The 141332-nt window shown below is 52.2% G+C and overlaps 3 protein-coding genes and 1 long non-coding RNA gene across 5 annotated transcripts; 1 reads left to right on the forward strand and 3 right to left on the reverse strand.

Moving 5' to 3' along the window:
• Positions 1 to 2257: 2257 nt before the first annotated feature.
• Padi4 (peptidyl arginine deiminase 4) lies at positions 2258 to 28428 on the reverse strand. Of its 2 annotated transcripts, none has more exons than XM_076565564.1 (16): positions 28278 to 28428; positions 23381 to 23561; positions 21779 to 21845; positions 19632 to 19708; positions 17771 to 17888; positions 16053 to 16178; positions 14619 to 14797; positions 14430 to 14533; positions 14151 to 14262; positions 13090 to 13197; positions 8899 to 9053; positions 7383 to 7527; positions 7149 to 7251; positions 5361 to 5428; positions 4947 to 5087; positions 2258 to 2746 (listed from the first exon to the last, which is right to left on the reverse strand). In XM_076565564.1, the coding sequence occupies exons 1-16, from the start codon at positions 28367 to 28369 to the stop codon at positions 2513 to 2515; spliced, it is 2010 nt and encodes a 669-aa protein (XP_076421679.1). In that variant the 5' UTR covers positions 28370 to 28428; the 3' UTR covers positions 2258 to 2512. The 2 variants fall into 2 exon arrangements, with proteins under 2 accessions (XP_076421679.1, XP_076421678.1); XM_076565563.1 differs by having other exon boundaries at positions 7149 to 7254.
• A 9314-nt stretch (positions 28429 to 37742) lies between these two features.
• Positions 37743 to 42519, forward strand: LOC143271700 (uncharacterized). The gene is made up of 3 exons (XR_013048891.1): positions 37743 to 37871; positions 41184 to 41290; positions 42170 to 42519. It is a non-coding gene; the product is annotated as an uncharacterized LOC143271700 (long non-coding RNA).
• A 1808-nt stretch (positions 42520 to 44327) lies between these two features.
• On the reverse strand, positions 44328 to 70630 carry Padi3 (peptidyl arginine deiminase 3). Its single transcript, XM_042272681.2, has 16 exons — positions 70442 to 70630; positions 62117 to 62297; positions 60199 to 60271; positions 59023 to 59084; positions 57844 to 57961; positions 56726 to 56851; positions 55255 to 55433; positions 54727 to 54830; positions 54527 to 54638; positions 52863 to 52970; positions 52568 to 52719; positions 51253 to 51397; positions 51045 to 51147; positions 48469 to 48548; positions 47486 to 47611; positions 44328 to 45566 (listed from the first exon to the last, which is right to left on the reverse strand). Exons 1-16 carry the CDS (start codon positions 70531 to 70533, stop codon positions 45333 to 45335), a joined length of 1995 nt encoding a protein of 664 aa, XP_042128615.1. The 5' UTR covers positions 70534 to 70630; the 3' UTR covers positions 44328 to 45332.
• A 3052-nt stretch (positions 70631 to 73682) lies between these two features.
• Positions 73683 to 108956, reverse strand: Padi1 (peptidyl arginine deiminase 1). The gene is made up of 16 exons (XM_076565565.1): positions 108663 to 108956; positions 95093 to 95273; positions 94068 to 94140; positions 93395 to 93456; positions 92163 to 92277; positions 91222 to 91347; positions 90191 to 90363; positions 89994 to 90097; positions 88912 to 89035; positions 88506 to 88613; positions 86245 to 86396; positions 80516 to 80660; positions 79612 to 79705; positions 78692 to 78771; positions 77321 to 77446; positions 73683 to 75610 (listed from the first exon to the last, which is right to left on the reverse strand). Exons 1-16 carry the CDS (start codon positions 108755 to 108757, stop codon positions 75377 to 75379), a joined length of 1992 nt encoding a protein of 663 aa, XP_076421680.1. The 5' UTR covers positions 108758 to 108956; the 3' UTR covers positions 73683 to 75376.
• Positions 108957 to 141332: the final 32376 nt, after the last annotated feature.

A 141332-nucleotide genomic window follows, 5' to 3' on the forward strand; every position in this document is an offset into this window, starting at 1 on the left:
AATCCCTTTCACAGGGGTCTCATATCAGATATCCTGCATATCAGATATTTATATTACGATTCCTAACAGTATCGAAATTACAGTCATGAAGTTCAATGGAAATAATTTTATGATTGGGGGTCACCACCACAAGAGGAGCTGTGTTAAAAGATCACAGCATTAGGGAGGTTGAGATCCACTGCTCTAGTCCCAGCCCTTCCTCTTTTCAAATGATTGCAGCTATCCTTCCTTGGGACAGGGTCTCATGTAGCTCAGGCTAGCCTCTGACTTGATATGCATGTGAGCATGGCCTTGAATTCCTGTTCTTCTTGTTTCTACTCTTCCAGTGCTGGGATTGCAGCTACGTGCCAACAGACCTGGCCTCGCAGACAATAAGAAGCTGGTCAGCACACCTGGCTTCCATTTTAATTGACTTTAGCCAATGAGCTGTTCATGAGGCCACTCGGGGTTTTGCCCTGGCTCTCTTGGAAGCAGCTCCTTCTCCCCCATGATGGCTGAGGCAGCTCCCTCCATGTCAAGGGCTGCTTTACCCATCAGCTCCCCCATCCATCAGCCCCCCCATATCCTTCTGCAACCTCAGACCTCTAGTCTTCAGGGGTCTGTGTCCTGCATAACTTCCCACTGTCCTCAGCCTCTCTGGGCCACAGAAAAGTTGCTTTGACCCAGAAAATTCTGGCCAGGGAGCAGCTGTCCCACTTCATGGTTAGACTCAGGTTTTATCCATCCCTTTCTTATGGGCAGGGCAGAGATTTTTTTTTTTTTTTTTTTTTTGGTTTTTCGAGACAGGGTTTCTCTGTGTAGCTTTGCACCTTTCCTGGAGCTCACTTGGTAGCCCAGGCTGGCCTCAAACTCACAGAGATCCGCCCGGCTCTGCCTCCTGAGTGCTGGGATTAAAGGCGTGCGCCACCACCGCCCAGCTCAGGGTAGAGATTTTAGGAAAGAATCCTGGAACAAATCTCACTATCTAGCCTAGGCTACCTTTAACTCACAATATTCCTCCTGCCTCAGCCTCCTGAGTGCTGGGATTATAAGCACTCCATGCCTGGCTGAATCTGAGGTTTTCAAAAAATTATATTTGTGTGTGTGTGTGTGTGTGTGTGTGTGTGTGTGTGAGTGTGTGAGTGAATGCATGATACATCATGGGTGTGACTGTCAGAGGACAATGCGTGGCAGTTGGGTCTCCTATCATGTGTCTCCTGTCTCCTATCCCCAGGGTTCTCCCATCAGGTCTTCAGGTGGTACTCATTGAATCTTCTTGCTGGTCCTGAACATGAGTCTTTCGAGCATTGGACCAGCACTCATTCTATACTTTATTCCACAGAATTCCATCATTCCTAAGGTGTTCCAGCCCTGCTCCAGGCAGTCTAGCACACCAACAAACAATGCCTTACTTATTGTTGGAGGTAAGGTAGCTCATTGAACTTAGAGCCCACTCTGTGTCTGGACTGGCTGGCCGGGGAGCCCCCGGGGTTGATTTATCTCTATTTGCTCCGACCAGCTGGGATTACAAGCATTATTATTTCAAATCACCATGGGTGCTGGGGAGCTGAACTCAAGCCCTCACACCTGTGCGTGCTCTATCACACAGCACCATGTCCCAGCTTCTGGGGGAATGCGTGTTCTCGTTGGTACACGGGGTGTGAGTGCTGACACACCAGTGCCACCCATTGCACGTGTGTGGCAGTCACAGGACAATTTTGTGGAGTCAGTTTTCTCTGTGTTTACATGGGTTCTGGGTGCCAAACTTGGGTTATCAGGCTTGCACTCAAGTGCCTTTACCCACTCAGCCATCACTGGCCTACGGAATGTGTTTCTACTTATTTTTAATTAATTAGTTAATTGATTGAGTCTAGGTCTCACTATGTTGCCCCTGCTAGCCTGGAACTCAATATACAGACCAGGCTGGTCTTGAATTCACAGGTTGCCTGCTTCTGCCTCTCAGGTGCTGGGATTGAAGGTGTAAATCACCACCCTGGGCTCCAAGGCATGCATTTTTAAGGGCTGAGGGTGTAACTGATTGGTAGAGCACTTGCCCAGCACCTATGAGGCCCCGGATTCCATCTCCAGCACTGCTTAGAGAGAGAGAGAGAGAGAGAGAGAGAGAGAGAGAGAGAGAGAGAGAGAGAGAAGAAAAGGAGAGACGCATAAATAAGTCCAAAGAGCTCCCAGCCATAGTTGAAGCTATTCACCTCATGGGTGCCTTGAAATAGATTTCAATGTGCTTTACGGAGGATGGGCTGGGGGTGAAACTCAGTGGTAAGACTAAGACACAAGACCACATCTTTATTGCAGCATCTCTGCGAAGAACTGAGTTTGCTATGCAAGGACCATTTTAGGACATGCAGAGATGGAAGAAGAGCCAGACATGGGTGAAGCAAGCCATGGCAGGAGGGGTGGCCACCCACCCCTGGGGGATCCCGAACGTCCCAGATCTCCTGCTGCACTTCACTGCAGGGGGGCCAGCAACCTCCGGCCAGGGTAGTCTTCGAAGGAGGCTGCCAGAGGCAGAGGCTCAGGGCACCATGTGCCACCACTTGAAGGTGAAGGGCTTCCTGCGGACGTTGGTGCCGCAGTGAACCTCTCCATGGTACATGTGGTAGGCATAGAAGTCATCGATGAAGGTGCAGTGCAGACCCAGCGGCTCCAGCAGGGAGCGGACCTTCTCCTCCAGGCAGCAGCGGCCATTGATGAGGGGCCCGAAGGGCTTGGGGATGCCCAGGTGCTTGCCCAGCACCAGCATGTTCACCTGAGAAAGTGGGGGCCCAGATCAGAGGAGACAGCAGCTCGTGTGGGACCCACAGGTCTAGTGAACTAGGCCTGTGCTTTTTAAAAAGTTTTTATTTTTTTTTATTTTTTTTTTATTTTTTCGAGACAGGGTTTCTCTGTGTAGCTTTGCGCCTTTCCAGGAACTCACTTGGTAGCCCAGGCTGGCCTCGAACTCACAGAGATCCGCCTGCCTCTGCCTCCCGAGTGCTGGGATTAAAGACGTGTGCCACCACGCCCGGCTTTAAGAAGTTTTTTAAAATTTATTTTTTACAAGCATTAATGTTTTGCCTACATGGATCTGTGTGAGGGTGTTGGATCCATTGAAACTGGAGTTATAGGCAGTTGTGAGCTGCCACATGGGTGCTTGGAATCGAACCCAGGTCCTCTGGAAGAGCAGCCAATGCTCTTAACCACTGAGTCATCTTTCCAGCCCCAGGCCTGTGCTTCTTATACCCCTTTCATTTACTTGTGTATATCTGTGTGTGTGTGTGTGTGTGTGTGTGTGTGTGTGTGTGTGTGTGTGTTTGGGTGTGGCAGTGCACACAGAAGGCCAAGGAGGGCTTCTTGTGTTCTCCTCTATCAACTCTCCCCTGTGTTCCTTTGAGGCAAGGTCTCTCCCTGAACCTGGAGATCCTGTTTTCCCAGCTAGGCTGGAAGCCAACGAGCCCCAGATACTTTTCTGTCTCTACCTCCCTCAGAGCGAGAATTACAGGCGTGTGGGTGACAGCCAGCTTGTCACCTGGGGTCTGAGTTTTGGTTCTCATGATTGCACAGCAAGTGTCCTTGGCCACCAAGCCATCTGTCCATCCCCTGTCCCTTTAAGTTTATGTTTTCTCATGTTGTCTGTGTCTGCCAAGTGTGTCCAGGTGCCCAAAGGAATCCAGAAGACAGCATCAGATCCTCTAGAGCTGGAGTTATGGGCAGTTGGAGGGCCACCCCACATGAGTGCTAGGAATCGAACCTGAGTCCTCTAGAAGAGTAGCAACTGCTCCTGACTCCCAGCCCACACATCTCTTCTTGGAGACAGGGTCTCATGTAGCCCATGTATACTATGTTGCTGAGGCTGACTCTGAACTTCTGACTCTCCTGCCTCCCTCCACCTCTCATGTGCTGGGCACACTTTAACACTGTGTTTTCTTCTTGATTTTTTTTTTTTAGATTTATTTATTTATTTATTGTGTATATAGTGTTCTGTGTATGTATTCCTGCATACCAGAAGAGGGCGCCATGCTGGGACTTGAACTCAGGACCTCTGGAAGAGCAGCCGGCTCTGAGCTTGCTCTCCAGCACGTGCCCCACCCCCACTTTCTTGGAACAAGCCTTCTATTGGTAAAAATGTCTCATGCTGTTTAAGTTCACTGAGAAGCTGGACCACAGTGAACTATGATGCATGGGCCTCAGGGAGAGAGAACAGATTCACCCACTAAACAGAGTCTTCTGCAGTCGCTCAACATGTGGAGGAGACACCTCAATGGTCAGATTTGAGCCACTGCCTTGGAACCCCAGATCCCTGGGGAGCCCTATTAGAAAATGACTGCGCTGATAAACAGCACTGGCTCCTTCCTGAACTGTAGGCCCCAGCCCTACAGCTAGGTAAGTCTCCACCCGGCCTGTGGGCTTTCTTTGGAGAAGGCTGGTAAAAAGTCCGTGGAAGGTGGGAAGATGCACTTGGGGTCACAGTTAAGTGACAAATGTGTCCATGCTCTGAAATGTCAAATCTGGCCCCGCCCTAAGGGAGGGGCTGGCACCACTTCCTCCGGTGCCCTGTTCCCCATGTGCTTCCTTCCTGGCAATGAATGCCACCCCTGAACACTTTGTCTATGGCCCATGTCTGCCAGTCCCTGGCCCCTGTATGGAAGCCTGGAGGCAGCAGGGTAGAGCCAGGTTTGAAGCCAGACCCGGGCGGGCTCTGCCATCTCTTACCCGCTGTGTGTTTTTGCGCTAGAGACCTAACCTCTCTGAACTGCCTCTGGAGAGCAAAGCAATGAGAGAACCCACCCCTGACTTGCTGCAAGGCTCAGAAGAGGCTCTGGGGGCCGTAAGGGCCGTGGGAGCCTCAAAGGGTGAAGAAAGAACCGTCTGCTCCCGCCTTCGGCCCACTTTAGGCCTCTCCTGGTTGCACATTGAGGTTTAAGCCATTTAAGTGAGGTGAAGTTGGGTGGTGGCTGTCACCTCCTTACCATGTTTGGGAAGAAGGCCTCGGCCTTTGGGTTCCCTCCGGAGTTCCCCACGAGCCTGAAGAGCTGCGGGATATCAATGATGTCGCCCTCCACGAGGCCTAGCTCCCGCTTCAGTACCACCCGGTTCCAGTCAATACAGCTCTGGTGGGGAGACCAAGGGGGTGCATTGGGGAGGAGGAAGTGTGGAACAAGGGCAGGAATGGGTAAGATCCAGGGTGCGGGCTCCCAGGAACCTCACACGCTCTCCCTCCCACTCTCTGCCTGTTCCTGGGCTTCAGACCCTGGGCCAGTAGCCAAGCCAATGCATAGTGAGCAGCCCTGGGAGGCCTCCACTCCACCTCACCCCACCTCACCCCACCTCACCCCACCCTACCCCACCCCATGCAGCGTCTCCAGGACAGCTCGGCTAAATACCTCCACATAGGCATTCTGGTCTCTAAGTTTCTTGCTGGACAAAATGTCATTGATCGTCTGTTTTTTTCCTGTCAAGGAGGAAGAGAGAGAAAAGATGGACCCAACTTAAGAGGCAGGCTACCCTCCAGTGAGGGGCAGAGCTACACCCAGTGCCCCCATCTTTTTAGTGGGGATGTTCTGATTCAAGATGCACTTGCTCCCCACAGCACACCCATCTCCAAGGGGATCCTGTTTGTTTTGGAGGATGGGTTCCAGAAATGTCTTTAATGGTAAAACTTAGGACACTCAGGCACCAGGATTGGCACAGAGCCAAAGGAGCAAGGACGGCCGGGTGACCCCACGGCACCTCGTATGACACAGAAGAGGAAGGCGGCCATCGAGCAGAAGAACCCGCAGCCTCAGACAGGGCAAAGCCCAAAGTGGCCCAGAAGACAAGCTGCTGCTTGAGAGACAGGAGCCACCCTGGCAGAGTCAACCAATCGAGCCAACGAACTGCGCTCCAGCCCCAGCCTCCGATCCAGCAGCGCCAGCTGCGGTGGCCCCGGCACCAGTAAATGAGGCTGCCGTGTCAGTGTCCCCGGGAGGTGGCACTGGCCACCTGGAAAGGGGAGCTGCTTGAGGAAGGCTGTTTGGGGGGCCGCAGGTCCACTTGGGAGCGACACAGTGTGATTGGACCCCTGACTCAGGGCTGGGTCAGAATTGGAGAAATGAGCGGGGTCCTGGTGGTCTGCGCTTTTCCAATTCCAAAGCTTTAACCCTTGGTCTCAGAGCCTATCGATATTTATTATTTTTTATAATTTGTAATGTATTAAAAAATATATATATATATTTGTGCACCACAAGTGTTTGATGCCCAGGCCAGAAGAGGGTGACAGATCCCTTGGAATTGGAGTTACAGGTAATTGGAAGCCATCATGTGAGAACTGGGAATCAAACTCAGGTCCTCTGCAAGAATAACAAGTGCTCTTAACTGCAGAGCTTTCTCTGCAGTCCTTATATTTACTTTTGAGACAGCCTCTCATATAGCCCAGGCTAGCCTCAAATTTGCTGTGTAGCCAAGGATGACCCTGGTCCTCAGCTTCCCAAGTGCTGGGATTATAGGTATCCACCCCCATATCTGGTTTATGGGTGCCGAGGACAGAATGGGGCTGATGCTTGGCAAGTGTTTTATCCTCCAAGCTACATCCCCAACCCCAGATCCAGAGGCTGTTGGGAAGGGAGGAGACTGGGGTGGGCCGGCTCAGTGACTGAGCACTTCCCTGGCATGCGTGAGACCCTGAACTTCATTCCCAGCCACACAGAGAGGCAAGGCAAGGCAACCAAGCAAGACAAGGGGGTGGGGCTGCTTTGCTCGGCTCTGTCTAACACACTCAGACGTACTTAGAGAAAACTCTCGAGCCCCCGAGGATCCTTAGCCTCTGACCCCCGCCTGTTGAATTTACTGAAAACATTCCATCCCACAGACATCACTCAGCTCGCTCTCTCTCTCTGCCACCCCTGAGCCTTCTCAGTTCCCTGTCTGCAAATTTTCCTTCTGGTCACTTCACGGCCCCTTCCATCCATGCACTAACCCCTGCTCATGCCCTGCCACCTCCAGGAAGCCTTCCCTGAGCCGGACAGACTCAGGCATCCCCCAAATACCTTGTGCCGTCTTAGTAGCTCACTGGGAACTTGGGGGCAGCGCTGAGCATAGTGCGCCCCCCCCCCCCCAAGTAGGTACACAAATCTCTGTTAACCCTTAGGATCTCGTGGAGCAGTGAAGACTATAGACAACCATGGTCAACTTACTCTTGATCCCTTCAAACAGCGGTGCCTCACCATGGCCCTGACTCTGCTGCTCCTGAAACAGCTGGTAGCAGGCTCTAGGGCTGGATATCAGCAGCCGAAAACCCTGCTGGAAAACACTGGGGTCAGAGGGCGGCTTTGCCCCCGACCTGGGGTTCCCAGGAGGGGGTGTGGCATCCTCGGTCACCTTTCTGTCCCAGAGAGGGAGGGCTGGCTACATGCAGAAGGGCTACGCACCTGCCTGTCGGGTGCTGGGACGAAACTCAAGAACTCATCGATGTGACCCACGAAGAGCCAGTCAGAGAAGAGTCTCACAGGGGCCTGTACCTGCTGGGCGCACAGGAAGTCCTGCAGGGCCTGGTGCATGTCCCGGCTCTCGCTGCTGTCCTCACAGGGATGAGAAGTTAGGACGGCCACCAACATCATCAAAAGACACAGTGACTACTCACAAGTGGCCCTGAGATCCGGTCTGCTGACCTTCCCTCAGAGAAGGAGGGAGTGGGGACGGCCATTGGACCCTCCTGTGAGACTCCAGTGCCTGCCTACACCCCTTCCAGCTGTATGTGATTCTGCCCTAACAATATAGTGTCATGTGCTCTCAAGAGGTACTAGAGCAGTAGTTCTCAACATGTGGGCCTCGACCCCCTCACAGGGGTCGCCTAAGACCATCAGAAAACACAGATGTTTACGATTCATCACAACAGCAAAATTACAGTTATCAAGTTGCAATAGACGTGATTTTTATAGTTGGGGGGTCAGCACAACACGAGGAACTGTATTCAAGGGGCACGGCATTAGGAAGGTTGACTATAATGGGGGAGTCATGCATGCTGGGGCGAGACTCCACTGAAGCTTCATGGTCACCCACCCACCTGTGAGTAACCCTTCGCATGCTTAGTGTAAGCCCAGTCCATCCCCAAATCGGGTCTTAGAAAAGCCATTACTTTGGTCAGTTGTTGGGACCCTGCCTGGAAAAATTCACGCAATGGGCGTGGCCATGGGAGATGTCCAGAGTCGGTGGACTGGCAGAGGACTCAAGGCTCCTCCCACCTACGGAAGGGACCACAGAGCCTGGGCTGCTGCTATTGTGGTGCTGACATCTGAACAATTTAGGCTTTGCTACTGCAGCTTCCTTGGGGGGAAACTGAGGCACAGTCACTGAGGTACATAGGATCAGTGTCAAACCACAGAAAACATTGCCCGCTGACTCAGTCTAGTGTCCTTGTGATGGAGAAGCATGGGCTTTGGAGCAGGTCAGATCATGTGGCCAATTCCTTGTCTGTTGTGTGGACTCAGGAACATCCCTTCCCCGAGACCAACCTTCTCTGTGAGGCTTTCTTACATCAGTCAGCCTTTTCTTTTTCTTTTTCCTTTTTCAATTTGTTCTAGCGCCCCCCCCCCCCCCCCCCCCGCCCTGGCCTTCATTGCTGCCTCAGGACCTTTGCACATGCTCCTTCCTATGCCAGGACACCTCTTCTGTGCTCCGCCTTACCTGATCCTCTCCTCTTGGCACTTGTCTGTCACACTTACTGTCCTACCCCCAGCTCCTGGCACATAGTAGATGCTCAGGAAACAGTCACTGCATCTAAGTGGGCAGAGGCAGGCTCTGGAGGTTCCTCGCCCTACATGTGAATTCCTCTCAATGTCTGCTGACCTCCTAGGCCTGGAGAAGTGAGGGAGGCTCCACTGCGGCTTTTGTCACTGTCCCCTGCCCCAGCACCCGGGACCTGGCCACCCCTCTCCCACTCCTTACCTGGAGTAACCACTGTTCCCGATGAGAATCCTGCCCAGTGGGTATTCCTTCCCCCTGACGGTGACTGGGGGACTCACCTCCAGGTTCCCAAAGGCATCCAGCCCTGTGACCTCTGCTGCATAGGGCCCTCGGGTCACATAGCCAAAATTTGGACCCTGAGATGGAAGGATACAATGAGAAATCAGAGGCAATTGTCCCTGGATGGAAATGGTGGCTGCGGGTTTAAGGCTGATTTGGTCCCAGGAAGGAATTCTGTGGCTGCCAGAGAGAAAGCTCATGACTGTGCCGTGTGGAAGGGATGCTGGATCGAGTCAGTGACCCTGGAAAGAGACAGAGCTTGTTGGGTCTGCAGCGCGTGCGCACAACAGAATCTCAACATGTTCTTTCTGCTCTCTCTTCACGGGCTGCGAACAGGGAAATGAGTGGTGACAGGGACTCCTTCAGCCAGTTTGAGGAGGGCCAGGAATCCAAGCCACCCCTGTAGCCAGCACTCGGTCCACAGTCTGTCCCCATCCTGACCCTGGCCTGGAATGGGCTTTACAAAGCGTCTGTGACATCCCCAGGTGAGTCTTCACCAGAGGTCACATCTGTTACCCCCATGTGTGAGCTCTGTGGGTGCTGTGGCAAATCACCACCAGGAAGTGGCTTAATGTAACTCTGGTTTATCCTCCCACAGTTCTAAAGGCCCCAAGTCACTTGTCACAGGATGGAGTCAAAGTGCGGCCTCACATCTGTCACAGAGGCCCAAGGGAAGAGCCGAAAGAGAAAACGTCTTGTGTTGGATGCCACTGCCTGTAGAGGCCTGGTCCTGTCCTCTCCATTGTGGCCCTTCTCTGCCTTCCTATGGGGGGAGGGCAGCTGTGCCCAGCTGTGCCTTCTTCATTTCCTGGTGCCAGCGGCTGGCCAGGTGGCTTTGCCGTCCAATGGAATCCCATCTGTGAGCTGAGCCCACCACCCACATCACACCTCCAGTCACCTCTGCTCCCCCGGACAGGGGACACCACAGGTCAGATAGGTGTCGGCACCTGCCTGGCTTCCCACTTGTCCCACCAGGAGAGCCGGGAGTCCTCATCTCAGCAACCTGTCACCTTCCCACAGGCCTCTCTTCCCAGGGGACAGCCTGGAGGCCACCTTTGTCCTGTCTCTCTGCCGACGGCCAGAAAATCCTGCTGGCCTGGTCTTGTAGAGCTACTCCGAGTGTGACCACTTCCCACAGGGCAGTCACTGCCCCTCATCAATCCTGGTCCTTCCCACTCTGCCCTGCCCCTGAGTCTAATCTCTTTATAACATAAAGCACAACACACCCTCCCTGACTTAAATGTACACAGGTCCCCCATTTCTCAGGTTCTAAACTGACGGCGCCACAGAGGCAAGCAGCTCGGTGACTTTGCTGTCCACAGCATTGACCTAGCTTTAACAGCGGTGTTTTGTTTACATTTCATTTCTTTTTTAAAATTTACTTATTTGTGTATCCATTATTTTTATGTGTGTATATGTGTGTGCATGAGTTTATATGCGCCACGTGTGTGCTAGAGCCCACAGGGGAAAGCAAAGGGCGTCAGATCTCCTAGAACTGGATTTACAGGGGGTTATGAGTCATTATGTGGGTGCTGAGAACCGAACCTGGGTCCTCCACAAGAGCAGCAAATGCTCTCTTAAGATGGAAAGAGCCCCAATGTGGTGGTGCACGCCTTTTATCCCAGCACTTGGGAGGCAGAGGCAGGTGGTTCTCTATGAGTTCCAGGCCAGCCTGGACTACATAAGCCAGTTTCAGGCCAGGCAGGGCTACATAACAAGATACCATCTAAAAGCAAAACAAAACAAAAAAACAACCAAGAAGAGCAGCCGTAGGGAGAGCTGCTTTCCCAGTGCTCTCTTTCCTTTTTTACTCATATATATATTAAATTAATTTTTTTACTCATATATATATATGTATATATATTAAAGACAAGGTCTTTCTGTATAGCCCAGAATAACCTCAGATTCTGCCTCCCTAGTACTGAGTGTGTGGACGAACCATGCCTGGCGATGTGAAATTTCCCAACATCTTAGAGAAAGACCAGCACCATGCAGGTTGCACGCCAGCTGCCCACCTGCAGTAGCAGCAGGGCACACGCCACTGTCCACGCACAGCAGTAGCAGAGCGGCCCCACACCCTGGCCAGGCGCATGAGAACTAAACGACCGTGGTGGAGATAATGCAGCAAAACACCGTGGGGCAGGAGGAATGGGCTGGGGGAGAGGGGGTGTCTGGCACAAAGAGCTGGTTAGGTTTTTTTTCCAACTTGACGCAAGATCGTCTGGAGAGTAGGAACCTCAATTGAGATGTCTCCATCAGATTGGCCTGTGGGCATGTCTGTGGGGCATTTTCTTGATTAATGATTGATGTGGAAGGGCCCAGCCCACTGTAGGCAATACCACCCCTGGGCTGGTGGTCCTGGGTGCTATTAGAAGGCAGCCTGAGCAAGCCATGAGCAGCACCTCTCCATGACCTCTGTATCAGTGTAAGCCAAGTAAGCCCTTTCCTCCCCAAGTTGCTTTTGGTCAGAAAGTTTTATCACAGCAGCAGAAGCAATCTGTGACAATGGGGTGGCCTTGACAGCGTCAGGAGAGGCCCTCCTGGGTAGGACACTGACGCTGAGACCTGAAGGCTGAGGGTCACCTAGCGGCAGAATAGGGAGGTGCATTCGTGGCAAAGGGAATGGCGTGTGGCATGAGCCAAGGTCCTAGATGAACCTGGCAGGCTGGAGGCAGGGAAGGGACAGGGAGACTGGTCCACGATGACACTCGCGGGGAACCTGGCGACAGTTTCCGTTACTCTGGTTCTTTTCACACGGAAGAGTCAGGTGAGGGTGTTGTGCTGTACCCAGCCAAGGGTCTGCTGCAGCTTCCTTTCGCCCAAGGCTCGATGAGGCGGAGGGGACACTCCCATGCTCAGGGTCTGTCTGTGTCGCCAGATGCTGGAGGTCTAGCTTGTAACAGAGAGGCTGGTCTTTGGGTTATCAAAGTGGTAGGATATAGCCACTGCAGGCCGGATGGGAACCAGAGTGTGTGTGTGTGTGTGTGTGTGTGTGTGTGTGTGTGTGTGTGTGTGTGTGTGTGTGTGTGTCTGTCTGTCTGTCTCTCTGTGTGTGTGTCTCTGTGTGTGTGTGTGTATGTGTGTGTATGTGTGTCTCTGTGTGTGTATGTGTGTGTATGTGTCTCTCTGTGTGTGTGTATGTGTGTGTATGTGTGTGTGGGGTAGAATTGAGGGGGACAAAGTCCTGGCTACAGTAGGCTGGTGTTCCCACCTCCAAAGGGGCTGAACTTGCCTCCATCATCAGCCCACACAGAGAGCCCAGCTACAGCTCGGTCTCAGGCCTAGGGTGTGCCAGGAAGGAGCAAAAGAAACCGTTGATGAGATGGACATTTCCTTCCTTCCATGCCTCTGGCATGGGCGGGCTACTGCCCCTCTCCCTGGAGTGCAAAATGACTCCTGGCTGCAAACCTTGTCTCTCCTTTGTCTGGGGGTTCTAGGCCAAGTGAAGGCTGGGGTCTTCTGGGAGAGCAGAGAGGCAGCATGGGAGGCCTGATGTCTTCACACAGAGCCTTTCTACCTTTGTGGAATGGGCCCATTGACAGCATCTCTATCGTTGGTTGTCACATGAAATGAGTCAGCCGGTGGAGAGCTCAGCACCGTGGCCGGAAGCACGTGGGCTCAGGAAACACACTATTATTTTTATTTATGATAGTGATGACCTGTGCTGAGCTGGCCTGCATCTGCCAGGCCAGGCCAGTGTGACTCACCAACATGTCACTTCCCTCTCCCAAAATGTGTTTCGTGTGGCTGATAAAGCCTGGCTGATCCTGAAGTCCCAACACAGCCCCAGTTGAGCCCCCTAAGGACAAACCACACCCAGGAGATGGAACTCCCGCCTTGTGGCAAGAGCACTCTTAGGTAGCCCAGGATGCCCCTCACAAGGTTATTCCAAGGATCAGCTGAGCTCATGCATGGTGAGGCTCTGAGAAACCAGATCTTATCAGGGTAATAGCTGAAAGAGCCAGCACCACCCACTGATTCTTGCTGGAGCAGGAATTCGGCTTTGGGGACCAGGCTGCTCAGGGGCAAGGGGTGGCCTGGTTGAGGAGGGAGGGGCCTCAAGGCCAGGGGCACTGGGTGGCCAGGTCTTGGCCAGGCCTACAGGGTTCCTACCATGACTCTTTTGATGGGGAAATCCTTCAGGCCTCTGTCCCTCGGGGAGTCAAAGACCACAGGCAGCGTCTTGTGGGGAGCCTGGATGTAGCCAATCTCCATCTCATCCTGGAGGGGTGCAGAGAGGCCGCTGTATGTGCCTGATGTGGTGTGGACTCACCCCACCTGCTAACCATTATCATCAAGAACAAACTCTGTGGGATACTTGAGCCCCAAGCATGTCTCTGAGGATGCAGACCTGTGTCCTGTACAGCCTGCTGGGAAAATGAATAGGACAGAGGCCCTGACTCTGTGGGGGACCCTGGGCTATGGCTGGAATGGGTGATTAAGCCTTGTCCTTGAGGACAGTGAACATCCAGTGTTGGGATGACTAGGGGTGCTGAAGGAATGCTGGGGGACCCAGAGGGCTCCCAGTATGGCTGGGCTAGGTAGAGGCTTCAGTGGGAAGGCCGTTGACTGAGCCCAGGTGAGAGCAGCCTTCTGGACCTCACAGGGGCAGGCAGGAGGCGCACCCGGCACTGTGGGTGGGTGTCCAAGTTCTCAGAGATGAGTCTGGTGAGGACCTTGCCCCTCCAGCAGGCAGCTGGGCAAGGTGCGGAGGCCAGTCACTACGACAAGTTCCAGGATGGAAACCTTGGCTATTCCCTTTCCTTCTGGTGAAAGATGGGGACCTGTCTGCAGCTTCTGGAGGGATCAGCCTACGTCACAGAGGTGGGATGACAAGGGCGGGACTTATCAGACAGGAAGAGGGACGCAGTCCCACTGGAGGGACCGCATACATGGAGGGACAGCCTTCCTGCTGGCCTTTGATGAGCATGACTGGGATATGGGTGAGAAGGGAAACGTCTGAGGGGAGGTGGGCAAAAGGCACCAGGTGAGAGTCAGGGGATGGGCATGGAGATGGGGGGGCACAGTGGCTCACAGTCTATGTCGGATGAACTCTCAGCTTGGGTCCCCTGCTGTGAGGACCTTCTGAGGCTCCTTCCTCCCAGTCCATCCCAGGAAGGATGGCCCCCAAGCTCTAGGCTGTCCCTTGGCCTCAGGTGGACAGGGGCACGTACCTGCATCCACTGGTCATCCAAATTCTCCTCCTGGGGGCACACGGTCAGTTTGCACTTGGCTTTCTTGGTCAGAGCAGTCAATGACTTTAGGAAGTCTTCGTTTTCAGAAAATCTACGAACATCAGCCCTCATGACCACAGAGGAGTGACTGTAATAACAGTATGTCCCTCTCTCCAGGGTCCTGAGCAAATTGTGTCTTCCAACGTCTGAGGGCAGGGAGCTTGATTTTCCATTCCCAGCAAACATAGCACCCAGACCCCACCCGCCCTAGAGCTTCACCTGCACACGTATACCTCCTGGGGGGGCTGAGTGTTGGGGGTCATGATCCAGGGGGCCACGCGAAACGTCACACTGTCTTGGAACACCAGGGTCTCTGGGAGATCCTGCAGAGGAGAGATGAGAAGGACGTCATGTCAAGCAGGGTCCACATGCTCCCCCTCCCCCACCCGCCCTTAGGCTGAGGCCTACTGGGTTAGATTTGTCCAGCAGGGAGACAGTGAGGGGAACGAGCCCCTGGAAGTCGGCGTCAGGGAAAGCAAGACCCTCCACGTAGAAGTCCGTGCTGTGCTGGCCGCCTGGCAGCTCCAGGCGGTGCGAGAACTGCGTTGGTCCCAGGACCATCTTGTACCTGGACGGCAGTTTGCCTCCTAGACAGAGGCAAAGGACGCTTAGCCCTAGCATGCCTCTGCGCCTCTGATTTCCTCTCCTCAGTGCTGATGCCCAGGGTCCCTGTGTGTCACTACCCAAGGGCTCCTGGAGGTGTTTAGGGGGAAAATATCAAAGCTCCAGTTGGGAATTTGTTTCCCTGACTAGAGGGGGTCCAGGATGGGCACGACAGGCACCAACGCCATCCTAACTCTCACCATTCATTCACTCAATCATTTACTCATACATTCTTTTATCCCCAAGCACACTGCACCGTCTCCTGGGCGACATATCACAGACCCCAATGGTAGAGGAAAGTGGGGGGGGGGCTTCCTGTGGGTGACGATGCCTAGATGGAGGCACAAAGTTAGCCATCAGTCCATCAGCTTGATTAGTTAGTTCGCCTGGGATGGAAGGGAGTGGGAGAATGTCGAGCCTTGGAAAGCCCTCTACTGTTCACTCTCCCTGGAAGAGCAGAGACATCAGTGCATGCCCCTCCCCTTGGGCCTCCACTCACCATTTTAAACCCTGCGCACCCACAATGGCCGCTCTGGCTCCCCTGCATTTCTCAAATGCACAGGAGCAGCCCACCTCGGGGCCTGCTGTCCTTCTGTCTGGGACGCCCTTCCGGAGAGCACCTGAAGTCTCTCCTCTGACTGTCCTCTCTCTCTCTCTGCCCCCAGCTCCACTCTCCACACTGCTGTTCCTAAATATCTGACCTGTCACCCACTAGGATGAAAGTGACATGGGGCAAAGACTCGGTCATGTTCATGGTTGTGAGCCCAGCGCTCAGAACTGAGGCTGCCGCTGCCTGGTTAGCAGGCATGAGAGACCGCAAAGCTACTGATGTCTGAGCGCAAGTCGGGGGGCGGGCGGGGGGTAGGGGGGAGAAAGGGGGAGGGGAGGAGAGAAAGGAGCTAGGAAAGAGAAGAAGAAATAAGAGAGTGGGAAAGGGGGAAGAAAAAAGGAAGAGAAGAGAGGGAAAGAGAGGAGAGAGGTGGATGCTCACTGGAGGAAGTCCTTGTTCCCAGCTGGGACACGGCATCCATCTATTGACCTTCCCTCAAGTCACCTCATCTGGAGGCAGAGGACAGAGGCCCGTGCCTGGCGCTCAGAACCAAGCACACCATAGCTGCATGGGAGCTATTTGCCAAAGGGGAGTGGGAGCGGGCAGTGCCCCATCCGGTGGGGGCAGGAACGGAACATGGGGACGCAGCGTCAGGGATGGCCAGGGAAGGGCCTGGCTGACTCACTCACGTGTGGCCCGGAACACCCTCACTTTGTTCATCTGGGCCTTGGCCACGTGCAGCACCAGCCGATAGCTGGTAAAGAAGTCTTTGGGAGTCTTCGTGCTTAGGGTCATTGGGGACATGTCTTGCAGGTCTGAAACAAGAAGCATGTGGTCCAAGACTGCTATGTCCCCAGGACCCATGTCTCCCTCCAACGCCTCCTGTGAGGCCACACTCCCCCACACCCTGCCGCAAAGGAACCTGGTTTTCTTTTCTTTTTTCAAAAACAGTGTTCTTTTTGCTCATTTTTATTACATTTACTTAATGTTTGTTTTTGTTTCACAGCACTGTGGACTGAACTTGGAGTCTTATGTATGCAAGGCGAGAACTCTGCCCCCGCAGTCCCAGCCCACATTTACTTATTCATTATGTGTGGGCGTGGGAGGGAGAGGTTGAACAAGCTGGGGTACGTGTGTGGAGGACAGAGGACAACTTGTAGCTGTCAGTGCTTTTCTTCGACCACGCTGGACCCAGGTATTGAACTCAGGTCATTAGACTTGGTAGCAAGCGCCTCTACCCACAGGGCCATCTTGCCAGCCTCTGGCTCCGTTCTCCTCAGCATATATATGATGCTTATCTGTGGGTGTCTCCAAAAAGGGAGCTAAGGATAGAAACTCACAGCCTATGTCCGTTTCGTTTCTTGCCGTGACCCCAGCACTCCAATTCGAGGGGTGGTACATGGTGGTGGGCAGCACAGATTTGTGTATTGGGGTGATGGGGAAATGCCAAGTGGTCCCTGCTGATGGCCGGGCCACAGTGAAGGAGGCCAGGATGTGGGCTCCACCTGGATTTGGGTCAGCTTGGGGAAATCCTTCACTCTTAGTGCCTCAGTTTCTCTATCAGTAAACAGGGACAGAGAGAATACCGAAGGGTGGGGAGTGTAAATATGAGGCGATACATCGAGAGCTTTTGTTGTCTGGAGCCCTGGGAGTGCCCACAAGGTCATGGTTAATGAGCATCGCCTTCAAGGATGTCCCTGGTGTCAGCCCTGGCCAGCTGCACACTTTAGACACACAGCTGTTCCCATGACCTCCAGGCAAGCCGTAGCCCTGGTCCATCAGCTGTAGCTCTTTAGCACCCACCCCCTCAGGGAAGGCGGGTGACTTGTCTCCCCCTCCATCCCTGGCCTTCCCCGGTGTCATGGATGAGCACCCATTGAGACCCTACTGTGCCTACCACCATCCTTGAACCTCTTAAACCCACCAAGGAGTCAGGTTGCCTGGGCCTCAAATACTGCCTGCCACTGAGTAGCTGTGTGACTTAGACAAGCTGTGTGCTGAAGTTCTCTATGCCTCAGTTTCCCCGGTTGCACCGGGGTCTTGTGCAATATCTGGGGACTAGCATTCCTTTTTTTAATTTAATTTAAGCCTCATGTCTGAGCCAAGCCCAGATGTGTGGGCTGGACAGGAGCCAAGCATGGAAAGCGGAGCCTCTTGGGGCCTCAGGAGTCCACGCTGGTCTTTTCTGACTGCTGTGCGACTTTAGCGGCTCCCTTACTCTCTTGGGACACTTTTCCATTCCTTCCTCTGTAATGTGGACACGATGCCACAAGCATGCTTTCACTAAGCCCACATTCAGGGGCTACAAAACCACGCAGGCAAATGAGCCTTGTTGACGAGTAAAGCCCTTGTCCTGGGACCTGCCACGACCTTTGTCCCCAAGATGGCCACAGCCTTTGTTCTTTACCTTTGTTATCCAAGACCTTGTCGTCCTCAAAGTCCATTCTGGAGGACCTGGGGTTCTCTTTGTCACAGTTTACCAACAGGATAGCACCATGGCCACGCCGGCCCCAGGTCCAGGTGCTCTGGGAATATCAGGAGGGCAAAAGACATGGTCAGGAACTCTCTCAAATCCCATCAGCCCCTGGGAGGCGAGTGACTGTTTTTTTTTTTTTTTCTCTCTCCTACTCTGTCTGTTTCTCACATCCAGCAATTTGTGGGCCCAAAGAGTGAGGTTTTTGTTTGTTTGTTTGTTTGTTTTTAATTTTGTTTTGTTTTTTTGAGACAGGGTTTCTCTGTGTAGTTTTGATGCCACCCTGCAAGAGTGACTTTTTTAAAGATTTATTTATTCATTATGTATATAGAAGAGGGTGCCAGATCTCATTACAGATGGTTGTGAGCCACAATGTGGGTGCTGGGAATTGAACTCAGGACCTCTGGAAGAGCAATCGGTGCTCTTAACCTCTGAGCCATCTCTCCAGCCCCAAGAGTGAATTTTTGATGGTTCCAAATATAACCAAATCTGAATGTGATTCATCGATGTTTGTGTGTTTGTTTGTTAAAGACAGCATCTACTCTAAGTTCAATTTCTAATCCTCCTGTGCCCACCTCTGAGAGCTGAGATTACTGGCCTGTGCCATCACACACAGTCTGTGTGGTGCTGGGCATCAAACCCAGGACTTTGGGCATGCGAGGCAAGTCTTCTACCAACTAAGCACATCTCCAGCCTCAAGTTATCTATTTTTAAAAAGAAGCCTGATAGTAAAATATACTTTAAAAGTCCCCTTAAAAGTGTTGGCTTAGCTGGGTGGTGGTGATGAAGGTGGTGGCACACACCTTTAATCCCAGCACTCAGAAGGCAGAGGCAGGCAGATCTCTGTGAGTTTGAGGCCAGCCTGGGCTACAGAGCGAGTTCCAGTACAGCCAGAGCTACACAGAGAAATTGTGTCTTGAAAAAGTAAAAATAAATGAGTAAAAAAAATAAAAATGTTGGCTTAACAAATGGAGTCAAATACATAAGATTGTCAAGTAAGATTATCAAGATTCTCCACCACACAGCTGCTCTCACGTGACAACACAAACCACTTTTCCCCGACGTGAATGCCACTCTCGGTGCTGGGCACCATCTGCCCAGTGATGAACTAACTCTAGGTGGCCACGCCTGTAGAGACAGATCTATATAATAGGATAGATTATGCACTATTGGATAAATTGCAATGCTAGGCAAGCACTCTAAGCCACACTCTTCCCCTGGCCCACTATTGATGGACCTCATGGTCCATCATTGGAAGCCTGCCAAAGTGTATACTGGCCACCAGCAAAAGTCACACAGGCAGTTCTGAAGTCCCAAGGGCACTCTGGAATTCGCCCACAGACCCTGGGTTAGCAGTAGTCTCCTTCATTACCCCGGCCAACCACCTCTCTGCAGCATACACTCCCTGCCAAACCTCACGTCTCTCTCCCTCCACTCTTGCCTCTTTCCTTCCCCATCACTCTCCACCACTCAGCCCTGTACGCAGCTCCATGGGGAACTCATCCATCAGTCATTAACGTCTGGGGAGCATTTCTGAGCCACAGCTGAGGCCCTGGGTGACTAGAGATTCCAGCTTGTAGGCTAACACCATTTCTGAACCCAAAATCGGTTGTAAATATAATCTTGTAAAGAGATGGAATATGCCTAAGCCAAAAGGTGACCAGTGATTTCCTGGTGAGGATTGCCCCTTGCAAGTTAATGAGACGCTGGCGAGCTGCCGCTGTTCAGCTCGTCACCGCCAGGGGGCGCGATAGGAGAGCACCATGGCCTGTATTGACTGACATTTGAGCCTTACCTGATCCTTCCTAGTCCTGGCCAGCTTCGCTTTGCCAGCTTTGCCAGTGCGGGTGACATCTGTGCTCAGGGAGACCTCTGGAATCGGCATGAGGGGACAGTTGGTAAGTGTGAGCCGTGAGGCTCTCAGACTGGCCCTGACAGACAGGTCGACCCCAAGGATGGGAGCCTCTCTATTCCTCCTATTCAGAGGGGAAGGCATTCCACCCTTTTGTCCCCAAGAAACAGACTACAGTTCAGAGAACACAGCCAGGTCTTCCGACCACTCTGCCTTCCTCGGGAGCCATGACCGTGACGACAAAGCAATTCCCAGCCACCCCAGTGAAGCCTCCACACCCCTGCCACATGACCGGAGTCCTCTAGAACTCACCCCCCACCTCCAAGCCTCAACCCCCTACCTTTGCCTGTTCTTTGTTACACGTGTGTGTCTGTGTCAGGGAAAAAGCTGTCCCCAACCTGCCCTGTACAAATGTCTAAGCAAGGGACAGGTGTGTCTGTGAATTCCTTTCCCTTTATCAGAATGTGTGACTACAGCTTCCATAATGTAGACCCGAGTGCCTCACAGTGTGGCATGGGGACCCATGGCCTACATGAGAGGGGCAATATGACCTTTTATTATCGTGCCATAGTAGATACACTAATATGCATGAGTGCAGGGACAATCCCATTACAGCCACAGTGGCCCCGGGCTTCCCCACCTCTCAGTAAGTAGTTCTTTGAGCAAATGTGTTCACCTCTTGAGCCTCAGTTTCCTAATCTGTGAAATGGGATCATGGGGTCAAGTTCACTTTTTATTGTAAAGAATTTATTGTAAGAATTAAATGCAACATCTCAGCACAGGGCCTGGCATTAGAGTAAGTCCCATTTTATTCAAATGTATACTCAAGAATGAAATTCATCAATGAAATGACACTTGGAGAGTTCATGTGCTACTAATACATTTAATACACACTTAAACAAAAAGAGTATGCTGTTCAGGTTGAAATCTCCTTAAAAATCTATTTAATTTCTAAAAACTTAGATACAAGGTCTCACTATGTTGTCCAGGCTAGCCTCTAGCTCTTGAACTCTGTGATTCTAACAATGGACTTTAAAAAATATTTTATTGTTTTTATTTTGAATTATGTATGTGATGAGGGGTATATGAGTGTAGTTGCCCATGGAGGCCAGAGAGGGCATTGGATCCTCTGGAGCTGGAGTTACAGGTGGTTGTGAGCCACCTGATGTGGGTACTGGGACCCAAAATTGGGTCCTCTGTTGGATCAGTACATCTCTCCAGCCACACTAATAGGTTCTATTTAAAGATGAATATTAAAGAAATATAAGTACATGTGCATAAATGCGTTATTAGTATGATAAAAATGAAACATAATAATGGAATTTGGAGAACACAGAATTATCTGATATATATGTGTGTGTATGTATATATAAAAAAAATCTAAAGCATTAAAAAGTTAGAGAGACTTGAGAATAGACTCCAGGCACCTACTTCCGAGCCCGAGAAGTCAGTTATTCACTGTGGTGTCTGTCTTCACCTGCACTTACATTACTGACTAATTGTCAGAGCTGCACGTAGCTGAGGGTGACCTTCAGCCTCTCTGACCTTCTACCTCTACCTCTCATGGGCTCTGAGTACAGATGTGCACCCACACCTGGTTTATGCACTACCGGGTATCAAACCTGGGGCTTCATGCTACCCAGGCAAACACTCTACCCTCATGCCCAGTCCCCCATCTGAGTTTCTTTGTGTTCACTCTCTGGGGAAGGGGGCATTTATGAACCATCAGATGTATGGACAGCTAGACACGATCATTTTTCTTTGCTTGCTCTAAAGTAAGATCTAATCATGTTGTGTCTTGGAAAGATGCCCTGCTGGGTAGGGATGTGCTGTGTGGAGACAGAAGGCAGCGCTATGGTTCCTCCCTCCCTCCCTCCCTCCCTCTCTCCCTCCCTCCCTCCCTCTCTCCCTCCCTCCCCCTCCTTCCTTCCTTCCCTCCCTCCCTCCCTTTCTTTCTTTTTGAGACAGGATCTTACTATTTAGTCCTGGCTGGCCTTAAACTCACAGAGCCCTGCCTGCCTCTGCCTCCAAGTGCTGGGATTAAAGGTGTGCACCACTGGCAGCTCTTTGGGACCCTGGTCATCACTTACCCACCCCAGTGAGGTAGAGCAGGGCTTGGATCGGTGAGGTCTTTGGTCCATAATATGAAATTCGAACCTGTAAAACAATAACAGGCCATTCATAACTTCTCTTAGTCATTCAACAAACACAGTCTGAGCCCTGCTGTGTGCGGGCTTAATCCAGCTCAGCTCAACTAACAACAATGCTATAGAAAGGCTCCCAAGGGAGTCCAGAATGGAAGAATCCACTCAGCCTGAGAAAAGGGGTGAGGGGAGAGTTCTCAAGGAGGTGATTATTGGCTGTCAACTTGACACAATATAGAGTTACCTGAAAGGAGGGAACCTCATTTGAAAAAAAAAGTCTCCATAAATTCTGACTGTAAGGCATTTTTTTATATTAGTGATTGGTGGGGGAAGGCCCAGCCCATTGTGGATGGTGCCATCCCTGGGCTGGTGGTCCTGGGTTCTACAAGAAAGCAGGCTGAGCAAGCCAGTAAGCAGCACCTCTCCATGGCCTCTGCATCAGCTGGAGGGCATCAAGTCTCTGTGCAGCAGCCAATCAGGGAGGCTGGGAGTGTGGGTGGATGGGGGTGGGGGGGAGGAGGTGAGGGGGTGGGTCATGTATGGGTGGGGAGAGGGAATGGGGTGGAGAGAGGAGGTGGGGGTGGGTTGTGGGTGGGTGGGGGGAGGGAGGGGGTTGCAAGCACACGGAAGGGGAGGGCGTCAGTGACCACAGCGAGTGACCATCTCAGGGAGTGCTGACTGACACCTGCCAGGAGCTGGGAGAGACCAAGAGCAGCCCTCCAGGGGAGCCACAGAGAGCCACACCTGCTCACACCCCTGTCTTCTAAATCTGCAAGCAGGCGTCGTGACCCACTGTCGCGGCCACTGGACACTAACACTGGGGCGCAAAAGGTGCCCGGTGGCTCCCTGCCTGTGACCTTCAGAGACTTCAGGCCACGGCTTATGTTTGTCTACCTGTATGTCACCCAATGCCCGCAAGGACTGCATCCCCCCACCCCAGCGCCAGGCTCATTTCTGCACGAGATGGTGTTTAGTAAAAAGCTGCTAAGCGGATGAGCTTGATCCAGACGCCAGCCTTCATAGGCCCCTGCAAGCTGCACCGTGAACTTGACTGCATTTAGAACTGGGAGACCCACCTCTGGGTGTGGTGGCACAGTGTGGTGGGCTAGAGCTGAGATGGAATGGACGGGAGAGGAGAAAGCTGGCCACCAGCCTCATCTCCCCCTGCTTTCTGACTGCAGATGCCATGTGACCGGCTGACTCAGGCACCTGCCCCTGCGCCCTCCTACCGCGATGGACCGTGCCCCTAAGCTGTGAGCCAAAATCAGCCCTGCCTCCCTTAAGCTGGGTATTTGATCCCAGTGATGAGGACAAGAATGACGAGGATGGATGTGCCATCAGTGAGGACACAGTGGAGGGAGGAGTCACTGTGAACTTGCCCAGGGGAAGGAGGCTCTCCCAGGGTAGGCCCTGTGCGTGAAAGCAAACAGACATTGTGCAGCAGCTGTGGGGCTGACATCTCCCACCCACCAGGCCCCCATCCCAGCCTGGCCTCAGCCCCCACCCCACCCAGCAGCTCCCCAGTCCCACCCCAGTCATCGCATCCACCTTTTGGTCATCCGTGCTGCTGCTGGCTGCTTTCACCTGCAGGGTCACCTCCAGCTCGGGGTCCAGAGGCCACTTGGAGGCACTGGTGGTGCTCTTCTTGGCTGGGGGACTGTGGGCGACATCCACGACCACTCCTGGGGGGGCTGTGATGCCGAAGGACGTGCAGCCCTTGGGAGCAGAGCTGTAGAGGGACAGAGGCCAGCAGAGACACCAGCAGTAAGAGGGCCTGGCCCACCACCGGCCCACCGCCATATTGGCCCCGGCAATCGGCCTTTCCCCGGCCAACGCTGGCCTTGCTCTGGCCCTAGAGTAAATGTGGTATGACAGCCAGGAGGGACTGAAAATACGGAAAGGGGGTCCTCTGATTGGAGGCCTTACACCTGAACCGGAGACAGCAGAGGATGGTGTGTATCAAAGGCATCTCCTATACACCCACAGAGCAGTGTGTTCACACGGACCCTCAGCAGTGGGCATTACCAAGGGCTGTGTGCAGATAAAGAATCACACATACCGGGCTGGAGAGATGGCTCAAAATACCCCCCAAACAAAACCCCACAACAACAACCAAAACAAAACCAAAACGAGATTTCCGGAGGTGCGTCAGAACAAATCATCTTTTTTTTTCCTTCCCTTTTTTTTCCCTCTCACTATACAGCCCTGACGGTCATGGAAGTTGATATGTAGAGCAGGCTGGCCTCGAACTCACAGAGATCCACTAGCCTCTGCCTCCTGAGTGCTGAGATTAAAAATGTGCATCACCACCGCCCAGAAGCAGAGCAGATAGACATTCTTGAGACACATCCTCTTACGAAACAACTCGATCAGGGGTGAGATACACTTTAAAAGGCAACATGATTTTGAGAGGGGACAGGAGTAGCCTTGGAGGCCGGGGCGGAGGGAGGGGAGGAATGACGTCAGCAGAGTACTCCCGTATGAAATTCTCAAAATGAAAATTATAAAGTTGATGGGAGCCAGGCTGACCCAAGGCTTCCTCAGGGGCCCCGATGAAAGGACAAAGGGAACTTTAGTTCTGTGTCCTTGCTCAGGGGTGGACTTGGCAAGAAGCTCTGGGGCCCGGGCCTTGAAGGAGTTAAGTTTTCAGTTTGTGGGCACCTGACTCTTGCCCTTTGAAGAGACGGGAGTTATCCATTCCAGGGCTATCGTGTGCTTGGTCTGTGGTGCTCTTGAGATACAAAGTGTTTCCTTCGTACAACATTGCCTGACCAGCTTCCTGCTGACTTTGTCCCACGGGATGATAGCTTTCTGCTGACTATAAAGAGGATGCTGTACTTCTTAATAAACTTGGTCGGCGCAAGCCATCAGCTTAGGCGAGATCTGGTCTCAACTTTCCTATCTTCTTCATTTCTCATCCCCTGTCCTCCCCCTTGGGACTCTGTCACTGAAGAACTCCTGGCTACCGGTCCAGGACTGAGGGCACAGGTGAGCAGCGGTGAGCATAGAACTACATCAGGGACACATCTTTCCTGTATGCATCCTTCAGAGACCTGCCATAGCCAAGGTGTGATCCTAGGTCCCGGAGCTGCTGCCTCAACCTCCCCTGGAAACAGGAAGACAGGTTCCCAGGCTCGATCCTCAGACCTGCTGCTGCAGACTGGGGAGCCCAGTGGTCTGAGCTTCCTCATGTGTCCAGGGTACTCTGTGCACCCTCGGGCATAAGAACCACACCCAGGAAGCTACTGATAGGCAGCTGCTGAGTTACCCAACGGAGTGGAAGCTGAGGGACCCAGAACCCAGGCTCGATAAGGAACAGATGAAGCTGGTGGCTGAGAAAACCTGTTTTTTTTAACTATATTATTATTATTATTATTATTATTATTATTATTATTATTTTATGAAGCAATTGTTTCAAAGTCAACAGAACCTGCCGGACAAGGGAAGAGCGACGCCCAGGTTTCTTTCTCCAGAGACTCTGAGATGATAAAGCTGGGAGGTGGGGGCAGGGAACAACAGTTACTGGCGTGGGTCAGCAGTACTCAGGACACATGGGGAATGTGAGCCAGTGTGGCTGTGGAGGAAGGGAGTGACAGAGAGTCACAGTGAGGTCAGTGAAGGAGGAAGCTTCTCTTTCAGAGCAGAGTTTCTGACTTCTGGAACATTCTCTCTCCTTTCTCTGTTCCTCATTCCCACCTTTTGAATCCACATAACACTCCAGGGTCAGAGCTGTGTGAGCAAAGAGGGCAGAGAGAGATTTTCCTGGAGGATTGTGGGAAAAGGCTGGGAAGGCTTGCGGGGGTCTGCCCTGGTGAGAGGGGAATGAACAGCCAAGGGCTTTATTTTTTGTAATGTTTTCTTCCTTCCTTCCTTCCTTCCTCCTCCCTCCCTCTCTCTGTCCATTTCTCTCTTTCTTTTCTGTCTGCCTGCCTGTCTGTCTGTCCATCTGTCTGTCTTTCCCCTTCTCTTTCTGCAAAAAGATTCCCAGGTGACTGAGTGTCATTGAGACCCCCTTCCTGTGCTCAACTTTCTTTTACTCACTCAACAGAACAGAACACCATTATGTTTGAAGCCTGGCCCTCCCTGAGAACACATTTGAACACACATACACATACACACACACACACACACACACACACACACACACACACACACACACACACACACCGAGTAATTATTCTCTAATCCACAGCACTCACTCCCAGCATAGGCCTGTGGTCCCATTGTGGACACCTTCTAGTGTCCTAAACAGGAACACCATTCAATACCACTCATCTCAAACCACATGGGGCTCTGTTTGTCCCCTCAACACAAGTGAGGGTGTCCTCACCTGGTTCCCATGCTTGTGGGGTCAGGGAGCAGGATGCTATCACTAGGCCTAGGTACCCTGACTCACTGGGCCACAGGTCAGTGTGTCTGTTTTAGCCAGCAGCCCTGGGGTAAGGGTTAGCTCAGATAGCATTGTCTGCTGGAGCAGTTAAAATGATTTATTTATTTATTATTTCATCAGAGTCTCATCATGGCCATGTGAAAGGCACAAGGACCAGAGTTTGATCCCCAGAACCCATGTATAAAAGCTAAGCATGGTAGCTGGGCATGGTGGTGAATACCTTTAATCCCAGCACTTGGGAGGCAGAGGCAGGCAAAGAGATCTCCACAAGTTCGAAGCCAGCCTGGTCTACAGCGAGAGTTCCAGGACAGCCAGGGCTACACAGAGAAACCTTGTCTCAAAACAAAACAAAACAAACAAAGAGCTAAGCGTAGCGGTGAACACTTGCAATCCCTGTCTGGGGAAGCAAAGACAGGTGGATCCTTGGCCTCACTGGCCAGCCAGCCTATCTGGTGAGCTCCAGTGTAGTGAGAGAGCCTGTTGAGATGATCAGAATCCTGACCTCACTCTCCATGGCCATCCCATAACCCGACCCTGACATCCTTTTCCTCCCTCGCCTCCTGCAGTCTGTTCTCACATAGCAACCAGTGATTGGATTTAACCAAGTCCACACATGGAATTATTCCATTGCTCAACACACCTCCACGGCAGTCCACAGCAGACAAGCCTTGAGAAGAGCAGAAGTCCTTCCAATGCCCCGCCCAAGCTACACAGAATGCTGCTCCTGCCCAGGGCACCCCTCCCATTCTTGTCTTCTTGCCCCTCTTCCCTGACTGGGCATGCCCCTGCCTCAGGCCCTTTGCACTGGCTATATTGGTTCTTCCCAGGGGACAGACAAACATCCACATTGGCATCAACACCCCTGTCCGATCACATGTCAATTCTCCCCATTTGAAAACCACAATCAGGATTAGCCAGACGGTTCAGCGGGTAAAGGCGCTTGCTGCCCAGCCTGATGGTGGTTTGCATTCCCAGAACTCACGTGGTAATAGGAGAGAACTGATTCCAAGTTGTCCTCTGACCTCTGAACACAGAGCCTGAGGAATAACTCCTGAGTTTATCCTGGCCTCCACACACTCCCCCACACACCTGAGTCTACAAGCATGTACACACACCACAGACTCGTACAAAAGAAGCTCCGTGACCTTGACCTAGGGAGGGCTAGCCTGGGATCCTGGTAAGGACACTGAGCTGGCTCTGGCCCCTGTCATCTCTGCATCCACCCTCAAGCAGCTTGTCCGTTGATGACACCAGGCTTTCGTCTGCCTGTGTCCCCAGCCTCTCACTGGTGACATGGGGACACCCTGCCCCAACCCGAGTGTTTTCCTACTGCTGGGGTCAGCCAGCCTCTGGCCGTGGGCGTCCCAGAGACTTTTACGGACATCACTGGGGCCACAGCTCTGTGGGGGAAGCCGCAGCAATTCCCACATGACAGGTGACACCAGACTCTATCCTGAGGCTTCCTCCGCTGTCCTGTGTGACCTGGCAAAGGTCTCGGTGCTCAGTAGGTACTCAGTCTCTATTTGTTGAATGAACAAGGGAATGGAAGAATGGATAAATGAATAACTGTTGGGGATCTGCCCAGTACTGTGCAGAGTACCTAACAAACAGCACTGTGAAGTACCTAACAAACAGTACTGCTGAGCATCTAATAAACAGCACTGTGAAGTACTTAACAAACAGCACTTCAGAGTACCTAACAAACAGCACTTCAGAGTACCTAACAAACAGCACCATGGAGTACTTAACAAACAAGTTTGCAATTGTCACTCTTAATCTTCAAAGTCATTTCACTGGGCAGGAAAGCTCAGCGGCCCTCGTCCATTGCCCCCCCCCCCCACACACACACCCTCAGCCTACAGCAGGGCCTGGCTGCGGTATTTATACCTCACAGAGAGCTGGCTGTGGTGGGTCCCGGCTTATCTCCCTAGCAGATCTCTTGCCCAGAGCCTGAGCCAGTGCCAGCAGCACCCAGGCCCTGCTGGCATTGCCCGCCCCGCCCCGCCCCACCCCACCCCACCCCACCCCCACAGGCTCAGGAACCGCCCCTCTCACCCACAGACATCCAGCGGGGTCGCGGTGCCCACCACACACACAGCATGGGTGGGCTGCTCGGGGGCCACGTGGATCACCGCGCCCTGGGCCATCCTCGGTCAGCAGGCAGCAGGAAGCCCCTGGGCCGGTTCCTTTATAATGCCAGGCAAGGCCGTGAGTCAGCACCTGCCCTGCCCCGGAGGCCCAGCCCCTCTCCACTCAGGTGCCCCAGAAGGCTGCAGAGCCTCCCCTACCCTGGGCCATCCAGGACCCCCAGGTGGGTGTCCACCTTGGGCTTGGCAGCAATCAAAGAGCCGAGCGCCCTGAAACCTGGGAGGGGAAGGGACACAGCCTGTGCTCTTCACCACCCTTGCCCGGCCCAGGACTGGAGAGTCTTGCCAAAGCACACTTAAGCCATCGGAAAGCAGGTGAGCAAGGCAGGGGGACGCCAAGCCAGAGGTCACGCCAGGTGTGGCTGAGTCTCTCCGGGGTCTGCTCACAGGGATCCTGCTCTCTGCCGTTAGAGGAATGCTCTCAGGACAGCCTGTGAAATGTGCGCTCTTCCGGTCCCCTCCCCCATGCCATCCCTGAAGCAGCTCTGAGGTCAGCACACATTATCACACACCCACTTTCCAGGGGGAGAAACTGAGGCACGGGGAGGCTTTAGGGCCAGTCAGGATTTGAACAGAGGCGTCATCACAGGGCAGGGCCTTTATTAGCAGCCTGTCCCGGTGATGTGATCTTTGCAGACCTTAGCACAGCAGCTTCTCACTGTAACACCAAGGGCAGATGGCTGTCAGCCCATTTTATAGAAGGGAAAACTGAGGCTCAAGGAGGGAAAAGACACTTGTGCTGGGGGCCATGGATCGCCTGTGGCAGTGGGTGTTTGCCTCTAGGAGGCCTCCCCCACGAGACCAGATGGTGCAGGTGTGGGCCGTACCTGCCCAGGGGCTCTCAAGAGGGCACTGCACCTGGTGCCAGGTCTGTCTGCTAATGGGGTAAACGGGGGTGGTGAGGGATGGACAAGTCCCAACAGGGAGTACCTGGAGAAGGTGTGTCCCAGGAGCTGCAGCCAGCACAGGGTGTTGGGGGGCTGTGGAACAGGGTTCTTCTTCTCACTAGCCTTTGAATCAAAGACTTCGCCTGCTTCACGAGAGCTGACTGCAGGATTAGGCCGATGTGAGCATCTCCAGAGCTGGGAGGAGGCCACTGGGGCCCTAAGAGGCCAAGAAAGGCTCCCAGGTCCAAGAATCCCTTAACAGGAGCTAGACCAGGGTCACTTCCTGTCCTCTAGAGGATTTGGTCAGGCCTGATGCCCTACATGACCTTGCTCACAGTTGGCCCAAATAAGCTCAGTGGTTCAGGCTGGTCACGTGATTAGGAGTCTGTGTTTCTAATGGCAGGAGGGAGCCCTCAAGGAACACAAGATCTGGCCTTCATTCTGTACATGTAGAAAATGAGCACAGAGACGGTGTTGATAGACCCGTGGTCACACAGCAAGTTGGTGGGAGGGCAAAAATGTACCTGAAGTCTCTCCTGGAATAGCTTCTGCGCTTTGTCCTTCTCTCTTTCTCTGTCTCTCCTTTTAAATGGGGTGGGCAGAGCAGGCGGCATTTGATCGGACTTGAGGGGGCTGATGACAATGTGCCTGTTTGGCTGTTCCCTGGGAAGAGCCAGCATAGCTGTGGTAGAATGACATGGTAGGAGTCAGTTCTGTCTTTCCGTCATGTGAGTCCTGGGTTTCCAACACCTGATGAACCATCTCCCCTCCCCGGTCTCCAACTTGATTTTTGAGACAGGTTCTCTCATTGGTCAGAACCCACTAAGCGTGCTCTGCTGGCTTCCGGTGAGCCTCAGAATGTCTCTCTTCCTCCTCAACACCAGGATTCAAGTGTGTGCCTCCACCCCGGCCTTGTGTATGTGTTCTGCACCTGTGCGCATGTGTGGAGGTGGACAAGACTGTGTGCACACGGGCAGAAGCCACAGAGCCATGCTGGGCGTCTTCCTTGACTGCTCTCCACTTTGTTTTTTGAGACAGGGTCTCTCATTGAACCCATGGCTTGCTGATTGGCTGGATTTGCTGGCTAGCGAGCTTTACATATCCTCCTGCCTCTCACTCCCCAGTGCTGGGATCATAGGCCAGGATGCTGCACCTGGCTTTTTGTGGGGGTGCTGGGAACCCACACTCAGGTCCTCACGCTTGCAAGGCAAGCGCTTTACTGACTGACTGAGCCGTCTCCCAGGACTTTACCTGCTGATTATTGAGAAGTGTATGTATTTAAGATGCGCAGTATGTTGTGGGATGTTTTTGTTGTTGTTAAGTTATTATTATTATTATTATTAAGTTACTACTATTATGTGATGAGAGCATGCATGGAGGTCAAAGGACAAATTTGTGGATCCATTCTCCCCTTCCACATTTACATAGGTCCTGGGGATCAGACTCAGGTGGTCAGGCCTGGCAGCAAGCTCCTTTACCCACCCAGCGGTCTTGCTGACCCGAGGTAGCCATTGTCAAGTGGCGGCTACACTCAAGCTAACTAACGCATCCACCTCCTCACACGGGGACCTGTGTTTGTGTCACATTCTCTCAGCCTGTCCCTGCCGGTGGGCACTTGGAGTCTTTGCCTATCACGGTGATCCTGCGGAGCACTGTTGTGCCGGAAGTACAACCTCTCTCCCAAAACACTGATTTATCCGTCTACACCCACGGAAGTGAGATCGCAGAGTCAGACAATGCTTTCCAAACGATTCTCTCAAAGGACAACTCCCTGAGCCCGCTCCTGGTCATCGCTGCCCCATCCCTGTTTGCACGGTTTCTGTTTCCACGGTGTCATTTGCTACTGATGTCGTCGCTGATGAGATGGACAGATGTTATTGATGTTGGGCATCCGGCCTTAATCAGGACAGGTCTTGCAGGCGCTTGGCAACTCTGAAGAGTCACCCCTGTGCTTTGGCTGTCAGGACTGCGATCGCATCTCTCCGTCGGCAACTTCAGGGCTGAGCTGGCAGCCTTCAGGAATAACATTGACATCTGAACTTGAACCTGGGGCGGGTTTAAAATAACAGAGACACCTGCACTTTCCTCAGACATGCGTGGGCCATTCTCTTCCCGGACATGTTTATCTGCCCTGTGGACTCACACCCAGCGGAAGGCTGCCAGGCAGGGCTGGGTCCCACAGTGGCCAGGTGTGGTCAGGGCCGCCCTGGGCTCCTTGGCTGCTGCTAGCGCCTCAGTGCTTCTGTTCCCTGTCTTCCAGACCTCACCGAGCTCCCCAGTAATGAAGCAGGGCCACCTGTCATCTTCAGCTGTCACTCGAGGGTCCGGTGCTGTAGAATGAACAAGCTGCCGGTAGTTACAGAAGTCCTAAGTAGCCATGGTACATGCTCACACCCCTGGACTGTGTCCTGCTCTCCCAGAGGCAGCAGCTGGCGGTTTGTGCATCGCCTTCCATCACTGGCAGGTGCGTTGTGTTCCAGGTCTCAAGGATCCAGGCCTTGGCTTCTTTGGAATGTTATTGTTACTGAATTTGGGGTCATAGTCTGTGATCCAAGACACCAGGCTGAGCCGCCCAATCTCAAGAAGCCAATTAAAACAACCACATAAATAGCCAAGAGCAGAAAAAGGTGATTTAGTCAATGTGGCCACATTGGGAAGAGGAACAGAGATATAGCGACCCTCTCAAATCCATCTTCAGGGTCCAAAAGTGAGACTGAAATTTAAATAGCAGGCTGGAGAGATGGCCCAGTGAATAAGAAATCTTCATGCTCTTGCAGAGGAGCTGAGTTCGGTTCCCAGCACCCACATGCAGTTCACAACCATCTGCCATTCCAGTTGCAGGGGTTTCTGATGCCCTTTGGGCACACACACAGAGACACAAATATACGTAAGTAAAAATAAAGTTTAAAGATCTTTAACATCCAAGTAGAGGGCCAGGGATCTGCAAGTCTAAGCCTGTCATGATTAAGGTGTGGTCCTGCCCATTGCTGACCTGTCATCATTACCTGGGCTCCAGTTTCTTCAGAAGAGCGGTCTAGTAAGCTGTTGGCATTGTGGGAAGCCTCTTCCCAGGAGACAAGTTTGACCTCTGGCTGATGCCAGGTTTTAGCCTTTTCCTTCTCCCACTTCCTTTCCCCACCATGAGGCACCCGAGGGGGATTCCAATGTTGGGGTGATCCGTTGTTTCCATAGTCCAATGGGGACTATTGAAGATTGAGGGACACAAGTGTCTTTTAACTACCTCATCTCTTCCAGGGCATTCTGATGGCTGTTATGTGGCCCCTGTGTGCAGAGAACATTCCAGGGCCGTTGGCTGTCTCCTGAGCTCTGGATGACCCTGTTACCTGCTGGAGAGAAAAGATCAACTGTGAGAATGTGGGGTGAGACACCATCAGCCCCCCCAGATCTGACAGTGAAGACATAACAGCAAGGCCTTGTGGGTGCATAAACATAGCTCTCATCTCAAAGGGAATGAGATTATTCTGAAGACAAATATGGTTGGGTATGGCCTGGTAACACTCAGGTCACCCTCAGCACTATGGTTCAGTGCGATAACAGTTTTGTGAAGCTTTTTACACTAATAGAACAACAACAACAAAAAAAGTCACAAATGAGTGGTACATGGTGACACACACCTTTCAGGGAGGACAGAGGCAAGTGGATCTCTGAATTTGAGGTCAGCCTGGGCTACTTATCAAGTTCTAAGCTAGCCAGGGTTACATAGAGAGACTCTCTGTCTCCAAAAACGAATAAATTCATAAATCCAGGCATTTTTCAAATATCCTGGTGGGAACGTCAGGTCCCGGAAGCGAGGAGAGCTCAGCTGGAGGCCTCGGAAGCTGTCTGACGACATTCTGAGTGCTGCTGGGTTGGTGGAAGCTGGTGATTTGTTAAGTTACATCCCCAAAGAGCTCAGTGACAGCCACCAGGGGTCAGGTCAGACTCCTCTGGGGGCCATTATGGGCACTAAAGATAGCACAAAATAATTTTGCTCCAGATCTGCAATTCCAGGGAACTGATGCTCTCTGGTCTCCTTGGGCACCTGCACATATGGGGTGCACGTAAACTCATGACGGCACATTGTACTGGCTAGTTTTATGTCAACTTGACACAATATGGAGTCACCTGAAAGGAAGGAAACTCAAGGATGCCTCCGTAAGATCCAGCTGTAGGGCATTTTTTAAAATTAGTGATTGGTGGGGGAGGGCCTAGCTCATTGCGGGTGGGGTCAACCCTGGGCTGGTGGTCCTGGGTTCTATAAGAAAGCAGACTGATGAGCCGGGCGGTGGTGGCGCACGCCTTTAATCCCAGCACTCGGGAGGCAGAGCCAGGCGGATCTCTGTGAGTTCGAGGCCAGCCTGGGCTACCAAGTGAGCTCCAGGAAAGGCGCAAAGCTACGCAGAGAAACCCTGTCTCGAAAAACCAAAAAAAAAAAAAAGAAAGCAGACTGAGCACGCGATGTGAGCAAGCCAGTAAGCAGTGCCCTTCCATAGCCTCTGCATCAGCTCCTGCTCCACATTCCTGCCCTAAATTCCTGTCCTGACTTCCTTTGATCATGAACAATGAGTGATACAGAAGTGTAAGTCCAATAAACTTTTTCCTCCCCAACTTGCTTTTGGTCATGGTGTTTCATCACAGCAATAGAAACCCTAAGACACAGATATACAAACACATACTTTTTTTTTTTTTTTTTTGGTTTTTCGAGACAGGGTTTCTCTGTGTAGCTTTGCGCCTTTCCTGGAACTCACTTGGTAGCCCAGGCTGGCCTCGAACTCACAGAGATCCACCTGCCTCTGCCTCCCGAGTGCTGGGATTAAAGGCGTGTGCCACCACCGCCCGGCCACATAAATTTTTTTAAGAAATAAAAAAAATTAAAGATTTATTTATTTTTGTTTTGTGTGTGTGGAGGCATTCTGCACACACTTTAATGGGCTCATGGACCCTGGAGCCCAGCTGGGGAGTTTGGAGTGAGGACTCTGGCTAGTCTAGATTCTTCCAGTGTGACTCACCCTCATCTTCTCCTCTCCAGTCCACTTGTCCTCACCAGGGGCCTCACTCACACAGCTGGCCTCCACCCACACACTTGGGGACTCTTCCGGCCTTGGCATGCAGCATGATTGTTAGAAGGCAATCTTGTTCTTCTGGGAGCTTCAGGCAGCTGGACCCTTGCCAGCCCAACCCCAGCACCCGGCTCTGTGAGCTGCCCAGGGGCCCACTACCTGCCACAAGCTAGGCTTGATCTGCTCACGTATGCATTTCACGTTCTCTTTACCAGTTGCCATCTCTTAAAATCGCACAATATGCTATACATCAGGAAGATGTGTGAACATATGGGACTCTTGAAGAATATTAGAGTGAAGTCTGGCAAATGCCGCACAGCTAAAGAAACAGAGCCTTTAGATGTTTGTGGTCTTCTCCCCGACTACACCCCTCCACCCCCAGCCCAACTGTGCCTCTTGCAGTTATTATTCCTTGTTTTTCTTTATGGGTTTTGCATTATTGTGAGGGTTTGCCTTTGTGCTGAAGGATGGATACTGTATGCCTCTGTGACCTGTTTCGTTAATGCCATGCTGTTAAGGGGATTCATCCATGTGACTGTGTGGGGCACAGATGGCCCATGGTCGTTACTATCTGACATTCCAGCCCATGCACAGGTAGCAATGTAGATACACATCCTAAGAGCAGTAGGTGTGCAAATTTATGGTTACTATGACTGTGGTCGCTGGGTTTATTCATGTGTCCTGGAGCACACCTTTAGGGTTTTTCTAGTTATACCCATGAGTTGCATTTCTGGAGCAGGGTGTGGCCACTGTTAACCTGGTTGGGTAGCAAAAGGTTATTTTTCATGGTTGTTTGGTCTCATCTCATTAGTACCAGTGGGACTCCAGCTGCTCACATTCCTGTTAACCTCTGCTGCTGTGCCCAGCTGCTTGTCTCCTCTGCACCAGGGGAGTAGCATGCATTCCTAGTCAAACGGTTTGTTTGTTTATGTATTTCTGTCCTGTATGTGATGTGTGGTAGGACTGGGGGGTGGGTGGGGTATGAGTGTGGAGGTCAGAGGACAACTTTCAAGAGTGGAGTCTCACCTTTGATCACGTGGGTTCTGGTGACTGAGCTCAGGTCCCAAGGCTTGGTGGCAAGCGCTTTAACACCTGGCCAGCTCCCTTGGGGCCTGATTGATCAGTGAGTAAACAGACTGGGCTTGGTGACAGTGTGGTTTCATGTAGATCAGTGGTACCCAAACATCAATAGCACTGAAGTGGCTTAGAGAGCCCATCAGAATACAAATGGGGGCTGGGACTCAGTTGCTAGAGTGCTGGCCTAAGATGTACAAAGCAGCACTTTGTAAAATAGGTGTATGATGGTGCATGCCTGTAATCCCAGCACTTGGGAGGTTTAGAAGTTCAAGGTCATCCTCAGCCACATAGCCAAGTTGGAGGCCAACTTGGGCTCCATGAAACCCTGTGTCTAAATGAATGAACGAATGAACAAACAAACAAACAAAAAACCAAATAAACCAATTCCCAGACTTTCTCACCGAGCTGTCACGGAATGGGAAACCGTCCATAAAATAATAGTTACAGGGTGCAATAGCTGCCTGGGAGGGGACAGAGCATGCGACCAGCTGGGCACAGGAAACTAAGAAATGAATATCCTGGGTCTCTGCTGTCTGCCAGGCATCCATACTCCTTAAAGAACACTGACTAGTGTCCTTACACCTTTCAGATGAAGAAAGGCAGGGCCACAGGAAGTGTCATCCAAGTCACAGCTGCAGAGCGGTGCCTAAGGACTGGACGCCACGTTCTCCTGCTGGAAGTCTCTGAGTGCCGAGAATCTCACGGGCGCTCTGCCTCCCAGCTGAAAAGGATGCTGGGGTCACTTCTGGGGTCACTTCACAGGGCTGCTGGGAAGCTCAGTATGGGGGGGGGGCGCTTAGGGAAGTAGGGGAGGGGCTGGGAGGAGAGGAGGGAGGGGAAACTGTGGTCGGGATGTAAAATAAATTTTAAAAATGGGGTAGAGAAAAAGAATCTAATTCTGAGCTTTGTGGCGGTCTGGGTCTCGCACTCATCTCTGTCCGTCTTTTTCCCACTGACTTGGAATTTCCCGAATGTCTTTCCCACTCGGCATCCTTATTTTTCTCTGTCTCTAATCACCAATTTGCCGAATGCACTCCTTTTATGTTGCCTCAGTTCCTTGTGCATCGACAGAATAGAAATCACATAAAAAAGAAAATGCACACACGTCATGGTGCCCTGCCCACCCCTCCCCTGAAGCAGGCCTACTCAAAGGCAGTCTCCTGCCCCGCTGCTCAAGCCCCTGTGTGCTGGAGCTACAGCCCTGGGAACTGACCAGGGTAGCTTAAGCCTGAGGTCCTGGGTGTCAGGTTAAGGTAATTAACACTGAGTCACAGATTTGCAGACAGTCCGGATTCATTCAAGGGCCCTGTTGGGGTCTAGAACGGCCTTTCACGCTGGCCCTGAGCTCTTCAAAGGCAATGTGGTCAGTGTTGGCTTCACAGGGCATCACTCTGCCTCTGGCTCAGGACGCCCATGCCTCAGAAGGACCACACTGGCAATGCCACAGAGGGACTCTGAGGGAGATCTTGTCCCTGGCATCCTATCAGAGCCATGTCAAATCCCTGCCACCAGAGAACAGTGAAACTCAGGGAACCTGGTTGGGGGCCCAGAAGTGGGAGATGCCCTCAGGGGGAGGAGGGAGCAGCTCTGGCATCCTGCAGGCAGCAGGGAACACAGACCCGCTTTGTCATCCAGGCTCTGCTGTACTCAGACGACTGTAGACAGACAGCTGTCATTCAAAAGAAGTTTAACACCAAGAAAAAGTGACTAAGAGACTCCTTACATGACAGGGCAGGAAAGAAGCTTTCACAGCCAAACATATCTGATTTTAGGGTGTTTCACTTCATTGATTTTTTTAGGATTTAAAAAGTTTGTGTGTGTGTGCCAGCATGTATGTATACATCACATGTGTGCAGTGCCCACAGAGGCCAAAAGAAGGCATCCGATCCCCCGGGATTAGAGTCACAGAGGGTTGTGAGCCACCAGGTAGGTGCTGGGAACCAAACCCAGGTCTTCAGCCAGAGTAGCAAGTGCTTTTAACTGCTGATCTTTCAGTCTCCTAACTAATTGTGTTTATGGTTTTGTCTTAATTGATTGGTTTTGTTTTTGTTTGGTTAGTTGTTTTGTTTTTTGTTTGTTTGTTTTTGTTTTTTTGTTTTTTTTTGACAGTCTTACTATGTAGCCCTGGCTAGCCTGGATGGAATTCACTATGCTGACCAGGCTAGATTTGAAATCACAGTGATCTACCTGCTTCTGTCTCCTGAGTGCTAGGTTTTAAAAGTGTAGGTCACCATGCCCTCTTTTTCCTCCTCCTCCTCCCCCTCCTCCCCTTCCTCCTCCTCCCCTTCCTCCTCCTCTTCTGGTTCTTCAGTTACTTCAAGTGGCATCCTTCCCCTTCTCACAGTTCAGTGGTCAGATGCAGCACTCAGCCAAACACATGCATGGTGACCGATTCCTTAGCTGCTCCCAGCCATCCCTGGAGACAGATGCCGGCACTACCTCCATCTTACTAAGGAGAGAGAGTAAAGTCCAGAGAGGGTAAGTAACTTGCCTAGGTCACACAGCTAGCAAATGGCAAAGTGAGGATGTGTATCCTGGCACCATGTGATCTGTGCCACACCCCTGGCCACTTACTGACTGGGACACAATAGTGTGTCCTCAATATACAGCTAATGAATAAAGACAGCATGGACCCCAGCCTTCTGGTTCTTGTCTACTGAGCACAGAGCAGGCACAGGGTGGCAAACAAAACCTCAATCTAGTACATTGGTACATCAGTCACTTCCTCATAAACAGGAAAAGAGCCACTTCCCCAGACAGAGGCCTGCTCCTGTCTTCAAGCTCCCAGACTTTTCTTTTTCTTTCTTTTCTTTAGATTTGCTTGTTTTGCTTTGCATTTTACACTGAAGAAACCACGGACTCTTCTTCCCTCTTCTCTCCCATTGTGTGTATTGCTGCCCGGGGGAGCAGCCTCCAGACAGCCAGGGCTCCGAAGGAATCCGGCATAGGGGAGTACTAGACTTTCCTATCTGAGGAGGTTAGGGAAAAAGACACTCGCCCACTCTCTTGATGGCTTCCTTCAGACCTTTTCTTTATTCTTCTTTTGCATTCTCTATTCTTTATTTTCCTGGTGATTTCCTTCTCTCATTCTGGATATTTTCCTTCTATCTCTATCTTTATTCTCGATGTTTCCCTTCTAGTTCCTTCTAACTCTCTCATTCTTGATGTTTCCTTCTAGCCCATTTTAACCCTATCTCTAGTCTTTGCCTTATAGCTTATATACCCCAGCAAAATCCTTCAGGCAATATAAAAATTACAATGTGGTTCAATATAGAAATTAAAATGTGGTTACATTCTGTTTTTCAAGTGAATGATAACAATGAATATAAAACAAACAGTAAAAACCAGCATGTTTTCCATATCCCTTACATGATTAAACATTTTACCCATTACAGGTGAAAAACAAGTTATCCCAAGAACCCACATACATTCATACCCAAGAATCTAATTGTAATAGATTAACCATGTGGGCAAGCAAGATTTTCTTCTCAACCAGGTCTTTTACAAGCAGGCTGCAGTTTGCAGTTACAAAGAAAGGGCCAATCACTTTATTACTTATCTTGAAAGGTAATCTTACAAGGAATCACAAAGCTAAACTTTTATATATGAAAAACAAAACAAAACAAAATAGTCAGTTCTACTTTAAATCTTTAGGGTGCATACCCACTCATCAATAGTTTTTTATTTCAGGAGATTGAGGGCAAAAAATGGTATGAGGAATTAGTCATCACCTTTGGTCATTAACCAATCCTAGCAAGAAAAGTGCATCAGCTAGTAATGATCGGGCTGCTTTGTTCTTGTTCCCTGACTTTAAAGGCACATTTAACTATGTCCCTTTCTAAAATTTCAGATTATCTTCTTGGGTTTTTCACCTCAAAACTATTTGACAAAACATCTTAGTCTAACTTCAAGTTATTTTCAAAGCTTTGTTTCAGCTGTGATGCACTACAAAAACTGTGAACACATCTCTCAACATTAATGTTAAAAGAACTTAAGCTAACTGGGCTACAGGGACTCAACTGTTTTTCTTTCTTTCTTTCTTCCTTTCTTTCTTTCTTTCTTTCTTTCTTTCTTTCTTTCTTTCTTTCTTCCTTTCTTTCTTTCTTTCTTTCTTTCTTTCCTTCTTAAAGATTTATTTATTAATTATGTATACAGAGGAGGGTGCCAAATCTCATTACAGATGGTTGTGAGCCACCATGTGGTTGCTGGGAATTGAACTCAGGACCTCTGGAAGAGCAGTCAGTGCTCTTAACCTCTGAGCCATCTCTCCAGACCCATCAACTGTTTTTCTTAATCATTAACCTAAGCCACAGTCTATATGACTCCTCAATAGAAACCCATGTGTTGTAGCTGTGTGACACTTCCTTGTTCATATTTCTGATCATCAAAACTCTATTTAAACTAACATTATTATTATTATCAACTAGACAGTACAGCTTAGGAAGAAATCATCTTCATGATAATCCACAGGTAAAAATGCCCAGTAGAATAGGATATTTCCATGAGATAAACACACTACATTACAGGCAATGGGGATCTCCCCACACCCATTCACACCATGCCAGCTACCAGAGGAAGACGGCCACAGCAAACATGTAAAGACACAGCAGAAACAAAAGATATTTCAGGTTCTGTGGTCTTGGGGCCTTGCCTGTCTGAGATTCACCCATCAGGGAGTTTCCTCCTGGAGGGCTGGCATCTTGAACTTCAATTGCCACCTGCTGCTCCTCTGACATGGCCACTAGCATGTATATGTGTGTTTGTGTGTGTGGTATGCACATGTGCATGAATGTAGTTTTTCTTCTGCATGTGTACACATGCTTGTGGAGGCCCAAGGCTATGTCTGAATTCATCCTCAATTGCTCTTCTCTCAATCAAACCCACAGTTTGCAAATATGGCTAATCTTGCTAGCCAGCTTGCTCTGGGAATTCCCCTGTCTCTGCCTTCTGGGACTAGAACTCCAGATGACTTGCCTGTGTCTATCTGGCATTAATCTGAGTCTCTGTGGATCTGAATTCTAGTCCTCATGCATGTGTGGTAACTGCTTTAACTAATGAGCCATTTTCCCAGCTCCACTCTTGACTCTTGGATCTCTCCAGGACACTGCATGCTGAGAGGTGCCATGGTCAGTAGGTGCTTACAGGGAAGGGCTGAGTAGAGTGTGGGGCAGATAGGAGCCTGCAGACCTGGGTTGGTTCTGCTTGGCTACAACTGTAACGGAAAAGGTGACTGTAAACCTGTGAGGACATCCTAACATGAAGCAAATGAATCATGTGCTGAAGATGGAAGTCCGGGACCCTGCTGCCAATACACACACACACACACACACACACACACACACACACACACACACACACACACACACACGAGAAAGACAGGTCTAATGTAGTCCAGGCTGAACTTGCTATCTAGCCAAGGATGACCTTGAACTTCTGATCTTCCTGAATTTGAGTGCCAGGACTACAGGAGTACACTACCATACTTAGTTAAGTTGTGCTGGGGATGGAAGCCAGGGCTTTGTACATGCTCTGTAAGCTACATCCTTGGCTTGCAAAAAATGTTTTTCTTCTGCCTCATTTTTTGTTCCTGTTTGTTTGTTTTCTCCTGGAAGTGTGCATGTTCCTCATTCTCTGACTTGACTCTGGGAAGCAGCTGTCCAGCTAAGGACTACATTTCCCAGAGTCCCTTGCACCCAAAAGGGAGTCATGAGCAATGTTGCACATCCCTTCTGATCTGAGGTGGTCAAGAAACAGGTTTGCCTTCTGTCTTCTCCTGTCTTGTTTTCTCAGGGTCGAGTTCAAGGTGACTTTGGAATCCACACTTGGAAGACCTTCGTCAGCCTGGGTGTCTGAAGGGCACTGTGGAGCGGAGCTGTCCCACCCGATCCTGACACACAGTGAGCTCACTAGTCAGACCTAAGCACTCTAGTCGGTAGTGTCAGTGTGGGTGGGGCATATGCCAAGGCAAGAAGGTAGAGGCCAGAGGACAACTTTTTTTTTTTTTTTTTTTGGTTTTTCCGAGACAGGGTTTCTCTGTGTAGCTTTGCGCCTTTCCTGGGACTCACTTGGTAGCCCAGGCTGGCCTCGAACTCACAGAGGTCCGCCTGCTTCTGCCTCCCGAGTGCTGGGATTAAAGGTGTGCGCCACCACCGCCCAGTCAGAGGACAACTTTGTAGAGTGAGTACTAGCCACTTTTTTTGTGGGTTCCAGTGATCAACTCAGTTGCCAGGCATGTGCCAGCTGAGCCATTCCCCTGACCCTTGAACCACCTTTGGCTGTGGACTTGGGCAAGAGAGACATGTTTATCATGGTGGGTTTGGCTAGCTACACTTTGTAGTGTCTCTGCTGGAGAAGCTGGCCTTCCGGGTGAATACTTCCCTCAAAGCTCTCCCCTTTTGTATCCGATGCTGGAGCCATCACCCTACCTTTCAATAAAGCCGGAGAGCTTGATATATATTCTAGCAGGATTTGAAAGGATGTGTCCCAGGAACCACACCCAATGTTGAAAGAAATTTCATTTGGTTTTGGTTTTGGGGTGCCTCATGCTTGCCTAACTGGACCCAATAGTGCAGAGCACACCTCTGAGGCAGGATAGAAAGACAGGAAAAATTATGGGGACATGAAGAAGCCCCTCACCTTTCTGCCTCCCTAGTTATGAAGCTACAATCTGACCCTAGGAATCTCACCAGAAACCCCACAAGGAGCACACACTTGTGTAACCAGGGCTCCCAGCTTTAACTCACCGTTTGATAGACCCACCCGCGGCCTCTCCACAGACAGCTGCCAATCTCACCCATCATGAGAGAGGAAAGGGAGCTGGCGGACATGGATGATGCTAATGTGTCTGTGATCCCTGAGAACAGAAGAATGGAGCCTGTTCCCTGGCTCAAATGAGCTTATCCCAGAGAACAAGGGTCCCAGAAGCCCAATGGCCACTCAAGTCACTCCAAGCCAGCGGCTCCCAGGGCTGTGGATCCCGAGATGAGCAAGGGCAGTAAAAAGCAAGCAAAGCTTTGTTGAATCGGAAAGCAACTTCCCACAGGGGAACGGACTTGAAGGAATGTTGCTGGCCCAGCCTCCCAGTTCCATGTTACGTCCAGGACCTGAGCCTAATTGACTTGGGCCTGTGCATAAACTAGAGCCTGAGTTCAGAGATTCCTGTTTGGCTGAGTTGGATGGGTGTGGGGTGAGGTGGGAGAAAGAGGCTGGGGGAGAAGGGGGGGGGGAGTCCACTAAGAAAGTTCAAGGAGGAAGAAGGAACCGGAAACTGAGGAGAGCAGGGTGACAGTCAGGCACTATTATTATCTTGGTGAGTCAGGGTCTTTGACAATTCAGTGTCTGAAGGAATTGCATAGCTTTGGGGAGGACTTCACAGGTTTGGGGTCCCATCTTTGCATTACTGACTGTAGAGAGTTCATCCGGAAGCCTCCCACTGGTTTGCAGCGGTCTCCTCCTGAGATAAGCTCACAACCCTGTCTGTCTGCAGACCTCACTGAGAAGCCCGCTCTGCCAGAAGCTTCTCCTTCCTGCCCAGCTACACTGTTCTCATTCTATCACTGAGACAATGAATTGCTGTTCTCTCTGGAATTGCCCATCCCACACTTGGGGACCTCTCACTTCCTGTGCCACTTCCTTGGAAGCCCATAACCACACCCACACTTTTGGGTGTCTTTTAGTTTTTTTATTTAAAAAATGTATGTAAAATGCCGGGCCGGTGGTGGCGCACGTCTTTAATCCCAGCACTCGGGAGGCAGAGCCAGGTGGATCTCTGTGAGTTCGAGGCCAGCCTGGGCTACCAAGTGAGTCCCAGGAAAGGCGCAAAGCTACACAGAGAAACCCTGTCTCAAAAAACCAAAACAAACAAACAAACAAAATGTATGTAAAAAACATATGTAAACCAGGTGGTGGTATTGGATAACTTTAATCCCAGCCCTCGGGAGGCAGAGTGGATTTCCAAGACAACTTGTCCTACAGAGTGAGTTTCAGGACAATTAGGAAGGTTACACAGAGAAATCCTGTCTCAAGAAACCAAAAATAAATATGTGTATGTGTATGTGTGTGTATCTGTGTAAGTGTGTGTACTACATGTGTGCTGGGGCCCACAGAGGCCAGGAGGGGGCGTCAGATCCCCTGGAGCTAGAGTTACTAGACACAAGGTGGTGGGAGGTGCTGGGAGTTAACCCCTGGTCCTCTGGAATAGCAGTAATCACTCTTAAGCTGCGGAGCCATCTCCTGAGCCCTCGGCTGTGTTCCTGGGTCCCTTTCTTTCTCCTGAGCCTTGTACTTTCAGCATGTAGTAAGGTTATCTTTAATAAAACCTCCAACTCTGTTTTACACTGACTACTTCTGAAATTCCTTTCTGCACCAAAGCCACAAATCCTGGTTTGATCTAAGCCAAGATCCTTAAAAATTAGGGGGACTCCTCAGGTTGTTGAGGGGGACAGTGTGGAGTTGGGTCTCTGTCCCTTTGCAACTGGCACTTCCAAGCATTCAGGAGTCCTACCCCAACAACGCACCTCCAGCCTCCAGCCTCAGCCTCAGCCTCAGCCTCCAACCTCAGCCCAGCCCCAGCCTCCAGCTCCAGCCTGCAGCCCCAGCCCCAACCTCTAGCCTTAGCCTCCAGCCCCCAGCCCCAGCCCCAGCCCCCAGCCCCAGCCTCCAGCCCCAGCAGGCCTGGTTCCCAGCAGCTTGCTCAGTCCCTGAGTCCAGCATCCCACATGTACGTAGGCTTGTTTTTTCTCGTCTATATCATCGATGTGCCCATGAACCCCCAGTTTATCCTGTAGCCAAGACAAAGCACTCTTACCATATTACCCAAGTTGGGGTTATCAAACCTCAAATTCCTAAGGAGCAGCCAGGCAAGCAAATATCTCAGTTGCAAGGAACCCCTCAATTTAATCACCAAGGAAAAGCCAGGTTAGACCCAGGGCATTTGTGCTTCTGCTGATTTATTGGCCTGCGGGGACCCATAAACACACTTCCTGAGACAGCAAGCCCCTCCCCTCTCCCTGTATGTGGAGAGGTTCAACTGTCCCACTGAGTCCTGCCTTGGTGGCACCTGTGGGGGGTCCCTGGGCCTCTCCTGCAGGACGGGTGTATTGGCAGACGACGCAGGGCTAGGCCAGCCAGTGGTCTCCTGCAGAGCCCCCAGGCCAGTTGACCATCCTCCTCAAGTCGGTGGGGCAACCACAGTCAATCCTGCGCCTCAGGAAAGACACTCTTCACCCGGAATCCCGTCTTCCTGAGCTTCCACAGCTCTCCTCCAAGTCACTTCACCTCCGAGAGGATTTGGACAACCAGATTCTCAACATCAGATGATGGGAGTGTGTAAGGCTAACTGTGATACCGGACATTCCCAAAGCATCTCGAGGCACCCATTGTGTGGCAGCTCAGGCTGGGTGGGACAGAGGCAGGTCCTGGCCAGGAGCTTGCAGTGGGAATGATGGTCACACTTTGACCTAAATGAACCCCTAGGTGCTTCCTGGGGGGGGCGGGGTTGTAGAATCTCTCTTGTCTTGTGTGGAATCGTCTGACTTTACAATCATCCCCTGAAGGACAGGAGGCAATTGGTCAAAACAAAACCCCGGGGGCTTTGCACCATAGGAAGAACAGACCAAGCTGCTGACCATGTACCCACAGAGGAATTCTGGACTGTGGGAGGTGGTATTTAGGGGTGTCCCATGGGTCATGTTGATCTACATGAGAGTCCATTAACTCAAGGCCCTTCTTTGGGGGGCACCAAGAAGATTCATGCCTGGGAACTGAATGGGCTGCAGGTGAGTGCAGACACTTGAAGAGAAAGGCTTCTGAGGGGAATGGGTCACCCTGGGCATTCCATCTAGAAACTGGGAGTCTCTCAGTGCTTGTTGCTCAGGGGTCTGTTTCCATCTCCTGGGCGGATGCCCCATTCCAGGGGAAGAATGGGGGATGGGTGGTGGCTCAGGGTATCATATGCCACCACTTGAAGGCAAAGGGTTCCCGGCGCACATTGGTGCCACAGTGAACTTCTCCGTGCAGCATGTGGTAGGGTGTGAAGTCATCGATGAAGGTACAGTGCAGACCCAGCGGCTCCAGCAGGGAGCGGACCTTCTCCTCCAGGCAGCAGCGGCCATTGATGATGGGCCCGAAGGGCTTGGGGATGCCCAGGTGCTTGCCCAGTACCAGCATGTTCACCTGTGAGAAAGTGGGGACCCAGATCAGATCAGAGGTGGGACTTCAACATCACCTTCCCACCCCGGAAGCCCCAGGAGAATCTGGGATCGTCTCCAGGCAGCCTTGAATGTATCTGCTCTCTCATTCCAGTGTGGTGGTACCTGGAGAGAGCCAGTGAATCGGACACCTGCAGAAGGGTCTGCAGAGCCCAGCCACTGCCCTCCTCATTGGTGGACTGTGGTGGCTGCCCTGTTTGTACAACAGAAAGCCAACCTCCTAGGTCATCTCCGGTTGGACCAAGTTAAACAGCTGACCAAGATGAGCTAATCAGATTCTCTCTTCCAGAAAGCATTGACACGGGGAGCATCTCAGTTATTGTCTACACAGGTGCTGAAGCTCATGGCCATGTTCACTGTGGTGGTTTGAATGAGAAAGGTCCCCATAGCCTCATATATATGAATGCTTGGTCTCCAGCTGGTGGAACTGTTTGGGAAGGATTAGGAGGTGTGGCCTTGTAGGAGGAGGTGTGTCACTTGGGGTGGGGTTTTTTTTTTTTAAGATTTATTTATTTATTATGTATAGTGTTCTGTGTGCATGTATGCCTGCAGGCCAGAAGAGGGTGCCCGATCTCATTACAGATGGTTGTGAGCCATCATGTGGTTGCTGGGAATTGAACTCAGGACCTCTGGAAGAGCAGCCAGTGCTCTTAACCGCTGAGCCACCTCTCCAGGCCCTGGGGTGGGTTTTGAGGTTTCAAAAAGCCCACACCCTTCCCAGTTAACTCCATCTGCCTTGCACTTGTGGATGGAGGACTCACTGTCTAAAACTGTAAGCTCCCATGAAATGTTTCCTTCTACACGTGGCCTTGGTCATGGTGCTCTGTTCACAACAGCAGAAAAGTAACAAAGACATCCGTCTCTGTCTGCAGAGCAGCAGAGGAGGGAGGGGCGGAGAAGGGGAAACAGAGGCAGAGACGGGGACACAGAAATGAGAGAGCTCGGGCCACGGTGACGGCTGGCTGCATCCGTCCCCACCCTCAGATGTCACAGAGTCCTTGTGTCAAATCTCTATCTGGCTGAGCCAGCTCGGGCGGGCCTCTGCTTCAGGCCAACACGAGAACCTCAGTCCTTGCACAAGCTTCCAGGAACGTGTGCACTAATTACAAGACACCCCAAGCAAACAGGAAGGAAGGGGAGCGGAGGGAGGCTTTGCAAGCAAGGACCAGAAGCCAGAGAGGGAAGCAAAGGAGGGCCGGGTTAGGGCTAGTGGATACAGGCTCGGAGGATGGCGGGTGGAGAGAGCAGCTGGTGACCAGCAACAGGGCCCCCTGGCCTGTGGAAGAAGCAGCCACACTCCATGACCCTCCCTTAGACCCACTCAGTCAGGACACCTGAGGGAGCTCCAGGTGTTGAGTGTTTGAGATGGACACTCGCGGCTTGGAGACGGCAGAGGCAAAGCCGTAGTTCCATTAAAAGCACGTCTTCCACTGAGCCCTCTGGGATCTCCACTCCATCTCAGGTTGGCTGCACTTTGTCATGTCTGTGATCTGACCCCTTACCCCCTCACCCTACCGAGCAGATGGTTGGGACACGCCCTCGGAGCGGTGAGGAGAGTGTCCCCTCAACGGGGAACAGGCATATCTGGTTCTGTGTGGGGTCATGGCAGCAGAGTCAGGCTGACCCCTCGACTCCTGGGTGACGTCATGTGTTCTGCATACATGATCCTGTGTAACTTTTCTTCCTGTCACAGATGTGAACGAGGTCCCTTCCTCCATGGGCAGCCACAGGAAGCCACAATGTCAGCCTGGGCATCCTGGGACCCTGATTCTCCTCACCACCACCCCCTGGTCACGGCAGTTCCACACATGAAGGCAATCGAATGTCTTCCCCCGGAACTGAGATACAGAGCCTCATCCGAGGAAGCCCAGGTGAGGAACTCACCAGGTCGGGGAAGAAAGCCACGGCCTTCCTCCTCTCGGTCTTGAAGAGCTGTGGGATGTCTATGATGTCGCAGTCAGTCAGGCCCAGCTCCCTCTTCAGGACCTCACGGTTCCAGTCAATACAGCTCTGCAGGTGGGCAAGGGACCAGTGTGGTGGAGAGACCTTACCAGTGTGGCTGAGGCAGGGGCTCCAGTGTCCACCAGCAACCATACAAACCCCACCTGCCTAGATCCCTCCCTCCCATGTCCTGCCCATCTGTCGGAGCAAACTCCATTCCAGAATCCCAACTTAGCGGGGATCTCATTCAATACCTGGTTTAAGATTTATCCGTGTGTGTGTGTGTGTGTGTGTGTGTGTGTGTGTGTGTGTGTGTGTGTGTGTGGTGCAGTACCCTTCAAGGCCAGAAGAGGGCATCAGATCCCCAGGCCAAAGGTATATTCATGATTTTGACTTCCCCAAGTTCTTCAGTTCTATGCCTATGACCACCCAACTCTGGGCTGTTGGGGCCACAAGCTTGCTGTTATTCCCTCGTCTCCTTTCACCCCACATCCAACAGTGCCATCTCAATCTGTCCCCATCGGCCCCCTCCTCACCACCTTCGTCGCCTCCCCTTGAAGGCTGCCCCCTGGCCTGCTGGGCTGCGGTGTCTTTGCCCACTGATGTATCCCCTCCTTCTCCTGTCTGTGTCTTCACACAGTCCCCACCTTCAGGGACTGAACAGGCCATGCCTTTGCTATAGACGCGGACATCCTTCCTGGGTTGAATTATATCTATCTCATTGCTTACAGCCCTGGGTGCTCATGGCCTTGCCTGCATTTCTCAGATGCGCAGGGCTCACACCCTTCCCCCAGGTTAAAGGAGGGTCTGGGCCTGTTTCAACCTGACTGACCTTTTGTGAACTGTGGGTCCCAGATTCATGCCCTGGCCCTGACCCCAGCCCCATCCACACCCATGTCCCACCCACAGCCCCATGGCTTTTGTACCTGGGCAAACTTATTAAAGTTGATGAGGTTCTGGTTGGAAAGGACCTGATTGATGGAGATGGTCTTGACCCGCCTGTCACCTGAGAAAGAGACAGAGAGGCCTGGGGTGCTAGCACAAGGTTGTGAGGGCCTTCTGCTCTGGAGACCAGAGGCCGAGTTCACAGCTGCTGGTCTGGCTGAGTCAGTGGCTCCTAGACTTTCCTGGGCAGGGGCTGGGCAGCATCTACGGGAGCTCAGCCTGGCCAATGAGCACATCTGGAGGAAGAAGAGGGATTGGAGGAGTCTGGCTGCCAGGGTGCAATGACCTGCGGAGTTTTGAGTTCACTGGAGGTGACTAATTGGGGTTAGCAGTTGCCCCGGGCACCTGTAGTGATTCCTCTTCTTCCAGCTCCTGGGGAGAATCTGGGTGTGTTGACATCCCTCACCCCAGGGCTGGGGTTTATGGGTTCTCTAGGTAGTGAACCAGCCCCTCCCAGCAGGTCCTAGGAGTCCAATACCAACAGGTTTTGGCTTGCTTTTTAAGAGCAACTTCAGGCCTGGCTTTCCGGCCTGCCCAACGGAGGCCGTGGGGACAGGGCTGGCCAGGGGAGCGGAGTTTACAGCCCTCCCAGTGGCCAGCTAACCAAACCCTGGCCATGAGGCCGAAAGAAAGCTCCTGGGCGGCCGGTGTCTCATTCCCCTGTACTCTGCTAGGGATGCGTCATTACCGCCACCTGGACAGCGGAGGAAACTGAGGCTCCGAGTGCTCGGGTGACTCACGGTCAAACAGCCAGGGCTCACAAGGGCTTCTAGACCCTCCTTTAATCTGAGAAAACTAAGGGTGTGAGCCATGTGCATCCGAGGGCCAGGAGGGGCAGGAGAGGGAGGCCTCCTTTGACCTACACACACAGCTGTAGATCCCTGTCCCCACCTGGAGGCAGACAGCCTCATCACAGGCCAGCTCTGTGGCATCCTTTGTGAGGTGCTGGGGCCAGTACCTTCTCCCTCTAAGCCTCAACTAAAAGCAGATTCCCCTCATCCCCCCTGCGGCCCTCCCTCCCCTCCCCCCACCCCGCTCCCTCCAGGGACCTGTCAGGGTCATCAGGATAATGACTGTGATACCTCAACCCTGGGGCCTGGCGTGTCTGCGGCTGGGGGATGTGGCTGCTGCATATGGCTGACATTGGCAAGCCCCTCTACTGCCCTTCCCAGCTGGGCAGGTCGGACTGACTCTGGCTCACCTATTGCTCACTCTAAAAACAGTCCCCAGGGAATGATGGAGAACCACTCCTCCCCGTCCCTACCTTTAAGGCTGTTTTTGTTTTGGGTTCAAAGAACCCTCACTAGGGTCTCTTTGGAGCAATGGCTTAGGGAACAGAGTCGCTGTTTTATTTTCTGGGCTCCAGTGTTGTGCTTGGAGCAGAGAGACCCAACAAGCCGAGCAGGGGACTTGGAAGCAGGTTTGGGCCAGGAGGTTCTCTACCTCCCATGTGCCCAAGAAAATCTGGGACTTTGGTGCCCAGAAGGGCTTTATTTCATTTTAGGTTTTTTTTTTTTTTTAAGCCAGGGGCTCACTCTGTAGCACAGGCTAGCCTCACGGCTGTGCTTATCCTGACCCCATCCTGAGTGCTGGGGCTACAGGCCTGCACCATGCCTGGCTACAATCCAGCCAGCTCTGCCCATCCAAACTGTTCCACTGAATCATGCCAGCCCAGGCTCCTCTTTCAAACCCAGGTGGGAAAAACCACGCTAAACACACGTACACAGAAGATGCTTCTCCCACAGTCTCTCTCGACTCATCACAATGTTCAAACTTGGTTATTTGACGGGGTATCCGTGGGGGCAGTGTGGACCTTCACAACCCCGAGGCCTGGCTCTGATGTGTCTGCATGAGAGACAGACTCTGCTGGCATGGGGTGACTCACTGAGCCCGGCACCTTCCTTTCTACAGGCTCCCCACCTCAAGCAGCCACCATTGGAGGTGGCCAGAGTGCCACAGCCTCCTGGCAAAGATGTGCTGGCAAGAGGCTCCTCCCACCAAGTTGCCCTTCAGCTGCCCCTGAAGGGCAAAGGCAGTAGATACCAGGCTGTGGGTTCTTGTCGCAGGCAGGGGTGCAACTACACCCTATGATAACCAGGGGAAGAAGGCATGGTAGCCACAGCCTCAGATGGCAAGGTGGCAGAGAGCCCCTCCGAAAGAGACAGAAAGCTACTGATGGAGGGTCTGGGTCCCTAGCAGCTTCGTAGACCTGTTAGACATCACTTAAAAAAAATCATCTGAACTTCAAACCAGCGACCAAAGAACACTAAACCTGGGCTCTGGGACCTTTGGAGTGGAGGCATGATGGGACATCCCTGGGCACACCTGGTCCTCACCTTCTTCTCCATGCCCTCTGCCCTGCACCTGCCTTAGCCCTGCCCCTACCACAGGCAGTGGTCACCCGTGACACAGGGTGTGCCATTTCAGGAAGAAGCAGTCCTGAATTTTGGGAGTACCGCTTGGCTTTAAAATGCTCATTCCTTTCTCAAGTCATGGGGTGCTCAACTCAGGAGAGAGACAATATGCTTCTTTGGGGGGACTTGGCATCTTTACTCACCAATGACCCCCTCAAAGAGGAGGGACCTGCCATGACCCCACTTCTGCTTTTCCTGGAACAGTCTGAAGCAGGCAGCGGGGCTGGCCAGGAGGAGGCGGAAGCCCTGTGTGGAGAGAAGCAGGCACAGCTGAATCACGGCCTTATGTGTCCACCGGCCCCCGCTCAGCCCCACTCTCAAGGCTGCCAAGACATGCCCACAAGTCCTTACCTTCCTGTCTGGCGCAGGGACGAAGCTCAGAAACTCATCCACGTGGCCCACAGCAAGCCAGTCCACAAAGAGCTCCACCAGGGGCTGCACCTTCTGGGCATGCAGGAAGTCTCGTACCACCCGGGTGACTCTGCGGCCTCTCGACCTGGGCCGGGGTTAGGAGAAGATGCCAGACTTAACATGCACTCTAGGAGAAATGGGATGGCCAGAGGGCTGCTCTTCCCAGGATCTGACTCCAAACTGCGCTCCCAGGCATAGGGGCTCAGACCTAGCATTCCAGCCTTGGGAAGTTGAGGCAGCAGAGCGGAAGTTCAAGGCTAGCCCAGGGTTTATAGTGAGTTCCAGGCCAGCCTGAGCTACATAGCAAGACTTTAATCTCAAGGCAACATATTACTTTATAAACAGGGAAGACAGTAAGTGTATTTTAACATTCCACTCAGGGTGGGTTCCGACGACCCCACTTCACACGGGCTGTCACAGTGAGAATGATGCACCACACAGGCGAGTCCTCAGAACCATGTTCTCCAGGACGCTGAACCACCCCACCCCCACTCTTGTCTTGGGTCACGCATAGCTGAGTAGCTCTTCCTAGAGTTAGTTTACACTGCTCTTGCAGCCTCCGTTTCCCAGATGTCAGCGGGAGAGGTCAAAAGGTCACCCCAGCGGATCTCACAGTCCTGATCTTTCTGTTCATGCGTTTACAGCCCCTCCTTCTGCCTTCTGGAAAAATACCCACAGTACGCTCTCTAGCTTGACTCCGGACTTATTATTATTTGAGCTCATCTGTTCTGGTGGCTTTGCCTGGCTGACTGTAAATATTACTGTCCTTTTCCATCATCAACCTGTGTAACATGTAGAATGCCGTGTGTGTGTGTGTGTGTGTGTGTGTGTGTGTGTGTGTGTACATCAAGGCTACTGCCATCTTAACTCACGTTTTCCTTATTCCCTTTCATTCTCTCAGAAAAAGACCTGACATTAGTCATTTCCACCATAGTATGAACAAGGTTTGAGAGAAATGCTGTTTTTCTCTATGCTCTCGGCTGCTACCTTATATGTACCGTATGTTTATTTCACAATCAGAGGAGCTCAGTCTAGCTAGAATGTACTGTGTGTGTGACTCAGCCTCTCTGGGCCCCCTTATAAAAGGAAAGGGTTGGACTTAATGACATCTTCAGTCTCTGCTCACTCTGGCCTGCTTGGCAGGTACTGTCTGACTTCCCAGGGTAAGCACAGGCAGTGTAGAGATTAGCCCCCCCCCCCCCCCCCCCCCCGCTCTCCATCCCCACCACCACCATTACCACCCAGGGCCTCTCACCCAGGCAGGTTGCCCCCAATGAGGATCCTCCCCAAGGGGTACTCCTTCCCATTGGCCACCACCGGCGGGCTGACCTCCAGGTTGCCAAAGGAGTCCAGGCCACTCACAGAATTGTCTCGCGGTTCCCGAGTCACATAGCCGAAATCTAGACCCTGGTAGGGGAAACTGAGTCAGGCAGGGGCGAAGTACTAGGAAGAGACTGAACTCATGTGCTACTACTCCCTGTATACCTGGGTGTCCCTGGGGATGTGTCATCTCAGTCCCTAGGGCTGCGCTGCGCCCTGCCCCCACTCACCAGGATCCTTTTGTAAGGAAAGCCCTGTAGTTCCCCATTCCTCGGGGAATCAAAGACCACAGGCAAGGTCTTGTGTGGCGCCTGCGCGTAGCCCAGCTCCATCTCATCCTGCAGACGGGGAGAGAGACCATGGCTGTGGACAGCCCAGCAGCGCCCCCAAGTGCTGGCCACTGAGCTCTTGGGAGGGCAGCGCCTAGGTGTGGGTCATTCTCTGCCCTTTGAGGTGGGGGAGCCAGCAGAGAGAAGGGGGTGGGGGCTTGGTTACCTGTGAGACTAAAGGAGACACAGACTTTGGGGTGTGCCTGTGCTGGGGCAGGGCAGGGTGGGTACAGAGAGAGACACAGCACGGCCCGAGTTCTACACACAGGCCACCCATTGAGCATGTACCCACTCCTACGGCCTCCATACTTGATTGTGAAGGGCTGGCAGCCCTGCTGAGGGACCCAAGACAGGGATGCCCCTTCCTCAGAGCTCTTAAGGAAACGATGGTCCAGAATCCACAATGGCACAGCCAGGAGAGGCCTGCTGTGTGCCACGCCCTGAGCTCTTTATGAACACCAACTCCATCAGTCTCCATGACTCACGCATAGAAGATATTGTTATCACTCATACGATGCATGAAGGCAGAGACGAACAGAGAAGGCTAGCTGTTTGTCCAAGGGCACACAGCCTGCCTGTGACAAGAACCTCGACTCCAGGTGTCTCACCTCAGGATCCTTCCCAGAATCCCCTCACGGGACTAAACCTAACCTCGAGCTGAACTGGAAGCTCCTGTACAGCTTGGCGTTCAAGGATTTTCACCTCAGCACCTGTCCTGCTGCCCTGGCCCAGGAAGCAAATTAGTTTCAATCTTCTGCCTCCTGCCTCGGGACCTTGGCATTTGCTGGTCCTCTGTCAAGACCTCCCCATCCCATCCAACCTGATGATTGGCAGAACAGTGGCCAGGTGTTCATTTCGTGAGCTCATCAGTAAACACCCAGGTGTGATTGCAAGAGGCCAGAGAAGATGAAGTGATGCCATGCAGGGCTGTGGGAAAGTGCCTGGGAAACAGCCGTGAGTATTTCCCACATTCCACGTCTGGGGGATCTAGTCCAGCTCACACAGAGGCCCCTTCCCTGGCCCCTCCCTCCTGGCCTTTTCCTTGGAAGATCCTCCCCCAGGGCTCTCCCCCAGAAGCCCCGCCCCTTGGAGGGCCCCCCCTCCCATCCATCCATTCCCCCAGCAGAAACAGTAAGCCTTCTTCCAGTCCCCTCTGGCACTCTGGTACCCCCTTACATCCTGGACTCTAGGGGTTCTGAAACAGTCATTCACCACAGTGGGGCTTTCCAGTCCTGTGCTGTTGACGCGTTGGACCAGATTCTTCCCTGTAGGACTTACCTTGGCACTGCAGTTTTAACAACATTATGGGACTCTAGGCCTTTAGGCCGATCCCTTTCCCCACCCTGTGTGACAACCACAATGTCTCCAGATGCTACCTAATGTTCCCTTGAGGGACAAACTGCCTCTCGGCCCAGCTGTGGGCTGGGAGTGTGTGGCTTCTGCCACCTTACCTAGAGGGAAGAGGAATTTCGGAACGAGGACTCTGGAGTCAGGGAGCCCTGGGTCCTCCTGGGTATTTCCTTGCAGGATACTATCCTGGTGGGGCCGCCTGTGACGCTGCTTACCTGGATCCAGCGGTCATTGCGGTTCTCCGCCTGAGGACAGACGGTGAGTTTGCAGCCTGCCTTCCTGGCCAGCTCCTCCACAGCTTCCACAAAACACATGTTATTCCTCACCCTGTGAGCAATCCCGGAGGAAGGAGGAACTCAGAGCCAGGGCCCAGGAACAGAGCCGACTGCAAGGCTAGGACTCCACCCAGACTCACCGGCACACGTACACCTCCAGGGGCGGTTGGGTGCTGGGAGTCATGATCCAGGGCGCCACCCGGAACACCACGGTGTCGGTAAAGATTGGGGTCTCGGAGAAGTCCTTCACAGGAGGGCCAAGACAAAGAGTGCTGGACTCAAGAGTCCAGTGGTTGGACAAGACTTCTGGTTCTCTGAAGCCCCTCCCCTAGGGTTCTCAAAAGATCCCCTGGTTTGGGCTATGGATGTAGCTCCTCTGGAAGAGTGCTGGGATCTATCCCCACCATTGTATAAAAGGGGGCATGGCAGTGCATGCCTAAAATCCTAGCACTCAGGAGGCAGAGACAGGAGGGTTAGAAGTTCAAGGTCATCTTTGGTTATGTAGTGAGTTTAAGATCAAGTTGGCTACAAGAGACCCTGTCTCAAGACAGAATGTTCTTTGGCTTCTTTAGAGGATGGAGATGCCCAGTAGAGTAGTGAGGGAGTGTGAGGCCTTTAATTAGATCTGCCAAGCACATTCGTCTCGCCCTCTGCCAGGCTACCCTTACCTCATTGGAGTCATCCAGCAGGGTGACGTGGAAGGAGATGAGCCCTGGGAAGCCCGCATCAGGGAAGGAGAGGCCTTCCACAAAGAAGCGCTCCTCATTGCCGTTGAGGCGGGGTACCTCGTAGGACACCCTGTCTGGGCCCAGAACACACCTATAGGCCTCACAGGAATCCTCGGGACCTATGAAAAGAGGAGAAGTTGTGACTCTCGGGCTGCTCAGGGAATGTGAAGATCTCAGGAGAGTTGAGCAGTCTCACCCAGGTGCTCCCTTCAAAGGACCCCTTCCTCTCCTACCCCCAGCGAAGGAGAAATGAGGCACAGCCCCAGTGGGCATGCCGGAGAAGGGCTCTCTTTTCTAAGAGACAAGCGATGTTCACCCAGCATGCTGCCTCTCGCCATCTTTCCTACAAGAAAATGCAGATGGGGCTGGAGAGATGGCTCAGTGGTTAAGAGTGCTTGCTGCTCTTGCAGAGGACTTGGGGTTCAATTCCCTGCACCCATGTTGGAAGGCTCATAACCACCTGTAACTTCAGCTCCAAGGGATCTGATACCCTTTCCTGGTCTCCATGAGTACCTGCACACGTGTGCAATACCCTTCCCCCACGTACATAAATAAAAATAAATCTAAAAATATATGAGTGCAAATTGCATTAAGCAGCTCCACAACGGGGTGGTGGTGGTGGTGGTGGTGGTGGCGGCGGCGGCGGCGGCGGCGGCGGCGGCGGCGGCGGCGGCGTACGCCTTTAATCCCAGAACTTGGCAGGCAGAGCCAGGAGGATCTCTGAGTTCAATGATGCCAGCCTGATCTACAGAGTGAGTCCCAGGAAAGTGAGGGATATACAGAAAAATCCTCTCTCTAAAATCCAAAACCAAACCAAACAAACAAAAACCCACTTCAGGGGTCTTGTAGAGAAGCCCATTCTACAGGCCGCAAAGATGATGGCTCAATTGATAAGGTTCGTTTTTTATATAATTTATTTGTATTTTATGTACATTGGTGTTTCGCACAGGAGTTACAGACAGTTGTGAGCTGCCATGTGGGTGCTGGGAATTGAACCCAGGTCCTCTGGAAGAGCAGGCAGTGCTCTTAACCACTGAGTCATCTCTCCAGCCCCTGATAAAGTTCTTGATGTGCAAGCATGAGAATGCACCTAAATTCTGTGCCCAAAACTCAGGTTTAAAAATCTGGTGAGGAAATCTGACTTAGAAACAAAACAAGACTGTACCTGAGGAATGATACTCGGGGTTGTCCTCTGGGCTCCATACAATACACCACACACACACACACACACACACACACACACACACACACACACACACACAGGCACACACTAAATAAACAAACAAACAGCCCGCACTTCCAATTGCTCTGACACCAGGGCATCGCCAGAACCTGGGCTGAGATGCACATCTGCCCACAGCAGGGAGACAGAGGAAGAGCTTCCCTGGTTGGGTGCCCAGTACACACTTACCACAGACGTGGAAGACTCGTGCCCGCTCCGCATCACAGCTGGAGGTGTGGAGGATAAGTTTGTGGTCATCAAAGAGGGCTTCAGGTCCCTGGGTCCGGAGGACCATGATGGACATGTCTTCCAGATCTGTGGAGCCAGACAGAGGGGGTTGACAGCGGCTCCACCCAGGCACTGGGCGTCAGGTTTTGGGGATCCCAGCCTCAGCTCGGGGAGATATTCGAATCCACTGGTGTGAACGAGAGAGGCGTGTGTGCACATGTGACACTGCCCTACTCCATGCCCTCTTTGTGGGCCTGCCCACATATCCTCATGTGCCCAGAGCAGAGTTGAAGGCCACATGGGCATCTTCCTGGGCAAGCCATGCCCCTTTCCATCTCCAGGGGATGCCTGCTTTAGAAGACAGCTCTTAGCTGGGCGGTGGTGGTGCACGCCTTTAATCCCAGCACTCGGGAGGCAGAGGCAGGTGAATCTTTGTGAGTTCGAGGCCAGCCTGGGCTACCAAGTGAGTTCCAGGAAAGGCGCAAAGCTACACAGAGAAACCCTGTCTCAGAAAAAGAAGAAGAAGAAGAAGAAGAAGAAGAAGAAGAAGAAGAAGAAGAAGAAGAAGAAGAAGAAGAAGAAGAAGAAGAAGAAGAAGAAGAAGAAGGCGGCAGCTCTTGTGAGCACAGTGCAGGGCCTCACTCCAACACAGATCAGAGATCCAGTGGGAAGGGATCTGGATGTGGGGTTGGCAGTCCACAGGCTGGGTGTGCAGTTTGGGGGACCCTCCTTACTTGTGAGTCTCAGCCCTCTCCTCTCTAAACTGGGGTAGCGACCCCTCACCCCCTTGGATGATTAAAGAAAGATCTGAGGGAAGGGCCTTGCACACAGTAGGTACTCAAACAATGCTAGCAGCCCCTTCTCTCCTGCAGGAAGAAAAGGCTGAAGGCCCCAGCATGAGTGTCACAAGCACTGGGGACTGCAGAGAGGCAGCCTGGGCTGGGTTCTGAAGATTCTCATGGTGAACTCTGACCCTCCCCTGCCCACCTTCAGAGCCCCTCCCGGGGGTAGGAACCCCTGTGGGGTAACTGAGGAGGGACCCTGGGTACCCAGAGACTGGGCTGCCACAGCATGCTCACCTTGCAGGCAGCTCACATGTTGGTCACAGTTATCTTGGGCATTACAGCTCACATCATCCCGATCACAGTTCACCAGCAGGATGGCTCCATACCCATCAGGCCCCCACACCCACTGCCTCTGTCAATGAGAAAACACAGCTGGCCACCGGGGCTCCAGACAGACCCAGGACAGGCCTCCTGCTCAGTACTTCCGGGTCATCCTCCTGAGCCTTCACCTATCCTGTGAGACGTCCACTTCCACTGAAGCAGCTCCTGCTCCAGAAACATCAACGGCACCCTAGTGCTTACACCGTCAAGTCCAGTCCATAAGGCTGTCCATCAGGGCTGGCTGTGAGCTGCCCCCGGACACGGCCCTCTTTCTTTATGGGTAACTTCTTGACTCCTCTCTCATCCCTCCAGCTTAAGTCCTGTTCTGGTTAATGGAACCCCTCCCCCACCCAGCTCAGGCATTCCCGGAAGTCCTCCTTGCCATTCCAGCCACCTTGGCTTTGTCTAAACCCCCAATGCATCGGCACTACCAAGACCACATCAGAGACCTTTAATAGTGTCTTGTTCAGTAGGCTGCTCTTTCTGCCCAGATCTGGGTCCTCACATTTACTCCCTGTAGGACAAATCCGCTCAGTGCCTGTTTTTATCAATAAAGTTTTATCTGAACAGAGTTCCATGATCAGTTTATGCATTAACTGGCTGTTTCAAAGTAGTATAGGCCACAAGGCCTGAAGCATTTACAATCTGGCTCTTATTTATTTATTTGCTTATTTATTTATTTATTTATCTATCTATCATCTATCTAGTTAGTTAGTTGTTTTGGGGGATAATGTTTCTCTGTGTACCCCTAGCTGTCCTGGAACTCGCTCTGTAGACCAGGCTGTCCTTGAACTCAGAGGACCAAAGGCATGCTTGACAAAGCTTTTATTTACTTATTAAGTTTCATAACCCTTGCCCTACTTTATACACCTAGAACTTTCTTCTCCTCAATCAAGGATAGCTCAGGACTGGGAACCCATGTTATGGTCCCATTTGCTGATGACTCCAGCCATACCTGGTACTTATCAGGCTACCTCAACCTTGAGTCAACTGAGAGGAAGTAGGGGCACTCATATGGCCTCACCACTCTGACCTGGAGCACAGGAACCTCCACCCCTGCCACCCTTGTCTAAGGCTCAGCCAGAAACCCACCTTATCCACGAAGCTCCTGTCCTGTCGGCCCTCACAATTCACGTCACAATCCAGGGTGATGTCTGTTGGGAGGCAGCAGCAGATGAGTCCCCATGATAGACTATGGTGTCCATCTCAGTCATCTGGGGCCAGGTAGATGGGTGCCATCCCCCGGGAGACACCCAGAGGTTGGGGCCCTGGAACTTCCCATCCTGGGGCAAGGGGAGGGGCTTTGGGGAGGAAGGAGGGTTGGAGCAAAGAATGGACCAAATGTCGCCCCTGCAGGAAGATTTCCTTGAACGTAACATGTTCTGAAACCCCAGAACCTGTGCTGTGTGGGGCACAGTAGCACTGAGCTCAGGTGGCTGGGGACAGTCTCCATGGGAGGGGGAAACAGGAGAACCCTAGAGTCTTGCTGGCTAGCTAGGCTGGCTGAATGGCTGAGCTCCAGGTTCATGGAGAAACCCTATCTTAAAAAATAAAATGGAAGCCAGGTGTGATGGCGCACGCCTTTAATCCCACCACTGGGAGGCAGAGGCAGGTGGATCTCTGTGAGTTCCAGGCCAGCCTGATGTACAGAGTGAGTTCCAGGCCAGCCTGATCTACATAGCTAGTTCTAGGCCAGCCAGAGCTACATAGTACGGCCTTGTCTCAAAAACAAAAGCAAAATTCACTTCACGCACCCAACTGTGTCCATTAAATGCAGTTACAAACCAAGAAACTTGACACCACAATCATTGAATCCAGGGCGGGGACATGGTCAGCTTGCAGAGCCACCCCACCCAGTGACCCTGACACTGTCGTCTTCTGTGATCATCTTCCGTATGGTTTATAACCGAGCACATGGAGCAAAGCATGTGGTCTATCGGTTTTCTGTGGCTGCCATCCCGCCACAGCTGTTCTTCCGTGAAGGGCTCCTTCCACCCACGTAGTGCTGGTGAGAGTCCACCATCTTGTCACAGTGATTGGAGAATAAAATGACCCGAGCTCTCTCGCGGCCCCCCCCCCCCGCCCCCAATGCTTGCATCTGACCCCCTAAGCATTGTAAGCACTGCACTTTAGCATGCATGTGTCCCTGGGGCCAAACTCTGCTTGCAAAGGCAGGGAGGGCATTCTACTGCAGAGCTGCGTGGCCAGCTCCCAACAGTTCATCGGCAGTCCTCACAGGGCTCCCGGCCACACCTCGGCCCGGCTTACCCACACAGGTGAGGTAGAGTACGGCATAGGCCAGCGGCAACTGCTCATGGCTGGAGTGGTAGGCTATCTGAACCTGCAGAGAGACATGCTCAGTGTCACATATACGGCATATGGAGAGTCCCATGGGCAGGGACAGGACCCTCAGCCACCTCTGTCCCTGTGCCAGCTCCCCTTTGAGCTCCTCAGAGTCATTGATTCCTATCCCTGGGCACATCTGTAAAATGGGCACCATTTGTTCTGGGTCGGTGGGGATCTGGGTTCTGGTCCTACCAACAAGTACCTGGACTTGACTCCAGCATCTCTTGGCCAAGGACCAATGACCGTCTGAGCTGCCTCAGTTTCCCTACCCTTTCTGACCAGAGCTGAAGATACTTTGAGGTTGGGACCTACACGGGCCCCCGTTTTGCAGGTAAGAAAACTCAAGAGCCCTGATTTGACCTGCCTGTGTTTGCCCCTCACTGGTCACAGAAGCGTACTGCCTATGGGCTCTGTGGGGTGGCCTGGTCTCAGATCTCACACTTGCCCATCATGACTCTGCTGAGACAGTTTCTGACCTTCTCTGGGCCTCAAATCTTCAACCATAAAGTGGGGGGATAATAACGATTTCTACCCCGTAGGGTGGGTTACAGCCAGGAGGAGAGCATGTGGGGGTTCATCATAGCTGGCCCAGGCCCAGCTCCCAGCCACCACTAAGGGTGAGGATGGAGGTGGCCATGTTGGGAAGCTGGTGGTGGCAGCTCTGTCACTGACCCTTTGATCCGTTCCTCTCCCTGGGGCAGGCCCTGTGGACACCTGTGCCGTGCCACCCCGGCTCTGACATCCTCCTTCATCTGGGTCATAGTGTCAGGACCCTGTGGAGCCCATCTACCCCTCAGTCTGGGAGCCTCCAAATTCTGCACCAGCATCTCAAAGGTGGATGAGGGGAGGAGTGCCTTCCTCAGTCCTACTGGTCCATGAGCCCTAGAGCTCAGGATCGGGAGGCACCCAGAGGCACCCATACAGCCTCAATGGGCAAAACACCAGGTGGCACCTCCACAGCTTGGGAGGTCCTGTTGCCCAGCCCAAGGGACTCTGATCCCCACTACTCAACTACTCACTAGGACTTGTGACTTCAGATAAGCCACACCCCTTCTCAGCCTCAGTTTCTCCCTCTGAAAAATGGGTTCATTGAGCTTAGGGCAGAAGCCAGATTCAGAGGGGAGATGGGAAGAATAGGCAGGGAGGGAGCCAGATGTGTGGGAATTCTTCTGTTCCCTGGCTGGGTGGGCTCCCTGACAGTTACCCGGTGCCCCACATAGGGGAGGGGGGTCAGCCCATAATATAGGAGCTACCCAGGGCTTAGTAATGGTCAGTGCTTCTTAAAGGGCTAGCTCCCCAAAACCTTGGCCTTGATGCAAGAATGTCTCCCTCATGACTGGTCCTGGTTCCCATCAGTCCTTCAAAGAAATATCACCAGTCCCCAGCTCAAAGGCCACCCATTTCTTCTGTGTTTTAATCTCTCCTACCTTTTAAATGGGGACAAGAAGAAGGTGGGTGGGAGGGAGGTGAGACCCATCTGGCAGCTCCTGGGTATCAGTTTCCCTCCCCATCTCTGCCCTCTCCTCCATCCAGAGCAGCAGAAACCTCCTAACCAAGCCCTTCCTTAAGGATGGGGAAACTGAGGTCCAACACAGCAGGACTACGCTAGCGCCTCCCCTCATGGGGGCTGGTTAAGCCAGAGAAGACAGTCAGGATCCGTCCCCACCCCACCCTGGGAGCAGGCCTGGAGTGGCCCCACCCTACAGACTGGCAGACGGGGGTCTGAGGACATATAGCCTGGACTTGTAAGTTGCAGAATTGAGAGTCGCACCCAGCTGCTCCTCCATGGAGTTGTGGCACCCTACAGAAAGATGGGACGCAGGACCAGGGGTGAGCTCACATGACTGTCGTTGAGGTGATTGCTCGGGGAGTTCATGACCACGATGATTTCCAGCCCTTCATTGAAGCACCACCGCCTGGTGTCAGCTCGCTCTCGGCTCCTCTCGATGCTGGGGGACACATAGATGTCCACGCCGGGTGTTCCATAGACCTCAAACATGGCTGTGCCCTCGGGAACTGACCTGAGTAGAGCGGGGAGCATGGGCAATGTGAGCAGAACTTACTCAGACCTGTGAGCTGGTCAAGCCTCACGCCCTCCTCCAGGAAGCCTTCCCCAACTACCCAGGCAGCTCACAGCAAGCTGTGGGAAGCAGAACTCAAGCAGGTACCCACAAACTCATGCACACTCTTGTGCCTAAGTGCTGAGATCCAGTATCTTACCTTCATCCAGCTTATTTGGTGCTGGTGATCTTGGACGCGCACACACACACACACACACACACACACACACGCACACACACGCATGCATGGCAGGAAGACTCAGAGAGATGGATGAGTCAGAAAGACAGACATGGGCTAGGTACAGTGGCACACGCTTTTATTTAATCCCAGCACTCGGGAGGCAGACACAGGTGGATTCTGTGAGTTTGAGGCCAGCCTGGTCTACAGAAAGTTCCAGGACAGCCAGGACTACATAGTGAGACCCTGTCTCAAAAAAACAACAGTTAAAGAAAAAAAAAAAAAGGCAGACATAGGCACTTGAGCCAGGGAGGAAGTTCTTTCTCTCTCTTGCACCCCAGGGAGCACCCCACTCTCAGAGGCAGCTGGCTTCCAGTAACCCAGGCAGCTGGTCAGATTTCTACAGCAGGCCGACCACCATGCTTGGTCCTGGATCTGCCACCACCGAGGGCCAAGGTGCCTTGACAACTTCCTGGTGTGAAGCCCTTTGGCTCAGAGGTCCCGGTTGCCTCAGCTCAGCACCCCTGGGCTCTTCCCTAGGCCACCCTATGAGTCCCGAGGGAAGCCTGGCTACGAGGAGCGCACAAAGGTGGTGGCTGCCGCCTCAGCAGAGTCGAGGGCCCAGTGATGCCACGGCCACAGTCAGCAGTCAGGTGGATATCGAGCTGGATCCCATTTCAGCCAGGTGACCTTGACTAAATCACCTAGAGCGTGGGATAATGACACACACTCGGCCAGCCTCTTGGGAAATCAGGAGGCTCAAGTGTATTAATAGCCACAAGAAGCTTGGAACACCCCTGACCAGGGTACCGAAGGTGCTATTAAGATGAATTATGGTGCAGGCTACAGGAGAACACAGACAGCTTGGACAGAGAGCTGGGGTGACTGAGATGCATCTGAGGGAAAGGGGGGTTCACGCTGCAGCTTCAGGAGGTCAGCGTTAGACTGTCATGGCTTGAGTCCCATTTTACCCACAGGAAGTGCAGAACCGGCGATGGTTCTGGAGAGGAGTGGTGTGGCAAGGTGATTAAACCCATGGTCCCTGCAGCCTGGAAACCTGCGTTCAAATCCCAATGCACTCCTCACGCCCGAAGGATGATACGGCCTCCTCAGCACCCCACTCTGTCATCCGGTTGGGACCGGTTGGGATGACAAGGAGCTGGAAGGAGTGGATGTGGCTGTAAAGCACTCAGAATGAGTGAAAGTCATAAATGTTGTTTTTCTGTCGACTTAGCGGCTGTACCTGAGCCCCAAACCTCTGTAGTCAGCACCCCGGCACTCAGACCGAGGCCTGGAGGGATTTCCAGTCCACTGGCACTGGTTCGGCTGCAGCCACCAAATGTAGGTTTTTAACTAAGTCTCTATCATTCTATTTACTAATACAGACTCGGGAGTCAGATGTTGGGGTGAAAACCTGCTAGATCAGAGAGGCCGAGAAGCAACCAGCTGACCTTCCTTTTTGGCCAGAGACCCAGGAAGAGAGGCATCTCTCTTTCCCTGTCCAAAACCAAAAAATACCAAGAATCTCCAAGTCTCTCCCTACTCCTTCCTGTGAGGCTCTCTATCCATATTCCTGGGTCCTCCATCCTCTCTATGGCCAATTCTTGTCTAGGAGTCTCTGACTCTGCACCCTAATCCAAGGTTAATTTTATTAAAAGTTTTGGAGTTTCACAGTGCCATCAAATAGCCCTCAACATGTAACCTTATTTTACTGCTAGAGAAACTGAGGCAGCCAGAAAGTAAGACTCCAGACCCCCATCCAGGGCTGACACCTCAGCATGGAAGCTGTGTGTTGGGATGGCCAAGGTGGCTCCTGGAAGGAGATCCCTGTTCCTGGAAGTTAGGAAGTGCCTAGAACCTCTCTGGGGCAACACTCTTCCTTGGGCCAGGCCACCATGACAGATAGGGAGGCAAATCCCACACCCTAGCTTCCAGATGGCTCTAGGCCGTTCTCCTAACCCACCTGAGCCTGTTCACAGTCCCCCCAGGTAGCCTGAGTGCATAGTGGCTGTGAACACAGCAAGGTGACCAGCCTTGCAGGAACCAAGGCATGTTTTCTGGGACCTGGAACATCTGGAGCTAAAACCTAGGCAGGGGCTGGTGAGATGGCTGCGTTGGTAAAGGCGCTTTCCACCAAGATTGATGATGTGAGTTTGATCCTTGGATCTACATGGTAGAAAGAGAACTGACTCTTCCTAAATATTGTCCTCTGACCTCCACCTGTACTCTATGTTACCCTCACCATGCACAAATAAATAATAAATAAATGTAAGTGTGTGTGTGTGTGTGTGTGTGTGTGTGTGTGTGTGTGTGTGTGTGTGTGTACACATACTTAAAAACTGGGCGGTCCTTGAAAATGGGGACAGCTCATTTATCCCACAGGTGGCCAGTCCCTGGAACCCTGTGGACAAAGCTCCCAGTACCAGCGTCGCTGCAGGGACCTGGCCATCAAGCCCTTCTGATGGCTACTGATGCCTAAGCCTCATGGCAAAGGGACTGCTTAGAAATGCTGGCCCTAAGTCCCTGTTGGGAACACAAGGATGACTTGGGGTGAGACTACCTGTCCTGGGAACCCTCAGTATGGTGATATTTTAATTGTACTGAAATGTGATTTTATTTGTATGTTAATAAATAAAGTTGCCTGGGGGTCAGAGCTAATAGCAAGCCATAGCAGAAACTGGGTGGTGGTGGTGCACGCCTTTAATCCCAGCTCTTGGGAGACAGAGCTAGGCAGATCTCTGTGCGTTCAAGGATACAGCCAGCATGGAGACACATGCCTTTAATCTCAATACCAACCATAGAAGACCTGGAGGTCTGTACAGACAGGCAGTGACGTGGAGGTCATGTGGTTGGATTTACAACCAATGAGAAGGCAGAATAGAAAGTCTATAAAAAGACAGACAGGAAGTAGCTCTCTGGCTGAGGAGGACAGCAGCAGCAGTGAAGGGTAAGGTTTTTAGCTCTGACCTCTTGGGCTTTCATCTCTGCATTGGCTCTGTGTTTCTTATTTAACACCTCAGCCATCTCTTCCTCTGTGCCATTGTTCCCCCTGGCCACAGTGAGGATCACACTGGTCTCCTCAGTGCTGGTCCATGGGGCGGCGATCACAAACAGCACAGGCGCTGAGTGGCAGTTTCATTCAACAAGGGCCCCAGATCCCCTACCATACCAGCTTTGCTCACAGAACTGGGGCCAGGAGACTCTGGGCCCATCTGACCCCACATCCCACCCACCCTGCTCTGGTCCTGGACAGTGGTGGTCACACTGACCCGTCTCCAAAGACTGAGTGGCTCTGAGACCCCTGACTCAGTTCTTTGTGCAGATACTCAGAACCCCTGTGTCAGAACTGCCATGTGGACAGAGAGGCTTGCCCTGTTGGTCCAGGAGGCTCTGAGGTCTCAGAGCAGAGCTCAAAAGGCAATTTCTTTTCCTTCCTTCCTTCCTTCCTTCCTTCCTTCCTTCCTTCCTTCCTTCCTTCCTTCCTTCCTTCCTTCCTTCCTTCCTTCCTTCCTTCCTTCCTTCCTTCCCAGAGGCTGGGAATTGAACTCAGGTCCTCTGGGAGAGCAGCTAGTGCACTTAACTTCTGAGCCATCTCACCAGCCCCAAAAGGCACTTTCTATGCCAAACCCTTCTGGTGTCTTCCAGGAAATTGAGGCCCAGGAAAGAGCAGCCAGTAGCTCAAGATGGCATAGCCTTGGAGACACCTGGGACCCAAACTCAGGGCTCCTTCCTGGCTCCCCTGGGCAACTCACTGGTGCCATGAGTTGTCTGCCTTCCCAACATGCCTCTCAACAAAGGAACGGGGTCAGCTTTTTTTCTTTTCTTTTGTTTGTTTGTTTGTTTGTTTGTTTTGGGAGCTGAGAATTGAACCCAGGGCCTTGTACTTGCTAGGCAAGCGCTCTACCACTGAGCTAAATCCCCCACCCTTTTGTTTGCTTTTTAAGAGACCCAAACTGCAACAGGGGTAGGGTGGGGTGGGGTGGGGAGGTACTGGTCATGAAACCCAGGACCCCAAGCACACTAAGCACGTGTTCTCCCACTATAAGGCACCCCAGCCACACCCGACATGAGCTAGTCAACACTTTTTTTTTTTTTTGGCTAGGGTCTCATTTTTTGACAGGTTCTCATGTAGGCCAGGCTGGCCTTGAATTTATGGAGCCAAGGATGATCTTGAACTTCTGAATCTCTTGTCTCTACCTCCAGAGTGCTGGGATTACTGTCCTAAGCCACCACATCTGCTGGTTTTTTTTTTTTTTTTTTTTTTTTTTTTTTTTTTTTTTTTTTTTGGTTTTTCGAGACAGGGTTTCTCTGTGTAGCTTTGCGCCTTTCCTGGAACTCACTTGGTAGCCCAGGCTGGCCTCGAACTCACAGAGATCCGCCTGGCTCTGCCTCCCGAGTGCTGGGATTAAAGGCGTGCGCCACCACCGCCCGGTATCTGCTGGTTTTTAATGGTACCAGGAATGAAACCCACGGCCCCGTCCATGCTAAATAAGCCTTCTATTAACTTCTGTCAACTGAGCGCCATCCCGGGAGTACTTTTTAAAGGTCCCACATGACTCAAAGATGCAGCGGGGGTAGAGACTCCACTGCAGAGAAGAGGATGCCACCTCATCTCCAGGTGTGGTCACTTAAGAGACACTTGCTCGTAGAGAACAGCCTCCTTGGGGAAGCCCGGGGCAGCTTCCTGTGGATGGAGACCTCCCTAGTGGATCTCAGTCATGGCCTCCCCACCCTCTGGCTTTTCCAAGTGCTGCTTCTGGGGCTCTCTCCAAGGTGACTGAGATCTACCTGAAGGTCAAGGTGCCTGGGCTGGTTCAAGAGAGGCCAAGAAGCATGCAGCCACCTACGGATCCTGCCCCACCGCAGCCGGGCAGCCCAGACCTGACTCTACATGATGTCCCACCAGACCCACAGGACCTATGGAACCAGGTCACCATCACCAGTCATCATGGGCTGTTTGGGTCCCAAGACCTGGTTTCTATCTTAGCTCACTTTCTCTATCTGGGTAAGTCCTTTCACCCACCAGGCCTCAGTTTCCCTGTTTAGAAGAAGGAGTGGGTGAGCCCCAGAGGCCACCACTGGAGCAGCCTGGGGACTGTTTTCCACAGTCATACGTGATATGTCACAAAGATGTCAGCTTCCCAGACAAGGAGCCCCATGAGCAGCCCCAGGGGACAGACGTTTAGAAGTGAGTCACATGGTAGGGGATGGCTGATGGCAGCTTTCATCCTATCTTCCCGCCTCATTGCAGCTGGCGGCTGTGGCCCCAGGAAAGCCCACTCCCTGTTCCAGAACTTCCTCTTCCCAGTGTGAACCAGTGTTTCCTTCTCTGCCCCCAAGGCTGAAGTCTCAGCCTTACACCTCAGCGGACACCTCAGCCCTGAGAAGGGTCCCGTGAGGCTCCTTGCTTCACAGCATAGAACGGGTCAGCCTCATGGCCCTGAGCCTACCACACACATGTGAAATGGAGATGAATAAGTACAGACGAGGCCTGGAGTCTTGCCTTCCTCCCCTGGCTGCTCAGGAGCTGCTCCTGCCTCATCCTTCAGGCTCCTCCTCCAGGAAGCCCACTCTGATTGCTCACATCACACTGATTTCCTTTTCCATCCATTCCTCCATCTCCTAGTAGGGCTCAGGAGCTGTGTCTTAGCCAGCTCATACATGGCAGGTTTGGGAACACTTGAGACTTTCCCCAGGATCAGTGCAGAGCCATAAAATGATGGCGATGATAATGATGGTGATGGAGACCGTAATAAAATGTTCTGTGCATGCTAGCATCGACTCTGCAGTCTATATTCTGCATAAATCTATGTCCTCCTCCCTGTGTCTCCTGAAGGAAGGACCAAACAGTTCAGACAGCCTCCTGCCTCTCTACCAACTGGCTGTGTGACCTTTGACAGGTTAGTTAACTCTCTGGTCTCGCTTTCCTCATCTATGAAGTAGTGGGGACACTTTGGCTGTGGTAAGCTCGTTATCTGGGTAAAGAACGTAGGATGGTGCAGGCCACTAAAAGCCTGGTGCCCACTCACATCACGGGCCCACCACTTTGCAGAGCTAGAAGCAGAGTCCACAGGGAAAGAATTCCCCAAGACGAGGCAGCTGGGCAGGGCCAGAGCCAAGGCTGAGCCATCACCCTGCTGCCCCTGGTTTGCGGCCAAGGCTGGGCTCCGGGAAGAGCCCTCAAGATGTCTGGTCTCGCTCTCCCCTTCCAGGATACATCCACAGCCCTCACTGGACAGAGGCCCATGCTAGAACTCCCCAACCCAGGTCGGAACAGAGCCTTCCACTTCTTAGAGCCCCTGGGGCCAGGCATACGCTAATGCTCAAAGACCATGATGAGTGCGTGACTCCATTTCCCAGGGTGACTGGCTATCAGGGTGAGTGGACATCTTGGAAGACACCAAAGCCCTGCCACCACCCATGGCTGTCCCACCCCCAGTCTTCTAGGTGGATCCCCACCATTGCTCTGTATCACTCAAGTCACCCCCAACCAGCTGCCTGCCTCTCACCCAGCCCATCCCCCATCTTAGAAGGTACCTCTGAGGGGAGGAGAAGAAGCCATCCCCAGCTCCCTGGACGGGTCAAACCGGAGACATATCTACCCATCGGGCACAAGGCAGCCGGGCAGTGAGTCACCCCCATGGGCACGCAGCCCTGGAGCAGGCTGTGGCGCCAGGGAGCATCCACCCCCCTCCTGTCCTGCCTGATTTGTTGAAGGCCACAGACTGCCCTCTGCACATCTCACAGCCCACCTACCCTCAGCCAGGCTTTAGCTCCTGGGATGCAGTGTATCCAGACTTGGTTATTTCCTGTGAGAGGCAACTCACTCCCTCTCTTCCACACCTGGGACCTCTTTGCTTCCAACTGAGTTCACCACCCTCACCCCCCTTTAAATTCTTAGTTCTAGACACTTGTTCTCAAAGGGTGTGAAACCTTGGCACATCTGACAATATCTAGAGACATTTTTTGCCAACCCAGGAGGGGTGGGAGCATCATTGGCCCCTGGTAAGTGGAGGCCAAGGATGACCCTCACGGTGTTACAGTGTGGCATTGTCCCACCAGGACTTCTGGTGTTCCCGGTGCTGAAGCCAAGTCCAAGAAGGGGGTAGGGAAGTCTGAGAGGTGGCACTCTGACCCCAGCATCCTTGGAATCTGTCCCCAGTTCAGCCTCGGAGATGGGACTCAAAAGCCTAAGAAACCAGACTTGCTCCTACACTCCCTACCCAAACCACCCTGGAGCGTAGAGGCTCAGCCTGGCACTCAGCCTGGCAAGCAGCAGGTACAGTGCGTGGGTGGCAAAGAGCTGGTGATGATAGATCTGAAGCCCCGGTGATCCAGCAGCTGAGCGGCTGGACGTGACGTCCTCAGTGAGTCCACAGTGGGGTTAAAGCCCAGCTTTGCCTCCCGGGGACTGTGTGACCTGGGCTAGTGGCTCGCCATCTCTGTGGCCGCACTTGCACACTGTGGCCAACATCGCGTGAGATGGCGTTAAACCTCAGGGCTCTCGTCAGGGTGGCATTTGAGAAGTCTGACCAGCTCTGGGGACAGAGCGTGGCATCTTGAGCAGATGTGGCCGTTTAAGAAATGACTTAATTCTCCCAGGGGCTGTAGGACGAGGGGACACATCCCTTCCTTGCCTTGTGGGCCATAGACAGACTGCCCAGCCTCTCCTGAGCATCCCTGAAGAGAGACATGAGCCCATGCCCTCCCCCCCCCCCAAGCTCAGCTCTGCATGTCTCACCTCCCTGGTTCAAAAACCCTGCTTGGAACCTAGCTGGCATCAGCAGGGACCCAAGCTTCCCCGTGTTTTAAGGTTAAGGCTAGGGACTAGGCAGCCAGGCCCAGCCTGTGCCCCGAGGAACACCCACACACACAGCTCCCAGGGACCCGGCATGAAGAACCCAGACCCTCCAGGGCCAGCTCTTACCCATAAATGTCCACGATGGTCTCAACACCTGCCACACACACAGCGCTGGTAGGGTGTTCCAGGGACACACGCACAATCCTCTGCAGAGACATACTGGCCTAGGATGGGGGCTTTGGCCACCAAACCCAGCACTAGCCAGAAGTCCCCCGGGATGTGGTTTAAAAGTACCCAGCCCCACCCCTCCAGCCCAGGGTGCAAGCTCATTGGCTCCAGCCCTAGATGCCCGGTCTCTTCTTAGAGGCCAACGGGCTAGCCCCCTCTTCAGGATTGGCTGGAAAGGCTCTGGCATTTGCATATGAACCTGTGCCTCCCACCCCAGGGCACCCAGAGTTAATTTCTAGCTGGAGAGAACGCAAGTCCCCACGGGCAGTTGGCCAACACATCTGGGTCAATGGGGGCAGGGGGAAGGGCAGGTCGGGCTTTGCCCTGGCCCTTCACTGTCCTCTTGGGGTTCCTCTCTGCACTACTTGGAAGGGACTGCTGAGAATGCAGGTTCCCAGGCCTGATCCAATCTGGTGCAGGCAACCGGATTCTTCATGCAAGCCTGTGAGAAATACTGGCCTTGTCTCCTTTTCCGCCTCCCTTTCCTCCTTCTCCTCTTCTCCCCACCCACCTCCCCACCTTTCTTTGGCTTTACTTTTTTGAAAATTAATTAATTAATTAATTACTACTACTACTATTATTATTATTATTATTATTATTATTATTATTAAGACAGGGTTTCTCTGTGTAACAGCCTTGGCTGTCCTGGAACTCTCTCTGTAGACCAGGCTGACTTCAAACTCACAGAGATCCACCTGCCTCTGCCTTTCAAATGCTGGGATTAAAGTCGTGCGCCACCATCACCCAGGTTTTTTTTTTTTTTTTTTTTTTTTTTGAGACAAGGTCTCTAATACCTCAAAGGCACTATGAGGCTGAGGATGGTCTCGAACTTCTGATCCTTCTGCCTCTCAAGTGCTGGGATTACAGTGGTGCATGCCCTACTCAGTTTTATCTGGTACTAAGGATCACAAGGAGAGATTGGCGCATGCTAGGCAGGCACTCTACCAATTGAGCCGTATCTCCAGCTCCCACTGGCCTGTTTTTTTCTTTCTTTACATATATTACAACTATATGTATATATATGATGTTTTACACTGATGTATTTTGGAGGAGACAGTGCACATGTGTGTCATGGTACATGTGTGGAGGCCAGAGGAGCTGGCTCTCTCCTTCTGCTGTGGGCATTCCAGAGCAGAACTCGGGTCGTCAGGCTTAGTGATAAGTACCTTCACCACTGGGCCATCTTGTTGGTTCCCTGCCTTTCTTAATTAAAAGCTTGAGTTGTAGGACAGGACTGGGCTTCCTCCCTGCCTCAGGGCTTCCTGGCAGAGCTGCCATGCCCCCCTGCCCCCCCACCCGCTTGTATCCCCCCTCCCCCCTCCCAGCACCCCGACCTGTGAGGGCTGAAGGAATCAGTGGTGGGCAGGTCTAACATGGACCTGCGCTCATCCTCCTGGCTGCTGTTGGAGGTCAAAATCTCTCAAGGGGGTAAATGATGCAGAAGTGAATTCGGTCATCCCTAGTCATTAGGATCCAAAAGTGTCAGGTTAGGAGGCCAACTTGTAGGTAGGGAAACTGAGGCTGAGAGGTGTGTGGAATATCAAAAACAAGGACTCTGGGAAGAGGAGTCTTGGATTCGTTCGGATCAGGCTGTGCCATGTACTGATGAGGCTGCATCTCATCTTCTGGGGCCTCCATTTCCTCATGTGTAGAAAATGTGGCCAGTCACCTGCGCTGGCAGAGATAATGGCTGTGGAGGCTCGGAAGTGCTGAGTAGAGGTCCTTCCCTCTTCCCTGTGGCTGCTTCCCTCCAGGGCAGGGCAGGGGCCAGCATCCATTTCCCAGAGTCCCCCATTTGCACCAGTCAGAGGATGACATTTGGAGCCTATGACTGTCCCTCTGCGGTAGTGCAGTGTCTGGGAAGAGCATTCCCTGAAGTAGTGAGGACCCAAGGACAGCTTCACCAGAGTTCTGGAGAAAGTCCCAGGCAGCCTCCATAACTGTGGGGAATGGGTAGAAAGGGGGGGGGGAGGGCGGGAGCCGGGCAGTGATGGCGCACGCCTTTAATCCCAGCACTTGGGAGGCAGAGCCAGGCGGATCTCTGTGAGGTCGAGGCAGCCTGGGCTACCAAGTGAGTTCCAGGAAAGGCGCAAAGCTACACAGAGAAACCCTGTCTCAAAAAAAAAAAAAAAAAAAAAAAAGAAAAAAAAAAAGAAAGAAAGAAAGAAAGGGGGGGGGACTCCCCTCCAAGGATGCTGACACACCGTGCTAGGGATGTGATGAGTCTCACGCCCGGAGTCTGTATCTCCCTTGGGAAGTAGATCCCTGCTGTCAAATCTACCCAGCTGGTACCAGTTTTTAAACTGCATTTTATTATAGTACATGTATTCATTTATTTTGTGTGTATGGATATATGTGTGCTGTGGTGCATATATGGATTTGTGGGTGTCTGATCTTTCCTTCCACCATGTGGGTCCTGGGAATTGAACTCAGGTCATCAGGACTGGCACCAAGTACCTTTACCCACTGAGCCCAGTACCAACTTTCAGAAACAGCCCCAGGGTTGATTCAGGCTTTTAGATGTCAGTGACTGGTGGACAGCTTCCTAGTCCATAAAAAAGAAGCTAACTCTGTGTCAAAGGGTACAGTCTGAGGTCATGGCAAGCGTGCAAGATGAGAAGGGAGGGATAGTTCCGGGCTCCTGAGACCAGACCACCAAGGCTGGCACCTCAGCATTGAGAACTGGGGCTACAGAATCGCCTTGGCCTGTGTCCTGGGCCCAGGGGAGCATCATCTGGAGTACCTTCCGCCTCTGCTAGCAGAACCCAGGGCCTCTCCGCCTCTTTTCATCCTCCCTGACAGAAGAAGATAAAGCCAAGGAATGGGGAGAGAGGAAGAGGCAGGTCTCTTCTCTCAGATAGTATCTCAGGCAGATAGCAGGGTGGAAATGGCATGTGCCAAGCATTCTGTTGAATCAGCTGCTGCCTGGCACTTACCTGCCTTAGCCCAGGAAGCTGTTCAGCTGACAGGGGCCCCCTGTGGCCTGCTGAGGCTGAGCCCACGGACTTGTGGCAGGGTGTGTAGAACAGAGAAGCGGCGGGTGTGTGTGTGTGTGTGTGTGTGTGTGTGTGTGTGTGTGTGTGTGTGTGTGTGTGCTCACTTTCCTCTCCATCAGCCAAGGGACAAAGGAAGCAGCCACTTAAAGAATGCACGATGATGTTTTTATTGATCAGCAAGAGGGTGGCCAGGCACCCAGAACCTCAGACAGCCTGGGCGGCAACTCCAGAGTACCCCTCATGAGGTTCTGAAGACTCCCTCCCATGCTCACCAGGGCTCTGTGGTCTCCTCTTCAGAGGCCAGGCCCTGCCCCCAACCTTTCTCTTCCTCTTCCATTTTCTTCTCCTTCTCCATGGCTCAGCCTCAGCTGGGTCATGATCATAGAGGAGGGTGTTGGCGTCGGGAGCATACAAATGGGGTTCCAATTCCATAGAACCTTCTAGAGGGGAGGAGCCAATCCCTCCCTGGCCATGTCCATCCTAACAGTTCCATGGAAGCCTTTGCTACCTGAATGTCCTATGGTTCCAAAGTGACAGCAGCCACCTCCAGTCTGGGATCATACCAGAAACTACTGAAAAATGCAAAGACAGAAGCCAGGGGCTGGCAGCTCGGCGTGGCTCCCTGACCAGAGGAGGAAGGAGCAGGCAGCTCCCTCTACCAGCCATGCCCTGCAGCCGGGTCTGCCTGCCTGCTTGCCTGCACATGCCTCTCTGACCTCACCCAGTACCATTAGCCTGTAGGGCATCTGTCTGTCCTCCCGTGGGAGGGGGACACAGGCATGCCATGGGGTTTACTAGGGCAGTGCAAGTGTTAAGCAGGGTCCCAGGCTGCGGGGGAAGTGTGGGCTCCCCCCTCCCACTGCCCGCAGCAGGTTGGGGAGTAATTAGAGACTATTAGAGGAAATTAAGCCCCACCTCCAGATGTAACTTAATGGCCCGCCTCACCCTCTCCTAACGCCTTGGGCCCCACCCACTTCGTATCTGGAACAGCCAGCAGCCTTCAGATTCAGGGGCCCCACACGCCTAGCCAGGAGTCCTAGGCTTCCAGGTTCCCTGCTCCAAGATGGGCAACCTATCTGACTTCCTGTTTGGACCTTCCTGCTGCCCTTCCCTACCCCCCACCCCCGCTTGCAGACTTCTGAAGGCTTCCCTATGCCCCCCAGCATCTTCGAACCGGAAGCACCAGGTCTCATAATTAAAGGCTGTCCCAACAACTAACAAGCATCCTGAGGAGGAAGAGTGGATAGAGCAGCGTATTAAAGGGGCTTTCGTGCCTGCTCGCTTTCCTATTTGAAAGAGGCCCCCGGCCACCCGGATTGCCTGTCTTTGCTTGCCTACATAGAGCCGAAGGGTGCTTGCAGGCCATGGCCTGAGGTCCCCTTAGGAAAAAGGATGCCCCAAATATTCCTTTTCATCTTACACAACCCAGGAGTCATATGGAACCATGGTGCTTTCTCGCCCCAGCGTCCAGGCATGGTGGGCATTTCTGAAACAGCCCCAAAGCCATTTTTTCTCCGGCTCCAGAGAAATGTCTAAAGACAAGGAAGCAACTCAAAATGGGGTGTGCCTGTGGAGGCCATGCCTTTAACAGGCTCAGCTGCCAACCTTGACCCTCTGGAAGCTGTGGCTGGGAACGGGAGAGGGAAGAGTTACAATAGTCTCCGTGGGCAAGACAGACTGCTCCAGAGACGAAGAAGGGCGGTGTCCCCCTGGAGTCCAGCTGACCAAAGTAGCCGGCCTGCTTTCAGGCCCCAGCAGGATGGAGGCTGGTCCATGTCCTTCACCCTTGCCCTGGCACTCCCATTAAAAGGGCAGCAAGGGTGGTGGCCGGGCAGGCTCAGGGCACTGAGTTCCACCACCGAAAGGTGAAAGGTTTCCTCCGCACGTTAGTGCCACAGTGAATCTCCCCCAGCAGCTGGTGGTAAGACAGGAAGTCGTCGATGAAGACACAGCGTAAGCCCAGCGGCTCCAGCAGGGAGCGGACCTTCTCCTCCAGGCAGCAGCGGCCATTGATGAGGGGCCCGAAGGGCTTGGGGATGCCCAGGTACTTGCCGAGGACTACCATGTTGACCTGCAAGAGACAGGAAGAGCCCCATTGGCGGTGAAAGTACCAAACCCTCTGCTCCTTCTCCAAATGGGTCAGGAACTAGTGTCTGAGATAGGGGGTGGGGTATGAGCCCATTATAATTGGGGAATCATAAACAGGAAGATGGTGACTTTGAGGCCAGCCTGGGCTCCATAACTAAAACATATCTCAACATTTAAAAAAAAAAAAGGCGGGGTGGGGGAGGGGTGCTGGGGATGTAGCTCAGGGGGAGAGTGGTTCCTTAGTGGATAGCAGGTACTGGTTAACTCCCTACCGATGGATGGCCGATGACAGTCACCCCTCCCTCCCATGCTTTCTTCCATCTCCCAGACAATTGTCACGTTGTTACAAGTTTGTTACAGCCAGAGATTAAATACGCAGATCTAGGACAGTGGTAACACCTCGCTTGCAAGCCTTCAGCAATTACTGAGAATGTGTGGACTCCAGATACCCCTTCACAGCCCCCTCTGAGGCTGTGGTTCAGACAGGTTGAATGACATCACTGAGGTCACAAAGCCTTGTTGCCCACTGATGGGCTGGAATGTGTGTGCTGGGGGGGGGGTGAGGAATGCTGGGGGGTCAAAGGGCAGAGAGAGGAATAAGAAGCCATGGTTATTGCCATGGCCAGGCCTCTGCTCCTGGAGTCAAGAGTCAAGCCCAAGGCCATGGGGTTTAACCTTAGCCACTCTCCACCTGCCATGGGAACCAGAGCCCAGGGTCCAGATGCCAGCAGTCATTAGCCACATACGGCTGTGCAGGTTAAAAATCACTTCCTGTCCCTGGTTGTTTCTACAGGCCACATGTGGCACACCATGTCATCCCAATGGCTCTGAGGATGCTGCGTTCCACTGCAGAGCACCAGGGTGCTCACCCCAGCAGGGAAAGCTCTAACAGGAGGCAGAGGCCCAGCTTCAAACAGTGCTGCTCAGTGAGGAAGGATTTACCTGCCTGGTATTGGTTGTTATAGGAGGCCAGAGACGCTGTTAAACACCCGCTATGCCCAGCAGCAGCAGCAGGCTCAGGTGGAAAACTCCTTCTTTGGGGAACAGTGCTCTGCCAGCTTGGAGGCTAGACCTCGGGGACAGCCAGGAACTAGGCACCCCCTCGCTCCAGCTTTCACACCCCTTCCCCTAACTCAGTACTACTCTGGTCTTGTCCCAGGAGAAGTACCCAAGCTACAGAAAAGGAGGGTCACTTCCTGCTCCAGAGCTCACCTCTCACTGAGGCCCTCACCCTACATCCTTTCCTGGCAGGAAATGGGCTTATGGGCCAGCTGATTTGAGAGCATCACTCAGGCCCCTCCCCAGGGAGGGCCATAGGCCTCATCTGCATGTCAGCTGCCTAATGGCCACTCTTTGTTCTGCCTGCCAGGAAGGCCTTTTACAAAGAAGCCCCTTGGGGGAGCTTCAAGTGAAGGCTAATGTGGGAACGGGGCAAGCGAGCCTCCAGACAGAAGGCAGAAACGTCTGTCGTTTAGAAAATGAAAGCTCCTTGGGGTGGGGCTGACCTCTCCACTGTGGGGTGTCTAGCAACCCTTCCTGCTGTTGCCCACCAGGTGCCAAAGGCACAAACTCATTGTGGCCATCAGATAAGCCCCAGGGCATGCACCTGCCCGTCTAGGAGCTGCTGACCAAGCTGTGCCCTCTCCATGCAGCCTCCGTATCCGCCTGTCCTCCCACCACCAGGGGCTCTCACCATGTCGGGGAAGAAGGCTTCAGCATAGGCTCCCTTCAGGAAGAAGAGCTGTGGGATGTCCACAATGTCGCTCTCGGATAGGCCCAGCTCCCGCTTCAGTAGCTCCCGGTTCCAGTCGATACATTTCTGGGGAGAAGGGAAGCCGTGCCCCTGGACAGGAGAATCTGGATGCACTGTGCTTGAGTGCAGCCCTGAGCACCTGTGGGCGCCTCGGAGCCTCTCAATGGCTTTGTGCAAAAGGATTCACAGCTGTCTGAAGTGGGGGAAACTGAGGCTCGGGGCAGCTTGCCCAACTGTACAGAGCTAGGAATAGTTGAGGTTTGGTTCCAAAGGATCCTGTCACTTGACTACAATTTTTAAAAGTTATTTTTATTTTATGTACATGGATGTTTTGCCTGCATGTATGCCTGTATGCTATGTGCGTGCCTGGCGTCAGTGGAGGCCAAAAGAGGGCATCAGATCGCCTGGAACTGGGGTTACAGACAGTTGTGAGCTGTTGTGTGGGTGCTGGGAATCGAACCTGGGTCCTCTGGAAGAGCAGTCAGTGCTCTTAAACGCTGAGTCCTCTCTTTAGCCCCTGATTACATTTTTAACTCTGTGTGTGTGTGTGTGTGTGTGTGTGTGTGTGTGTGTGTGTGTGTGTGTGTGTGTGTAACACAGGCACGTGTGGAGGTCAGTCAATAATTCTTTCCTTCCACTATGAATTCCAGGGTCGAACTCAGCTCCCCAGGCAGCAGGAGCCTGTACCCTGCTGAACCACTTGGATGACCCCGTCACTTTAACAGACTGTCCCAACCACCGCGTGGCTAAGACATCTGCCCCACCCCAGCCGTCTAGGTAAAGTCCCTGGTTTGGTGCAGGGGGGGGGGGCAGGGGGCCAAGAGACCAGCTCCAAGGCGGGCAGAGCAGGGCTGGAAGAAAAGGCTGCAGCACAGCGGGACTTAGGACCTTTTTATTCATCCGGTGGGTTGACCTTATGAATATCAGTTGTCACTGCTGTGTGTCTACGGCTCTTAGCACTCCGCCTCCCTTTTCTGAGCCCAGCACCACACACGTGGCGGGCACTGTCTTTGGTGAGCCCTCTCTCTTCCCAGAACTGTCCCACCTGCTCTCTGCTCAGGGTCCATGTCACTGCATCTCCCATTCCCATTCCCAGGGCGAGGCCTTGGATTCACTTCCGTGGAAGGGGACTGCACCCCCAGAGCCAGGCAACCCCAGGTCCCTGCCATGGCCTAAGGGCGGCCAGCCTGTCCCCCCAGTCTGCCAGCCCCTGAGGGTAAAACTCATCCCCACAACTTCAGAAACCTACAGGACAAACCGAGGCTGGGCCATGTCCCCCCTCTCTGGACCCAGCCACTGTCCTGCCCTCACCTGCACGTGCATGCTGTCCCTCCTGAGGTGTCTGTCGGCTAGCATGTCGTTGATGCTTCTCTTTGCCTTATGCTTGAGGCCTATTCAGGGACAGACAGACTGTGTGAGTTCAGGGACAGACAGACAGTGAGTTCAGGGACACAGACAGACAGTGTGTGAGTTCAGGGACAGACAGACTGTGAGTTCAGGGACAGACAGACTGTGTGAGTTCAGGGACAGACAGACTGTGAGTTCAGGGACACAGACAGACAGTGTGTGAGTTCAGGGACAGACAGACTATGTGAGTTCAGGGACAAACAGATTGTGTGAGTTCAGGGACAGACAGACTGTGTGAGTTCAGGGACAGACAGACTGTGTGAGTTCAGGGACAGACAGACTGTGTGAGTTCAGGGCACAGACAGATTGTGTGAGTTCAGGGAGTCCCCAGGCCTGAAGCAGCACAGTGCAGGCCAGTGACACTGTCAAAAGCAGATGGTGACAGAGAGAGACCGGACGCTGGAAGGCTGCTTCCAGCTGCAGCTAAGACCTGGAGGAGAATCAGAGATGCTGGGAAAGGCTTCTCTCGGCTCCCAGCGCTGACCTCCACACCTGCTGGAGCCAGCCTAATTTTTGTTGATCTTTGAGATGTTCCAGGGAGGGTGATTATCATTTCCAACCCAGAGAAGGGGAATGGAGGTTCCAAGAGGCAGAGCACATCCTCGGTTGGCTCCACCTCCAACAAGTGTTGAGGCTAGGATTTGAACCCGGGCAGTACCCCTGCATCTCTCCCAAGCTCCAGCCTAGGAGCCACACCACCATCCAAGTATCTGGGATGACTCCCTGGCCCCTTAATTTCCCTCCTCACCCCGGGGCAGCAGTCGGAACATCCCCAGGGATGGTGATGACAGAATCCCCGTGAGGTGACAGAGGGTGACACTCACCATCAAACTGTGCCGCCTCCCCATAGCCCTCCTCCTTCTTCTCCTGGAACAGCTCGAGACAGGCACTGGGGCTGGCCAGGAGCAGCCGGAAGCCCTGCCACAGAGGGGAGCAAAGGGCCCAAAGCATGGCTCCGTTAGACGCCAGAGACCCTCAAGGACTGAGTTCAGGAGCCAGGTGTGCACTGGGCTCCTCTCTCCCCCTCCCTGGCCACCCCACCCTCCACCCAAGTGGGTCCCAACTGCAGACCCTTCCCTCACCTGTCTCCCTACCTGTTCACTTTGCCCTACCAGGGAACTGGATTCCTGCCTTCCACATAACCCAGGTGTGTCCTACTGCAGCTGCCCACTGCCTCCATCAGGGCCCTCACCACGCTGGGCCAGAATCTCTGGCCACTAGGAAGTCCCTCCCTGAGACTGAGGGTCACTTTCTTCCTGGCCCTCTCCACAAGATAGTGGGACTCTGTGGTCCACATCCTGATTAAAATCCTTCCCAGCCACCCCTAGGCTGTATGGACCTGAGAGAGGGCAGAACCCTCCTGAGCCTCGGTTTCCTTACCTGTAAAATGGAGGCAAGCATGGGCTTGTTGGAGGGTTACCTGGCTAAAAGTGGGTGTGAGTCTGGCACATAGTAGGTGCCCGAGTCATTTTCTCAGCTCTTACCAGGTGTCATTCCTGACTTGGAGTGTTCTGGGTCTGAAAAGGCCAGCAGGAAGCACGCAGTCTCCTGGCCTGAGGCTTTTTACTCCTCCAGGAAGCCCTCCCTGATTAACACAGCCCAAGCCCGGGGCATGCTGACCGCATAGGACTGAGTTGGTTGCCCACACCCCGAGCCATTCCATCAGGCCAGGTGGGGGCAGAGGGGTGTCAATTGGAAAGCTGTGGGATGGTGAAGCCGGAGACACACCTTTTGGTCAGAGGTGGGCACAAAGCTCAGAAACTCATCTATGTGGCCCACAGAAAGCCAGTCGGAGTAGAGTTCTATGGGAGCCTGCACCTGCTGGGCCTGCAGGAAGTCACGTACCACCCTGGCCATGCGCCGCCCACTGGACCTGGTGGGGAGAGAGGCTAGGTCAGTCACCTTATGCACCCTCCCCCGCCCACCCAGTGCATCTCCTATGCCCTCACAACACTCCGAGTGCGTCCTCTTTATCAGAGGGGAAACTGAGGCTCAGTGAGCTAAGGTGACGTAGCCTGGGCCATGCTGCTGAGAAAGGTCAGGGCCAGACTCCACTGTTTAACAGGCCCAGAGATTTGAAAGCCAAGCTGAAGCCACTGGAGATAGAGTGGGAGAGGATGTCCCAGAAAGAGAGACGCAGACACATAGGTCAGGGGACAGATGGGCATGGGCATGACAGATGCAGGCCGAGGTCAGGGGTCAGGTTTGGCAAGGGGGCGGAGCTTGTTTGAATGAGGCCTCGTGAGTCCAGCCAATCACTCCATGTTAAAGAGAGGTTTGCGTCTTACTCGTGCCAGAGTGCCTCGGGGATTTGGGGTTCCCCACTCTCCAACCCCCAGAAGTTCCTGAGATGAAATCTAGCATTTCCTAAGCACCCCTTACCCGGGGAGAATACAGCAGATGTGTCCTCCACTACCTCCCATACAGCTGAGGATGACTTTGAACCCCTGGTCCTCCTGCTTCTACCTCCCAAGTACTGAGATCACAAGTGCAAGACCTGAACGGTTTATACGGTGCTGCGGATTGAACCTAGGCTCATGCACGTCACCAACTGGGCTACATCCCCAGGCCCTGGTCTCAGCTTGGGCTTCTCAGTCTCGGGGCTTGGGATCACTAAGGTCTGGCCCTGACCTTTCTCAGCTGTGTGGCCCAGGCTGTCTTCTCGGCTCTCTCTAAGCCTTAGTCTACCTTCTGGGAAAAAGAACCCACTCAGAAGGTTATTTTGTATAAAAAGATCCTGTTCCCAACCAACCATCCAGCTTAAGACCACACCACCCACCAGCTCTCAGACCTGCTTCCAGTGTGGAGACTGCCCTGAGCAAGGAGTGATGTCAACCCTTCTCTGGCCAGTGGAAGCCTTTCTCTCTGGGTGGCCAGTGACCTGTCCTTTTCCTTGATCCCTTATTATCTATCCAGAGGAGGATTTGAAAAGTCATGCTCTGTACCTCTTCTGGTTGAAACCTTGGGGTCACTCCCATCGTACCTCCAGAAACTGCACATCCCCCACTGACCTCCTCTGGACCTCCCCATGGCCCACAGTCCACCTAACCTCCACCCTGGCCCTGACCCTCTCCTCTCCACTCATTCTGATCTCTTCTTGTCCCTTGAACTTATCAAACACAATCCTGCCTCAGGACCTTTGCACCTCCTCTGCCCTCCCGCGGGAGTCACAGCCCTCTCCCCATGGTCCCATGGTTCCCCTTTTCCCTCATCTGGGTGTAACTCAAATCTTGACTTCTTTCTCTGAGGTTTTGACAAATGGCAGCCATGTCCCAACCCCCTTCATAGCTTCATTTTCCCCCATGGCACTGGTTATCCAGCTGGACCCATCTGGGTCTCACCCCCTGCTGGGATACACACTCTACTAGGGCAGGGTAAGTCTAAGCTGTTCTCTGCTGTTCTCACACAATATCTGATTCAGAAACACTCGTGAGTGATGCAAACGCTTTGGAGCAGCTGTGTAGCAAATAGGACCCAGAGGCTCCAGAGGCAGGTCAGTTAGTACAGTGCTTGCCTGCCATGCATGAGGTCCTGAGTTCAATCCCTGGTACTGCATAAATGGGGTGTGGTGGCACACACCAGTCATTACGGCCCCTGGGAGGCGGAGGCAGGAGGAGCCTTGGCTGTATTTTGAGTTTGAATTCAGCCAGGAAAAAAAGAAGTCCATAATTTATAGAAACTGGAGCCTGCCACAAACAAGCTTGACAAAGACTCAAGTGAAGCTCCTGGCTGGAATTGTGGGTGGAAGGTGGGAGCACATTCTTCCGCCTGTTAGTTTAATGTAGCACTGGCCGTTTGGAAGGGCATCTTTAAAACAATGAGATGGGGAGAAAGCAAACAGTTCAGAAGATGCAGGGTGAAACCCCTCCTTGGGACTCGCTCCCACTCTCTTTTCTGGAGGCTGGGCCAAGGAAAAGGTGGTCCCAGCCCCAGGAGAGGGCAGATTGTCTCCATCTGCCCATCACTAAACTACCACCAGGGGGCAGAATTGTTCAATGATTGGAGCGAACCCAAGGTAGCCTTGAAAGACCTGGTTTGTTGGGTACCTACTGTGCGCTTGGCTTAGGCTCTTACACTTAGTGCCTCTTTTAGTCCTTAAGATCATCCTGAGCTGGATGGTGGTGGCTCACATCTTTAATCCCAGCCCCCAGGAGGCAGAGGCAGGCGAATCTCTGAGTTGGAGGCCAGCCTGATCTACAGAGCGAGTTCCAGGAAAGCCAGAGCTGCACAGAGCAACCTTGTCTCAGAAACCAACCAACCAACCTAAAAAGATCATCTCGGGATGCATACATATTAGCAATGTCACCATCTGGGGGTCACACTGCCTCCTCCCTCATCTTGTGCCTCATGAGCTTCTCCTTTCTCCCTCAGCTTCAGCCCCTGCCCACTGACCTCCTCCCAGCCTTCCAAAGCCTCGGGCATGCTCCTGCCTCAGGGCCTTTACAAATGCTCTTGTCTTTCCTCGAAACATTCTCCTTCTGAACACTTAGGCTTGTAACTCTCTTCCTTCAGGACATCATCTCACTGTCAGATTCTTGCCCAGACTGAGGGGACAGGTGTTATCTATCAACTGTGTGCCATGTCTGATGACACAGCAGCCCCATGAGGCTGGGGCTGGCACTGTCCCCATTTTGTAGACATGAATGCTGTGGCTCTGAAAAATTACTGGGATTTATTTTGTTTTACTGACAGGGTCTCACTGCATAACCCCAGCTAGCCTGGAACTGGCTATGTAGACCAGGCTAGGCTGGAACTCACAGAGATCTGCCTGCCTTTGCTCCCGAGTGCTGGGATTAAAGGTGTGCGCCACCTGCTGGGATTTTGAAGGCTGCCTGCTCTGTTCACCTCAGAGAACAGATGTCAGAGAGGACACAGGACAGCAGCAGCCCAACTTGCCAAATTCTACACTGGGATCCAGAGAGGACACCTGGACAGCATCATTAATCCCGTGTGACTCTAGATGGGTGGCTGTCTCTCTCTGGGCACCAAGGTCTCATCTTCCACTAAGGGCCCCATTCCTGGGTTTTAGCAGCCCAAAGGCTGATGTACAGCTCCTCCGTGGGCCACAGCCAATGGGTGCCTGGAGACCCTGCCTTCCTTACAGGTCCTTGAGATGAACCTAGAGACTTGAGAAGGGGGTCTCTGCCGCTTGTGTGTGGAAAAGGTCCTGGTTTGGGACAGGCCTGCCTCTTCTGCCCCCACCCCAACCCTCTGTGTATGTGTGTGTGTTGTGTGTGTGTGTTGTGTGTGCTCTGTGTGCGTGGTGTGTGCTCTGTGTGTGTGTGTTGTGTGTGTTCTGTATGTGTTGTGTGTGCTCTGTGTGCGTGGTGTGTGCTCTGTATGTGTGTGTGTTGTGTGTTCTGTGTGTGTGCTGTGTGTGTGCTCTGTGTGTGTGGTGTGTGCTCTGTGTGTGTGTGTGTGTGGTGTGTGTTCTGTGTGTGTGTGTGTGTGTGTGTGTTTGTGTATGTGTGTGTTGACATCAGGTGTCCTCCTCTAGTGCCCCCCCCCACTTTAGTTTTGGGGACAGGATCTCTCACTAAACTTGTGACTGCTTCAGGAGGGCTGGCTATCCAGCGAGCCTCGGGGATCCTCCTGTCTCTGCCCCCCCCCCCCCCGCCCCCCCTGCCCCGTGCTGGGGTTACAAACGCGTGGGCTATGCCCGGCTTTTTACCCCAGTGCTGAGGATCCAGACTCAGGCCTTTGCGATTAGGAAGCTTGCACCTTACCCACTAAGCTATCTAGTCAGCCCCGAGGGAGAGGCTTTTTGTTGGTTTGTTTTTCAAAATAGGGTTTCTCTGTGTAGCCCTGAGTGTCCTGGAACTCACTCTGTAGACCAGGCTGGCCTTGAACTCTCTTGCCTCCTGAGTCTGAGTACTGCGATTAAAGGCCTGCCCCACCAATGCATTTAATCCTAGAGGAGCGTTTCTCTTGAGGGGGTGATCAGGGGGTGGGCAGTTTGAGACAGGGTTTCTCTGTGCAGCCCTGGCTGTCCTGGACTCACTGTGTAGACCAGGCTGGTCTCAAGCTCACAGAGATCGGTCTGCTTCTGTCTCCCAAGTGCTGGGATTGAAGGTGTGCACTGCTTGGCGGGAGAGGGCTTTTTATCAAGCCTATTTTACAGTTGAAGAAAACGAGGCATGGAATAGAAAAGAAATTATTTATTTAAAATGTAACACCATTGCTCACCCTGTTTCCCTAGAACTTCCTTTTCTGGTTTTTTGTTTTTTTGTTTTTTGCTTAGTCTCCCTGCCCTTTTAGTTTGTTGGTTTTGTTTTATTTGTTTGGTTTTTCGTTTTGGAGAAAGAGCCTCACTCTGTAGTCAAAGCTGGCCTTGAACTCATGATCCTCCTGCCTCAGCCTCCTGAGTTATTGGGTTGTACCACCATGTTTAGCACCCACGGTACTTTCACCCATGCCTGGCACATGACCCTGGTTTAAATGAACAAATCGAGCGCCAACTGGATCTGCCAGACACCGTGGCGAACACTGGCTGAGTGGCACAGCCCACACCAATGGGCATCGGATCCTGAGACCCACAGGCCGCGCCCTGGGGACCTCCAGGCCTGAAGCCCAGCTGCAGGGTACTATGTGAGGTGGGTGGCCAGCTGGGCCTCTGTCCATCACCTAGCCAGCCCCAGCCAGTGCAGCAGGTCCGGGCACCCAACTTCATGCCTCACTTGGTACCAGCAAAACCCACCTTGTCTGATTCAGCAGCCCCAGGTTGTGTGGACAGCTGGGGCTCAGAGGACAATTTGGGCCACACCTAGACTCCACACCAAGCTCCACAAATGGAAGGGGCCTCCAGGTTTGTGACAGAGTGAAACCCCAGTGGGCTTCAAGGGGCACACCCTCGTCCGGCTCCCTGGGGGCAGGAGGGACTCACTGACTGATGAGTCAGCATCTGCACCTTAACTGAGCCCTAAACATCTTGTTCTTTGCACCCAGCTTGGCTGACTTCAGACAGGGTCTCATTAGCCCAGGATGGCCTTGAGCTCTCCATATAGCTGAGGATGACCTTGAACTTCTGATCCTCCTGCTTTCACTCAACCAAGTAAGTGCTGGGATCACAACTATGATCCACCACTCTTGGCTTACCTACGCCAAGCTGGAGATCAAGCCCAGGGAGGGACCCATGCTTGGTAGGCAAGTCCCTATCAATCAAGCTCATTCCCAGCCTCTGACAGGCTGGTTTAATGTGGTGATGATCTTAATCAGACTCTGGACCACTAACTTAACCCTGAGACCTTACGATCTCTGTGACTATTAGTCCATGAGCTCTGGAGCACACCTCCCAGACTGGACTCCGTGACAGTCATTCCCCATGGGCTCTGGAAAGCACCTTCCAGTCCAGAGTCTGGGACAGTCATGGGCTCTGGTGAGCACCTCCCAGTCTGGAGAGCCTCATGGAGGAGGTGATTGCATCCTCCCGCACCCCGCCACCCTCCCAGGCCACTCACTTGGGGAAGCTGCCACCGATGAGGATTCTGCCGAGTGGGTACTCTTTGCTGCCCACCCTCACCGGTGGGCTCACATCCAGGTTGCCGAAGGAATCCAGGCCAGAGGCGCCTGCGAACTGGATCTCCCGGGTCACATATCCGAAGTCAGGACCCTAGAGAGGCATCATCAGAGCATGCATGGGCAGGAAGATGTGTGTGTGTGGGGGGGAATCATGCTGAGAGGAGAGGAGGACATTGGACGCCTGCTTCCATCCACACCTCACAAGCCCCTTTCTCTATACACTGAGCAGGTCGTGATCAAGTCAGTGCCCAGAGGAGAGCAGAGAGTCTCCTGGCCCTTGATCAAGCAGCATATGTCTGAAGGACTTGTGGATGGACAGACGTGGAAAAGAGACCGTGGGTAGGAAAAGAAGGAAGAATGGAGGATGTCAGGGCTGGGCAGATGGCACAGGAGGTTAAGAAAACACTTGTTACGCAAGCACGAAGACCCGAGTTTGAGGACCCAGCACCCACATAAAAGCCAGGTGTGGGAGCAAACACTTGCAGTTCCAGCACTGGGAGGCAGAGTAGACAGAGGTGGAATCCTGGGCCTCACTAATTAGCTAGCCAAGCCTAATTGGCAAGTCCTAGTCAATAGGAGACACTATCTAAAAAAAAAAAAAAAAAAAAAAAAAAAACGAGGTGGACAACTTTTGAGGCATGACCTCTGGTCTGCGCACGTATGCGCATGCACAAATACCCCACACATTAAAACTTGTGAGCTGCTGGGGAGACAGAGGGCTCAGGACTCCTGACATACCAGTCAGGAGGAGAGGGCATTCAGCAGCCTCAGCCTGCATAGTAAGCCAAGAGGAAAGGAGCACCATGAACCCAAAGGGAGCAGAGGCCGAGGGGTCACAGAGCCAAGAGCCAGAGCACTCCAGTCTCCACACATACTCAGAAGGATTCACCCCCCCACCCCCATTGCATAATATTCCTTTACACTGTGTGAAGATGTGGCACTGTGATTAGTTTAATAAAGAGCTAAATGGTCAATAGCTGGGCAGGAAGAGGTTAGGCCGGATTTCTGGGGATAAAGAAGATTTAGAGAGGAAAAAGGTGGAGCTATCAACCAGACACAGGGGAATCAGGGCGTGCAGGAGGAGAGGTACAGCCAGGAGCCACGTGGCAGTGCGTAGATGAATAGAAATGGGTTAATTTAAGTTATAAGAGCTAGTGGGACAGGTCTAAGCTAAGGCCCAGCTTCCATAATTAATAAGTCCCCATGTAGTTATTTGGGAGCTGACTGGTAGACCTGAGAAAGACTTGTTGCATCCCATCCCTACTCCCCGTCCAGGTATGCTAGATACTGGTTTGAGACACCCTATTCCCAAACGCCCTTCTGGGTCCACACTGTCCCAGCAGGAAGGGACTTGGAGCCCACAAACCCACAGAAATGGGGCCACCTTGGGAGAAGGTGCAGCCAGCTGTCAGGTACGGGGGCCTTGCAGGTCCCAGCTGGGGTTTGTGCATGGGTGCCCCATGGGCTCCCTGCCTTGGGCAAGTTGTTTAACCTCCCCAGGCCTCAGTTTCCTTGGTAGTGAGAAGGAATCTTTATAAATAACAATTATTAATAATAGGGCAGAGTGTCTTGTGGACTGAACATGGGAAGCCATAAAAAACTAGGGGCAGTGTCCAGAACTCAGTGGTGGCAGTAGCTGCTGCCACCATCCTGTGCACAGAGAGTACCACGGTCCCTGGCATGCTTTAAGGGTCCACTGCCCCTCAAAGGCAGTCTGGTCTCCAAGGCCACCATTTCTGTTGACTACTCATTGAGAATGATCCCTGGCCACTGAGAATGACCCCTGGCCACTGAGAATGACCCCTAGCCACTGACAATGACCCCTGACCACTGAGAATGATCCCTAGCCACTGAGAATGACCCCTGGCCACTGAAAATGATCCCTAGCCACTGACAATGACCCATAGCCACTGAGAATGACCCCTGGCCACTGAGAATGACCTCTGACCAAGAACCTTGCTGTTCTGTCTTTCCCAGAATGGAGGAGGTGTAATGGGAGTGGGTGTCTATTTGCATGCGATTTGCATATCATTTGCATTCGTAGCTGGAACCTTCCACCCACTCTCCAGGTTGCTGTCACCACCCCCACCAGTCTCTGGACCCTAAAAGGCCAGATGAGGCTCTACCAGAGCTCCCGGGAGAGGAGCCACCAAAGCCCCTCCCCCACCCCCACCCCACCCCCGTGTACTTGGCCACACACCAGGATCTTCTTAAGGGCGAAATCCCTCAGGCCTCTGTTTCGAGGGGAGTCAAAGACTACAGGGAAGGATTTGTGAGGGGCGTCAGTGTAGCCAAACTCCATCTCGTCCTGTGTGAAGAAGAAAGATCTACAGCAGGCCTCCACAGGAGGTTTCAGGAAAGATGACCCCAGACAATGACATCACCCAAGACCTGAGGAGAACATGGGGGAGGCCTCCAGGCTCCATCCGGAAGACCCAGCCCAGAGTCAGGAGGAGACAGGAGAGATTGCTCCTGTTGAAGGGTGGCCCTCAGTCCTGGGCCAGGCTGCTCTCACTCGGGCCAGGCAGGCAGACAGATGTGATTGGGCTCCTGTACTCCCAGTCACCCACCACCCACCCAGTTCTTTGGCTCGGCCTTGCACCCACCTGGATCCAGCGATCATTGTTATTCTCCACCCGGGGACAGACCACCAGTTTGCAGTTGGCCTTCAGGGCCAGGTGGGCCATGGCATCCAGGAACTTGTCATTGCGGCCATGGGCGTCTGTCACACTGCAAGGACAGAGACTGCAGCTGGGACCAGATTCCAGCTGTGCCAGGCCCTGGGTCCCTGGGTGCTGAGCTTCAGATCCATGCCTACCCTGGAAAGGCTGGAGATGGGGCGGTGGGGAGTAGGGGTCCCGTCCCTAGATCACATCAGATGACCAGTGCATGAGCAGGGCAAGGCCAGGCTGTGGAGCCCAGAGGCACGGTGCCTGAACCAGCCCAGGCAGTCCAGGGTAGCTATGGAGGTGACCTGGGGCTGATGCCACTGACGGAGACGGCAGTAAGTGGGCTAGCCCTGTCTTCTTAGAGCAGAGACTGAAGGTGAGGTCTCTGACAGACAGGAGGCTGGGACACTCTGGCTCCAGGTAGACAGATAACCCCGAGTGGCCACGTCCTCTAGCTATGAATTTGCCTCTGGCTCAGCAGGACTTGTCCTCCGCCCCTACCTGTGGTATCTCAAGGGTTGACCAGCAGAGGCCACTAGATACCAGGGCATAGCCGAAGGACCAGGACACCCAGAATGGGCAAGACTCACAATGGGGCCTGTGGCTGGGTCCTGGGTCCTCAGAAGATGCAGAAGTGGCCTCAGGAGAGTGAGGCCAGGTCCCTATAGTCCCTGGCACACATGCAGGCCTCAGCCCCACCATCCTGATTTTGTTTTGTTTTGAAACAGGGTCTCACGTAGCGGAGGCTGGATTTGAATTGCCAGTCCTTTCCTTCAGCCTCCCAAAGGAGGGGTTACAGGCTCGTACCACCACACCTGACCCCACTACCCAGACTGAATTCAAGGTGTCTAACAGGGAGGGAGAGCCAGCAGACTTAGAGCTGGTGCTGGTGAGCGTGGCAGGATCTCTACTGTGGTCCTGTAGCAGCTCAGGGCTGTGACGCCATCCCGGAATGAAGGCTGGCCAGCATTATTGCTTACTCTTCTGCTTTTGGCAAGGTGGAGCTGGGGGCGGCTCACCTGCACACATACAGCTCCAGAGGTGGCTGGGTGTTGGGGGTCATGATCCAGGGGGCCACGCGGAAGCTCACGCTGTCTGTGAACAGTGACACCTCAAGGAGGCCCTGGGGGAGAGGAGAGCTCAGCGGCTTTGTGGGCTCCAGACTGTCCTCTGACCCCACACCCCGCCCTTGGCCCAGCCCTCATCTAGTGTTTACCTCGGTGCCTACCAGGCTGACGCTGAGAGAGACCAACCCTGAGAAATTGGTGTCAGGGAAAGCAAGTCCCTCCACATAGAACTGGATATCGCTCTCCCCGGGAAGCCGCTCCACCTCATAGTCCTGATGATAGGGTCCTAGCACCTGCTTGTAGTCGGAGAGGGAGGTCCCACCTAAGGAGAACAGGGTCAGGCCAATGTGGGACAGGGTCGGGGCTGGTAGGACAGGAAGACAGGAAATGTGTGGCTGGAGTCTGGGTCTGAGCCCCCTCTGGGGAGCATTCCTTGAGCTCCCTTCCAGCTCTACAAGGCACAAGCTTTGTGACCTTGGCTCAGTGACTCAACCTCTCTGAACCTCAGGTGAACTGTTTAGCAGATAACTAGAGGAAAGCATCACCCAAAAGGTGATGATGACTCAAATGTCTGTCCATAGTGTTTATAAACAAATGATGCCAAATAAAGGATATCCACAGATGGGCTGTGACCCGCCCCCAGAGAGCAATGAAGTGATTGTGCGGGCCACACGATGGATGAATCTCATTTGTGGTGACAGAAGAAGGGAGTGGCTTCTGATATGGTTGGATTTTTATTTGGGGTAACTAAATATATCACCACTGAACTGCACCCCAGGCCCCTAAAGCTGCAGATTCTGATTAGAAAAATCTAGTGATTCAATCAGGCCCTGGGCCCCAGCCTCTAAGGTCCCTTGCCCCTCTTTGCCTGCTTGGGTCAAGGGCCCAAGGCTGCCAGACAGCAAGAGATTGGTGCTGAAAGAGGAGCCAACGAGTCATGGGGGGCCAGGGAGGGGCCTTGGTGGCCAAGAAGCCAATGGTTTCATCCACCGGGCCGTGTGACGGTGACTCCGTGTGTCTGGGCTTCAGCTTCTCCATCTGTGCGATGGGACCAGCAGTTGGCCCCATCCTTGGCTGTCATTCTGTTCCCCACTGGCGCAGTTACACAATTCATGACGACTTACAAAAAGGTGACAGTTACAGAAGGAAGAAGGGGATGAGACGGGCCACCGCCACTCACCTCGGGCACAGAAGACCCTCAGCCTTCTGGAATCAGGCGGAGACGCCTTCAAGACCAGCTTGTGGCTTTCAAAGAGCTCATCAGGGCCACCGCAGCTCAGGACCATTGGGGACATGTCCTGCAGGTCTGAGAGAGTGATTTCTGAGACAAACGTATCCCCCCAAGACTGCTGTGGATTATTATTATTATTATTATTATTTGATTTTTTTGAGATAGGGTTTCTCTGTGTAACAGTCCTGGCTGTCCTGGAACTCACTTTGTAGACCAGGCTGGCCTTGAACTCACAGAGATCAGTCTGCCTCTGCCTCCCAAGTGCTAGATTAAAGGCGTGCACCTCCACCGCCCGGCAGAATATTATTTTAATTAGGCAAAGCTGTGTTACATTTGTTTATGCTACCGAATTACTTTAACTGTGTAAGGTGTGCTACATTTGTTTATGCTGCATTTGTCTAACATGTAAGGATGTGTGTTTAATCATGTAAAGGTGTGCTGCATTTGCTTCACCTGCCCGCCTAAGGCATCTGATTGGTCTAATAAAAAGCTGAATGGCCAATAGCTAGGCAGGAGAGGGATAGGCCGGCCTGGCAGGCAGAGAGAATAAGGAGGAGGAGAAAGCTAGAGAGAAGAAGAAGGAGAGAATGAAGGAGAAAAAGAGGGACAATGCCTGCAGCCAGAAGCCAGCCAGATGTGAGAAGCAGCGAAAGTAAGACGTACAGAAGGGAAGAAAAGTAAAAAGCCCCGAGGCAAAAGGTAGATGAAGAGAAGCAGGTTAAGTTATAAGAGCTAGCAAGAAATGAGCCTAAGCTGAGGCTGAGCATTCAAAACTAATAAGAAGTCTCTGTGTCATGACTTGGGAGCTGTTTGGTGGCCCAAAAGAAAGCCTGGGACACAAGACCCCCTCTTTCCCTCCCTCCCCACCTCCCATGCCTGAGGTCACTCACCCTCCAGTGATCTCAAATGTCTGTCATGCAGGTCTTCCCTGGACCCACGGGCGTCTCTGTCACAGTTTACCAGCAGGATGGCCCCAGAGCCCCCGGGGCCCCAGCGCCAGGTTCCCTGTGGCACACAGGAAGGTTTGGGTTAGTCAAGCCTAGGGGTTCTGGGACTAGACATGGCCTGGGTTGGCTCAGTGGTTAGCTCAGAAACTTTCATATTCTGGGTTCGCTTAAAGTTTTCAAGAGGGACTGTGGACATGGGGAGCAGAACTCTTTAGTGAAGCTCAGACCCAGGGACAGCCACCCTTGTGCAGTGAACAACCTGTGTGACCGTATGTGGTGGCTCTGCCCAGCACTCACAGTGGAGGAGCAGGGTGACATCACCACATACAGAGGTGGCCACGCTTTGGCACTGCCTAAGACAGATCTCACCTTGATCTCCATGAAGAAGACTCCCCCATTCCAGCATTCTCCTGAGCCTAACGTTCACCAGGGTCTTGCAGGCCCTCCCCAGGCTGAGGACCAAGCTGCCTGACTCTGGGGTCACTATGTCCCCAATAACCTATACATTTTCTCCATTTGACAAAAAAGTAAAGAGAAGCTCTGGGAGGGAGCCTGAGGCTGCACAGTTAATCTTCAAACCCAGGTCTCTGAGATGGCACAGGTCCACTGCTTGCCTCCATGGCACTCATAGCACTCTTGCCCTCCCCTCTGAGTAGATGCCATCCTGTGCCAGGGCCCACGCCATGGTTTTCATTGTAGCCCCAGCCTGCAACCCTCTGGAGCAACCTCGTGCAGTGAATAACCTATGCAGCCATTCAGAAGTCCTGCCCCACCTTGCCCACAAAGCCTTGAGATCCAGCCTGCCTCTCTGGGTCTCTCCCTGCAAGCTGTAACTCCTGCCCCTACGTGAGCTGCATGCTCCCCATGGGACAGCTCCATTCTTCATTCTTCGTGGCCTAGCTGTAGCTGAATACCATAGCCCCCTCTACCGGAAATAACAACCTTTCGTGAAGCCCCAGCCATGTTGAGAGGTCCAGACACAACCTCCTGAGTAGAAACTGCAGTGAGCAGACTAAGACAGACCAGAGAGGGTGTTTTCCCAACAGTCACACAGCATTTGGCCACGCTTCCATAAATGGCACCGATCCTGGACTGGAATTGGCGGCTCTTCTGTTGCCGAGATCACCCAGGTCTGCCCGTCAGCTCCACACTCTTGGGGGTACCCAGTGTCTCACCTTGTCACCCGAGCCTTTCTTCACCTTGCCTGTGCGGCCTGTGTCGACATCGAGGGACACATCTGCAAAAGGCAGACAGGTCACCTGCCTCTGTACCTGTGATGGCAGGCCCAGCCGTCTTGGCTCCCACCCCAGCTGATGAGGACCCAGAAGCCTAGCTCAAGAGACTCAACATCTGGGAGCCCCTGTGCTGGCCCTGGGGCTCTGGCTAGGGTGACACTGGCGGTTCTGGTGTCGGAGGGACACAAGTTGCTGGCTTGGCCATGTGTGTTGGGTGACTATGTCTTGGTGGCCCGGGGTTTCTATGCCACATGCAGGGGGCCCTTAATAGTAGCCACTGGGGCCCCATGGCCAGGGTCTGTTGTCCTCAGAGGAGGCTGCCATGGGCTCTGGGTGGTTCTAGGTTGGGTCTCAGGGATCCAGAGACATGTGGGACTCCCATGAGGAAGCCACTGTGACTCAAGCTGGTAGCAGGAATGTTTCCAGATCCTATTGGCCCTACGCATGGCTGGGTCTCAATTCCTGTGGTCCTGGAGATGTTTGGTGTTCCCAGGAAGCAGAAGGAGAGAGGTGGCTGGCTGAGGCTTTCTCCTCCAAGGCTCCTGGACCTTCAGTCACCTTCACCATATTCCAATAGCTACCATGTCCACAGCCAGGCAAAAGCAGGACTCACCAACACTAGTGAGGTAGAGCACGCTGTGACCCAGGGCACCAGCTTCCTGCGACCCGAAGTATGACACCTTCACCTGGGGAAGGAAGTCAGTCCTAAGAGAAGGCAGAGGACATGTGGGCCACACCTACAGCCCTGTTTTGAGGCAGAGGCAAAGCTCTTTGGCAATTATGACCTGGGGTGCTGTTCCAGGGCGCCAAGCAATTTGAGGAGAAACGAGGGCTACAAAGAGAGATATGGTGATTCCAAGACCTTCTGGGATATGAGAGGGACAGACAGAGGGGGCCACTGTCCCTACTGGCCTAGGCAACTTGACCTCCTTTGGGATCGTTCATTCCCTGTACTGAGGGAATGGCCACTCTGGTCCATGACCACAGTGAGTGTCAGGGCTTTTGCCACAGTCCAGACTCCCATCCCCTACCCCACTCGACCCACGTGACAGGATTCCTTCCAGGGAAGGTTGCCACAGACCCTGTCATGAACAGAGCTACACACAGGTCCTAGCTGGTCTCCTCCTGGAGAAGGCACTGGGCCAGGAGTTGAGGGAACGTTGGGTATGAGAGACACTGGGACCAGCAGGAAAGGGTCAGCCAGAGGTGGCTGGCTGGGTACATGTGGAGGCTTGAGTGGGCGTGCTGAGGCCCTGTGTGAGAGAGAACATGTGAGTGCAACCATGGGATCCTGCCCGGGGAGCACAGAGGTTTGTGGGCAACTGGAGGGTGTAACAGAGCTGTGTGAATCTGAGGGGTGACCAGGTTGTTCCTGAGTGCTGTGTGATGTTGGGGTACATGAGGTGGGCTGTGGGTCTGGGTCTCTGTGTGGATCTGAGGGGTGACTGGGGTATTCCCATGTGCCGTATGATGTTGGGGAACATGAGGTGAATGAAATGTGGATCTGGGTCTCTGTGTGGATCTTGGGGGTGACCCGGTTGTGCTGTGTAGTGTTGGAGTGTGTGAAGTCTGGGTCTCTGTGGAGATGTGTCCAAGATGACTCGGGATGGGATATAAGCCAGCCCGAGGGATACTTACCTTGAGGTCATTTAAGTCCTTACTGACTGTGTCCGCCGCCACCACCACATCCACGTTGGCATCCAGGGGCCAGTGGGCCCGGCCTGCGGGCTCTGCCACCCGTGCGGGATCATAGACCATGTAGATCTTCACCTCAGAGCTCCCAGACACCCCAAAGGTGCTGGCACCCTTGGGCACATCGCTAAGGAAAGGTAGGGAGAGAGAGAGACTGAGGGGCTCAGACAGTGGCCATGTGAGGCAGAGGCTGGAATGTCACTGTTTAGGAGGAGGTACCCCTTACCAGTGGGGTGGGGCCCCTGCCTCCAAGTCTCTCTGCTCTAACCACATGGCCCTCCCTGCTGGTTCATGAAGACACCAAGCTTTCCTGGCTCAGGACCTTCATATAGCTGAATGCACTCCCCCAACATCCACAAGGCTCATACCCTCAGACTTTAGGGCTTTGTTTTAATGTCTCCTTTTCAACTACCCTCTTGAGATGGTTAGGGTTAATTGACAGCATCTGGAACTATCTGGGGGTCTGGGCCTTAGAACCTGCCTATGAGGTATTATCTTGATTGTATTAATCGATGTAAATGGGGTGGTAAGATGGTCCAGTAGGTAAGGGGCTTGCCGCCAAGCCTGATAATCTGAGTTCGATCCCCCAGGCCCTAATGGCAGAACCAACTCTCTCTGACCTCCGCTTGTGTATATGCACACACATAGATTTTTTTAAAACATAATTTGTTAATTGGTGTGGGGATACCCATTTTAATTATGGGTGGGGCCATTCCCTGGGCCGATGATCCCAGACTGTACAAGGACAGAGAGAGGACTAAGCAGAAGTACGGCTTCTCTCATGGCTCCCTTCCGACTCTGGACAGCTGCTTCTGGCTCTGGCTGCCTTGACTGCCCACTGTGATGGGCTGCACCCCGAACCCTGGACCAGAATAAGCCCCTGCTCCTTTAGCTGTTTCATTGTGTTATTTTACCACAGCAACGGGAAGAGAGACTAAGCACCCGTCTCATCCCTCTAGCTAAGGCTGCATCATCCTTCTGCACACCTGTCCTTTCCTGCTTTATCAACTGTGCACGTGACTGTCCTGCTGTCCTGCTGTCCTGCTATCCTGCTTTCCTGCTGTCCTGATAGCTTAGTTCCGGAGGGCAGCCAGTTTGCCTAGCTTGCTGCTGGATCCTCAGAGAGTGTAGGGACACTCAACAATCACGTGGAAAGGAAAAAATGGATTCCCACTTTCTGCCAACCTCAGGGTTCCCTCCGGCCCATCTGCACCAGAGTATGGCAACAGTACCCACTGACGTGGACCCCACCATACAGCTGTCCACCTGATGCCTGGTACCCAACTGAAGCTCCAGAGCTCTTGGCTCTGGAGAGACAGGGAACCATCAATCTGCTGAGCCCCTCAGCTGCTGGGCCACCTGCTTGGGACCCTCCTGTAGCCATAGGCAAGGGTCCTGGGGAGATGTATTGTCCTTCAACTGATGGATATAAGCTGCCTACCTCTGTGTCAGGCTCTAGCTTGGTCTCAGGCCTCACAGAGTCCTCCTCTGAGGAGCTGCTGCCCTGAGGAGACATCAGAAGAGGGGGCCACACATGCATGGCTCTCTCCCCTGCCCATTAGTGCTCAGAGCTCTCTACCACAGCGTCTCACAGCTGATGGGGTCACTGACCACTCATGACCACTTACAGAGATCCCCTGACTGCATAGACAAGGTGGGAGGTCTTTTCTCACATCCTCCTGCCTCTACCCTTCCCTGGGCCCCTGAGAATCCATCCAAGCACAGCTCTGAAAAAAGTCCTTCCCCAGCCCCCTTCATAGGCACCCTGTCCCCGCCAAGTAACTGTCTTCATTGACAATAGTGATAATGGCTGTTGCCACATGAGAGCACATTCACTGTTCAATAGCCAAGCAAGGGGCCTTATGTCCTGTGTGGTCATGTAATTAGCGCACAGCGTGATCGCACAATCTATGTGCATGCGTGGCGTAGCTATGTGAGCACATATGCGCATGTGCAGGGGCAATCCATAAAAAGCAGGTCACAGACTCCTCCCTCCTTTATCTTCCCCCTTCTCCCCCTTCCTCCCTCTCTGCACATGTCTCTCCGACAGGCCTGAGCACACCCTCTCCTGCCCCTCCCTTTCCTAATAAACTCTCATAGTGGGTTTTGTTGTGCCTCGTCGTGACTTTTCCTCGCAGGGTAAACAGTGCCGCATAAAACCAACAATGGCCGAGCGTTGGTGGCGCACGCCTTTAATCCCAGCACTCGGGAGGCAGAGACAGGCGGATCTCTGTGAGTTCGAGGCCAGCCTGGGCTACCAAGTGAGCTCCAGGAAAGGCGCAAAGCTACACAGAGAAACCCTGTCTCAAAAAAAAACCAAAAAAAAAAAAAAAAAAAAACAACAATGGCCACAGTTCCTTCAGTCACACCCTGTGGCCCACCACAGCCCCACTCTACTGAAGAGGCAAAAGCAGAGGGGAGAGGTCCCTGGAGCACTACAGGCCTCCCCTGACCCACCCTCAGAGCATCCTTCACTCTGCGTTCCTGTTGCCATGGAAACCTCACACATCCCACTCCCTCCACTTCTTCCAGGTGCCGTGACCATTTCGATTTAGTGTCCCATTGAACACCAGGGACCGACTTGCCCCACAGTGGCCATGCCCTCCTAAAGCCTTATCCCCATGGCTACCACCATTCTGCCCACATGACTTGAGGCTCCAGCTGTTCCTTGCTCCTCACTGTCCCAGACTGGCCTTGAACTCACTATATAACCAAGGATGACCTTGAATTCCTGATCCTCCAGCCCTTGAAGTTAATTGTTCAGACGTCAGCATGTGCAAGGCCCCCTCCCTCCCTGCTGGCTGTCACTCTGCCCCCGCCCCTGGAGGGTACCAGCTCCCAGCTCCCAGAATGCTGTGGTCCCCAGATTTTATTGTCCCCAGCTCCTGACATCTCCTTGGCCCCACCCCATGCTTCCAATGCAGCTGCCTCTGTCTGGCCTCAGGCATCTCTCTGGGGTAGGCCCCACACACTGTCATTATTAAGGACCAAATGGCTGAGAACTGCCCTGTCAGCACCCACGGGACCACATCTGAATCTCAACCCTCCCACACCAGGGCTCAACCCCCTGGGCCTTCTGCACCTGACCCTCTCAGCTTTCCCTCTGTCAGCTGCCTGGCTTAGCTCCAGCAGCTGCCAAGGCCAGCTCGCCACTCAGTTTCTGAGCTGTGCTAGACACAATGGACTGTCTGGGTCTGTGGCTACTGACCTTGAATGTGACCTTTGACACTGCCTGACTGCTGAGCGTTCTCTCTGTCTCTCTGGAAACTACTGCCACCTTCCCCTCCTCCCCCAGGGCAGGTCACCTGCACATCACCTGTACCCTATCACACCTGTCTCTTAGCCGCACCCAAGCCTGTCCCTGACTTGGACCAGGGGTGTCCTCTACACCCCCACCTTCCCTTCTCCCTCATACCCAACTCATGGACACTGCAAATGTCACCATTTGACCATCACGGCTCCCGGCACTGTCACCAGGCTGTTGGGCACCCTCTCTAAGACAGCTCCTGGCCCCCTACTCCCATGGTTCCTGGGATACATCTCCACCTAGGCCTCAGCCTTCCTCCCCTACCTGGGACACCAGAGTTACTCCATCCCTAGACCCAGCACTTTCCCCCTCTTGCTGGGAACTTGTCCCCAGCTGGCTGCAAGCTCCCGGGCTCTGCTTTCTCTCCCTCCACCCAGCCTCACTAACACATCCTTTGCTGCCCCATCCCAGCAGCAAAAGTTTAACAGCTTTCTGGGGGCACATATATGCGAACACTGTAAAACTTATTAACATAAACAAGGTATCTCCTATGACTGTAACACTGTATGTTACGTCTCATCTGGGGAGTGCCTAGTAAAGTCCACAGAACCCATTTCTCCTCACTGTAGCGGGCTGTGGCAGCAACCATGCCACAACTGGACAAGGCAGTAGTGTCTGTCCCAGACTGATCATCATCTCACCAATAATGCTGTTGTCATTGAATCTGATGGGCAACTTGACGGTGGCCTGAGGTGTGTGTGTGTGTGTGTGTGTGTGTGTGTGTGTGTGTGTGTGTGTGTACCCAGTGTCTCCCCTTGGGTCAGCAACTTTACAAAGTCAATGTAGGAAGATGTGGTGGTTTGAATGATAATGCCCCCACAGGGCTGTGTATTTGAATGCTTGATCCCCAGTTGGTGGAGGGATTAGGAGTCGTGGAGGAGGTGAATCACTAGGGGTGGCCTTGGAGGTTTCACAGATGTGGACCATTGCTTGTTGGTGCTCTCTCCCTCTGTCTCCTGATAGTGGAGCGGACGTGAGCTCTCAGCTACCGCTCCAGCACCGAGTGGGCCTGCGCGGCCACGCCCCCTGCCCTAACGGTGGACTCCAACCCTTCTGAACCCATGAGTCCCAGATGAAAAGCTTTCTTGTGTAAGTTGCCTTGATCATGGCGCTTTGTCACAGGTATTAAGGTGCCACATACATGTCTCGCCACCCTCATAGGTAGGGGCCAGTTGTGGCTTCCCTTGAGAGGCAGCTCTAGGCAGAACAGGCCTGCCGGGTCCTTCCCTGGGGGCATGGAGGGGCCTCTCCCACCCAATCCTGCTGCCTTCAAGGCTCTGGCCACCCTCACCCCATCCCTGTCAGAAGCAGGTGCTCAGCAAGGTCCCAGGGTGGCAGTGGAGTCATGGCTATTTCTTGTGGTGCCCGAGAGAGGCGGCTTTTGCCAGGAGGGTGCTGTGTGTCCTTGGATTCTCATTCCCCTGGCATCCTGGCCCTACCCCTCCTAGAGCCTCAGGCACCGGACTGGCACTACAGGTCTGTGGGTGGGCCATGAATTAAGTGACAGGCATGTGTGGGAGCTGGGGTAAGCCCAGGAAATCCACAGTTGGATCTGCTTCCGGCATACATTGCCATGCCACCCAATGCCTCCCCATGCCCCAGACTCACAGTCAAAGAAAATCTCCTCTCTAAAATGAAGGGACAACACTGGTATGGTAGTGCATTCCCCTAATCCCCAGCACTAGAGAGACAGAGGCAGGCAGATCTCTGTGAGTTCGAGGCCAGCCTGGTCTACATGGCCACCTCCAGGCCAGCTGGGCTTGCAAAGTGAAACCCATTCTCAAGAACAATAGGGAGGAACCACAGGGGGCTGTACTGGTCAGTTTTCTGTCAACTTGACACAAGCGAGGGCTATTTGGGCAGAGGGAACTTCAATTCAGAAAATGGCCTGCTCAGCCTTGGTTTTTCTCCACAAAGCGGGCATGTCTACAGAGCCACCTCCCGGTCTGGTGAGGATTCTGGAAATGCTGTAAAAAAGTGTGCTGTGTTTGGTGACTGCGATTGTCACCCTTCTCGGCCTGTGCCACCTGCACTGGCCCAGCACCACGACCCCCCCCTCTTCCTCTGCAGCCTGCAAGGCTGGGATCCCTTCAGGTCTGCCTGTACGCTGGAGAGCAGGGGTGCCAGGCTGAGTCGTCCTGTAGGGTCTTCTGTCTGGTGCCTGGAGGAGGGCCAGCCAGACCAGCAGTGCTGGAGGCCACCAGAGCCTAGTGAGTCCTTAGAGGACAACACCAAGAGGGCGTGAGGGAGTGTGAGGTGGAGCGGAACCCCGGCCCTCCTCAGACTGCCCCTCACTCCGTCAAGGTGTACCTGTCGGGACTGCTGGAGTGGGGGAGCTTCAAGCACCTCATTTCACTTAGTTTGTGATACGTACGCCTGACCTCATCTCTGCTGCACCCCAACCCTCTGGGGCGGGCGGTTCTGTCTCTGTTTAACAGATGAAGACATCTTCTCAGAGAGCTGAGGTAACTCTCCTCAGATGGCACACCAGGGAACAGCACAGTTATCTCCCATCTCCTACGTGGGCTGATACTATAAGGAGTATGTGGCCGGGGCATGTCCTGCTGAGGGCAGGGAGGAGGTCACATGGGAGGATGTAGGAAGGACATGGAAAAGGCAAACTCCCATACAAGCTCCTCATAGATGGTTACTTGTGAGCAAGCCTGGGGGACCAAGCAGGGAAGCCACCATCCCTGTCTCTGTCCCCACCCATCCACCTGACCCTCTCAAGGTTAGTGCAGGCCAGAACATGGTGTCTGTGACTTTCTGGTTCTGAGAACAGTGAGCATACACTTTATGTGTCCTCTGGGGTCACAGGGGCCCGGAGCTCATCTTGGCCAGCCCCCATCCCAACAGAACACAGCCTTAGCGCTTCCCAGGACAGGCAGCCCCCACACCTTTCTCTTTAGTTACATTTCCTGCTAGGCTGCAGACTTCCACCTTTCAGGCCACATGTAGCTCTTCAGCTAGGAAGCTTGCCACCTGGTCTCTGGAGGAGGAAGAGGAACAAGACCTCTGTGCCACCCCCGCATACCAACTTGGGCATCACCAGCAACTGGGGCATCACCAGCAACTGGAGCATTACCAGCAACTGGGGCAGGAGCTGGGTAGGCAGGGCTTGTGAGAGGCCCGGGCTGGGCAGTGGCCCAGCAGGAGCAGGAGGTGCATGCTGTCTCATAGACTGAAACATGGAAGGCCACAGAACCGGGTGGCTGGGAGCTGAGGACTGACAGCAGGTCAGACAGGCTGACCTGGCCCCCAAAGTCTCTGCCCTGAGAGTCGGTGGTGCTTCTGTTAGAACTGGTCTCGGCTCAGCCTGAGTATCCTTGTAGTGCATAGCGTGGGTAACACAGGACACAGAGAAGAATGGCACCCAGAAGAGGCACATGGTCCCTGCTCTGCTCTCTGTCTCCATCCCTAGCCAGCCACCCGCAGAACAGGGGTAAAACCTGGCTGTACAGAGCAGAGCGGAAGCCCCGAGTAGTCATGCGGGCTATACTGGGCAGAGATGAGATTCAGGCCCAGAGCATGCCCACTGCCCTGTCCTCACCCCGCCTCTCACACAGACCCTGCAGCATAGCTAATTCCCAGAGATCAGGCTCCCCTGAGGTAGAGGTCACAGAATCTGGAATCAGGCAGGTTCAAATCCCAGTCCCAGCAGTCGCAGGCTCTATGACTTCGGAAAGTCTCTCAATCTCTCTGTGTCTTGGTTTCTTTGCAAAATGGAGATTATAGTGATCTCTGCCTTGCAAGCTTTCTGTGAGAGTTAACAGGAGTATTGTGGGAAGCACTCCCAGCAGCCATGGCCAATGCCGCTGTGAACAGGGCCTGAGAGGCATGAGGGGTGGGCACCACACAGGAAGAGAGACATGAGGACTGAGAGGCATGAGGGGTGGGCACCACACAGGAAGAGAGACACGAGGGCTGAAAGGCATGAGGGGTGGGCACCACACAGGAAGAGAGAAGGGACCCATGGATGAGAATGCTGCTATGACCCTTCTCTCTCAGCAGACCAAGGAGACAGACCGATTGGAGCACCACACAAACCCGCACCTACAGCAATGACTGACATCTAAGATGCCAGCACACAGGAGGCAGAGGCAGGAGGATTAGGAGTTCAAGGCCAGCCTGGATTATGTAGTAAGAGCCATCTTAAAATAAATAAACAAAACCAGGGACTGGGGAAATAGCTCCATTGGTAAATCCTTGCAAGTATAAGGACCTGAATTCAATGCCCAAAACCCACATTATAAAACAACAACAACAAAAAAAAAACCTAAAAACCTGGCTGTGGGCTGGAGTGATGGCTCAGTGGTTAAGAGTGCTTACTGTTCTCTCAGAGGACCCAGGTTCAATTCCCAGCACCCACTAGACAGCTCACAACTATCTGTAACTCCAGTTTCCAGGGGATCTGATGCCCTCTTCTGACCTCCTTGGTCACTGCATGCATGTGGTGTACACACACACACACACACACACACACACACACACACACACACACTCACATGTACCCAGGCAAAACACTCATAAGAGTTAAAATAAAATAAAAACCTGGGTGTGGTGGCTCATGCACCCAGGAGGACTCAAGAGGAGGATCCATCCCCAGAGAGCACTTTCCAGAGAGTCTATTCTAATAGGCAAGCTACAGGACCCTGTCTAAAAAAATCCAGGGTGGATGGCTCTTGAGGAAATACACCCAAGATTATCCTCTGACCTCCACACACACATGCACATACAGGAGCAACACACACACACACACACACACACACACACACACACACACACACACACGAGAGAGAGAGAGAGAGAGAGAGAGACAGAGACAGAGAGAGAGACAGAGACAGAGAGACAGAGAGACAGAGACAGAGAGAGACAGAGACAGAGACAGAGACAGACAGACAGACATATTTAAAAACAAGAACAAAACATTTGGCATCCTGTCTCTCAGTGAGTTCCCCTCAGCAGAGCCCAGCAAAGCAGGTGTGAGCATGTGCTGAGTGATGGGGTAGGGGGGCATGAGAGACAGCAGGGGCCATTTCTACCACGTGGAGGGGAGCACTCAGCAGGGAGGTACCACTCAGACACCAGCCAGCCTTGACTTTCTCCCTCTGTCTCTTTTAGTTGATTACAGCTGGCAGGGATCATGAGGGCCTTGGCTGGTCCAGCACCATATATACACATTTCCTTAAGGTCTACACCGTACTGGGAGTGTCTGTGACCTCTCCTTTCCAAAGATAGTGATCAGTGGCTCATGGGCACCTTGCAACGCCCTGTTATTGCTCAGGACAGGCTGCCTAGCAAGCCCAGGAGGATGGCCAGACAGGCAGGCCTCCCCACAATGGATACAGGGGGCAGCTGTCACGCTCTAGTCTTCAAAGCAGAGCAAGACTAGAGCCTGAGACCAAAAACCTCCATGAGAACGGGCCCTGGTTTAAAGTCAGTGCAGTGAGTCATGTTCCTCTAGCCAAAGTAGATCTGAGGCCTGTGGGTGATGAAATTCCTCATTAGTAAAATGGGAGAATATGGATGCCATCTGTACAGACACACAATATGTGATGTCACCCCACTTAGCTAGCTTGGGAGAAAGCAAGCTCAGAGGGGCCAAGGGACTGGCCCAAGGTCACACAGCCTGCAAGGGCCAGTATGATCCCTCAGCTATTCTGTTCTGAGAAGCCACCAAATTGGCCACCTCTGAGCGCTTCTTCCTCCTAAACAGTGCGACCAGGTGAGTATTGGTGGGATGTGGGAGGGGAAGATCTAGGCCTCTTTCCTCACTAAGTCCGGAGGTTGGGCCCACACTCACCCATATCCAGAGCCTTGGTGGCCAATCTGGCTCACAGCATGCCTGCTGCCCCTCTGCAGAGTCCCCTGGGGAGTTGACCTATCTTCTGTCCCACCTAGATAGCACTATGCCCAAGACCTAAGCCACGAAGTTTGGACAGATGTATGGCCCGAAGGGCATGTTGGAAGCACTTGCTAGTAGTGTTTCAAGTGGCCTTGAACTCTAACACAGAATGACTGGGATCCTGCTCTGGGGCCCAGGGTGCACTTAGAGGCCCAAACACAGATCTCTTTTCTATGAATCCAGGTTAGCCCAAGTCCACAAGTCTCAACTTTCTCAGTGCCAGCTCTGGGTGCTTTGGAATCCTGGCCTTTTCCACTTGTAGCTGGGTTCCATCCCTGCCCTTGCCAGGTGTCTAGGGTCCTCATCCAGATTGGTAGGTCCCCAAGCCACACCTCCCTGGGGAGCAGGAACTCAGGTAGAGGGAGCAGTGAAGGAGGGCAGCCCCGTCAAAAGGATGCATCCTGATGGTGGGAGGCATCTATACCTAGGCAGTCATCCCTCTCCAGGTCCACTGCTCAGGACAGCAAGTGCTGGACCCTGCTGGCCACAGCCCTTCCCCACCCTGGCCCCAAGTGAGCAGAGGGATTCGGGTCCAGGGATGAGTGAGCAGAACCAGGGCTTGAATGTGAAGTTGCTGAGAACCCAGGAGGACAGGACCCAAGGAATAACTTACATATCAGAACCCCAGTGACAGAAAAAAGAGGCCTGAGGGTGTCGGAGGGATGGATCCCCAGCCAGCTCAGCATGGTAAGTGGCAGCTAGTACTGAGGAACAGTGTCTGTGGAACTGAGGGAACGGACCTCTGAGGCCAGTACCAATATTGGATTTCCATTTTGACATTTCTGAGGATTAAACCCAGGGAATCCTGCACACTAGGCAAGCACTCTACCCCTGAGCTACACCCCCAGGTCTCTTTTTAGTTTTTGAGACAGGGTCTTACTCGGTTGCCCAGGCTGGCCTTGGACTTGCAATCCTCCTGCCTCAGCCTCCTAAGTGGTGGAATGACAAGCGTGTGTTCCCTCATCCTGCCTGATGCCAACACTCTATGCTGTGAAGATGCCCACTGTCCACTCACTGTCCCACATCTGATAGCCCTCAGACGACCATGAACCCCAAACAGGGCCTCCTCTCAGTGGCCTCATATAGTCCAGGAACTCAAAAACGTAAGCATTTGAACATGACCTCCAACTAAGGGCACTCTCCCTTCTGTAGGTACAAGGACAGGATGGTCCCAGTGGCGCCTACAACCTGTCAGTCCCTCGAATTAGGATCCCATCAATCCTATAATTACTTCCCTGGCAGTTCAGCCCAGCTTCCCCCTGCTCCCGGGAATGCTAGGGGCACTTGTCTACATGGGGTTGGAAAAAGTCAGACAGGCACGCTGCAGGACATGGTTGGTTTTGGAATCCAGGAAGCCCAAGAGATGCTCAGGTATGCTCCTTCCTCCCTGTGGCTCATCTGAGAGGCTCACAGTGCTCCACGCATCCCAAACCCCAGAGCTATAGGACCTGAAGACCCTATTTTGCATTGCTGAAAGGGAGGTAAGAGTGTTGCAGTAGCCCACTGGAGTGAGGGGGTCAGGGTGCTGAAGTAGCCTGCTGTGGATGGGAGTCACAGTCTGCTGGGGAATAGGCATCAAGGTGCTGAGATACCCCATGAGGATAATGGGGTAAGGGTGCTGAGCTAGCCCAATAGGGGGTGGTCTACAGCACCTGCTGAGTCTGGTTACCCCATGGTACACAGTTAACCCCACACACAAACATTTTTCCAAATAGCCAGGCCATGCAGCCCCTGGGGAATTAATCACTTCCTCTGATGTCACCCTAAGCGCCATTACCTGGAAGCTCAAACTCCGGGCAGCTCAGATGACTGACACCCCAACCACTTGGGGGGGCCTTCCGCAGGCTTATCAGCAAGCAAGACCAGTTCTAAGTCCCTTGGTTGGCCTCAGCTGGAGCTAGTCACCAAGCAAAGGGGTGGGGGAACCCCAAGTTCGCCTCTCATTATCAAGTGTGGCCTGGCTCCCAGCCAGCCCCTAGGGGAGCCTCAGGCTCCTGGAAGGCCCGCTGGCTTGCCCATCCAAGGCACCTTTCCCACTCCCACTGCTTTCTGGGCAGGAGAGGCCTCCTCGGTGTCGAAGAGCAGACTCCTGTGCGCGCGCGCGCGCGCGCGCACACACACACACACACACACACACACACACACACACACCCGTAAACTCTGGGTAGCTGTGATGCTGGTCACCACTCAGGGTATAAATTGACACTTCGGTCCCTCCTAGAGCCAGCCAAGAGACACCACAGCCAAGGCAGCTTCCTCTGTGCCCGCAACACTGAAGGATGCTAAGGGCTCGGTCTTCCCACCACACACCCCATCTTGTCCTTGTCCCTTCCCACCTCTGAGGAGCAATGGGAAGAAAAGACGTGGGGGTGCCCACAGCTGGCATAGCCTACAGGCCAACTACCATGGAAAGGGTTCTGCGTACACACATCTCATTTACCCAACTCATGGTACTGTTGCATTCCCATTGACTCTCGGCAGAGGCAGAGGCAGAGGCAGGGGCAGGGGCAGGGGCAGGGGCAGGGGCAGAGGCAGAGGCAGGGGCAGAGGCAGGGACAGGGGCAGGGGCAGAGGCAGAGGCAGGGGCAGAGGCAGAGGCAGAGGCAGAGGCAGAGAGGCAGGGGCAGAGGCAGAGGCAGAGGCAGAGAAGCAGGCTCACAGAAGTGCAGTTGCATGCCCAAGGTCACACAGCCAGGGACCAACAGGACCAGGATGCGCTAGGTGCATACATAACCTCCACACCGAACTTCAGAGGGGGCCCAGCACATCCAATCAGGGTTCAGCGCACACAGCAGAGAGGAGCCAGAGATAAACTGGTGAGGAAAAGCAGACCTGGCTCCCTGCCAAGTGCTTGAGTAGAATAACACCCCAAGGCTGAGGTTTGAAAGAACCTTCTAGAAACAACCTTGTCTCTAGGTGAGAGCAGGGGCCCGGGATCAGGCAGGTGGGACTCATGGGCTCTTCTTTCCTGGCATCAATGTCAAATCAGGGCTGCCAGACGCAGTTCAGGAAGGCTGGTCTCAGCTGAGCTCCAGCTAAACCGCAGGCTGCAGGCTATGGATGTCCCATACCATCGCTAAAAAATTAGTGGGGGCCAGCCCCAGGGTAGAGCGCTTGACCAGCATGTGTAAGGCCTCGGGAAGTACCAAAAAGGTCCGTCCCTCTGTCTCTATCTTTGTCTCTTTCCTCCCCGCTCCCTGCTCCACTCAGTGGACCCTTTATTCATTCAATCTAGAATCCTGTGCTAAACGGACAGGAGTGGTATGATCCCTCTAGCCATGTAGGTCTGATGAGACCAGCCCGATCTCTGGTCCCCAGAAGTAAGTAGTCAAGGTCTGGCCTCTAGGGCTTCTGTCTATTCCTCCCCCTCTTGGTCACTGGGGTCCTCCACCACTGCTTGAGAGGGGGCAGTGGAATTCAGGTAGGCATAAAATACAGGGTTCACCCACCTGGCTGGGCAAGTGCAGGAGCCCCAAGGGTGATCTGAGTTCAGATGGTGCCTGGGAACCCCCAGCCCTCAGCTCCCTAGGAAAGATGACCCACCTAGAGCTCCAGAGGCCCTAGGTATCATCACAGCCAACTTCCCTAGTAGCCAGGTAAAGAACTGAGGCTTTACTGGGTCCCTGCATCCCTGTCTAAACAGCCAGGACAGGGAAGACTTGGGTCAATGTGGGAAACTGATGTCACGGCTGTCCTGTTCACAGGTCTCTATTGCCACCACTATCACAACCACCATCAAGGCTGCTGCGACAGTCATCATCATCACCGTCCCTACCATCACCACACCATCATTACCATTACCACCATCATCTCTTGCCAGCCCAAGTCCCAGGCTTTGCTCCAGGATCCTTCTTAAATTAAGTCATTGAGTTATCCTTTGACCACGCCCTCTTAATCCCAGTCACTCTGGTTGTCCCTGGCTGGCCTCCAAGGGTCAAGATGTCACATGCACACCCCTAACCGCAGAGAGGCGGAAAATTGGCAAGACATGGAGAGAGGAAGGGGGAGTCCAACCCTCTTCTCTGGATTGAGCCCCAGCTCCTTCTGCTGCTCTACTTGAAGACTGGCATGTAGAACCCAGACAGAGCTTGGTCCCAGGACTCGGAGTAATCTTCTCATCCAGACACTGGACCCAGTGTCCTGAACTCGGAGCACCTGGGCAGATCCTGTTCCCTCCCCTCCCAAGCTCTGAAGCCAACTCCACCTTCTCTGGTATCCAAACATCATCCTGCCTACACCCTTCTGCATACTCTTTGGTCCAGGGATTCCCCCACCTAAGCACAGGAAAGTACCCCAGCTCTCACCTGTAGACATCCACCAGCATCTCCACACCTACCACACACACAGCATGGGTGGGCTTCTTCAGAGACAGTTGCACAGTTCTCTGCGGGGCCATCATGTGCTGAGCTCCCAGCCTTCTGGTCGGGCTAGCTCGGGTACCCAGCAGCCACAAGCCCCGGCTGCCGCCCCGGCTCCCCAGCTCTTCTTGGGGACACCTGGCTGCCGGGTAGGAACGTGCGTTCTAATGGGTTGGTGCTCTCTCCTCCCTTTTAATTTCGCCCTGCAACCTGGGGAGCCTGCCTGAGCCTGGTCCCCACCTCCTGGCTCCACGCCCAGTCACCTAAATCATGGGCTGTCAATCTAGGAGGCTGGGAGGGAGGTGTCTGGAGCTCTCTGAGAGGTGGGAAGGGGCCCTGGGAACAGCCAGGTTCAGGTGCCAACAGGAAACTCAGAGGGTCTAGTCATCCCACTCATGGGCTCTCGTGCCTGAACCCAGACTGTGACAGCCCTTTTGAGGGCTCCATGCCAGGCACCAGCTAAGCAATTTGTAGATCCTGTCTCCTAGGTGTGGCAATCCAGTCTTCAGGGTCAGCTCGGTGGATGGACATTGTGTGGTTCAAATCCCATCCCTGACACTCAGAGCCACTGAGGGGATAAGGTCACTTAAGCTCTGCTCGACTCCGTTTACCCACGTGTGTGTAACAGCTGCTGTAACAGAAGGGCCTACGGGGTGAGAGTGCAGGGCAGTGGAGGAGAGTTAGCCTGGTCTAAAAGATGTGTTGGTGGCTGTTCAGGTCTCTTGTCTTCAAGACAGGTTCGAAATCCTATTTCTCTGTCCACTGACATCCCAGGGCCAAGGCAGGCAAGGAGCCTGGTCTCTCCTGCACCCCCTAGGATGCTGAGCACATAGGAGCCCAGCAACACCAGTGTGAGCACAGGGTATCCCAGGAACCATCACTCCACAGGTTCAGAACCTGGCTCCTGAGTTCAGAAAAGAGTTTTTCTATATGCTTTTCCTTCCTTCCTTCCTTCCTTCCTTCCTTCCTTCCTTCCTTCCTTCCTTCCTTCCTTCCTTCCTTCCTTTCTTCCTTCCTTCCTTCCTCCCTTCCTTCCTGTGAAAACAGTGAATTTTATTAAACACTGACAGTACTTCATGAAGAAACAAAATCAGAGGATGGAGATGTTGCCTGCTTGGTAGAGTACTTACTTAGTCTGCCCGCAGCCCTGGGTTTGATCCCGAGTGCCACATAAAACTGGGTTTCGCGGCAGTGAATGCCTGCAACAGTGGCAGAAAGATTGGGAGTTCAAGGTCATCCTGAGCTGAATAGTGAGTTTGAGGTTGGCATTTCAGCAAGAAAGGAAGGAAGGAAGGAGGAAGAAAGGAAGGAAGGAAGGAGGAGGAAAGGAAGGAAGGAAATCAAATTCCAAAACCATTTCATTTCAATCATCTCTGTGTTTGTGTCTGTCTCTCTCTCATACACACAGATACACATACATGATCAGAAGAACATAGGTCAAAATTAACAAACACATTCTATAACTGTTATTTTCTTCATATTTCCCCTCAGGTCGTCTTCAACTTTAAAGAAGCAAATTTCCTTGAATAAGAAAACAATGTTTGGGACAGTGTGCAAGCTGTTTTGTGTAGACCATAGTCACGTGACACCGTCTCTGGCCCTAGCTTTGCCTATGGGAAGGTTGGGTAAGGCAGCTGAGAAAACCCCCCATTCCCCACAGTCACACGGGGACAGTTCAGACCCTCCTCATGGGGCCACTGTGGGAGTGAAAGGCATGGAAGCAAAGCCAGGGGTGGTGGCCAACACTTTGAGGCCCTGTTCAAGTCCCCTCCCCCATGGCTGGTCAAGGGTGCTCCCCCACTGACTTGTGCCCTATGAATTCTGGCACCAGGGCAGCTGATGCCATCCTTGGGTCAACTGGAAGTGGTGTAGGAAGAAGCATGTAAGGATGGCCACGGTGTTCAGGGCCCGAGTCACCAAAGGGATGGCACCTTAGTTTGATGGAGGGAGAAGGCTGGGTGTGGGTCTAGGGATTGGCTATTCTGTCATAAACATGAAGAGGCCACTGGACTGCTGACTGGAGAGGGTGGATGACATGTCCCCTTCATGATGAGAGACTTCTCTGGGCCACAGGACATGCCTCTCAAGCGGCGAACACACAGCCGAGAACCCTTTCCACAGGCAGGGGACAGCAAAGACAAGGAGGACAGACGCAGTCCCTGCAGGAGGGCTACCTGACAGCCCCATGGAGGTGCTTGTCTCCAGGAATCTCCAGTCTGGCTAGGAAGCAGGAAACAAACGAAGAAAGACCGCATAAACTTGTATTTGGTTCCTCTTTCTGGAATGATCTTCCTTTCCATCAGCATGACTGAGTATGATATTCCTGGCCTTAAAAGTTCATTCTGCACTGGGCAGTGGTGGTACACACCTTTGATCCCAGCACCCGGGAGGCAGAGCCAGGCAGATCTCTGAGTTTGAGGCCAGCCTGGTCTGCAGAGTGAGGTCCAGGACAGCCAGGCCTAAACAGAGAAACCCTGTCTTGAAAAACAAAAATTCATTTTACCTATAGGCATAAAGGCTAAGCCTCAGTTTACCCCCTGGCTACAGAAACCAGCAAAACATCCCTGCAGGAGTGGGCCTTTCCACCATCTTTTCCCCAAACCAAAAGGACCCCAGTCATTTTGTCTAAACCTATCTAGAGGTAGAAACATATAGCGTGAGCTCTCCCAAAGTACACAGGCTTCCACTGAGGAAGACTGGACGAATGGAGGGGTGGAGGGATAGACCGGTGGATAGATGAACAAGGGGATGAGTGGACAGATGGAAGAGAAAGAGGCAAGTGAGGAGGGAGGTGTGGTGTATAAGAAGACGATGGAGGCGACACAATGGGATAGTCCCAGTACTGATGACGATGAGGTCCGCCACAGCAGTCGTCCCAGACCCAGCCTCACCTGTGCCAGGCAGTTTGTAGGACTCTTCCGTAGAGTTGCTCATCCAACCTTCCCAACAGTTCCAGGAGACAATTCCGACCAAGCCTGAAGACCCGAGTTCAGACAGATCATGGTCTGGTTGTGCTTTTGGCCGGTGTGGGGAGGGCGGGGCAGCAGGACCTGGCTTCACTCTTGGGATTGAGAAAAAAGAAGGGAGGCAAGGAGGGCTGGGTGGGGTACAGAGGTAGGAACCGAGGCCTGAGCTGAGCAGAACTCACAAGGCCGGCTTTCTGCACACAGGCCGCCTCACCTCTACCTGGGCTTCTGAGCATCCACAGGTCCCTGCTGGGGGAGCATTAGGTCCTTCTGTGCACTTCCCCTTTTGTTCAAATAGGCTTCCTGAGCAATTTGAACAGCCATTTGCACTGTTTTAGGAAATAGCACGCACTGTCGTGATTCATTGAAGGAAACCCACGTGGCTGTTCTCCAGGCCCCGCTGTGGATTCTGAACCCTCCTCACCCTCTTCCTTTTCTTCGACCTGAGAACATTTCCTGGGAGACATCATGACCTGCCCAGGCCCCTGCCCTACCCACACCCCACAAAGTCACGTCCTGCACATCCAGGCTGTGGTCTCTTTGAACTTGAGACTCCAGGTTTGATGGGTCAGATCCGGGAGCAGCGGGGGTGGAAACTGGGTGATCTCACCACCCCCTCCACAGATGGAATATTCAGTTCAGAGCTCCTGCCCTCACTGGGCAGCTGAAAAGACAACGCCATGCCAGGGACAGCTGCCCAGGAACTGTGGGACTGAGAGATGTTTCCAGCATGCCCTGTGAACAAGCCGGGGATACGGTAGCTGGGCAGGTGTCTGGGTCTGGGCTATGACATCCACGTCCCATTTCTTCACTAGCTTTGTGGAGGCTGATCACTTTTCTTTGTGCCGTGGTACAGCAGGGAGCCAGCCAATAAGACCTTGCCCTCCTGGGGCACAGACAGCAACAAGCTGTACACACAGTGACAGCCAGGGAGCAAGCAAGGATGAAGACCAAAAGAGGTGGGGAGCATTAGACAGAGGATGGTGATCAGGGCAGGCTTGGCTATATAAATGACTTGGGAGTAAGTTGGAAAAACAACAACACAGACATACACATGCACACACATACACACATGCACACACATACACACAATTCACACACACATACACACAATACACACACACACACACACACACACAATCTTAGTAAGTTCCAGGGTGCTGCTGAGTTCAGAGACTACAATTCCTGCCCCCTCTAGGCCACCAGCTCCCCGTGTGTGGAACTAGATCAGAATTCTCACCCAGGACACCTTTCAGGGGTCAGGCAGGCTACTCAAAGGAGAAGAATTGCCAGGAGGGAGATGGTAGGGCTGGGTGGCTACTGTGTCCAGGGACACAGCCTGCCTGGGCTGATCACAAGTTGCTATCCCCTGAGAAAAAAACCCCGATGCGCTGCACCGCTGTGCGGGCTCTGGATAAGGGTAGGATGAAGTCTGTTCGGGGAGGTGACTGGATGTCTGTGAGGTTAGGCACCTGGGCCAGGGGAGCTCTGGCAACTAGTGAGACATAGGAATGGCCAGTCCAGGCTGCCTGGTGACTGCCAACCCCAGATGTGGCTCTTCCAGCCTGAGGGTCACACCCCTGACGGTGCTTCTCCAGGGCAGTCTGTGGGGAGGGGCATCTGTAGACTCCATAGCTCCAGACCCCTTCCCTTTCCTGTTCTTACCTCCCTTCCCAGGACCCAAGGGCATGGCAGGGATGGTCCCACCTGCTTCCTGGACTCCACCTTTGCTCTGGAAGGGTCCTCTGTCACCATCAGAGGGTCATGGTCTCTGGCCTCATTTTCCAGTCGGATTAGCCAAAGCTTAAAGGGAGCAATGACTTACCCAAGGTGACATGGGAGAAATCACAGGAAGTGGAAGCGAGACCCAGTGTTTTCATTCATTCATTGCTCATTCACTCATTCACTCACTCATTCGGCAGACATCTAGAGGGAACTTGTTCTTTCCAGGTGCCACCCTAGAACCCACAGTTACAGACAGCAGGGGAGCGCTCTCAATTCTTACTGGGGTCTTCAATATCCTCCAGTCTCTCTGCGCCACTGCCACCAAGGCTTGCTAGTGACCGGGGAGTGTCCCTAGACGCTCTGACTCTTCCGTCATGAGAAAGCTGAGTACCCACCAATCCCCTGAGCACAGGGGACCCTGAGGCCAGTGGTTGTAATGGCAGGAAGGGGTGAGGGCCAAAAGCCACGTGACTCTGTCAGCCCTGTTCCCACAGAGCCCAAAGCTCAGGCCCAGCTCTCTGCTGAGGGACACCTGAGGTCCATGCGACCGTATGAGCAGTACTAAATGATACCTTTGCTGGGGCTGGGTCAGGCTTGGGCACCAGCTGAGCAGGCACGAGGATGCTGCCCCCAGGGGCTTGGATTCCAGAGCGCCACCCCACAGTGGCCTACTCAGTGACCTCAGATCAATCAGCTCTGTCCAGGCCACGCTTGGCCTCCACATCTCTAAAAATGGTGTTTAAGGGACACCCCGGCCACATCTTCAGTCTCTGCTTTCCTCCACCTCAGACTCTACGCGGTCACCCTCCAGCTCATCTTCTCTGCCTCCCAGTTTCTCTTGGTCACAGGCTCCTCTTCACACTCCCTTCACCACCACCCTGACCCGGATACCGCTGTCTCTTTTTGGAGACCTCCGCAGCTCCTGGTGTCCCAGGCCCGGGTTGCTGCAATCCGATCATGTCATTCCTCTCCTGAAAGCCTTCTGTATTGCCTCGGATGTGGGTCAGTTGGTAGAATGCTCGCCTAGCATGCCCGAGCCCAAATTCGGTCCCCAGCACCAGCTATACAGGGTATGGTGATCAGATCTGTAATAGGAACAGGAGTTCGAGGTCATCCTCAGCTACATAGGGAGTTGGAGGCTAGCCTGGGCTACGTAAGACCCTATTGTAACAAAATGAACAAACTTAAAAAAAAATCCAAAATCCCTCAGGATGGAGGAAGTGGCTGAGTGGGAAGCAAGGAAATTTTGGGGCCTGATCCTTGTGTTCCAACTCAGGCTTGGCCAAGCCAGGATTCTGGGCATGTGACTGGACTTCTCCATGGTTTCTAATCTTCTAAATTTCTCAGTCTTTTAATTTTTAAAGTTTTCAACAATGCACAAGTTTAGAGACATACATTAAACAGTGATGGGTTTAAGGCTGATGCTCAGGAACCGAGAAATGCAAGCTTGACCTGGCATTCAAGGCCCCTAAGACCAGCCCCCTCAATGACCCTCCTGACTGGGAACCTCATCTAATCTATCGGGGCCTTCCCACTGCTCCTGCTGGGGACCTACTTCCTGACCTGGGATTTCCACAGGTTTCTTGCCTTCTGGTCCCCAGCACTCCCTCACCTCCACTGCTTAGCCCTTCACACATCCCAGAAGACTTAGCATCCATTACCGTGGTGAGGTCACACTCACATCCTAGGAAAAACAATTTGAGAATGCCTTCCTAATGCTGCGACCCTTAATACAGTTCCTTATGTTGAGGTGACTCCCCCCAACCATACAATTATTAAATTCCTACTTCATAACTGCAATTTTGCTACTGTTATGAATCGTACTGTAAATATCTGATATGTAACACCCCCCCCCCAAAGGAGTTGGACCTACAGGTTGAGAACCACTGCTCAGGGCTTTTTTTTTCTCTCTCCCCAAGTGAAGATATTAAGTCAAAGAAAAGAAAGGGGTGGGGGACCTGTTATGGAATTTATCTGTATGGTAGATTTAGCTATGAGTTCCCTAGTAGACCAGGAAAAAGAGAAAGTAGCATGGATTTCATGAATCATGGTATTCACAAAGTAAAACTAAGCCAGTTGAGGCAGAGAAGCCCAGCTCTACTTGACCTGGAGGACTGACTTTGGGTGGAGCTTAATAAATGACTCAAAGGAAGAATCTTGAACCATATGGCTCATGGGAGTCATACAGTTGCATCTGGCCGGACCCCCAGGCTTATCTGGGGGACCATATCTATAGACAAACATGCTCTGCCTCTCTTTTAGGAGAATTCTTTGTTTTAAGCAAACTTTTGGGTAAAGAGAATATGGCAGGGATTCTATACCGTCTTCTCTGAAACTGCTAGGCCAGAGACCTAGGCTCCAGGGACATCCCACTCAAACCTTAGCTCAGATCCAGAAACTTCCACCGACTCTCAGAGCCACGACATCATTTGAGGAGGCACAGTGCCTCTGCTGGGTGTCCCTCCAACACAAGGCTTCGTGTCTTACCTGGCCTTTCCATGAAACCTGCCCCACCCGCCTCATGGGCCACATGGACACAGGAGGGCTGTGTGACTTGCCATGAACCACACAGCAAGGGAACTGGGCGTGTGGCTCAGTTGGCAGAGCACTTGCCTAGGACGCATGAAGCCTTGGGTCCATTCCTGACACCCCATACATAACCTAGGTTCTGCAGGGGTGGCTCCGCCTGCTGGAGACTTCCCAGTGGGGTCTGGGCTCTCGTCATCCATACACTATGGCAGTCTCCTGCCTCATCCATACACTATGGCAATCTACAGCGTCAGAACAAATCCACAAGCTTTGCCAATGGCATCGGCTGCTCCTGAATCGGCTCGTCGTGCTGATTAATATTGTCAGCCTGTCTGGGAGGGAAGGATAGCTAGACCAGGTTAGTTAAACTCCGAAGACTCACTCAGAATGTAGCTGTCACTGGTCTCCGAGCTGGAGTCCCAGACTGAACAAAAAGGAGAACGTGAGCTGAGTGGGTACCCTCCTCCTCAGCTTCCTCAGCTTCCTCAGCCTCCTCAGCTTCTTCCTCGCTTGGATGCAATGGGCCAGCAGCCTCACCTTTCAGCTGACATGCCTGCCCTGCCATGATGGATTGTATCCTCAAAGTGTGAGCCAAAATTACACCTCCCTTTCTTCTCTCTCTCTCTCTCTCTCTCTCTCTCTCTCTCTCTCTCTCTCTCTCTCTCTCTCTCTCTCTCTCTCTCGATTTGCTGTTGTTTGGTTTTGTTTTGTATTTTGGTTTTTCTGAGACAGGGTTTCTCTGTGGACCCTTGGCTGTCCTGGAACTCACTCTGTAGCCCAGACTGGCCTCAAAGTCACAGAGACCTGCCTGTCTCTGCCTCCTGAGTGCTGGGATTAAAGGAGTGTGCCACCACTGCCAGGCTGAGACTCCCTTTCTTAAGTGGCTTCTTGTTAAGTATTTGGTTGTAGCCACAAGGAGAGCAACTGATGCACTTGGTAATCATAACCGTGAGCGATCACAGTGTCTTTTATTCCATTCCCACCGTAATTACTAACATCAAATACTCTCAGATCCCATATCACATGTCATGGTTATCCAGGCTACAGAATGACCAGGGCAGGGTTCAAGGAGCTTCAGGGTTCAGACAGCTGAGCCCCTCCAGATGAGAAATAAAACAACCTGGGCACAAGGCTGTCAACACCAACTAGGTGGCAGCTGTCAGTCTGAAGAGGACCCTGTGTGCTACATGTCACCTTCAAGGATCCATCCCACCAGAGCTGAAGCTGCCAAGGGACAGAGATCATCAGGCAGGTTCCCTGCTTAGATGATGCTTTTCCTGAGAGGTGACTGAGTGAGGGGCTGGCATGCAAGGTCATGTGGCAGTCTGGTGGTGTCCCTTGGTAGTCCGAGTGTGGGGCGACACCCGGTGCATGGGTAAGCCCTTGTGACTGGCATTTCTTTGTGATTTGGTGTGCTCACAGGCATTGTTTATTGGCATAGATAAACCCTTTATCAGTTTGTGGCTCCAGGTGTGCTGGCAGCTGTTTGCTCAGATAAACAAGGCGGAGTCCTTCTGTCTTGGCACCTGCACTCAACATGGAGTCACTCATGACAAACCGCTGCTTTGTAAAACATGATAACCCAGAGCAGGCACGGCCTGAAAGCCACCACGATATACACCATGATGTAACCCAGAGCAGGCACAGCCCACTGCTCTCACCTGTTCCCCATTGCTCTCTCCCAAGTCAATGTAAGCAAGACAGCGACTCCCAAGTCCCCACTGCACAGAGGGCTCCTCCCCTTTCCCAGAGCCACCCACCATTCATTCAGCAGCTATTTCTTGGGCACCTGCCTTGATCCAGACCAAGAGTTGAAGAGGGAAAGCTGGTGATGGCCTGACTTCAGGGTGTGTGTGCGTGTGCGTGCGTGCGTGCGTGCGTGCGTGCGTGTGTGTGTGTGTGTGTGTGTGTGTGTGTGTGTGTCGCATGGGGACATTGGGTATGAATACTGGGACATTTGTGTGTATGTGGGGCCTTCGAACTGGGCTGTCACATTCCTGTCCAAACAACTGGACCCCACCATCTGCGGAGGCAGCCACACTTGAGAGTCCTAACAGCAGCGGCTGAACTCAGTGGCAGGCTCTCAAGATCACCCTGTGCAGGCAACTGCGGTAAGCTCCATCCACCGCCTCTCAGACCTTCTGAGCCATTCTTCTCTCTCTCCTTGGACCCTCACCAGCCCAAGTCTTTCACTTAGAAAACCCTCCTCCCCCAGAGATGCTCAAGACCACTCCCACAGGGTATTTAAACTGCCCCCAACCCCGAAAACAGATACGTGGGTTTTCTGGTCTTTCTTTCTCTACTTCTGTCTGGGGTGCTAGAAGATTATCATGGAACACTTTACCCATTAAACTTGGGCTTTTTCTAATTTGGTCTGATTTCGTCTGATTTGGATTGCTGCATCGGTGGAGAGACTTATTGGGGTGCAAAATCTTTTCAGTATGCGCATGCGTGTGTGCCTGTGAAGGGCAGGGGTTGATGTAGGCTGTCTTCTCCATCACTCTCTGACTTATTTTTTGAGACACGGTCTCTCACTGAAACTGGAGTCACTGATATGCTAATTTATGGTGATATATTGTGCATCACATAAAGCTTGCCTGAGGATCAGAGGACAGAGTCAGCCACTAGATTAAATTTAGAGGCCAGGCAGCAGTGGTAGCACACACCTTTAGTCCCAGCACTTGGGAGACAGAGATCCATCTGGATCTCTGTGAGTTCAAAGCCACCCTGGAATCCATGAGTCTAGGAGAGCCAGGCAGTGGTGGCACACACCTTTAATCCCAGTACTTGGGAGTCACACGCCATTAATCCCAGCACTAGGAAGGAAGTGATATGGCTGGGCAGAGAAAGGCATATAAGGCATGAGGAGACAAGAACTAGCCTGTAACACTAATTCTAAATAGTCTTTTAATAAAAATCTCGGTGCCAAATATTGGGGTAAATGCTGAAAGATCAGAGAGACAAAGGAACAAGCCACAGCCACCACCTCTTACCTGAAAAAGTCTCTAGTTCCTGTCTCCTCACACCTTATATACCTTTCTCCGCCCAGTCATCACTTCCTGGGATTAAAGGCATGTGTGCTTCCCAAGCAAAGGCATGAGATCTCAAGTGCTGAGATTAAAGGTGTGTGATTCCCAAATACTGGAATTAAAGGTATGTGCCACCACTGCCTGGCTCTGTTTCTCTCCTAGACTGAGTCAATCTCATGTAGTCCAGGGTAACTTTGAACTCACAGAGATCCAGACAGATCTCTGCCTCCCAAGTGCTAGGATTAAAGGTGTGTGCCACCACTGCCTGGCCTCTATGTTTAATCTAGTGGCTTGTTCTGTTCTCTGATCTTTAGGCAAATTTTATTAGGGTACACAATACATCACCACACTAGCCCCTTTTCAGCTGAGGACTCCGAGGCTCTCAGTCAGAGGATTCGTGGAGACAGGATCTCGCCTTCCATTCGGCCTGAGGATTAGGTAGTGGTGAGAAGTTTCTCTAGTGGCTTGTTCCTTTGTCTCTCTGATCTTTCAGCATTTACCCCAACATCTGGCTCTGGGTTTTTATTATAAGACCATTTAGGATTCATGCAACTTCAATTAGCCATCATGCTCAAAGTATAGGCTGTGTCAGCTTCCCAGTGCTGAGATTACAGGACGTGTGCCACCGTGTCTGCCTTCCAAGTGCTAGGATTAAAGGTGTGTGCCACCACTGCCTGGCATCTGTGTTTAATCTCGTGGCTGGTGCTGGAGACCCGAACTCAGGTCCTCATGCTTGTGTGGCAACCACTGTGGCAACCGAGTCATCTCCCCAGCTCCCTACCAGAACATTAAAAAAATGTTTTTGGTTTGTATGTATATGTGCGTATACACACACACACACACACACACACACACACACACACACACACACACACACACACGGCAGGGAAGCATAATGGCCTTACATTTACGTTAGAAGGCATGGCTGCCCCAAGGCTGTTCGACCCCTCCTCTTCCATGACAGCATCTTAGCTTAGATAGTTCCCTTTCTTCTACCCACACTGTCCCCCATGTCCTTGGCTTTGTCTGGAGTCCAGCCTTTCTGGTTACAACCAGAAGGCTCAGGCACCAACCCCCAGGGGCCTTATGTCAGGGTGTCCAGGCAACAGCTGTGCCCAGAGAGGGTGAGTAGTTAATCCAAGGCCACACAGCACATTCTCTTTCTCCCATACCTGAGGAGAGGAGGGCGCCGAGGTAGAGGGTGAAGAATGAAGGCTGGTAGTGGGGCAGGCAGAACCAGCAGGGGACAGAGCGTGTATGAGCCCTTGGCTGCCTCAGCCTTCTGGGGGTGCTGGACCCATCTGTTCATGGGCCTATTAGGAACACCAGCTGCATACCTGGTCCAAGTACCAGCACCTTATACCAGGCCCTTCCAGCACCTACCAGGGAGCTAGCCATGAACACACATGCATGCTGGCCCTGCTTCTCGGGAACTGTTCTGTTCTTAAAGCCACACCCATCGTCTCTGTTATGGAAAACTTGACTTCAGCCCTAGATCCTTGTCATTCTAGCAGGATTTACAGTCCACAGATGGATGGATGGACAATGGACAGACACAGGGCCAGCTCAGACAGGCTGGCTCATGTGAAGAAAGTCTTAAACTCCAGGTCTTGTGAGACCAAAACAGGAACAATATACCTTGCAGGTTAAGGGTTCTGTTTGAGGTCAAGACAGTTAAGAATAAGTCCCTGTTTGTCCTGTGTAAGTCCTTGCAAGTTAAGGTTTCTATTTGCAGTTAAGAATATGTTCCTGTTTCTTAGAACTGATGTAAACTGCAAAAGATGTTTTTTGCGGGGTGGTGGTGCACGCCTTTAATCCCAGCACTCGGGAGGCAGAGGCAGGCAGATCTCTCTGTGAGTTCGAGGCCAGCCTGGTCTACAGAGTGAGTTCCAGGACAGCCAGGGCTACACAGAGAAACTCTGTCTCAAAAAACCCAAAAAACCAAAACACAGGTTTTTCAACCTACACTAAACTCACGATCCCATTCACATGCTGTCTCTCTTTCCCTTTCACTGTGTTCTTCTAACTGTGTGTAACAGCCAAGTCTCCGCCCCTGGGAACACCTTATCTCTCCTATAAAAAGACCCTCAAGAGGCCAGCAAGGACTGCTCTCTAAAATCCCAACTTAAGGAGAAGCAGCCGGATGGGCCAGTCCTAAATGCACCCCAAAATAGAGCTTGCTTCAACTGGACATTCATGGGTTCAGTCTTCCTCCTCACAATTTCCAGTCTTATAGGTGTTCTGAGCCATCAGTCAACCACTGGGCAGCAGCCACCACCCTTGGTAGACAGTGTCCTCAGGGTCCCTAGTGCCCTGGGCAGTGGCTCTTGGGGAGCAGGGTCACCTGTGAGCAGAACTCTCAACATAACCCTACCTCTCCTGGCCCCGCATCCCAGTGGTAGTGAGTGGGGAGAGGGAAGGACAGGGGACAGGTGGACGGACAGACAGGCAAGCTGAGGTGGAAATAAGGGATGCTCAGAGATGAACGAAGAAGAACGCATAAGGAAGGCAGAGGCAGACCGCAGCTGGGAAGTCATGACCAAAAGAGTGAGGCCCAGAGACAGGTAGTAACTGGCTCTGGGTCACACAGCAGGCAGCTGCAGAGCCACCTCCCCTGGCGCAATGCCTGACTCTAGAGAAAACAAAGAAAATCTCATTAAGTCTCCAGCAACATTTATCAGATGGGCGATGGCCCACACCCTAGATCTGTCAACATTTCCTGTCCTGTTCCTCCTCCCCTGCCTCCCGCCTCCCTCTGCTCACTTTCTGGAATAGGCAGCTGGGGACTGCCCAAACCCATCTGTGTGAAGCTGGAGCCGGGTCCCCAGCTCACGGCAATGACACTTTCCCATCCTGCTGTCCATGCTAGGCCACCTCGCAGAGACGGTGAGAGGCAGGTGGCTGTAACAGCGGGATGTCTTCAGCTCCCAGCTCCTACCTTCTGGAGGCAGAGAGGGGCCTGATCGGCCTTAGGCATCTGCCCAGGTTCACTGGGTCTCTGGCACCCCATAGGTAGGCGCACATGAGCAGGAGACACAGGATGCCTCCACTGGCTCATATGGGTGACATGGGACAGTCGTCACCATCCAACCCCCTGCTCCTGACACTTCCTGGGCTCCCCAGCTGTGTTTCCTGTGTCCTGTTCACATTCTTGTCCTGGAATAAGGTATGGGTGGCCAACCTGCAGCGCCCTCCCCCGCCCCTCCACATGCAGCCAAACCCTGAGGTGCACTGGGCTGGGACAGGGACTCTCTAGCGATGTCTCCTCAGACATGACAATTCTGCCTGCATCTCACAGGTAGATGGGAAGCCTCGATGGCCTCAGAGTCACAGACCAGCCTCCCTTGCCCTTTGCCTTGCTGGGTTTAGAGACTTCCCTTCTCTCCTTCAAGGGCCAGGCTGCCAGACCTTTGGGAGGACAGCACTTCCCCTTCGGAGGAGGGGAAGAGGTCATCTAGGTGAGGGTGCTGGGACCCGCCTGACTCTCCTGACCCCAGGAGGAGGGCCGAGTGCCCAAGAGCAGGGTCTGGTGACCTGTGGCAGACGTACAGCTCTAAGATCACTCACCACAGGCATGCAGAGAGGGGTGCCAGATCCTGCTCAGGGCGGGGCCTTTCTGTGGGAGGCAGCACTGGGGTGCCCTGAGCAAGGGAGGGTTTATGACCTAGGTCAGGCATGCCCCTTTTCTCCCGTCCTCCATCAGGGTGCTCAAGGTTGGGTGTCTATAATGCCTCCCCCTTCGGTAAACTATAGCCCTCAAGTGACACCCAGGCTACCAGATGGGAGACATTTGGCATCTAGTTAGTGGCATGGGTTCATTAGAAAAGGGGCAGATGAGAACCCACGGGTCCATGGCTCTGGGTCCAGTGCTCTCTGGACTGGTCCTTAACCTCCACATCTGCCCAGATCCTTGCCGCTCAGTTACTGGGCATAGACTTCTCTCTTGGCCTGAGCCTGGCTCCCAAACAGGCCATCCTGTCTGGCATCACACAGCCAATGTGTCTGTTCTCTGTGCCCCACGTGGCTCCAAGTCTCCTGAGTCCTCTTCAGCAGGAACAACCACAGGTTCAAAGCAGATTCTGCCTTCATCTGAGCTGGGCATGCACCTCCACTCGCTGCACCCCCACCAAGGCCTCCATCCTCCCCAGCTCTTCTTACAGCCCCACTGAGCCCCAGACACCGGGTTCTGCAGATAAGGCTTCCCCCAGGCTCCCTGGAGCCAGCCTCTGTCCCCCAAGTTGAGGAAAACAGCAGGCCAACAGAGCCTCTGGAATTCTGGCTTCTCAGCTCCCCTGAGTTTTAAAGAAGTCTCCTTAAGGGGGAGGTGTCAAGTGAACCCTCTGAGCTCAGGAGGCAAGAGCAGTTCAGACAGGAAGGTTACCCCAACTCTACCTCGAATACCTGTATGCAGTAAGCAACCTGCTCAACCATTCAGAGCACCCTACGTGGTGCATTGTGGGGAGGGATTCAAAGTGTACAAGGCTTTGTTTGTTTGTTTGTTTGTTTGTTTTGCTTTTTGAGACAGGGTTTCACTGACCCTAGCTGTCCTAGAACTTGCTCTGTAGAGCAGGCTGGCCTCGAACTCACAGAGATCCATCCTCTGCCTCCCGAGGGCTGGGATTAAAGGCGTGAGTCACCACTGCCCGGCTAAAGTGCGCAGGGCTTTAAGCAGGGGCCAGCAATGTGATTCTGAGCTTGCAGCTGGCGTCCAGGCTATGAGGCCTGGGCTCCTCCCAACCATGTCTCCATGAGTCTCCTTCAGAAGGTACCATGTGAAGCATCCTCAGCCTCATAGACCCCGGAGGATGGTGAGAGGAAGAGAAGGATGACGGAGGAGTGCCATCAGAAGAAGAGGAAGAGGGTGGTTTCCCCAGCAGGACCAGCCCTGCCCACCAGTCGGGGAGAGGATCTTAAGCATTCCCTAAAAGCTCCTGCGTGCGTGCGTGCGTGCGTGCGTGCATGCGTGCCTGCGTGCCTGCGTAGATTCAGAGGCTTGGCCTCTGGGGTGATGGGTCACTGAGACTCTTGCTCCTATGTGCGTGCATGGATTCAGAGGCGGGGCAGTTGGAGTGATAGATCACTGAGACTCTTACATAGTTGATTGATTAATCCATCGATGGACTCGGCTTAATGGGCTGTTGGGAGGCTGTGGAGGCTTCAGGAGGTGGAGCCCCGCTGAAGGAAGTAGGCCATGGCTGTGTGCCTTTGAATGGGGACGGTTGTCCTGGCGCCATCCTCTCTCTTTGCTTCCCAGCCAGCCTGGAGAGAGCAGCTAGCTTGGTCACATGCTCCCTGCCTGTGATGTCCGCCTGGTCAGGGTGACCAGGGGTGGAACCGCCAGAGCCCTGAGCCAAGATAAACCTGTCATCGTGTGAGTTGCTTTCTCAACGGTAGTTTATCACAGCAATGGAAAGCTGACCAACCAGGGGTATAAGGATTCTATGTATCCCCAGACTGGAGGGGGCTTCCTCATCACAAACGGGATCTCTCCAAGAGGTAGCTGGGCAGAATACAGAGAGCCTTGGGTCCCACTAGTGAGACCCCACAGATGGCTGGGGTCCTCTGGCTCTCTCTCCTCAGCCTTCTCTTTCTTTAACTCTGTGAAAGGAAGCATTGGGTAGCTAAAGCTCTGAGGTCTGTCCAGCTCTGACTTCATGAGACCAAAGGACACCTTTCCCCCCTCCCCCCAGCAGCACCCCGGCCTCAGCGCCACTCTGCAGAATGAGGCCAGTCAGACTGGGGTTGGGGCTGAGCACCCACAGCCCAACCCAGGCCTGAATCACTCCACCTGATCTTGGCCTCCAGCCCTGGAGCTGGGGTTGCCGGCCTGGCGGGGCAGGGCAGGCTCTGGCTCAGAAGAATTATTGCTTCCTGGCTTACTTCCTCCCGCGCATGTCTGGCTCCCTTCTCCCAGACACCCAAGCAGTGGCCCCTCGTGCCAGCCACCTACAGAGTAGTGCAGGCCTCCTGTGTGCCGTCCTCACAGGTGGGGTGGGGTGGGGCTGGGAGCCTGACGGTAGAGCCTCTGTGAGATTGCAGGCTGAGTGTCCAGCCCTAGGAGCCCCCTCTCTGAGGTAACAAAGCCGCATTGCCCTTGAGATACCTGGTGTGATGGACAGGATTCAGGCCTGGTCCTTTGGAAGGGGAAACCACCCTCTTCCTCTTCTTCTGATTGCAGGCCTCCTCTCACCATCCTCTGGGGTCTATGAGGCTGAGGATGCTTTACATGGTACCTGGCTGATGGATACCTGGTCTGATGGACAGGACTCAGGCCTGGCTGATTGCTAGGCTGTCCCTGTCCATGCCTTTAGGCTCCCTCTGGGCAAGTGTGGTCAGGGTTAGGGTCAGGTACAAACCAGAGTTGCCCTGGGAGATGTGCTGGGGGCCACCTCCGGGACAGAGACTCCCCTCCCACACTGCTCAGCCGTTTGCCCATGCTCTCCAGCTGCACTTGCTGGCTGCCCATGCGTGTGGCCAGCCAGACATCCACTTTTCCTGTTCCACGGCAGGGGAACCAGACCTCGAAGAAGAAGACGTAAGGCCAAGGCCACACAGACTGGGGCCCAGTTTTACTACAGCTGGGAGGTGGAGAGCAGCAGCCGGTGACTCGGGGAGCTGGGTTACCCATGCATTTGGCCCAGAAGGCTGCCAGGCAGGCACCCTCTGCCCCAGTGCCCTTTACATGGCCTGCCTCAGGCTGCCCAGAGCTGGCCTTTCCCAACCCTGTTTGGAAAATGCTTTTTATTTGAGGGAGGCCCTGCTGTCTCATCAGGAGTTCATGAGCCTGGTTTATGGGTCTGGTCCAGAGAGCCTGGGGCACAGCTTTGGCATGTGCCAACAAAAGTACCCACTTAGGTGCAACCTGGACTCTGACTTCAGCTTCTCGGAAAGCCAAGATTAGGGATGAGTCAGCATATGAAGGGAACAGGAAGGACCAGAGATAGGTAGTAACTTACTGAGGTCACACAGCACACCAGTAGCAGACCTTGGTCCTGACATTGCTCCCCTGGCCTCTGTCCAGGACTTGCATAGTGCCAAAGCTAGGTGGACACAGGTCTTTGTGCTGGTAGGGGCAGCTCAGGATGTCAGCAAGATCCGTATTGAGGACATGATGGGCTTTGCCTTTTATGGGTCTCAATTCCTGGTTCTGTAGGAGGCAGCTGTAAGATCCTGGCAAGCCAGGGTTTGGGGTACACAGAAGACCAACCACCCTTCCTTTAACCAGTCACCAGGATCCTCTAAGATGGTCTAGCTGTGATATGTTGGAAATAGAAGGACCCTACTACATACTGAGCCCCTCTGGACATAGCCAGGGTAAGACACCGGAATACATCACCCCCTAACTGCTGGGATCTGCAGCTGCTGGGAGACCATGCAACTTCACAAGAGAACAAGGTGGTTCAAAGACGCCCAGACGCTTCACCGAGGCTGCACAGCACCTAGGTAGCGCGCTCCTGTCTGCTTCCAAAGCCCACACTTATTTCTCCATCTCCCCCTTAGCTCCTCCTCTTGGGGCTGCCTGCATCTCCACAGGGGCCTCCAAGTGCCCTGTCATCTGCTCACTGGCCCGGCCCTGCACGGGCGGATTCTCACAAGTGGCCTTTTCCCAAGCTGTATCTCCCCCCTGGACCCCCTGAGAATAATGAGGCAGGCAGAGGTGCACTTGACCCTGGAGTTTGCTTGAGCCACTGAGGTTCCCAGGAAGGCTCAGGGCAGCAAGCAGAAGGGAGTTGGGGGAGGGGGGTGATTTGTGCCCAGAATGCACAGGCTAGACACTTGGCTTATTGAACACTGCCATATATGACCTGCTAAGTGACTTTGGATGTGTCATTGGCTCTCTCTGAGACTTCCCTCTCTGTGCCCAGGGAGTGAAGAAGAGGGAAGAAATTTGGCATAGATGCACACCCCTGAAATCCCAGCATTGGGGGGCAGAAGCAGGAGGATCACAAATTCTAGACCAGCCTAGTCTACACAGTGAGACCCTGTCATTTTTTCAAATGAATGAGTGAAATTTTAAAAATTGAAAAGAGGAGAGAGAGAGAGAGAGAGAGAGAGAGAGAGAGAGAGAGAGAGAGAGAGAGAGAGAGAGAGAGAGAGAGAGCTGGGCCAAACTTGTGGCATCCCCCAGCTGCAGCATCAGCCACTCCCCCAGCATAAAAGACAGCTTGATGGGGTCTCTTCTATAGATAGACAAGAGACATCGGAAGCTCAGGAGGTGCAGGAATGGAGGCCTGGGGATGTAGCTCAGCTGGTAGAGTGCTTGGCTATCATGCATGAAGCCCTAGGTTCGAACCCCAAACACCGTATAAACAACCCCAAACACTGCATAAACTGTGCCTGGTGATACATGCAGCTTTCCTTATGCACAGAGACAAATTCCACAGCCCCTTCCTTCCATCCTTAACTCCAGAACCACATGGCCAAAGTTGTCAGGTTCTGCAGCTTTCTGGGGCTAGAACTTAACCCCCTTATTTAATTACATCTTTACCAGTTTTTCTGTTTTCTTTCACTGCCTAAACTTGGCTGTTCTTGAACTTGCTCAGTAAGCCAGGCTGGCCTCAACTCAGAGATCTGCCAGCTTTTGCCCCCACTCCCACCCCAGTGCTGGGATTAAAGGCATGGACCACCACTCCTGGCTCTAAGCTTTTCTTTAATTCCTTTTCACAAGTAGGAAACTTAGCTGGGTGGGATCTTGCCCTGAGGTCACCACTCCCTTTATTCCATTTCTTAATCTGTTTATCTCCTTAAACATAGGATTTAATTCTCTTCCAGGTCCTGGTCCCCCTTTACTCAATCTGTACATTTTATATTTTATTTGCTCAGTTTGCTCCTTTTCATTATAAATCTTCTTCAGAGTTAACACTAATAATCACATAACAGAGTCTATACTAGGTTGTTATGAGATTTCCTCTGCCAACGGAATTAATCCAAAACTCTTCACGTTATTCTCAGGGCTGATTTTTCAGACAAGGGCAAAAAGCAGCCACATTCTTCACCAAAATACCATAAGACTGGTCTCTATTCCACACACTAACATTCTTCTCCTTTGAAACATCATGAGCTCCACAGTCCAAATCATTCACAGCGACACTGTCTTCCATGTTCCTACTAGTATGGCCCATTCAGCAGTGCTTAAAGCTTCCCACTGCTTTCCTAACCCAAAGTACCAAAGTCCAAATTCCTCCAAATAAAAACATGGCCAGGCTTATCAAAGCAATACCCCAATCCCTGGTGCCAACTTCTGTTTATTTGGCTCACAGTTTGAGGGTTCCATTGTGGTGGGGAAGGTGTGGTGACGGGAGAAAGATGGATGCTGGTCCTCAGCTCGCTTTCTTTTTATTCAGCCCAGGACCCCAGCCCATAGGACCGTGCTGCCCACAAGACAGTGCTGCTCATGGGACTGCCCATGGGATGGGAGGGTGCTGCCCATGGGATGGGAGGGTGGGTCTTCTCCAGCTAAACTTCCCTGGAAACCTTCACAGATGTGTCTTCGGATCTCTTAGAAGCCACCAAACTGAGGTGACTCTGGTCCCAACAGGCACCACCAGCTCTTTCATCTCTCAGTTTCACATCTTTAGAACCTGCCCCTTCCCCTTTCTCTCAGTCTCATATATCCAAGGCTGGCATGGCACTCACAATGTAGCCAAGGGTGACTTTGATCCTCCTATCTCTGAGTCCTAAGTGCAGGGATGACAAGCATGTGCCCCCACTCCCAGTTTTATAAAATGCTGGGAAGAGAACTTCATGCATGGTAGATGCTACCAAGTGAGCCATACCCCTAGTCCCAAGGGATTTTCATTGTAGTTATTTTTATTTCCTTTTAGAAATTTTAGATTATATATTTTATCTTCTGTGTAAGAATATTTTGCCTGCATTTATGTCTATGCTGCACTTGCATGCCTGGTGCCCAAGGAGGTCAGAAGAGGGCATTGAATACGCTGGAACTGGAGTTTCATGGGAACAGAACCCAGGTCCTCTGAAAGAGCAGCTGTTACAGGATATTTGATAACACTGTAACACCCCCAAGACTGTGTTAATAAAATTAACCTTGGATCAGGAGGCAGAGCCAGTGACTAGTTGACAAGAATTAGTCATAGAGGATATGGAGGACCCAGGATACAGCTAGAGAGGCACAGGAAGGAGGAGGGAGGGACTTGGAGATTCTCAGGCTTTTGGTCAGGGACACGAGGAGAGGAGGTCAGCTGGTCGCTCCTCCACTGGTTCTTTGATCTATCAGGTTTTCACCCTAATATCTAACTCTCAAGTCTCTGTTGGTAATAGAGCAACTTAGATACACACAATAATTGGTGCCCAACATGGGGCATGAGGCCTTCTCCCCAATGCTGCAGCCACTGCTCAGGTGGCTTCTCTTGCCACCACCCCACTCCCTTCCCTCAGATCACAGGCTTCTCTTGCCATGGTCACCCTGGGTCTGCTCCGTGGGCAGACACCACCCACACTGACCACACAATACCCACTTGCACTACAGAGCCTGCCCTGGCTTCTGCTGCCGCTGATCCTTCAGGCATGCACATGGGACACTCTGTTCCTGCTTGTTTCTGCAGATGCCTCACCTGAAGCCAGCTTTGTCATCCAGGCAGCCCCACACCTGCCATGTCCTAGGCACCTGTTGCTCATGCCCCCAGTCACCTGGGCACCCTGCCACACCCCACGACTCCTCCCGTCCCCCCCCCCCCCCCCCCGTGTCACCCATCATTGCTATCACAGCCACCACTGCCATGGAAAAACTGAAAGGAAAGTCAGCAGGTTTGGTAAGACACCTGGGAAGTCCAAAGAAAAATCTTTCCCATGTTAAGAATGGGAAGCAACACAATGCAGGGAGTTAGGACTCTGTATGATGCAACTATGGAGGGCTTGAAAATGGAAAAAATAAATGAATGGATAACTTAGCTGGGATTGACATAATGTCAATGACAATTACTATCAGTTTGGTAATTTATATTTTATCCTTAAAAAAGTGGTTGGATAACTGTGCCAAATATGAAAAATTGACTGATAAAGCCTTAGAAAGACCTACTAATGAAAATAAGAAAAATACTCAGACATAGACAGAGGAATTTAGACCAGAACTTACTGCACCACTACATTAAAAAACTCAAGACAGGCAGCCCACGGTTATTAGAAAACCAACCTTAGTTTGTCTGATTACCATACAAGAATGACCACCAGATGATATGCATCCCCAAGGTTATGCAGAAGTTAACTGGAATCCTGTAGAACTGTTGGATTTGAGGAGATTTAAGGAAGTGGTCATTTCATAGGGTATGCATTCACCCTATGTGAATCAGATGTTAAATTCATGGGCAACTCAGAACAGAATTACCCCTCAAGACTGGAAAGATTTAGCTACAGCAATGTTGGAAGCTAGTCCTCAGTTACAATGGAAAATATGGTGCAAAGAGGAAGGTAGGGCCATAGTACAATGAAATAGGACTAGAGGTATTGATATTTCCCAAGACCAGCTTCTTGATGAAGGTCAATATGCTGAATTGCAAAGACAGTTTGAATTTGATGATTAAATCTTGGCTCTATGTTTTTTAGTAACCTTTAATGCTTGGGACAAGGTTGAAGAACCAGAAAGGAAGTCTAAATCATTTACTAAAATTATACAAAGTCCAAAAGAAGCATTTATTGACTTTTTTTTCAAAGATTGACTTCAGTTGTAAATAGGAAAGTATCAGATCCACAAGTCAGACAAATATTAATTGAATCTTTGAAAATGTTAATTCAGAATGCAGGAGAGTAATTAGGCTTTTAAAGGCAAGATTAGCACCAATAGATGAATGGATTAGAAATACAGCTGATATTAGATCTCACACTTATGATGCTACTTAGGAGAAGTGATTTCTAAAAACTTTAAGAAACATAAAAATGTCAGATGTTTTCATTTTGGTAAGCAAGGTCATCTGAAAAGGGATTGTAGGCAAGGCATTCCTAGAAACAATGTTTTTTCTAGAGATAATTCAAGTAGAAGGCCCCAACCTGCTGTAGTATGCAGAAGGTATGGCAAAGGTCAGCATTGGACTAGTGAATACATATCAACAAGGGACAGGTAAGGTAACCATTTGCCATCTGTGAATACCTTAGGGGGCCTCCTGCAGATCCAAATATCAAATTTGGTTCAATCATTACCTGTCAGCATTGCAGAAACTCATCCACAGAGCAATTAAAAGATTTAATGCCTGTTGTTTAAAACCACACTACTCTGGATGTGATCAAGGACAGAACAACTTCAGTAGATAACATAAAAAATTCAGGAGAGACCATAAAACAAATAATTTTGCAAACTTCTATAAATGATCAAAGACCAAAGCTAAAAATATGAATAAATGGCATTGTGATTGACACAGGCACAGATGTGCCAATAATTTCACCAAAATCTTGACATCCAGGTTGGCCTCTTCAGGAGGTAAATATTCAGCTTCTAGGGATTGGAACTTTATCTCAGGTAAAACAAAGTACAAGATGAGTCGAATGTATAGGGCCAGAAAAACAGAGAGGAAAATTAAAGCCATATGTGGCTAACATATCAATGAATTTATGGGGACATGATTTGTTACAACAATGAAAAACACAGATTAACACTCCTACAATCTCAGAAACAAACCGTAAAATAAAGAGTGCTTCTGAGAGAAATATTAAAATATATTATCAAGAACAGTCACAAACCATTCAGTTTGTACATAAACAGAGGACAACAGTTGTTGGTCTTTTAAAGGTACCAACAGTCCTATCTTTCAAATGTTTAACTGACTAACCTGTGTATGTGGAACAATGGCTTTTGACATAAGAAAAATTGCAGGTACCAGAACAGCTGGTACAGGAGCAGCCACATGCTCAACATACTGAAGAATCGACCAGTGCTTGGAATTCTCCTGTATTTGTCATTCAATAGAAATCTGGAAAATGGAGATTGGTAACAAATCTGATAGCTGTAAATAAGGAGATCTAGCCAAAGGGCTCTTTACAGCCTGGAATTCCCTTGCCTTCCTTATTACCTGAGGGATGGTCTATTACAGTGATTGATTTAAAAGACTGCCTTTTTACTATACCTTTGTAAGAACAGGCTAGAGGAAAACTTGCCTTCCCAGTGCCTGCTTATAACAATTCTCAACCTGTTAGCAGAGACCAGTGGAGGGTCTTGGTTAAACAGCCCCACTTGTGTCAATATCTTGTACAACAGCCGTTAGAGATAATTTGTAAACAGTTTCCTCAATCTATAATTTACCATTATATGGATGATATCTTACTGGCTGATTCAGATGCAGATGCCTTAGGAAAAAAATGTTTGATAAAATAAAGAGAACTTTGCCTTGTTGGAGATTACTAATTGCTCCTGAAAAATACAAAGAGGAGATTCTGTTAATTACCTAGAATATAAGATAGGTTTACAGAAAATCCAACCACAGAAAGTACAAATCAGGAGAGATCAATTATAAACTCTTAATGGTTTCCAAAAATTGCTGGGAGAAATTAACTGGCTATGGCCCACAACTGGATTAACAACACAAGAACTAAATAATCTATTTCAAACCTCACCAAGGTGATAAGAACTTAAATAGTCCAAGAAAATTATCAGCTGAGGCTGAGAGAGAATGCCATATTCTGTAGGTCTTTGAAGTGTTTTAAGACTACCTATCTGTTTGAAATATATCTATACATACCTAGAAAACTAAACTTACATGGCTACTAATATGATTATCATAGATGACTAATTATTAATCTATTTCTTAATTATCCACTACAATTTTAAATGAGCTGTACAAACATAATACCTTAAACAAGAGTAGAAATATACACACAGTATAACAAAATTAACTTTAAATTTGTATCAATGAACTAAAATCTATAACAATGTAAAACATTTCAAACAAGTTGTTGCTCTTTAAAAGTAGGTTCATTAATCTACCCTTTCATCTTGTCATATCTATATCATATACCCTGTTTCTTAGCAGCTTTTCTTTTCTTTCTTTCTTTTTTTTTTTTGTTTTGTTTTGTTTTGTTTTGTTTTTCGAGACAGGGTTTCTCTATGTAGTTTTTTGCGCCTTTCCTGAAACTCACTTTGTAGACCAGGCTGGCCTCGAACTCACAGAGATCCGCCTGCCTCTGCCTCCGAGTGCTGGGATTAAAGGCATGCGCTACCACCGCCTGGTGGCAGCTTTTCTTAATCTAAACTAACCCATCTATCTTTTGCCTCTGGGCTTCTACCTTTCTCTATTTCTGTGTGTTTTCTTTCTTACTCCATTGCTGGCTGTGTAGCTGGGTGGCTGGCCCCTGACATCTTCCTTCTTCCCTTGCTCCTAGATCTCCCTTTCCCAGATTTCTCCTTCTATCTATTCTCTCTGCCTGACAGCCCCACTGATCCTTTCCCCTGCCTCCCTATTGGCCATTCAGCTCTTTATTAGTCCATCAGGTGTTTTAGACAGGCACAGTAACACAGCTTCCCAGAGTTAAAATAACACACTTTAAAATAATATTCCCCAACAGTGGTTCTCTCTCCTTCTCTAAACCCATGTATATTTGTTAAAGGAATATCCAAAATCTCTCTCATGTCAGAAGACCCACCTGGTATGGGACAGGAGAAAGCAAAAAGTATGGGACAATTCTATTGTCATTAATCTTATCATCCTTTGGTTTCTATTTGATTCTTTAAAATTCTTAAGGTATAAATATTATTTCAAAATTTATAAGGACACACACACATACACACACACACACACACACACACACACACACACACACACACATACTTTCTGTCATGGTACCAATGATCATGTAGAGTATTAACTAATTCTAGAAATAATCTTCATCCAGTTTCCTATATGTGATTTTGGGCTTGAATCTGAAGTAGGTAACTAGGAACTAAGTTTGTGTACCCCATATGTATTTAACAGATTGTGGTTCTTTAACATCTCAGACATCTGCTGCATATGTTGAAGCTTTCTATAGTGAACTGTGACCATTCCTGGTAGTGATATTTGAGGTCTCCCAGAAGATGCTGGGGCCCTGCAATGATGAATCCACTTGGACTGTGATAACACCACTAAGCTGGGAAACACACCCAAAGATCAGCTTCAACTGCAAACTGCTCAGGACAACTTCAACACAGGTAGCTAAGATGGTCCAGCCTTGTAGACTACGCCAGTCAGAACTGCAGATAAGCTCTGCACTTTCTCCTCACACAGTGATTGGACAACAAATGATACAGCTAGATTTCCCAGGACTTGACCATATCCAACTTTCTCAGGGTCCCCTAAAGATGCCATCATCCCCAGACAACAGGAAGTAATTTTAAGAACACAACACCAACATTCCCAAGGGGTGGGGTGGGTGATTTTTGGTCATTTGGTTGGTTATTGATTTTTGTCATTGTTTGGGGGAGGGGGTTAGTTGCACGTTGTTATTGGTCACAGTCAGGGAAGAAACTAAGCAAAGGAGGTTAGATTTAGGGATTTCTTTCTGAAAAGAGAAAAGGGAGGATATAGGAATGAGGATAAAAGAGTAGATTATTGAATCTACTTTTAGACTAAAAATCAACTACTAGTCTCAAATATTTTATATTGTTATGATTTTTTGTATATTGAAACAAATTTAAGGTTGTTTTGTTACAACATACTACAAGGTACCTATGCAACTCATTTAAAGTTCTAGTAAGCTACTATTACAAACTGTTTAAGATAATTAAGATAATAATCAAACTTCTATTTAGACTTTATATGTAGACAGAAAAAAAACTCTATTTAGCCTAGTGTATTTTAGATAGATAGGTGGTCTCTTCAAATACTTTAGAGACCTACAGAGTATGGTATTTAAGATGTTTTAATAACCTAAGGATTTTCATGACAGTGAGACATGTCTGCTCCTGGCAGCACCAATCTACTTCAGAGAAGATGATGGGCATCAAAGAACCTCCATATGGAGTTTGCTTTCAGTGTAGCACAGTTAGTCACTGTGCAAAGAAACTGCCCTTGCCTTGACAGCTGACAGTATGTTGTCCAAATTGGACAAGCAGGACACAAAGGAAAGCAACTGCCAAACTTCACAAAGACAAGGCTGGACAGTCCTTCAAAATTCCTGCTTCACAGAAAAGTCTGTCAGATATTCTAGGCCTGTAGGCTGAAGATGGATGCCCCGACGTCACAGAGGAACCTTGGGTGGCTGTCGAGGCAGCCAGCTGTCTCTCGGAGTTAAAACCTTTCCTTTTTACGTAGACAAGAATGAGGAAATGTTTCAGGATATTTGATCGCACTGTGATACCCAGAGACTGTGCTGATAAAGTCAACCTTGAGTCAGGGGGCAGAGCCAGCAACTAGTTGACAAGGATTAGTCATAGAGAATAGGGAGATTGCGGATAGAGAGGCACAGGAAGGAGGAGGGAGGGACTTAGAGATTTGTGGGCTTCTGGTCTGGGAAGTGTGGAGAGAAGGTCAGCTGTCCGCTCCTCCACCGCTTCTTTGATCTATCAGGTTTTCCCCCTAACATCTAACTCCCCAGTCTTAATTGGTAATAGAACAACTTAGATAAACACAACAGCAGCAAGTGCTCCTAACAGCTGAGCCATCTCTCCAGGCTCTGGTTATATTTTCTTCAGTGCTGGGGCTTGAACTCATGGCCTGTGCATGCTAGGCAAGCACTGTACCACTAAGCTACATCCCAACTCACGCCCTATCTTGCTAAGTTCCTTTATTTGGACCTTCTCTTTTTGCCCAGGGATCCATTCTAGAGATTCACCAATTTCACCAAATCTTTTCTAAAATTTTGACAGTAAAAGAAAACATAAACCAAACAAACACACAAACAAAAACCCAAAACCTTTTCCCCACCGATTTCCATCTGACAGCTGTTAAGCTCTTCTCTGGGTTCATCTTGTGGTTTTCTTATCTTCCCAAACTCCGGACCCATCCCTTCCTGCCCCCGCCACTCTGCTCTGCTCCGGTCAGCGTCCACACCCCCTTCTCTTCTCAGGACCATTTCGCTGAGTGCGTGGTTTCCCTGCGGTCTCCTTACCATTGCTCAGTCCGTAATTTCTGTCCTGATGTCTTCTTTGAAGAGTGAGTTATTTCATGCTTTTGACGTTTCCGGGTGGATGCATCAGAGGATGTGGTCAGGATGACACGATTTATTTCAGTTTTGTTGAAACTTGCTTCGGCTTTCAAGGCTGTCCCATGCCCTGCTCATGGCTGACGCCGAGCCCCCTCATGGTGACTGAGTGGGACTTGTTACCTGTGTCCATCAAATCTTCTGGTGATAACTGGATTGTTTTGTTTGTTTTGGTTTGGTTTTTTTGTATTTACTTATTTATTTATTGTTGTTTTTACATCCGGCTGCAGTTCCCCCCCCCACCTCTTCCCCCTCCCCATCCACTCCTCCTTTCTCTTCAGAAAATGGCAGGCCCCCGCTGCCCTTTGTATAACCATTGTATATCAAGCTGTGGTGAGACTAGGCATCTCCTCTCCTATTAAGGCTGAACAAGGCAACCAGGTAGGAAAAAAGGGTCCCCAAAGCAGGCAACAGAGTCAGAGTCAGCCCCTGCTCCCACTGTTAGGAGTCCCACAAGAAGACCAAGCTACACAACTGTAACACATGTGCAGAAGGCCTAAGTCAGTCCCTTGCAGGCTCCCTGGTTCTTGGTTCAGTCTCTATGAGCTCCTATGAGCCTAGGTTAGTTGATTCTTGGTGTTTTCTTGGGGTGTCCTTGACCCCTCTGGCTCCTACAATCCTTCCTCCCTCTCTTCAGTGGGATTCCCGAGCTCGGCCTAATGTTTGGTTGTGAGTTTCTGCTTCTGTTTCCATCAGTTGCTGGATGAAGCCACTGATGACAATTGGCCTAGGCACCAATCTGAGTATAGCAGAATATCGTTAGGAATCATTTCATAAACTTTTTTTTCCAATTGTGTTTGGTTCTATCTAGGTCCCTGTGCTATCCAGCCTCTGGGTCCTGGCACTGCAGGCAGTCAGGGGTGGAACCCCCTTTCATGACATGGGTCTCAAGCTAGGCCAGTCATTGGTTGGCCACTCCTACAATTTCTGTGCATCTTTAATAACCCAACGCATCTTGTAGGCAGGACAAATTGTAGATGGAAAGCTGTGTGGCAGGGCTGGTGTCCCAGTCCCTCCACTGGAGATGGCTGGTTCAGGCTCCATATCCCCCATTGCTAGGAGTCTTAGCTAGGGTCACCCTCATAGATTCCCAGGAGTTTCCATTGCACTAGTTTTCTAGCTCATCCCAGAGTTGCACCCCCCCAATCCAGTTTTCTTTCCCAGTATTCTCTCCCTCCATCCTCCTGCACCTGATCCCTCCTGTTCCTATCCCTCCTGTAGCCAGCCCCCTCCCCTGTCCACCAGTATGTCTATTTGCTCTGGAGCCTCCTTGTTACCTAGCTTCTCTGGGTTTATGGATGGTACTGCTCTGTTTTTAGAACCCTCTATTTTTTAAATATTGAGACACATAAACTACCATTTCCCTCACAAGAACTGGACAAGTCCATTTTAATTTCCTTTATCTTTTTATTACATTTTATTGTTTGTGTGTGTGTGTATGTGTGTGATTGTGTCTGTTGAGAAATTAGTTCATTTCATCGAACTTATCAAGTGTGTGTTTATGAGCCTTTTTGTGGTACTGAGACCGGATAGAAAGACTGGGGGAGTTAAAGGGATACAGGAAGGGATTGCTTTAATAAACCATTGGCTTGGGGCAGGAGAGATGGCTCAGTGATTAAGAGCACTGGCTGCTCTTCCAGAGATCCTGAGTTCAATTCCCAGCACCCACATGGTGGCTCACAACCATCTATAACTGTAGTCCCATGAGATCTACTGGCTTTTTCTGGTGTGCAAATGTACATACAGAAAAAAATCCATCTACATAAAGTACATAAATAAATAAATAAACCATTGGCTTCAGGTTTCATGTAGACCACCAAGAAGTGGGGATCTGAGCTCTGGGCTCCCTGGGGGCTGGTTCTAGGTAGAGTTCAGTTTCAAGTAGACACCTTTCTTGGCCCCAGCCCTGGGAATGGTGTGGCTCGTATTCAGGATGTGTCTCCCTTCCTCCATTAAACATCTCTCAAGCCTGTCTCTTCACATAGATGCCCCCATACACAACACACACACACATACACACACACACACACACACACACACACACTTCAGGGAGTATAATTCTTACCATCAACTTGACAGGATTTGCAATCACCTAGGAGATACCTCTCTAGGAATTTCTAGAGAGACTGAACTGAGAAGGGAAGACCTGTCCTGACTGGGGGGCATCATCCCATAGGCTGAGGTCCCCAACTACATAAAGGGAGAAAGCAAGCTGAGCACCAGCAATCATCTCTCTCTGCTTCCTGACTGTGGATGCGATGTGACTGGCCAACACATGCTCTTGACACCATGACTTCCTCACAGTGATTGACTGTGCACCCTTAAACTGTGAGCCACAATAAATCCTCCTAGCCACGAAGAAAGTAATTAATACAAGAGAGGTCTCAGATCACTCTTTCTCGGGTCTGAGCCACCACCCTATCTCATGTATATCTACTGAAAGTGAAGCTCCACCATCATGAGAGGAGGGACTCAAGGTGGCATGTCCGCTTTAGGAACCAGTCTGGCAGTTTCTTCTCAAGTCAAACAAAGGCTTCCCAGGTAACTCAGCAATCTCCCAACTAGCTATTAACCTCAGCTCACCCGAGGATGAACACTGGTAGCAGTCTCACTCATCATAAAGAACAGAAAACCTGCTGTGGGATGGTCTGTATATCAAATTACTCTGACTGGTCAATAAATAAAACACTGATTGGCCAGTGGCTAGGCAGGAAGTATAGGCGGGACTAAGAGAGAAGAGAAAAGAAAGAACAGGAAGGCGGAAGGAGACACTGCCAGCCACCACCAGGATAAGCAGCATGTAAAGATGCCGGTAAGCCACGAGCCACGTGGCAAGATATAGATTTATGGAAATGGATTAATTTAAGATATAAGAACAGTTAGCAAAAAGCCTGCCACGGCCATACAGTTTATAAGTAATATAAGCGTCTAAGTGATTATTTTATACGTGGGTTGTGGGACTGCGGGGCTTGGTGGGATCTGGAGAGAAGCTCTCCAGCAACAAACCACCTCCCACATCCTTCAATAAGCTCACAGATCACCCTACCATCTATCCACACAGTACCAATGCACACAAACCCACACAACATGGAGGAGTTGCTGGTGCACTGAGGAGAACCAGGTTCCCAAGAGGGGGAGCTGTCCGGGTCTGTTCGTGTACAATCCTAGAAAAGGCAAACCAGGATCTGCCAAGGCTGGAGCTGAGAAGGGGAGGGCCTACAAACATGTAGGGAAACAGGTTGGGGGAGGGGACCTGCCTTAGCTAGGGCAATGGATAATCCTGCTCAAAACTCGGAGGGAGGGAGGCTGAGGATGTAGCTCAGTCGGTAGAGTTCTCACCTGGTACACACCAAGCCCTAGGTCCCACCCCCAGTACTGCCTAAACCAATCATGGTGGTGCACACCTGTAATCCCAGAACTAGGGAGGGGGAGGCAGGAGAGTCTTGTACTAAAGGTCAGCCTGGGCTATGTAGGGAAGTCTCAAACAAACAGTAATAACAATAACAGACATAAACCCTCAGAGAATTTGATCCTGGATTCTGCTCTGTGTAAATTGGCCCTGTCTTTAAACAGCAAGGCTCAGGTTCACAGGAAGGAGGGGGCAGCTGCCAGTCCAAGGCTCGTTTACCTCTCGATTTGGATATGCATTCCCGTGTGTGCATGCAGGTACCTATGTGTACACACATGCACACTGCGAACATGCCTCTGCTGTCCTGCCTGCCCAGTCATGTGCTTTGAGACACTTTGTGCAGAATTCCCAGCCAACCAGGTAAATGCCATCAGGAACCTCAAAGAGGAGACAGTGGGCAGCAAGGAGCACCCTCCCCCTTTTTGGCCTCCACACATAGCTGCTCTCCAACTTCCAGAAGGTCACATCATTTTTCTAGGATGACACTAATGGCCATAATTAGCTGGTATAAAATTGTGATGCACAAAAGTCAGTCAGCTGGGCCCCACAGGCACAGAGGTGGTACCCTGTGACTCACCACACTGCTAGAGAGCAGCAGGTCTGGCCCAGGGGGCCTGTGGCTGGCCAGACTCCTGAGAGAGCCCAGCAGATCTGAAGATGTTCCAGCGTGGGCGGCATTAAGGTCAAATCTTTGAGAAAGGGCTTGACTCAGCATCCACAGGGACTCAGGCCTAGTCAGCATCCACAGGGACCCAGGCCTGTGCCAGGGAACAAAATCCTGTTTCATTGGCAACTGACCGGATAGGGTGCTCTTGAAGACCAGGATGGAACCCAGCCCTTCACCCCAGACAGCTCCTGAGCCTCACCTGTCTCCTGGGGCAGTGGGAAGGTCCAATTAGCCACTGTGTAAAAGGCACTTAGCACCTGCCCGCCATTATCATTAGACCACCCCCACCCATTTAACAGGTGAGGTAACCTGGGTGCTAATAAGGGACCTGTCCAGAGTCACACTGGGGCTGGGTTGCAAAATGGGTATGCCGTGGTCTAAAACCCCACAGGACAGCCTACTAGAAGCAAAGCCTTGCTCTAAAAGAAGTTTCTAGACCTAGATGGGAATAAAAGTATTACAAGAATGTGGCCGTGGCTCCCTTGTGCCCCTCCTGCATGTAAATTTGGCCATGATTTTAAACCGTTCACAGGAAGGACAGAACAACTGCCTGCCCAGGGCTCTGAGCACCACTACCCGCCCCTCCTCACTGCTACCCGCCCCCTCCTCCTCCAGTTTTGCTTTCCACACAGAACAACTCCTCCAGAGAACCCTCCTTGGCCCCTCCCGCACCCTCCTCAGTTTAACGCACAGCGGCCTTGGTTATGTGTCAGAGACAGGACCCTTCAGCCCCATCCCAGGGCAGCTGGTGTTCTCATGGACAGGGGGAATGTTAACATCGAAAGTAGGAAACTCAACTTCAAATTGCAGTGCGGTCTGCGAAAGACACAGATAGGAAAGCCTAGAGAGAGCCTGAGCACACAAGCACGCTGAAGCCATGTGTAAGAAGCCCAGAACAGTGTCAGGAATGGTGTCCACGTGGGAAGAAGACAGCACACACAGATTTGGGGGTTGAAACCCATCCTGAGGGCTTAGGGGATGCATGAGACCCCAGGAACCATGAAGGTGGGGAGAGATGTGGGTAAGGAATTAGCAATAGGGAGAGCCAGGTCACAAGCAGCCCCCCACCCACCCACCCACTCCCCGTCCCCCAGCCCCCAAGCTGAACCCTGAAGTGTGGCCTACAGGGAGTAGGCCACCATGCAGGGAGTGGATGCTGAGGAGGAGGGC

The sequence above is a fragment of the Peromyscus maniculatus genome, chromosome 2 (genome assembly GCF_049852395.1).
Source record: "Peromyscus maniculatus bairdii isolate BWxNUB_F1_BW_parent chromosome 2, HU_Pman_BW_mat_3.1, whole genome shotgun sequence".
Taxonomy (NCBI): domain Eukaryota; kingdom Metazoa; phylum Chordata; class Mammalia; order Rodentia; family Cricetidae; genus Peromyscus; species Peromyscus maniculatus.

Bases quoted from the DNA above. Each gene is read 5' to 3' on its own strand.
- Padi3 (XM_042272681.2), bottom strand. From the start codon at position 70,533: ATGTCTCTGCAGAGGATTGTGCGTGTGTCCCTGGAACACCCTACCAGC. The intron at 57,962-59,022 runs GTGGGTTTCTGG...TCTCATTGACAG, and splicing joins ACAGGAGCTTCGTGGATAAG to AGGCAGTGGGTGTGGGGGCC. The intron at 54,831-55,254 runs GTAAGGGTAGCC...CCTCCTGTGAAG, and splicing joins TGCTGGATGACTCCAATGAG to GACTTCTCCGAGACCCCAAT.
- Padi4 (XM_076565563.1), bottom strand. From the start codon at position 28,369: ATGGCCCAGGGCGCGGTGATCCACGTGGCCCCCGAGCAGCCCACCCAT. The intron at 17,889-19,631 runs GTAAGGCTCAAA...TGATATTCCCAG, and splicing joins CCAGGACTAGGAAGGATCAG to AGCACCTGGACCTGGGGCCG. The intron at 5,429-7,148 runs GTAAGTTGACCA...CCTCCTTGACAG, and splicing joins GCTGTTTGAAGGGATCAAGA to GAAAAAAACAGACGATCAAT.
- Padi1 (XM_076565565.1), bottom strand. From the start codon at position 108,757: ATGATGGCCCCGCAGAGAACTGTGCAACTGTCTCTGAAGAAGCCCACC. The intron at 90,098-90,190 runs GTAAACACTAGA...CCTCTCCCCCAG, and splicing joins TCAGCCTGGTAGGCACCGAG to GGCCTCCTTGAGGTGTCACT. The intron at 89,036-89,993 runs GTGAGCCGCCCC...CTGTCCTTGCAG, and splicing joins CTGGAGCTGTATGTGTGCAG to TGTGACAGACGCCCATGGCC.